Source organism: Salvelinus alpinus, chromosome 27 (genome assembly GCF_045679555.1).
Source record: "Salvelinus alpinus chromosome 27, SLU_Salpinus.1, whole genome shotgun sequence".
NCBI classification, from domain to species: Eukaryota; Metazoa; Chordata; class Actinopteri; order Salmoniformes; family Salmonidae; genus Salvelinus; species Salvelinus alpinus.
The window spans coordinates 21553020-21678418 of record NC_092112.1 but is presented as its reverse complement, the minus strand read 5'-3'; the positions used below and the strand labels follow the sequence as shown (position 1 = coordinate 21678418).

General features: G+C 42.7%; 3 protein-coding genes across 6 annotated transcripts; all 3 read left to right on the top strand.

The window, feature by feature from the left end:
• Positions 1 to 7959: 7959 nt before the first annotated feature.
• On the top strand, positions 7960 to 12496 carry LOC139556156 (cell cycle control protein 50A-like). Its single transcript, XM_071369732.1, has 7 exons — positions 7960 to 8448; positions 9545 to 9664; positions 9934 to 10041; positions 10221 to 10308; positions 10393 to 10536; positions 10629 to 10835; positions 11316 to 12496. Exons 1-7 carry the CDS (start codon positions 8215 to 8217, stop codon positions 11507 to 11509), a joined length of 1095 nt encoding a protein of 364 aa, XP_071225833.1. The 5' UTR covers positions 7960 to 8214; the 3' UTR covers positions 11510 to 12496.
• Positions 12497 to 12631: 135 nt separating this feature from the next.
• Positions 12632 to 14904, top strand: LOC139556157 (cytochrome c oxidase subunit 7A2, mitochondrial-like). The gene is made up of 4 exons (XM_071369733.1): positions 12632 to 12799; positions 13153 to 13242; positions 14448 to 14532; positions 14682 to 14904. Exons 1-4 carry the CDS (start codon positions 12782 to 12784, stop codon positions 14738 to 14740), a joined length of 252 nt encoding a protein of 83 aa, XP_071225834.1. The 5' UTR covers positions 12632 to 12781; the 3' UTR covers positions 14741 to 14904.
• A 9033-nt stretch (positions 14905 to 23937) lies between these two features.
• LOC139556155 (collagen alpha-1(XII) chain-like) lies at positions 23938 to 122939 on the top strand. 4 transcript variants are annotated; one of them, XM_071369727.1, is made up of 80 exons: positions 23938 to 24126; positions 25019 to 25130; positions 29798 to 29914; positions 30173 to 30316; positions 30986 to 31045; positions 32759 to 33022; positions 33202 to 33366; positions 34233 to 34406; positions 34567 to 34857; positions 34981 to 35583; positions 37315 to 37593; positions 37702 to 37977; positions 38942 to 39214; positions 55408 to 55677; positions 57192 to 57458; positions 57893 to 58085; positions 58214 to 58338; positions 63663 to 63812; positions 63984 to 64103; positions 64378 to 64542; positions 65884 to 66030; positions 66930 to 67072; positions 68232 to 68364; positions 70885 to 71021; positions 74436 to 74565; positions 75273 to 75412; positions 75957 to 76089; positions 76235 to 76255; positions 76852 to 76991; positions 81266 to 81395; positions 81589 to 81728; positions 81947 to 82076; positions 82521 to 82660; positions 82857 to 82980; positions 83280 to 83422; positions 83549 to 83678; positions 84018 to 84160; positions 84271 to 84400; positions 84565 to 84704; positions 85499 to 85628; positions 86018 to 86157; positions 86642 to 86771; positions 87140 to 87279; positions 87399 to 87528; positions 87783 to 87922; positions 88093 to 88222; positions 88345 to 88484; positions 88679 to 88808; positions 90203 to 90345; positions 91820 to 91949; positions 93052 to 93194; positions 93883 to 94012; positions 94641 to 94760; positions 95095 to 95247; positions 95409 to 95525; positions 99529 to 99681; positions 99771 to 99845; positions 100868 to 101007; positions 101189 to 101312; positions 101620 to 101763; positions 102209 to 102373; positions 102508 to 102546; positions 102731 to 102869; positions 104236 to 104378; positions 104980 to 105089; positions 110491 to 110649; positions 110940 to 111017; positions 112666 to 112752; positions 113194 to 113247; positions 113651 to 113746; positions 114281 to 114334; positions 115951 to 116004; positions 116123 to 116176; positions 116602 to 116673; positions 116795 to 116830; positions 116934 to 117000; positions 117164 to 117349; positions 118464 to 118532; positions 120050 to 120220; positions 120542 to 122939. In XM_071369727.1, the coding sequence occupies exons 2-80, from the start codon at positions 25061 to 25063 to the stop codon at positions 120550 to 120552; spliced, it is 11106 nt and encodes a 3701-aa protein (XP_071225828.1). In that variant the 5' UTR covers positions 23938 to 24126; positions 25019 to 25060; the 3' UTR covers positions 120553 to 122939. The 4 variants fall into 4 exon arrangements, with proteins under 4 accessions (XP_071225828.1, XP_071225830.1, XP_071225831.1 ...); XM_071369729.1 differs by lacking the exon at positions 76235 to 76255; XM_071369730.1 differs by lacking the exons at positions 81947 to 82076; positions 82521 to 82660.
• The last annotated feature ends 2460 nt before the right edge of the window (positions 122940 to 125399 follow it).

Genomic DNA, 125399 nt, shown 5'->3' with positions numbered 1-125399 from the left:
TAGCGAAATGCTTGTGCTTCTAGTTCCGACAATGCAGTAATAACCAACAGTAATCTAACCTAACAATTCCACACTACTACCTTACACACACACACAAGTGTAAAGGGATAAAGAATATGTACATAAAGATATATGAATGAGTGGTGGTACAGAACGGCATGGCAGATGCAGTAGATGGTATAGAGTACGGTATATACATATGAGATGAGTACTGTAGGGTATGTAAACATAAAGTGGCATAGTTTAAAGTGGCTAGTGGTACATGTATTGCATAAAGATGGCAAGATGCAGTAGATGATATAGAGTACAGTATATATACACACATATATACACACAGTCCACAGCTAGGCTAAATTATAGGCCTTCTCCTGGTGTAGTATTCAGAATGACTTGAAATTCTGTGAATCTCACTGTAGTTTTGTGAGAGACTCAGGCGCTAACCAACGGCCACCCGTTGGTCAGTCTCTAGGCTATATACTGTTGCGCAAACCATAAACCCAACACAAATCGGGTCTTAGTACATCAGGCACGTTTTCACATGACGTTTTCTGAGGGGGCAGGATACTTACAGAGGTGGCAACTCTAATTAACACTGCTCGCTTTTGTTTGTTGTTTTGTTGTTTGTACATTGCAAACAGTGACAATTATTTTTCATGCCAGGAGAGGTCCCAGATCTGGGAAAATCTCCCCCTGGCCAGAATCCCCCCCCCCCTTCTAATTTCCTTAATTTTGTGGCTAGAGTCAAATACTTTCTGTGGCACACATCAGAGTCAAATACTTTCTATAGAACAAACTTCACATCAGGATAGGCAACCAAACTTCATAATTAATGAATGTGTGTCATGTTGGCAGGGGAGAGATTTTCAGACATAACACAGGAATTAAACAGTCCAAAACTGAGAGGTGCCAGATCGTTTTCCGTCAGGATCCGACTCAGATTAAGCACTGCCAAAGGGCTCTGGTCAAAAGTAGCGCACTGTATAGAGAATAGGTTGCCAAGTACCTTAACGTTGAAGTATTGACAAGGGAATTGCGAGCTATTTGGGATACACCCACAGTGAGGGTGAGAGACCAAGAGTGAAAACAGGAAGAAACAGGTCATGCTTTGGCCCAGGTTCTTGATATGATCTAGTGACCTGATGTATATGACCTGACCTGACCTGATGTATATCTCTTTCTGGAGGGAGGGGAAATGTGTTGTGTACCGTATTGTCTCAGGGCTAGATCGCAGAGGACGTGGAGGACATTCTACATCTCTGTACAAAATAGTTTTCATTCTTACATTTATGTTTTCTGCTTCAAGAGCACCCAGACCGTAAGGTGCAGCCTTGTCATTGAATTATCAAGTCAAGTTTGAGTCAGATGCATTGCATCATCATACTTTAGCTTCCAGCATTTGTCCCTATGTAGCCTGTCTCAAGATTATATGATGTTCTGATGATGATCTATGGTTCCCTCATCTGGACAAATATGGACAGCTCAATCTGAAAATGCTAAATTGGTGAGTAAAAAAGAATGAAGCCGTCTTTCTGATCTGATGACTAAATGTAATGTTATTTATATGGTAAATAATGAATGTAGCCTACATTTACCTGGACTATGGACTTACAGTAAGGTCCACTACATTTGGCTAGCGACCATCGAGGCCTACAGTATTTCCTCCAAATTACTCCTGTTCCAAAAAGTATTTAAATAAGGATGTGAAAAGGAAGTACTGAGGGAAGGCAGGCCATAGGTCTGGACCCAGACAGAGAGGAAATTCAACACAGGGTGGTGATGCTCTCATAGCCATGCACCAATTGATTAAACATACCCTCTAGAGCGATTAAGAAATACTTATTTCTAACAAGCAGACTCCCTCTCTATAAAGCGATAACAAAAACCACACACTACTGCTCCCAAGAGAACACAACCTCCTATCCTAATCCTTTACAAGCATTTCGCTACACCACAATAATTTCACTACACCCTCAATAAAATCTGCTAAATATGTGCATGTGACCAATAAAATTTGATGAGCAGATGAACAGTGGAATGTAAGTGGAATGAGGCAAAAGAAGAAAAAAACTTGCTGATGTTATGGTGCATGGGAGGGCATACCTGAATATTCAGTAGGGAGACGTGTACCAGACCCAATGGAAACAGTATGCGTCCCAAATGGAACCCTATTCCCTATATAGTGCACTATATAACCCTATGTGCCTTGGTCAAAAGTAGTACACTATAAAGGGAATAGGGTGCCATTTGGGATACAACCTGCACCTTGATTTAAGTAATGACCCTCATGTATTCACTGGTTGGTCTGAGTGAGGATACAATGGGTATTACTCATGGTTCTTTTAATGATTTCTTGTCCCTACAGGAAATGTTGTGCACCATGTGATAGTTGAGCCCAGACGAGACAGTGATGTGGAACTTCCTTCATCTTCTCTGACAAGTGACCTGCACAGCAACCATATGGCCAACTGATCAGCAAATAGACAGTCAGCACTTAGCAGGCTGTCATGGAGATGATTTCTAACCTTGGGAGCATGTCAAAAGGCACTCTTTTCAATTCTGTGGGCTTTCTGATAGCATTACCACTGGATTCTGGCTTACCCCACAATGCGAAGTAGGGCCACATGGAGTTGTATAGGAGGTATGAAAAGTGTACTTTGCAGTAGCTTTGGTCCAGGGTGTTACGTGCTGCTTGACCCTTTTTCAATGGAAGGCTTGAAGAAGACTCAAGCCACATGTAACACCCTGGATCAGAGCTAACTCTGCAGCGGTTTGTGTGTGAAGAAAGATACATGGCTAAAATTGACTTAAGAAGAGTAAGAAGTTCATCTCCAAAATGCCTAAACTAACATCCCTGAGGAGGGGTAGTGGGTCAGTTATTTGTCTAGGAGACATTTTATTGTGATGGTGGTGATACATATTCGCAGCAGTGCTAAAGAAGAATCACCTCTTTCGCCAAATACATTTCCATGTAAAGGAATTTGACTCTGTGAAATGGTGCTGCTACAGAGTTACAGACAGACAAAAAAATACAGACACATTTAAAAAAAAATATTAACTAGGCAAGTCAGTTAAGAACAAATTATTATTTACAATGACGGCCTACGAACTGTGGGTTAACTGCCTTGTTCAGGGGCAGAACGACAGATTTTTTCCTTTATTTTTTCGGTTACTGGCCCAACGCTCTAACCACTAGGCTACCTGCCGCCCCAATATACAGACGCAGAATTTACACAATCCACATACAGTATTTTTTATTTATTTATTTCACCTTTATTTAACCAGGTAGGCTAGTTGAGAACAAGTTCTCATTTGCAACTGCGACCTGGCCAAAATAAAGCAAAGCAATTCGACACGTACAACAACACAGAGTTACATATGGAATAAACAAAACATACAGTCAATAATACAGTAGAAAAAAAGAAAACAAAAAGTCTAAATACAGTGAGTACAAACGAGTTAAGATAAGGGAGGTAAGGCAATAAATAGGCCATGGTGGCGAAGTAATTACAATATAGCAATTAAACACTGGAATGGTAGATGTGCAGAAGATTAATGTGCAAGTAGAGATACTGGGGTGCAAAGGAGCAAGATAAATAAATAAATACAGTATGGGGATGAGGTAGATAGATGGGCTGTTTACAGATTGGCTATGTACAGGTGCAGTGATCTGTGAGCTGCTCTGACAGCTGGTGCTTAAAGTTAGTGAGGGAGATATGAGTCTCCAGCTTCAGTGATTTTTGCAGTTCGTTCCAGTCATTGGCAGCAGAGAACTGGAAGAAAAGGTGACCAAAGGAGGAATTGGCTTTGGGGATGACCAGTGAGATATACCTGCTGGAGCGCGTGCTACGAGTGGGTGCTGCTATGGTGACCAGTGAGCTGATATAAGGCGGGGCTTTACCTAGCAGAGACTTATAGATAACCCACTGGCTACAGGTTTGGCGACGAGTATGAAGCGAGGGCCAATCAACGAGAGCGTACAGGTCGCAGTGGTGGGTAGTGTATGGGGCTTTGGTGACAAAACGGATGGCACTGTGATAGACTGCATCCAATTTGTTGAGTAGAGTGTTGGAGGCTATTTTATAGATGACATCGCCGAAGTCGAGGATCGGTAGGATGGTCAGTTTATGAGGGTATGTTTGGCAGCATGAGTGAAGGATGCTTTGTTGCGATATAGGAAGCCGATTCTAGATTAAATGTTGGATTGGATATGCTTAATGTGAGTCTGGAAGGAGAGTTTCCAGTCTAACCAGACACCTAGGTATTTGTAGTTGTCCACATATTCTAAGTCAGAGCCGTCCAGAGTAGTGATGCTGGAAGGGCGGGCAGGTGCGGGCAGTGATCGATTGAATAGCATGCATTTAGTGTTACTTGCATTTAAGAGCAGTTGGAGGTCACGGAAGGAGAGTTGTATGGCATTGAAGCTCGTCTGGAGGTTAGTTAAAACAGTGTCCAAAGAGGGGCCAGAAGTATACAGAATGGTGTCGTCTGCGTAGAGGTGGATCAGAGAATCACCAGCAGCAAGAGCGACATCATTGATCTATGCAGAGAAAAGAGTCGGCCCGAGAATTGAACCCTGTGGCACCCCCATAGAGACTGCCAGAGGTCCGGACAACAGGCCCTCCGATTTGACACATTGAACTCTATCAGTTGGTAAACCAGGCGAGGCAATCATTTGAGAAACCAAGGCTGTCGAGTCTGCCAATAAGAATGTGGTGATTGACAGAGTCGAAAGCCTTGGCCAGGTCGATGAAGACGGCTGCACAGTAATGTCTCTTATCGATGGCGGTTATGATATCATTTAGGACCTTGAGCGTGGCTGAGGTGCACCCATGACCAGCTCTAAAACCAGATTGCATAGCGGAGAAGGTACGGTGGGATTCGAAATGGTCGGTAATCTGTTTGTTAACTTGGCTTAGAAAGACAGGGTAGGATAGATATAGGTCTGTAGCAGTTTGGGTCTAGAGTGTCACCAACTTTGAAGAGGGGGATGACCGTGGCACCTTTCCAATTTTTGGGAATCTCAGACAATACGAAAGAGAGGTTGAACAGGCTAGTAATAGGGGTTGCAACAATCTCGGCAGATAATTTTAGAAAGAGAGGGTCCAGATTGTCTAGCCCGGCTGATTTGTAGGAGTCCAGATTTTACAGCTCTTTCAGAACATCAGCTATCTGGATTTGGGTGAAGGAGAAATGGTGGGGGCTTGGGAGGGTTTCTGTGGAGGGTGCCGGGCAGTTGACCGGGGTAGGGGTAGCCAGGTGGAAAGCATGGCCAGCCGTAGAGAAATGTTTATTGAAATTCTCAATTATAGTGGATTTATCGGCGGTAACAGTGTTTCCTAGCCTCAGAGCAGTGGGCAGCTGGGAGGAGGTGCTCTTATTCTCCATGGACTTTACAGTGTCACAGAACTTTTTTGAGTTTGTACTACAGGATGCAAATTTCTGTTTGAAAAAGCTAGCCTTAGCTTTCCTAACTGCCTGTGTATATTTGTTCATAACTTCCCTGAAAAAGTTGCATATCACGGGGGCTATTCGATGCTAATGCAGAACGCTACAGGATGTTTTTGTGCTGGTCAAGGGCAGACAGTATGTACACAGGCGCTAAACACGATATATACTATAAACGCTGCATAAACTATATTATAACTATGTGTAGAGATGGATGAATAAAAACAAATTAGAGAAACAATTTAACAGGATGATGTGCAATTGGGGAAATATACTGAACAAAAATATAAACGCAACATGTAATGTTTTGGTCCCATGTTTCATGAACTGAAATAAAAGATCCCAGAAATGTTCCATATGCACAAAAAGCATATTTCTCTCAAATGTTGTGCATGAATGTGTTTAATCCCTGTTAGTGAATATCTCTCCTTCGCCAAGATAATCCATACACCTGATATGTGTGGCATATCAAGAAGCTGATTAAACAGCATGATCATTACACAGGTGCACCTGGTGCTGGGGACAATAAAATACCACTCTAAAATGTGCAGTTTTGTCACACAACACAATGCCACAGATGTCTCAAGTTGAGGGAGCATGCAATTGGAATGCTGACTGCAGGAACGTCTACCAGAGCTGTTGTTAGAGAATTTAATGTTACATTTCTCTACTATAAGCCGCCTCCAATGTCGTTTTAGAGAATTTGGCAGTACGTCCAATCGGCGTCACAACCACAGACCACATGTAACCACGCCAGCCCAGGACCTCCACATCCAGCTTCTTCACCTGCGGGATCGTCTGAGACCAGCCACCCGGACAGCTGATGAAACATTGGGTTTGCTCAAACAAAGAATTTCTGCACAAACTGTCAGAAACCGTCTCATCTGCGTGCTCGTCATCCTCACCAGGGACTTGATCTGACTGCAGTTCAGCGTCGTAACCGATTTCAGTGGGCAATTGCTCACCTTCGATGGCCACTGGCACGCTGGGCAAGTGTGCTCTTCACGGATGAATCCCGGTTTCAACTGTACTGGGCAGATGGCAGACTGCGTGTATGGCATCGCTGTCTGCCACCCCATGTCGCAAGGATCTGTACACAATTCCTGGAAGCTGAAAATGTCCCAGTTCTTCCATGGCCTGCATACTCACCAGACATGTCACCAATGGGATTCTCATGAGTAACGGGTGTGACAGCGTGTTCCAGTTCCCGCCAATATCCAGCAACTTCGCACAGCCATTGAAGAGGAGTGGGACAACATTCCACATTCCACAGACCACAATCAACATTCTGATCAACTCTATGCGAAGGAGATGTGTCGTGCTGTATGAGGCAAATGGTGGCCACACCGTTTTTTAAAGGTATCTGTGACCAACAGATGCATATCTGTATTCCCAGTCATGTGAAATCCATAGATTAATAGGGCCTAATGAATTCATTTCAACTGACTGATTTCCTTATATGAACTGTAACTCAGTAAAATCTTTTAAATTTGTTGCATGTTGAGTTTATATTTTTGTTCAGTGTACACTATATACTGTATGTGGGATAGAAACAATACTGGTCACACCAAATGTATACAGTAATATGTTTATTCCCACTATTTTGTGTGTATGAGGATAACCTAAAGAAAATCCACTTCAAGATGATCAAAGGGTTAACCTCAGATCAGGAGTGCACTGTGTTTTATTTAAATTCTTAGAAGCATGATATGAATTTTGTTAAATCATTTTAGATATCAAAAAAGAAGAAAAACACCACCTACCCTAACATTGTCTATGGTAGACTGACCTATATAATGAGATCATCACTTTCTAGAATCAGTCTCGGTTTGCCAGACTCATGGCGCACGATGTCTGTGAAAACAGACCCTGGCCTTGACCCAACTCTCCGAGGGTGTCTCAGGGAGAGTTGGGATATGCAAAAAACACCATTTCAATTCACACATGCATATTAATACACACTTGCACATGTGTGAAATAGGACAAATATAAGCACCCACCAAATGATTTGTATTATTAAGAGACTAGGATTGGATTAATAGGCTATGCATTACTATAAAGCAGATGAAAACATGCTACCAGACACCATCAGTTGACCATGGCTATATGGTGAACTATATGGACAACATACAGAGCATTGTGTGCATTTTATAGCATACACACAGTCTAGATAATATGCCCTAAAAAGGTAATTTATGATATCAATCCAGGTAATCAGGCACAGTTGTCCAAGGATGACCCATGTATGCTATATCAGCTGGTTATTTATTTGCCTCAATAAATCTGAATATTCAAACGGATGTTTGTCATTATATGAGGATTCATCATTTGATAGACAAATCAAGTAGACAAATCAAGACCATGGTTTTGGTCAATTCAGGTCAACATCAATTTATTGGGCAAAACAAAAACATATTTTATTACATTAGAAAATAATTAGAATTAAAATTATACTATGAATGAAAATGAGATTTTGTCACTGGTGAAACGTTCATCATAGTTGATGATGTCATCACGTATGTCAAAAGAAAACTAAAAAAAAAACTTCCTGACTTGGCTGTTCGTAACGCTGGGGTAGCTATATTTAATTAAAATGAGTTACCTTGCGAAATAACCTATAGAAAGCGACCACAATTATACCTTATTTATCAGAGCATTATCATACTTGTCTCGGCTAAATTGTTAGCTTCAGGGAGTCTCGCTATAATAGCTGCCACTGCAGTGCCACTGGTTGTTTTATTTTAGAACAGAATCGTTCTGAGTGAAGCCATGATGGCGTCGAGCTACAACGCGAAGGAAGACGGTCACGTCGCCGCACCTGGTGGTGGGACCATCCAGAATAAAAAGCCCGATAACACAGCGTTTAAACAACAACGATTACCTGCTTGGCAACCCATCCTGACAGCGGGCACAGTTCTTCCAGCTTTCTTCGTTATCGGGCTTATCTTCATCCCCATTGGTATCGGCCTCTACGTCACGTCCAACAACATCAAGGAGTTCGAGGTAAGGCCCGTACTATCCGGGATCCTTAGCTAGCTGCCTACTGTACTTAATAAGTCCAAGAGAAAGGGGGCACCTTTAGTACTAGGGAGGGGGATGGGACAGGTGTATGGAGAAGCCTGATCCCGCCACCAAAAAACTAAAAAAAGCTACTTTTTACACACTTCCATGTGCCTCAAAATCACTATTTGCTTGTATATTTACTCCCCCCAGTGTTGTTTCTCATGATGATCTGTATCAACAAAATATAGCCTAAACACAAACAAGTTCTACAAAGGCCATTAGAAACTGAATGCTGTATGCCGTGGTATATGAGACCATATAGCACGGGTATGACATTTATTTTTACTAATTTAATTACAATTGTAAGCAGTTTATAATAGCAATAAGGCACCTCGGGGTTGTGCTTACAATACCACGGCTATGGGCTGTATCCAGGCACTCCGCAATGCGTGTAAGAACAGCCCTTAGCATATGGTATATTTGCCAAATACCACACCCCCTCGTGCCTTATTGCTTAATTACACCATGGCTTATGTATTTTTAGCCACCAGATTCCGACCCTACCGCTTTACGCTTGTTCTCTCTTAGCTGTACTTGCGTCAGAACACAGTCATGGTTAGATTAAGACACAATGTACCTCAATGCAGGGATGGGATGTGCCACTGTATTCCAAATTGTACCTATATCCAAACTGATACATCGAGAAGATCGATGCCAGAAAACTGACCCTTTTGTCTTCATGCTAGCTAGCAGTAGCCATATCAGCCATCTTGAATTGGCATGTCACGTTGAATAACAAAGTAGCTGATTGGCCGCGGTGTCTTAATCTAACCATGATTGTGTTCAGACCCCAGTGCATCTCAGTGTAAACAAGCGTAACTGTAGGCTCGGAATCTTGTTAATGTACTGTATTTGATATCAGGTCACAGGTGCACCATTTGTGGTTTAGTAGGCCGTCATTGTAAATAAGAATTTGTTCGTAACTGACTTGCCTGTTAAAGGTTAAATAAAACAAATCAATTCATTTGAAATAATGTTAGGCAGCAGATTTCCAGCCATTTGGAAATGCTGTTTTGATGTACACATGTCATTACAGATTGATTATACTGGGACTGACATGTCCAGCCCATGCTTCAACTGCTCCCAGAGCTTTAGTTGGAACAGCACAAGACCATGCACCTGTGCACTGCCCTTCTCTCTGGAACAGCCCTTTGAAGTAAGTATGAAGCATGATGTCTGCATCCCAAATAGAAACCTATACACTATGTCAGTGGTTACCAACCTTTTCCGGCTACTATTCCTACCAACTGAATTTTGCTCTGCCTGGAGTACCCTTGAATTACCCCCTTGTGCGTTTTACCAGTGGGCCTAGGGTCTCATCAGTCTTCTCAAGTACCCCCTGTTGAAAGGCTAAGTACCCCCATGTATGTTTCTGAATTTGAAATGTGATCATCATGAACATTGAATATAATTTTGTCTCAACAGAGCAACGTATTCATGTATTATGGCCTGTCCAACTTCTACCAAAATCACCGGCGCTATGTCAAGTCCAGGGATGACAGTCAACTGAATGGTGACACCACCTCTCTAATGGTACATATTATGCCTTTAAAACAGGGTACCTGTTTTCACACTGCTTTCCTGAATCTCTGCAATGACTTTTGACTGATCATCAACAATTTTACATCTTTAGTTATCTGACATTTCCATCAAATTGGCAAGATGTTCTGTGCAATGATCTAACGTTACATGTCTGCTTGCAATGTCCACAGAACCCCAGTAAAGAGTGTGAGCCCTATGCTCGCAATGAAAAAATGCCAATTGCTCCCTGTGGTGCAATCGCCAACAGCATGTTTAATGGTAAGACCGTTAAGACTTTTTTTAGACCAGCATTACTAGAATTGCAATAGGAGCAGCTCTGTTTATTCATGATCTTTTCCTCAGACACTTTGGATCTGTATTACATTGACCCTAATGGCACAAGAATCCAAATTCCTCTGATGAAGAAGGGGATCGCTTGGTGGACAGATAAGCATGTGAAGTTCAGGAATCCAGGAGGCAACCCCAACCTCACAAGTGCTTTTCAAGGTGAGCAAGCACTCAGCAGAATTGTTACTATTGAAGATGATAAAGAGTCTAATTTTTTTTACTAGGAATCTCACTATCATTTCCTCACCCAGGTACAACGAAGCCGATCAACTGGCGCAAGCCTGTCTATGAACTAGACACAGACGCTGAGAATAACGGCTTCATCAATGAGGACTTCATTGTGTGGATGCGTACAGCTGCCCTCCCCACTTTCCGTAAGCTGTACCGTATTATCCAAAAGAAGAACAACATGACGCCGACACTTCCCCGTGGCAACTACACCCTGGAAGTCACCTACAGTATCCTTTCACTGACAGCTGTTCAAATGATACAGCTGTACTGGAAGTTTGGGTTTGTGGAATGATAGCTTGTGTTCTGATGTAATAGGAATGTTCAAATCAGTCATTGTCATAATAGGTCAGACAGACCAGGTCAATGTTGGGCTGTGTTCAGTAGGGGGCCATTCCTTCACTTGCTAATAACAATAGGTTTCACCAGCTGGGTGATGATGAATACTGTCTTTCTTTGTTGTTTCCACTAATATAGACTACAAATTATTTAATACCAGTCCACATTGTTATTGTATGATATGTCTTTAAGATGGCAGTGACTCTCCTGATCATGACTGTATCTTTTCTGTCTGAGCCTCAGAAATAAAAGATCCAATCACGGATCAGGAGCCACTCCCTTTTAAGATCCTTCTTGCTAGAGTTATTTTGTAAGTTAAATGGGTCTGAAGTTGAGCATTTGTTGAGTCTTCCTTAATGAGTTGATCCTAGACTATCCTGTTCGTAGCTTTGAGGGCCGGAAGCGTGTGATCCTGAGCACCATCTCCTGGATGGGGGGCAAGAACCCTTTCCTGGGCATCGCTTACATCACTGTGGGCTCCGTCTGCTTCTTCCTGGGAGTGGTCCTCCTCATCATCCACCACAAATATGGCAGTCGCAACAACACCGCTGACATCCCTAACTAAAGACATCTTGTATGTATGTTGCATGCTGGCTAGCAGAGGCATGGGTGTAACCAGTGGCTAATTACAAGCACTGGTGGTCTCTTGTGTCTGGCTTGTGTACTGTGTGTAAGAATGGCCTGCTTGTCAAAAGTGCTGTGCAAGTATTGGAAGAGCAAAGACGTCAGGGGAGAGTTCACTCGTATTTATTTTTCATGGTCAGAAAGCTATGCAGTTAACTTAGGTTTTTCTGTCAAGATGTTGTATTGACAGTAAGTTGAAATGTAATGACGCTACATCAATGTGCAGATAGTACCGTTTTAATGCAGAAATATGTGTGTGTCAGTCATAGATGTTTATTAGTTTACTTCTATATGAATAAATTATTTAAAATAATGTTTGAATATGGTCAAGCGAATTGGAACAGTCCGTTAGGCTAAATGTTGAATTGCTTTGAGTCAAGGCTGTTTATTCATACAAGTATGTTCTTGTTACATACAGTAGTTTGAGGAACATATTTCTGGTCTGTTTACACTACAGATAGGTCTCTATAGATTGCACAAGGTTGTGCACAGATTTTCAGGTCAAGCGGTATGGAACGCTTGCAATGTTTTCAATGTACGTTAGAACTTATTTTCTCAGTGTATAAATAGTAATTTTGTTCAGCTGCCTAAAATATGCAGAGTCAAGTTTAAGTAACATAACGCAAATGAAAATAGTCAATTTCAAGGTTTTCAGGGACCAAAGCTCCATGTAGCCTGGGTGCCAGTCTGTTTCTGCATTCTTGCAAATTCATTATGTAAAACATGTTTAGCATGGCAAATAAGTAGGCAAGAACACAGACATACCTTGGACCAGTCTAACATTCATTTTATTCTATTGAAAAACATCCTTATTTATTTTCTTACTAAGATTGTTGCAAATTGGTGAAATATGTTTTGCACGAGTTACCACTGTTACCAAGAGATTATACGCCTGTTGCTTGACAAATAAAATAATGTCTGGACAACTCATGTTGTTAACCAGAATTTTATTTGAAAATGGTTGGGGAAATGTTTCAAAATTGAAAAAGTGAATGTATACTTAATATAATGTTTGAATCTTGAGCCACTTTTGGCAGTACTTTTATAGCCCAGATACAGTAGCTGGTGTTGGCTTGGTTATTCTCCAAGTTCACACTCCTGCCCAGTATGTGGCAGTATGCCCCCTTTCCTGACGCGTCAGTAAATCCTCCAAAGAAACTAGCGGAAACGTGGTGTTACTGTGTCCTTGTACGACGACTGACGTGGGGAAAAGATGTACCGACACATTCAAGTAAGATATCGATTTAGTCATGTTTTGATTGCAGTTGTTAATATCTGTATTCAACGGAATCGGTTTGACTCTTTTATGCATCCTAGAAGACGAGTAGCGTAATTAGCCTTTAGCGGTCATGGGATGACAGGTAGTGGCAACTACTAGCTAGCCATTTAACTTACAGGTAGCAAGCTTGCTAACGTTATCTACTAAACTTTTTTAAAATTTACTTGTGTTTATGGCAAATTAGCTTGGTTAAATACACAGGTAGATAGCGGCCTATTCCAAGCCAGCGCTGATCTTAAAATATATCTGTAAAACTACAGTGCCGATGGGCTTGAAATTGATGCTTCTTTTTCGTAATTTGACAGGCGCTCCAGCATGTGTCGCGGCGGACGCTGAGCAGCAGCTCCCGCAGGCAGTTGGAGAACAAGGTCACACAGAAGCAGAAGCATTTCCAGGTAATTGACAGGATTTATATGGCTGACGGCTTTAATAGGCAATGTCCTTAAAATATGACATTCAAATCTACTCTTTGATTTTTAGTTTAATGTCATGGAAAATGTAGCTTGAAATTATTGTTGACAAAGTGATATTTATGTTTTGATGACTGGTGACATGTCCACCTGTCCACTTGTAGTTCCCCTCCAATGAAGCCTGAGTTACATATAGTTGATGGATAAGTATATCTGATTGACAGAAGCTCATTGGGTTGGAGTTAATGCTTTGCATGCTGGGTGTAAACTGAAAACAGTCAAATATTGTGTCCCTAATGGCACCCTATTCCATACATAGTGCACTACTTTTGACCAGAGACCTATGGGCCCTCGTCTAAAGTAGTGCCTTAAATAGGGAAAAGGGTGCCATTTGGGACGGTGTCAATGTTGTGAGATGGATGAGAAACCCATGTCTGACTCTAATTACCACTGGCAACTGATCAGGGGAGAGTGATGCCACTGCCTCATCATTGGCTGCTTTTCAATAAGTGATTGTGCAAACTGTGTTGCTTTTAAATGCTTTCTAGAACTTGGTGCATATCTTGCTGTAAATAATTAAAAGTGTAATGGCTGGATTGCTGGAATGTACTTGTTGCATTCTGTGGTTAGAATGGTCAATTTGTGGGCATTAATGACCACTCAACCACCCAGATAGAGTTCTCTGGAGATGCACTGTTGAATCCCTTTGCTCTACTAGGAGATGAAAAGATAAATTCAAGTAAGTCAATGTCCACTCAAATGATGCTTTTCCCTTGAGACTTACACCCACACTAGTGGGCCGCCAGTGTTTTATGTTAATGTAGGCTCTAGTATTATTGTGTTTATATCAGGAGTGTGACACTAAAAACTTGTGATGAGCAGAATCAACAACCTCTGCTTTGTGAGATGATGTTAAAGTTCACAGTTAGGCATTGCTATGTAAATGCAAGCTGAAAAGTACCTAGGGCCTTAACTTAGCTCCAAGTCAGAGCAGGTCCGCCGGAGTCATGGTTCAGTGAGACATAGGGTGCCGGCCTGTGTAGATGGAAACATTGTCTGAGCCTTTCGGTTATAACACTGGGGTGAATCCTCATTGGAAATGCGCCAAAAGAGAACACCACAGCTTTGGTGAGCTTAAAGGATGCAGGATGCATTACATGAATTTAATACGGTATATTTTTCTTCACCAGGAGGACAATGAGATTCCAATTCATTTGAAAGGGGGTGTCAGCGATGCTATCCTATACAGAACAACAATGGCACTCACTATTCTGGGTGAGTACAGATGGACTCCATGGCAAACTAATCCATGTAGACATAAGATCTTGGTTTAGTCTGGTTGTACATTACCACATTATATTGCTCAGTACCTTTTTGTAATACACTTTATTTAAATAGTAATAACGTCTTACATTTCATTGCAGGATCTGCATATGTCATATATGAGCTGGTTTGTGCATCTTTCCCCAAGAAGAAGGAGTGACTGCAGCTCCTGGGCTCACATGTTCTACAATACACCCTGTTAGTTGTAAAACATTGTCTCCATGTCCTCAGGGGGTTGATTTGTCCTGTCATAATGGTTTCTGTTTCATGGGATCAATATTTATTTATTTATTGTAACTTAGGATGATTAAATATGCCTCATAATGAAGTGTCATTCGTCCTTTTTGTATGTGTTTAAATGTATATTTAAGTACAGGACAAACCATAACGAACGTTGGCTGTGTGAAGTAGATCACCTGTTGTGTGGCGACGAACGGTGGTGATTCAACATGTAGAATCGTCTGAAAACGAACAGAAAATGACGGCAGGTGTTTTGTGGTCAGAGGTGATAGGATGGCCACCTGCTGTGTGGATGACATTCGTTATGGTGTATCCTTTAAACTAAACTGAATAAACAATGTTAATTGTTTTACGTATTGAAATGACGTAGAACAATGTTGATACAACCAGTGTATATACCAGGGCTCATCAACTAGATTCAGCCAAGGTCAAGTTATTTAAAAAAAAAAATATTCTTATTGAGCGAGTGGTTAGGGGGCCGGAACATTATTAGCTGATTTCCTGGTGTGTTTTTTTTTTTTTTTTTTTGTCCAATAAGGCATTAACATTTTGGTCATTTAGCAGAAGCTCTTATCCAGCGTGACATACAGGAGCAATTAGGGGTAACTGCCTTGCTCAAGGGCACATCAACAGATGATTCACCCAATGGGCACAGGGATTCAAACCAGCTACCTTTCAATTTCTGGCCCAACGCTCTTAACCGCTAGGCTACAGTACATTGGGAAAGTATTCAGACCCACATTTTGTTACGTTACAGCCTTATTCTAAAATGGATTAAATTATTTCCCCCCCCTCATCAATCTACACACTACTACTACATAATGACAAAGCAAAAACAGTTTTTTAGAAATGTTTGCTAATTTATTTTTAAAAAATGAAATGGGAATGTCACATTATACATAAGTATTCAGACCCTTTACTCAGTACTTTGTTGAAGCACCTTTGGCCGCGATTACAGCCTAGAGTCTTCTTGGGTATTACGCTACAAGCTTGGCACACCTGTATTTGGGGAGTTTCTCCCATTCTCTCCAGATCCTCTTAAGCTCTGATAGGTTGGATGGGGAGCGTCGCTGCAAAGCTATTTTCAGGTCTCTCCGGAGATGTTTGATCGGGTTCAAGTCCAGGCTCTGGCTGGGCCACTCAAGGACATTCAGAGACTTGTCCCGAAGCCACTCCTGCGTTCTCTTGGCTTTGTGCTTAGGGTCGTTGTCCTGATGGAAGGTGAACCTTCGCCCCAGTATGAGGTCCTGAGCGCTCTGGAGCAGGTTTTCATTAAGGATCTCTCTACTTTGCTCTGTTCATCTTTCCCTTGATCCTGACTAGTCTCCCAGTCCCTGCCGCTAAAAAAACCCCACGCTTCACTGTAGAGATGGTGGCAGGTTTCCTCCAGACGTGACGCTTGGCATTCAGGCCAAAGAGTTCAGTCTTGGCTTCATCAGACCAGAGAATCTTGTTTCTCATGGTCAGAGTCCTTTAGGTGTCTTTTGTTTCTCATGGTCTGAGAGTCCTTTAGGTGTCTTTTGCCAAACTCCAAGAGGGCTGTTGTGTCTTTTACTGAGGAGTGGCTTCTGTCTGGCCACTCTACCATAAAGGCCTGATTGCTGGAGTGCTGCAGAGATGGTTGTCCTTCTGGAAGGTTCTCCCATCTCCACAGAGAAACTCTTGAGCTCTGTCAGAGTGACCGTCGGGTTCTTGGTCACCCCTGGCCAAGGCCCTTCTCCCCCGATTGCTCAGTTTGGCAGGGCGGCCAACTATAGGAAGAGTCTTGGCGGTTCCAAACTTCTTCCATTTAAGAATGATGGAGGCCACTGTGTTCTTGGGGACCTTCAATGCTGCAGAAATGTTTTGCTACCCTTCCACAGATCTGTGCCTCCACGCAATCCTGTCTCTGAGCTCTACGGACAATACCTTCGACCTCATGGCTTGTTTTTTTTCTCTGACAGGTTTAGAGATGTTTGCAAATGTATTAAAAACTGAAATACCTTATTTACGCTGTCAACTGTGGGACCTTATATAGACAGGCGTGTGCCAATCCAAATCATGTCCAATCAATTGAATTTACCACAGGTGGACTCCAACTTGTGGAAACATTTCAAGGGTGATCAATGCACCTGAGCTCAATTTCGAGTCTCATAGCAAAGGGTCTGAATACTTAGTATATAAGGTATATCAGTTTTTTATTTTTAATACATTTGCAAAGATCTCTAAACCTGTTGTCGCTTTTTCATTATGCGGTATTGTTTTTAAATTGAGGAAAAAAATATTGAATCAATTTTAGAATAAGGCTCTAACGTAACAAAATGTGGAAAAAGTCAAGGGGTCTGAATACTTTCCAAATGCACTGTATATCCATTCAGGAAACTTCTGAAGGAAATATTAATTTCCATTTACAGCACTGGTAATAATTCCCATAATGACAATCTCATTAGTAGTAAACCAGACATGAACAGCATTGTTAATAGGCAGCAGGTATGGTGCATTTTGAAAGTATTCAGACTCCTTCACTTTAAAAAAAACATTTTGTAGAAAAAAATCGATTTAATAAATTTTAAAATAAGGCTGTAAGGTAATAAAATGTGGAAAAAGTCAAAAGGGTCTGAATACTTTCCGAATGCACTGTTCGTACAGATCTTATTATAAACACAAGTGTACCATTTAAGGTCCAACTTCAATGGTTTATTTTAACATTGCAATGGAAAAACACTTTGGTATTTGGTATTTGTTTAAGTAGTAATTGATTTTATCTTATACATGTGACCCAAGTGTTCCCCACTTTTGCAGTGTGGCTCCGTTTTTAAAACTTGTCTGTAAGATTAGTACCTTATAGTTCCAACCCAAGGGCACATTAGGCCAAGGGCAGTGTTAATATTGTCATCAAATGATACTTTGTAAATAAATTAGTATATCTACGATTAGAATGACGTTCCTATTTTGGAATGTCCTTGAGCTCTAGCCTACAGAAATCGGGACTAGATCATGGGAAAATGTCATGAGATGCAATTTGCTCTATTGTTTACTTTTTTTGTTGGGGGTTTGATACGCTATGCATCTTAGTGTTGTATAGCAGATAAAAAGTTTCAATTTTTTTGTTTCAGACGTTCATGAAATGTTTATTTATTTTTTAATTACAGAGCTTTTTCTGAAGCAATGCACCAGAAAGCATCGCTGCAGGGTTTTCGCATGTGCATTTTGCCTTTTGAGCCGCTAGAGGGCAATGTCTTCAAGGGAAATTATTGGGTTTTACATTATGATAGACCGATGGTCGGGCAACTGAATTCTCTCGTTTGAAAAAGTTCTCTGTTTTCATTTCAATAACACGTCAATAATCAATAACGTTCATTTGAAAAAGTTGTTTTTAAAAATGATCTGTTAGGCTATAGATTATAGCATATGTATTTGATAGATGAGAATGGAATAGGCTACTCCAGTAGCCTCAAAAAATCCAGGCACAATTATGTTTGTACATTACCACTTTAAGTTGCTCAGTACCTTTTGAAATAAGACTATTTAATTATTAATAACCTCTTATTTCATTGCAGGATTTGCGCATGTCATATATGAACTGGTTTGTGCAGGTTTCCTCAAGAAGGAGTGACTGCAGCTCCTGGGCTCACATGTTCTACAACACACACTGTTAGTTGTTGCATAAAAAAATTTGTTGCATAAAAAAATGTGTAGTGGAAATGGCAGGAGAATTGTATATGAAACATTTTCTATAGATTTACAAAATGGTGACATTTTTTTTTTGTCTAACTTTTTAAAATTGTGACCAATGCTGGAAACTGAATAAATGATAATTGCCAAATAATTTTGAAGTATGCACTGTACGTGTCATTACGTAACTATAAAACTTAACTTCACATTTTATCCTAAATGCCTAGGCCCAGTGCTTGAAAAAATATACTATAAAAATGTATCTTTGCAAGACAAGGATTGTCCTGACTTTCAATAATGGCTGAATTGCTTTGCCTTGCTTTCTAGTTGGCTAGCTAGTTTCACCATCCAATTATTTCAGATCTACAGGAGTGCAAGTCTCACCATGGCACGGACCTTGGTGATACATTGGCACATGAGAATGATTATAATATGGCAAATATTAGTCAATTATTACATTCCATCCATGCTGGATTTTCTGTCTTGCCACAGTTTTCTTACATGAATACAATGCCAAAAAAGATGCAACACTGTTTCTGGGTGGTCATTACAAAAGGAGCAATTTGAGTTGATGTTTTCCTTAAACTTCATATCGTGGTTGGCAGGATAATATTTATGAATAATTTTAAAGGACACTTCCTTAATTTTGTTAACAAGTAGGTATGTGTGTGGCAACATCCAAACTTTTCCCCAACAGATATTATCAATAAATCCATTCCAATAAGGCATGACATAAGGTATGACATCGCTCTGTTGTTGAATGGACCAAAAGAGAAACAAATCTTTCCTACTGATGAGTCAACAGGGTCAACGGAAGGTAGGCTCTGAGGGTCAGGTCTTGACACGTTCCTGAAACAAAGAGGTATTTTTATATAATATATCCCGATTATTCCATATATAATATCTGTGTGGATAAAAATTATGCTTATAAATTAAGGATCATGACAAGAAAACCTGCCAATGAAAAGCAGAAAGTTTCACTGGAACTCTGTCAATATTATAATTGCAAACCAACATGAAGTTAAGGCCACCAAAAGTAGAGAAGACATGATGAGGAATAAAATTCCACATTGAAGTGGGTCTTCTTAGGAATTGTTTTATCCAATTGATCTTAAAAGTATTATTTAAGGTAGTAAAGTCCAGAAAATTCAGCCCACCATTCTCATAAGTGTTTATTACAACAGTTTTACTAATGTAATGGGTACGGTTTCTCCACAGAAAGTTGAAAAGCATCTGGTCTATCTCCTTGCTTATTTTACCGTCAAGATATAAAGATAGAGCGCCATATGTTAGTCTAGAGATGCCTTCAGCCTTGGTTATTAGGACTCTTCCTTTTAAAGATAAGTCCCTCTGTAGCCATTGATTTAGCTTCTTCTGTTTTTAAAAATAAGAGGGTTCAAATTGAATAAGCCTCTAGACTTCTGATCCTTTGTAATGGTTATGTCTAAATATGTAAGTTCTTCTTTACTGGAATACCATAATATGAAGGTGTCACACAATCTTTGACAGCCATGAGTTCACATTTATTAATGTTAAGATATAGACCAGACGCTTTGGAAAAGGATTGTATCACATTGATCGATATGGGAATTTGGTTAGCATCTTTCAGAGAAAGTGTAGTATCGTCAGCCAGCTGGCACGAAGCACCATTACCTTCTTCAAGAGCTCAGAGCGAGTGACGTCACCGATTGAAACTCTATTAGCGCGCACCCAGCTAACTAGCTAGCCATTTCACACCGGTTACATATAGACTGCATGATAAGATTATTATTGTGGACAAAAGAGCAAGATCATTTTCATTTGTCAAACTGCAGGCAAGCATCGATTATCATGTCACCTGAATAAGACTGTCACCACCCTGTGAACTTCATCATAATTTATTTAATCTGTAGCCTAATAAACTGCATGCTTTCTCGACGAGTGGTAGTGGACCTCACATGTTATGGCGTGACTCCCAAGTTTACTTCGATGGTTATTATATCAATATTGGCGGATAAAACTGTTTCCACCGACATTATTCGCATAATTAACAAAACAAAAACAAAAAAGATCCCACCTTGTCTAGCGTATCTTGCTCCAATTCCAATGGTTTATTTTAACATTACAATGGGGAAAACACTGGTATTTACTTAAGTAGTAATATAATGTAATTTATCTTCTATATGTGACCACAATTCCTCACCTTTTCACTGTCTTGCTCCTTTAAAGCCAGTCTGTAAGATTAGTACCTTATTATTAGAAACCAAGGAGGACACATTAAGCCAAGGGCAGTCATAATGTTGTCATCAAATGATACTTTGTAAAGAAATTACGAGTATATCTACAATTAGAATATGACGTTCCTATTTTGGAATGTCCCTTGAACTCTACACAGAAATAAGTACTAGATCATGGGAAAATGTCATGAGATGGAATTTAATCAATATTGTTGACTTTTTGTTAGTGAATTGATACGCAATGCGTGCACATCTTACAATGTGTATAAATTATAAAAAGTGCCATCAGACATTTGTGAAAATGTTAGTAACGTTTTTTTTTACCGAGTTTTATCTGAAAACTTTATTAAGTAGAACCTAATGCTCAAGGAACCAGCGTTGCGTTTAGCCTCTTAAGCCACTAGAGGGCTATGTCTTCAAGGGAATTGATTGGGTCTCGCATAACAGGCCGATGGTCGGGAAACTGAATTCTGTCATCTGAAATTTTTTTTTTTTAATCTCTTTTTTAATGTTATTAACACGTTTATCAATAAAACTTTCAGTTGAAAAAGTTTTTCTGCTTTCAAATGATCTGTAGGGCTATAATCTATTGCCTACGTATTTGATAGATCAAATAAAATTGTATTTGTCACAAAATTCAACAGGTGTAGTAGACCTTAACCGTGAAATGCTTACTTACAAGCCCTTAGCCCTTAACTAACAATGCAGTTCAAGAAATAGATTGAAGAAAATATTTACTAAATAAACTAAAGTGAAAAAACTAAACAAAATAAAAATAAAAAAGTAACACAAGAAAATAACAACAATAACGAGGCTATATTGGTACCGAGTCAATGTGTAGGGGTACAGGTTAGTCGAGGTCATTTGTAAAGTGACTATGCATAGATAATAAACAGCGAGTAGCAGCAGTGTAAAAACAAGGGGGGGGGGGGGGGGGGGGGTCAATGTAAATAGTCCAGGTGGCCATTTGGTTAATTGTTCAGCAGCTTTGTGGCTTGTGGGTAGAAGCTGTCGAGGAGACTTTTGGTCCTAGACTGTCGATCCGATACTGCTTGCCGTGCGGTACCAAAAGAACAGTCTATGACTTGGGTGACTAGAGTCTTTGACAATTGTTTGGGCCTTCCTCTGACACCGCCTAGTATATAGGTCCTGGATGTCAGGAAGCTTGGCCCCAGTGATGTACTGGGTCATATGAACTACCCTCTGTAGCGCCTTACGGTCATATGCCAAGCAGTTGCCATACCAGGCGGTGAAGCAACCGGTCAGGATGCTCTCGATGGTGCAGCTGTATAACTTTTTGAGGATCTGGGGACCCATGCCAAATCTTTTCAGTCTCCTGAGGGGAAAAAGGTGTTGTCGTGCCCTCTTCACAACTGTCTTGGTGTGTTTGGCCTATGATAGTTAGTTGGTGATGTGGACACCAAGGAACTTGAAACTCTCGACCCAATCCATTTCAGCCAATGTTAATTGGGGCCTGTTTGGCCCTCCTTTTCCTATAGTCCACGATCAGCTCCTTTGTCTTGCTCACATTGGGGGAGAGGTTGTTGTCCTGGCACCACACTGCCAGGTCTCTGACTTCCTCCCTATAGGATGTCTCATCATTGTCGGTGGTCAGGTTGTGTCGTCAGCAAACTTAATGATGGTGTTGGAGTCATGCTTGGCCACGCAGTCGTGGGTGAATTGGGAGTACCACAGGGGACTAAGCAAGCACCCCTGAGGGGCCCCAGTGTTGAGGATCAGCATGGTAGATGTGTTGTTGCCTACCCTTACCACCCGGGGGTGGCCCGTCAGGAAGTCCAGGATCCAGTTACAAAGGGAGGTGTTTAGTCCCAGGGTCCTTAGCTTAGTGATGAGTTTTGTGGGCACTATGGTGTTGAACGCTGAGCTGTAATCAATGAACAGCATTCTCACAAAGGTGTTCCTTTTGTCCAGGTGTGAAAGGGCAGTGTGGAGTGTGATTGAGATTGCGTCATCTGTGGATCTGTTGGGGCGGTATGCGAATTGGAGTGGGTCTCGGGTTTCCAGCATTATGGTGTTGATGTGAGCCATGACCAGCCTTTCAAAGCACTTCATGGCTACCAACGGTAATCATTAAGGCAGGTTACCTTAGCTTTCTTGGCACAGGGACTATGGTGGTCTGTTTGAAACATGTAGGTATTACAGACTCTGTCAGGGAGAGGTTGAAAATGTCAGTGAAGACACTTGCCAGTTGGGTACAGGTCCTTGTAATCCGTTTGGCCTCGCGGCTTTGTGAATGTTGACCTGTTTAAAGGTCTTGCTCCCATCGACTACGGAGAGCGTGATCACACAGTCGTCCGGAACAGCTGGTGCTCTCACGCATGCTTCAGTCTTGCTTGCCTCGAATCAAGCATTAAAGGCATTTCGCTCGTCTGGTAGGCTCACGTCACTGGGCAGCTCGAGGTTGGGTCTCCCTTTGTAGTCCGAAATATTTAGCAAGCCCTGCCACATCCGACGAGTGTCAGAGTCGGTGTAGTAGGATCCAATCTTAGTCCTGTATTGACGCTTTGCCTGTTTGGTGGTTCATCTGAGGGCATAACGGGATTTCTTATAAGCGTCCGGGTGAGGATGGATTAGGCTTCTCCAATTGCCTATTTTCAATAGCAAGGCCAAAATGACTGTTTGATGTCGGCCTTGCCATTTTAGTTTATAGGTTTAGGTTGATGGATTCACTTTTTATTTCACTTTGAAGAAGGAATCAGGACAGAAAGCATCGCCCTTTACTCATGCCTCACCTGTATAATTATGATTGGACAGTGTTAAGAATGTCTTGACATTTTCTGAGTGGAATCCAAAGACTTATTAAATACTTCAATAACATAACAATATATTTATAAATATTTATCTACTGACATAAATCCCATTAAATTAAAATGACGTAGTTAGGCCTACTAATTCTTAAGTGGTCACTGAATAAATGGGCTGTTGAAGATTTTTCCATTATTCCATTGTCTAAAAAAACGGCTAAACGGCTGCCAATAACAACACATCTCCTGGTTTCCAAACGCAGATGCTATGAACTTGTGGATAAAACCTTTAGAGAAGCATCATTGAAAAGGAATGCAGAAAACTATGCTAAGTTTCCAAAAGTATATCCCCACACTTTGAGAGGCTGCATTTATCAATCTGTGGCAGGGTTCCACGCTTGCTGAGTGTCGTAAGAGTTTACGATAGTAAAGGGAGAGTTGGGAACAGCCCCCTATTAAGTAGCAGATTGTAGAGAGTCTTCCCACTTGGAAAAAGGCTTCTGATCTGTGACCTCCGCAAGAGGAGAACTGAGTTTTCGTCTGTGCTTAGAATATTGATTCTCCTCCCGTAAAACTTGTATCCATCATTACCAGAAGGGGCATATCCAAAGAGGCTTTACTGTTTTGTATTCTGAAATCAAACGAGCGACAGCACAACTTCATTTCCACAGGTCAGTATTGAATTAATTGAATATGGAATTATGGATTGGACTACTGTTTAGGCTATCTGAGAGGTAAAGGGAGATTAGTCATGCTCATCTGGAGACCAGGGAATTAGGCAATCCCAATATCGTGCTCTGAATTTGTCTATTTATTATTTGCCTATTGATCATTTTCGTCAAGGTGTCTTTATGTTAAGGTGTCTTTGAAAATGAATTATTGCCCGTAATTATTCCCCAACAACCATGCCATAAATGCCGTGTTTCTTGGACTCATGTGCATTGGGCATATAGGTTGGCGTTGGAATATTCTTCGCGGTTTAAACATGCAGGTTAATTCCTAATGTGTGAAGTAAATTAGAATTTAATTTTAGAAGAAAGGAAACATGTATCACTTAGGACTGGTGGCCTATACAGTGTTCGATATTGCATGATATTGTTTTTTGTGCTTGGAGACACGGGTTGGGTTTTCATATATTTTGTACATGTTGGATAGTTTATAGCTTTTGAGTCATGCTCTAGCCTACTCCCATCTCCATCAATGCAAGTCTTGACTGAACAGGGACCGCCTTTTTGATCAGATAGGCTACAGCAGGAAGCGCGTTTATCCCATAGAAAAGTGTAGAAGAGACAATTTTCGATTTGCAGCTGTGCATTAAAAGTTGATAGTGAGTTTTCTTACGATGTTTTTAATCCCTGTTTAAATTGGACCAATATGATAAGACAATGTCGTTTAGATGTTCAATTGTCTTTCCATTGTCTTTGAATGCACTTGGTATATGACACATCTACAGTTTATTTGGGATTGTATGGCATTTAAATGTTTGATGCTTGTGGTAAAAGTACAATGTGGAATGTTGGAGCATTGCTGAAATGCGTGCGTAATTGCACGTTCTTTTTGTAGCCTCATTCATGTTCTGCTGAACCAGAGAGAAAGAGAGTCAAAATGAAGATAAGGCTGCCTCTGGCAGCGGCTGCCTTCCTTGCAGTGCTACTATCCTCCGCCGTGGCCCAAGGTAAAGTGATCCCTCACCTGACATTTTTTTCCCCCCCACCTCCAATTTTTTTCTACTGTTAATTAAACACAACTGAATGAAAATGTGCATCCTCCCCGTCTCTCTCTCTCGCTCTCTCTCTCTTTACCCCCTCCCCCATTTCTCTTTCTCCGACTGTAGCTAATGGTGTCGGTTCTTTAGCTCTTCATGGTGAAATTGCAATACTTTCACCACATTTAATTTAATTTTGTTAATAAATGTTTGCTGAAAGAAAATGTCTACATTATTTGTATCTCATGTAAGACTATAGGCCTATAGGTAGATCTTTGGATTCATCGGTAGGCCTATGGATTCATCTGTAGACATATATATTCATTTCTAGACCTATGGATTCTTGTCTTTTTGTTGTGTTTGTATAGGTTGGCTATTTCAATTGTCTTTTTATCCAATTTTGTCTGTCTATTCATTGGGACAGGTTGAATTATCTTTAGGGTAGGATATTGAAACAGTCTGAGGAATGCAACATTATATTTTTCAATCAAAAAGTGCGTTTCAAATAGATTTTTTTAAATCTAAAAGTTCAAAGTGGAACAGGCCCCATCATAGTGGTCTGGAAGTTAGTGAAAGGCTAACTCACTAAGCATGGATAGTTGCAGTGAAGTCTTTCTTACGCTAGGAGGGGCACTTGCTTGATATTTTTAATAGGAATTTCTGTCTTAGTTGATCTAGTATGCATACAGTAGTTCTCTGGGGAATGGAAGAATTTCAGCTGTACAAAAATGAAGTAGCCTAAAGGAACAACGTAATGATAAAGGAACTAGGCAATGATAAAGGAACTAGGCAATGATAAAGAAACTAGGTAATGATAAAGGAGCTAGGTCATGATCAAGAAACTAGGTCATGATCAAGAAACTAGGTAATGATAAAGGAAGTAGGTAATGATAAATGAGCTAGGTAATGATAAAGGAACTAGGTAATGATAAAGGAACTAGGTAATGATAAAGGAACTAGGTAATGATAAAGGAGCTAGGTCATGATCAAGAAACTAGGTAATGATAAAGGAACTAGGTAATGATAAAGGAACTAGGTCATGATAAAGGAACTAGGTCATGATAAAGGAACTAATGATAAAGGAACTAGGTAATGATAAAGGAACTAGGTCATGATCAAGAAACTAGGTAATGATAAAGGAACTAGGTAATGATAAAGGAACTAGGTAATGATAAAGGAACTAGGTCATGATCAAGAAACTAGGTCAGGATCAAGGAACTAGGTAATGAAAAAGAAACTAGGCAGTGATAAAGAAACTAGGTAATGATAAAGGAACTAGGTAATGATAAAGGAACTAGGTAATGATCAAGGAACTAGGCAATGATCAAGGAACTAGGGAATGATCAAGGATCTAGGTAATGATCAAGGAACTAGGCAATGATCAAGGAACTAGGCAATGATCAAGGAGCTAGGTCATCATCAAGGAACTAGGTCATTATCAAGGAACTAGGCAATGATCAAGGAGCTAGGTAAATATAAAGGAACTAGGTAATGATCAAGGACCTAGGTAATGATCAAGGAACTAGGTCATGATAGAGGAACTAGGTCCAAAAAAAAATGCCCGTAAGGGATGTATAGATAAGCTATAACTACGATGTCATTTTTTTCCAAATTAACCGAGAACTCGACTGTATGTCTCCACTTTCATTCTGAGAAAAACGGGGCGTGAAGCCAATTGTCCTTCTCGTGATCTTTTTTCTCTCTGATGAAACGGAAAGACAAAATATAAGTGTCTCTAACATTATTTTCCAGAAACTGTTAGACTGAGAAATAACATTATTCTGAATCTCCCAAGACCATTCATATAAATTACAGATTACAGAGGTCAATCATACTATAAAATGTAAAATATTCTGTCAGAATATCATATTTTTTAAGAGAAGCCTTCTCTTTTGGTATTTTCCAAAATCTTGACCTACTTGGAGAAACCAGAAATTAAGAGAAAGAGTCATAACAGCAACAACACTAAAACACTTTTTATTTTGTCATTGAGATGAATTTGGTAACACTTTATTTGGATAGTCCATCCATCTGTAGATGCTCTACAGACTATCAGCAACATTTCAACGATCTATTAACCCTAGCCCTAGCCCTAACCTTAATCCTTACCCTAACCCTTATTCTAAACCTAACCTTAATCCTTACCCTAACCCTTATTCTAAACCTAACCCTAACCTTAATCCTTATCCTAAACCTAACCCTAACCTTAATCCTTACCTTAACCCATATTCTAAACCTAACTCTAACCTTAATCCTTACCCTAACCCTTATCCAAATCCTAACCTTAATCCTTACCTTAACCCTTATTCTAAACCTAACTCTAACCTTAATCCTTATCCTAAACCTAATCTTAATCCTTACCCTAACCCATATTATAACCCTAACCCTAATCTTAAACTTGGCAAGCAGTTGCTCATCAATATATAGTTTGTTGATGGACTATTTGGACAATCCAAATAAAGTGTGAACATGAACTTTTCGCTCATCATTGAGATGTTGTGTGTGTGTTGTGTGGGTGTTGTGGGTGTGTTGTGTGTGTGTTGTGGGTGGGTATTTGGTATTTTTTGGTGTTTAATTAGGATTCCCATTAGCTGTTGAAGAAAGCAGCAGCTACTCTTCCTGGGGTTCACACAAAACATGAAACATGACATAATACAAAGCATTAACAGACAAGAACAGCTCAAGGACAGAACTACATCAATAAAATAAATGCACACGTAGCCTACTGTACATATCAACACATGCACACAAACTATATAGGTCAAATAGGGGAAAGGCATTGTGCCATGAGGTGTTGCTTTATCTGTTTTTTGAAAGCAGGTTTGCTGTTCATTTGAACAATATGAGATGGAAGGGAGTTCCATGAAATAATGGCTCTATATAGTACTGTATGCTTTTTGAATTTATTTTGGATTTGGGGACTGTGAAAAGACCCCTGGTGGCATGTCTGGTGGGGTAAGTGTATCAGAGCTGTGTGTATGTTGACTATGCAAACAATTTGGAATTTTCAACACAATAATATTTCTTATAAAAAGAAGAAGTGATGCAGTCAGTCTTTCCTAAACTCTTAGCCAAGATAGACTGGCATGCATCGTGCTAATATTAGCCCTCTGATTAAAATGAAGAGCAAGACGCCTCGCTCTGTTCTGGGCCAGATGCAGCTTAACTAGGTCTTTCCTTGCAGCACTCGACCACATGACTGGCCAATAATCAAGATAAGACAAAACAAGAGCCTGCAGGACTTGCGTGCGCTTGCTTGTAGTATTTGTGTTTGAGTTTGTGTTCATAAGTGTTTTAATTAAGAGCTTCTTAAGGAGGACAATGTGGGTAGTACTATATGGTTATGATGGGCCCATTTGGAAACAGAAGGAGCAGACCAAGGCCCTTGAGTTGATCTGCCAGGTTGGTGGTTCTCATTTTTGATATCCTGTACTGGACAAGCTTCACTCAGGTCATTTGCTATGCAAATTTGCATTCAATTTGTCCCGAGTCATGGCTTTTCAATAATATTTTAGAATGATATTCTTGATCCCCACAGGCTTCCTTATTTAAAATACCCTTATATAGACTACAATCCTATTCTAACCCTGATATGCACCACTATGCACTGATACACTATCTTGTTACAGTTCATCAACAAGCAGATTTCATCATTCATCACCATTAGCCACTACACATACAGTGGTCTTATTTACTTTACTTGTGATTTTAGACGTTCTCTTTAGACATTCTGTTATTACAATATAGGCTACATAAGACTTTACTCTTCATAACACTCTTAGGCTATTATGACAAAAGAGCATTAACTTACCCCATCCCCCCCAACAGACGAATATCATTAAAAAATATTTCTCAAATATGTTCTCTGGTCCGTCTTGTACATGGAAACTTTTGTCCGGTTCCATAAGTTGTTACAAACAACTTTTCATGTACATGTGCATGATCTTCAGACAGTCCATTCAGTGTGACCAATCACATTTATGGTTTGTTTGGCTTGTCTATTTGATTTGTTTCTTTGTAAATCTTTTTTTCCATTGTGGATTGTCACTACTTATTGCTAGAGGGGTTTGAAAATATTTACAAAGCGTCATAAAGCGCATAGTGTACTCTTTTTAGAGGTTTGCAGTGGATGGGAGTCATACACATGGGTCAATCAAAAATAAACCATGTACTGAAGACTATGTATGGCTGCATGTAGGCCTTTACACAACCACGTTTTATGGAAGGTGTATGTTTTTGTCGGTCGATTCAGTTTAGGCATGAGTTGGGTTGACCTTATCAGCATGTAAGATGTTAGTTTGTCGATGTCATTTTTTTATTGTGCCCTTGGATATTTTTTTGCCACCGTTTGTCGTCTCGTCACTATATGTGCTTGAGTTGTCGACTGTGTTTGGACAAACACGGCCAGACAGCTCAAACGAATGTCATTTTTCTCTAAAATGGCTGCTCGAGTCTCAAATGTTATGTTTGTTGTCGTTATTGTCACCTCTTGCTGTTTGCCCCAACAATGAACAGGATAACTTCAACCTTGAAGTGTTAATCGTTGGGATATGAGCTACCTACAACTTGTGTTTTATCATAAATACACTTATTTAGCAAATGCTGGAATTAACATTGGCTACTTTTTATTTTCGCAGTTGAACCACCTTCAGACTTGAGATTTAAGATTTTAAATGAGAACACAGTACAAATGACATGGAAAGCGCCGTTAACACGGATAGAAGGATTCAGGATACAGGTGGCCTCAGACACAGGTGTGTGGTCTGTATTGCTGCAGGCAATCTCTCTCAATCTCTACCTTCACTGCAACATTACCTGTGTACTTTACAACAAGCAATCAATGCCATTGACACAACAAAATACCTGAAATTACTGTTCTGACCAATTCATTGTGGGATCCACCGCAATTAAACATTTACTGCACACCAAGCCTAAGATTTCTAAGGTATACGTTGCTATATTAATTCTCTATAACCCTTTATTCCTAACTTGGTACTTTGTTATTTCCATAGACAAACCAACAAAAGATTTAACCCTCCCTGCCACAGCCACTAAGACATCCATTACAGACCTTACTCCAGACATGGACTATGTAGTGACAATCATCTCATACTCTGGCTCAGAGGAAAGTTTGCCCACCTCAGGACAGCTCACAAGTGAGTCACTTACCATCACATCTGGTACATGTATTATCTTATGAAGACTACTGGTGAATGAAGTGAGTCATTTACCGATATCTAGGTTGTGTCCAAAATGGCACCCTATTCCCTATTGGCATTGGTCAAAAGTAGTACACTACATAGGGAATAGGGTGCCATTTGGGATACATACCCAGCTTCTTATTTAGTCTAATGATGAATGATTCAGACTGTATAGAGAGAGGAATGACAATTCATAGGTCCTAACAGGCAACCCCACTCCCAAGTCTAACAGTGATTAGAGTATGCTGTAATGTAATATGCACTGCTTCATGGGGAAGCCTCTTTGGCACCGGCCCTTACGTCTGATTCTACAGTCCTAAGCAGCCCAGCCAGGGTCTTTAGGGATTACTGAGAGAATTGCCGGAACTAATTGCATCAGTCCATTATAATTTGGGAGCCGGCTGCTTGCCTGCTCGTTCTGACCACAAGTGGATTTGAGGTTATTAGAGACACCCACATTAAATACATACACAATGTTTATCTTTATGTATAAATTTGACAATATGTTTACTTAAAAAATGTTTCATGCTACTAGCTGATTCATTCACTCCCATTAGGGAGTTTATGGTTAAATACAGTAGTTTGTTTTACTCAAGTTTGACTTTATTTCATCTTGTGTTTCAGTCCAATCAAGTGGCACAGCACAAGGAGGTCCCAGGAAACCACAGGTCACAGACTCCGTCAGTAAGTCCATTGACTGCTTGGCTTTTTCTGACACTAAACAGTTAACATTTTCCAGTTTGTTCATAGGCTACAATCTTTTTTATTTATCTTACTGTGCCTGGGCTCTTTCCATTGATGTGTGGTCAACAGCCATTGGTGGGTGTTTCCACATGTTATTCTATACAAATCTAGAAAAATATTGGTAACTAAGTTGGTAAGCTGCCTGTCATAGAGCCAGGCTGTCAGTCCTGCCAAGTGAGGGAGTTTGCACATGCTCAGTGTGGTGGTCAGGGGTGTGGAGCTAACAGCTGTTTCAGGGGGGCAGGGCCTCTGGTGCTGGTGCTGAAGAGTACTGTAGCCAGGCTGAGAGAAGTGGAAACCATTACAGATACAGCTGTTTACAAGTGGCAATGTGGCATCCCTACAGATGGTGCATGCTTACTGCTGCTTGGGAAAACCTCTCTCTCTGACTTTATTCCTATCCAGAAAGACAGAGCTGGAAAATATCATCCAGGGTAACCAAGCTATTCAGTCACTGTACCTTATGTAGTATTCCCAAAGGAGCACACGTTGTGGCTCTGGTCAAAAGTAGTACACTACACAGGGAATAGACTATCCACTATGATGGCTTCTATCTCAAAGTACCACCTTAGCTTGCAGTAGTTAAGTACATCAATCTGATTATTGTCGACTGCACTTGATCTGTTGATGCCACTATCTCTAACACCGTCCTCTGGTCTAGTGTGGGTGGTGTATGTCCTCCAGCCTGTCAGACAAAAGTCGGATGAATAGCCTGTTGAATACAGTGATGATTTTGGTAGTGACAAAGGTATTCTGTCAAAAAAAGATGGCAATAACATAAGCATTTTTCATTGCATTCATTCTTCATCACCTTAGTGTCATATCTGACATATATTAATTGATATTCCATAGTTCCTGTGTAGTATACAAGTGTTAAGAGGGTCATTTTTGTCGTACAATAACGATATGCATTTTGCAAAAGGGAAAAAATGCTGGACTGCAGTTTTCCCCCGGAGGCTACTTTTAGTGTTCGCTGGAACACCTTCCTAATATTGAGTTGTTACCCCTTTGACCACAGAACTGCCTCAATTCATCAGGGCATGGACTACAAGGTGTCGAAAGCGTTCCACAGGGATGCTGGCCCATGTTGACTCCAATGCTTCCCACAGTTGTGTCAAATTGGCTGAATGTCCTTTGGGTTGTGGACCATTCTTGATACACATGGGAAACCGTTGAGTGTGAAAAACCCAGCAGTGTTGCAGTTCTTGACACACTTGAACCGGTGCACCTGGCACTTACTACCATTCCCAGTTCAAAGGCACTTACATTTTTTGTCTTGCCCATTCAACCTCTGAATGGCACACATACACAATCCATTTCTCAATTGTCTCAAGGCTTCAAAATCCTTCTTTAACCTGTCTCCTCCCCTTCATCTACACTGATTGAAGTGGATTTAACAGGTGACATCAATAAGGGATCATAGCTTTCACCTGGATTCACCTGGTCAGTCTATGTCATGGAAAGAGCAGGTGTTCTTAATGTTTTGTATACTCAGTGTATATTTGACCAACAGCACACTTTACTCTGTTTTCTTTGGTCAATGATATGGCTTCTGGGGAAAAAATGTGTCTTCAGGTCAAATCGTTTACCTCTTCCATTTTTTATCATTTTCCTTTCCCTCGCTCCTCTCCTCTACCACTCCTTTTCTCTCAGAGTGTTCTTACAGTGCCATTGCAGATCTGGTGTTCCTGGTTGATGGTTCATGGAACGTTGGAAGAGAACACTTTAAATACATCCGTAGCTTCATCTCTGCCATGGCGGGAGCCTTTGAGATTGGGGAGGACAAGACCAGGGTAGGTGTGGTCCAGTACCATACTGATACCAGGACAGAGTTTAACCTCAACCAGCACATGAAACGGGGCGAACTTCTCAGAGCCATCAACACACTGCCTTACATGGGTGGCAACACCATGACAGGTACCTAACCCGTCACATGTACAGTACCTGGTTACACTCGCTTATACAATACATAATCATATCATTACCTCTAGCATAATACTAACTCACAAAGACTTATTAATAAGTCTTGCAGTTGGTAGAGTGAATCAAATTAACAATGTAATAACTGAAAGGGGTGTCATGCCACTGTGTTACAGGCGAGGCCATGGACTATCTGCTGAAAAACACTTTCACTGAGGCAAATGGTGCCAGGAAAGGCTTTCCCAAGGTGGCCATGATTATCACAGATGGGAAGTCTCAAGACCCTGTGGAGGCGATCGCCAAGAAACTCAAGAACATGGGGGTGGAGATCTTCACGTTGGGTATGTGACTACAGGCTACCTTTCAATCATCTAACCCTGTTGATGTGTTACATTTAAGAAATAAGGCCAGAGGAGCTGTGTTATATGACCAATATACCATGGCTAAGGGCTGTTCTTAAGCACGACGCAACACGGAGTGCCTGGATATAGCCCTTAGCCGTGATATATTGGCCATATACTACAAACCCCTGAGGTGCCTTATTGCTATTATAAACTGGTTACCAACGTAATTAGAGCAGTACAAATACATGTTTTGTCATACCGATGGTATATACGGTCTGATATACCACAGCTGTCAGCCAATCAGCATTCAGGGCTCGAACCACTCAGTTTATAAATACTAATAATCCTGTCTATATGTATTCTATAGTCATGAGAGTAAGTTGAAGTATTCATATCACAAAGGAAAGGAAGAAAACTAATAAACCTACCAGCTAGAATGGTATCAGATGGGTTTTCCACATTTTGCCCACGTTGTCATTCTTTCCAGCTAAAGTCATGACATGGATATATGTTCCATAGTGAATCCAGCTGGTTCTTCTTAAATATGGAAAAGAAGGAGAGACCTCCTGCTTAATTTCATATATTTTTTAGATCACTTGTTTTACTCAGCATTTATAGCACTCGAACCTGAGAAACTATGAAACAATAATTCCTACATTCTGAATAATTTTCATGTGCCGTCATTGACTTCATAGGGATGACTTTATTTGGGCTTTATAGGTGTTGACTCTTATCTATGAATGAGTAAACCTTCTGAAATGGGCAGGAGATCAGAATTACAATGGTGATATGGAACATTTTCCTCAGTTTTTATGAGGCCGTATACATTTTACACCACTTTTTGGGTTCTTTGCCCAATTTAGGGATCAAAGGAGCAGATGATGAGGAGCTGAAACAAATGGCTTCGACCCCCTACAGGACGCACGTCTATAACGTCTTCAACTTTGACCTTATCAAAGATGTGCAGAAAGAGCTCATTACCAACGTGTGCTCGGGGGTGGACGATCAACTCAACTCACTCATCAGCGGAGAGGAAGGTAAAATGCAGTTTTAAGACTTGAATGTTGGAAGTGGTTTTGGCATGGATAACTTAGAAATGCTTAGAGATGGATGACCAAAACATTTCCAGGTGTTGAGAGGATGGTTTACTAACAAACTTCTGTCTTGATTCATTTTTTGGGGGTTGTTTATTTACAGTTATTGAACCAGCATCAAACCTCCAAGTTGTGGAGGTGGCCTCCAAGTCTATGAGGGTGACATGGGATGCTTCCATTGGAGATGTGTCGGGTTACAAGATCCAGCTGATCCCCATGATGGCCGGCAGCAAGCGCCAGGAGCTGTACGTAAGCCCCGGCCAGACCTCAGCAACAGTTACGGGCCTGTCTCCAGACACAGAGTACCAGATCAGCCTGTTCGCCCTCAAGGGCCTCACGCCCAGCGAGCCCATCATGGCCATGGAGAAGACTGAGCCAGTCAAGATGTCCCTTGGTGAGTAAACCCTACAACAATACATCCTTTGGTCTTTTAGTAAAGAATATGTCAGTCAATGTTATAGTCATTCAGTGTCTGATTTTGTCATGGCATGACAAATGTTTTTGTGGCCTCTTCTAGAATGTTCTCTTGGAGTGGACGTGCAAGCCGACGTTGTCATTCTGGTCGACGGCTCATACAGTATCGGACTGTCCAACTTCGCTAAAGTCAGATCTTTCCTGGAGGTGCTGGTGAACTCCTTTGACATCGGACCAGACAAGATTCAGATCAGCTTGGTTCAGTACAGCAGGGACGCTCACACTGAGTTCTACCTGAACACCCACCGCGATCTGAGCGCTGTGGTCAAGGCCGTCCGGACTTTCCCCTACCGTGGCGGCTCCACCAACACCGGCCGGGCCATGACTTACGTTAGGGAGAAGGTATTCTTGGCCAACCGAGGATCACGGCCGAACGTGCCCCGCGTCACCATCCTCATCACTGATGGGAAGTCATCCGACTCCTTCAAGGACCCTGCCACCAAGCTAAAGAAAGCGGACGTGGAGATCTTTGCCGTGGGCGTGAAGGATGCCGTGAGATCTGAGCTGGAAGCCATTGCTAACGAGCCCGTGGAGACCCATGTTTACACCGTGGAAGACTTTGATGCTTTCCAGAGGATCTCCAAGGAGCTCACCCAGTCCATCTGCCTGAGGATCGAGCAGGAGCTCCTCAACATCAAGAAGAGAAGTGAGTAGTACCCTCTCTATATCAGCATGATGGAGCCAATGTTGTTAGTCAGTAAACCCAGGCCAAGTGTACTCAATTCAAGCTAATAGTGATGGGATTTTTTTTTTTTATATAGTTACATATCGGGATACTATTTTTGACAATATATTGTATCGTATTGTTTTGACAATATCGCAATATTATTTTTGCGCTAGTTGGCTGTACCTGCACCAAAACTCCAGTATTTTTCCTTCATAGCTTGTTCTCCATTTTCTTTTTAAATAGGGAGCTGATTTGGTTTTAGCACTTATTTCCATGACTGATCAGAACTTGTTTTTTCATGCTCTCTCTTGTCTCTCTGCAGCAGACATATGGTGAACAATATGTTTGGAACATTGAATCGCAAAAAAATCACAGTATTGTATCGCAATACATATAGAATCATGAGAATAGTGAAAATTGCAATAAATATCGTATCGGCACCAAAGTATCGTAGGGCGTCATTGTAAATAAGACTTTGTTCTTAACTGACTTGCCTAGTTAAATAAAGGTTAAATAAATACAATTAAAAAGTAATTACAAAAATGTTGATAATATCGTATCGTGACTTCCCTGGCAATTCCCAGCCCTACAAGCTAAAGTTAAATTCCTTAGCCAAAGAGAATATCTTGCAAACAATAAATATTGGGGACGTTTGTGAATGCCATAGATTCTCACAGTAGATAATGGCCCAGCACCAAATCTTACCAAAGTCTAAGATGTTTATGGAAGTGCTTAGAGAAAGTATTTTTGCAATACTAAAGTAAGTGCTAGCATTCTTTGAATTACAGTAGGCAATGTATCTTGTTTCATATGATTCATATACCAAGCTATTTACACCAGAGTGGGATACACTGTATATAAACGGATCAATGTAAAGCTTACACTTGGCACAGTATCACACAGCTCCATATGGCAGTAGGCAATGAAAAGTTTTCCAGTGTATAACTTACATCCAAAACATTGGTCAGTTTTCAGGTTTTTGATTATTTCTTGATTTTGAACAAATAACCATGTTTTGAAATACCATATACTTGGCTCATTTGATGAATTATGGCATAATTGTTCACCTTTTTTACAACTTTTTAATCAATCAAATTTTCATCAACTGCTCCTTTTTGGACATTTTGGAGGGAATAACTCTTGAAAATAACTCCACTCTACCTTGGCCTTGATGGTTCTTGACCTGAGAAATAGATGACAAAATACTATGAGTATACAGCATATGCTTGCAATTACTTCTGTTGTGTCACAATACCCTTTTCCAAAGTTGTCATCTTCTGTTTAGCAATGTGTTACACACAACCTCTTGCTCTCTCAGGGTTAGTAAGAGGACTCCCAAGTGGAAATATAATGCCAAATATTAGTCACTCTGCATTACATTGCCAAAAAGCATTCAGCTCTGCCAGTATATTGTGCAACTCACACAAGGTTTGATTACCTGTGATATAATCTTTATATACTAATCTATTATGACAACATGGAGTACCGTAAACATAGAAAACAATACAGGGATTTTCACTAATGGAATATAGATCATTGTTATTGTTTTTCAGGTTCCGTCTCAAATGGCACTCTATTACTCCCTATACAGGTCATTACTTTAGACCAGAGCCCTATGGGGTGCCAATAGGGACACAGGAATTAAGGTGCCATTTGGGATGCATCCTGAGTGTTGTGACCTAATGTTTAGTCTTCTTCTATCTCCTGAAGGCTTACTGCCACCGAGGTCGTTAACGTTCTCTGAGGTGGCCACCAGGAGCTTCAGAGCTACCTGGGAGACCGATGCCTTCAACGTCCTGTCCTACCTGATCCAGTTCAGACCGGCTGCTGACACCAACGGGGACTTTGTGTCCATGTCCGTGCCCGGGGACACGCTCACCGCTCTGCTGCCTCACCTCACGCCCGTCACCCTCTACGAGGTCAACGTCTTCGCCCAGTACGCCCAAGGAGACAGCTTCCCTCTGAATGGATTCGAGACCACACTAGATGGTCAGTACCGTCAGACCAACAGATACCAACAGAGAAATAATTTGAAGCAAATGCCATAACTTCTCTTTTAATATTTGTATGACCTCTTACCCCATATCTTTGTCATAGAACAAGGAACAGTGAGTAACCTGAGGGTGTCCGAGGAAACAACAGACAGTTTCCTGGTGTCGTGGGCGCCAGCACCAGGAGCGGTGGTACGGTACCGTCTGACCTATGTACCAGTAAGGGGCGACAGCGCAAGACTAGAGACGGTCACTGTCGGCCAAGAGACCACCATCGTGCTGCCGGAGCTAAACCCCTTAACGACGTACCGTGTGACGGTGGCTGCAGAGTACCAGTTAGGCACTGGCGGAGAGATGCAGATCGATGGCACCACCAAAGAAGGTGACTAGGCATCTGCTTATGTAACAGTTACACTGTGCTTGCTTAAAGGGATAGTTTTTGTCAATGAGGCCCTTTATCTACTTCCTCAGAGTCATATGAATTTGTGGATACCATTTTTATGTATCTGGGTTTAGTTTGAAGAAAGCTGCTAACTAGCATTAGCGTGATTGCTAACAAACATGACCGCCCGCTTGACAACTTCTTAGACAATTACGCTAGCTATTTAAGACATTTCAAGCTGGGGAGTGACGCTACGAATCAAACTCGGTTACACTTCGCGTCAAGGGGTGTGAACATGCATGCCTATTGCATCAAACCAGTGATAATTATTTCTACTTTATGTTCTACTGAGCTAATATTCTACCAAATCTTACTGTGTCATTATATTTTGACGGGAAGTTAATGGAAGACATCACAAAGGGGTTAGCCTCTAAGGCGGGTATTTTTTGATACATACCAGAGGTCTGTGTGAGTGTGTGTGTTTGTGGTGAAATGTTGATCAGAAATGCGGGAGTTTACAGTGCCAGAGCCAAAGGAGCAAGGGAGGATGACGGAAAAATAAACCAAAAATTACTCCTATTCACCACGGCAACCACATTCTTCTCAGTGAATATCAGCACTCAAAGCAGTTCCAGCTCCTTTAAATGAAGCAGCTGTTTGTTTAAAGGAGAAAACGTATCCTAGCCAGTGGCTCTTTCCCATCCAGCACCCAGCTGACTCCGAGATGGGTTTATGTTTTGTCCTCAATCTTCTTTTCAATGATGCCCTTGTTGTGCTATTCACCGTGTACCTTTCCAAAAACCTTTATATTTCTTGAAGACTTGTGGTCTTTCCAATCTGTCTAGTGTAATAACAGACACCTGAGTTAATTGGTTATATGCCAGAACCTACACTGTGCCCAACAACTTCAACCTTGATTGACTCCTCATTGACAGCGTGGCTTTTCCCGTTTCTTCTCTTTTAGGGCAGGGATCTCCACGGGACCTGCGGGTCTTCGACGAGACTATGTCCACCATGAAGCTGTCGTGGGCGGCGGCACCGGGCCGCGTCCTCCAGTACCGTATCAATTTCCATCCGTCGGCGGGTGGCGAGAGGAAGGAGGTGTCAGTGAAGGGAGAGAACACCAACGTCCTCCTGAAGAACCTGCAGCCTGGCACTGAGTACGACCTGGCCGTCAGCGCACGCTACTCCTCTGGCCTAGGAGACCCTCTGAAGGGGAAAGGAACCACACTGGAAGGTAAGCAGAACAGAGACTTCCCAAAATAGGTACATTGTTCTTGGACTGTATTGGCTGGTTTCTGACTAAAACCATTTGTTATGGATTTTCTCCATTGACCATGATGCGCCAGGAGGATAGGCTTAATCTGGGTCTGGGGAACCAGTCCTAAGAGTCAACAGCACAGTAGTGTAGTGAGGCCTAAAACTCAGATCCTTTAGTGCTTTTAACTGTACTATGACAAAACCTGGGTCTATACCTGAATCATTGAATGGTGCTTTGAATAAAAACATGGCATTCATTTTCAAAGTTATGAGTTTGTCTTCTGTCAGTTCTCAGAGAGATTCTTCAAAAAGCTCTCTTTAGAAAGACAGCAATAATAAACAACCAGAGACAGAGAGAGAGGAGAGAGCGATGAGTCAGCTATCTGGTACATCTATTGCCTTTTTAGTAGCATTCAGCTCAGCTCCATCCCTCTGGAGGCTGGTAATCATGTTGTGTGATTGTGCTTTGTCTGGGGGTCAAGCTGTTTGCTCCGGAGTGCTGCCACAATAACACAGCTGCTGCATCACCTGATGAAATCACCAGCTATAGGGTGAGAGGTCACCAAGCTGAACTGTGTTAGGGCCAGTGCTAGTCAGCTAGTCAAAGCTGCTTCCGTGGGGCTTGATCACACAGGATTGGAAGGGGGGTGGGGGGTATGAAGTCATTCTTCTCTCTCCTCTCGCCCTGTACCTTATTTGTGAGGGCTTGCCTGTAATTTAATATTCTTGTCCACAATAATTGTGTCCTTCTGTTGCACTTCTGAGTGCAAGGAGTTGTGCAGACCTAGTTCTTTACTGTGGCCCACTTTCAATGGAATGGACTTTGAAGTGGCATCAGAGTTGACATGAAGCAGAACCACTAGGCTCTATTAGACTGTTTTTGAAACAGTCACGCATACAGCACAGGCAGGAACAAACGAGGAGTCTTGTACGGTGAAAATCTTAGCCTTTCGCCTTTTTCCACTGAATCCATCCCTTTTACATTCATGACAGGAGTTTGACTTTAGCCAGCATTCCTTCCCCAGGCGTTGGACAATGGTGCATATTTGACTGGTCCTTGACTTGGCGCTGCGATTGGGAATGGCTCCTGGTCCCAGAATGCATCTCAGCCTGTCATGGAGGCTAGGCTGATTGGGGAGGCCCGAGCCCCTGCCGGCCGGCTGACTTCTCCCCTGATGGACATGGAGTAGCAGAATCTCTGAGTTTGCTGACATAGCGTCCAGGACTCTCTCAGCTTTAGCTCCACAAAGCCAACACACACTGAACACTTTGTGCTGGGCTCTGCTGGGAGGCTAGGGTTTCAACCACTAAGGAGAGACTACGGTCCCATAGAGCATGGCACTTACAATACCAGGGTTGTGGGTTTAAGTCCTACGGGGGACCAGTACGAACGAAAATGTATACGCTCACTACTGTAAGTTGCTTTGGATAAGAGCATTTGCCAAATAATGTAAATGTAAAATGAATGTTTAAATTATTTGTCAGGCCCTTAAGTGGTCCTGGACCCGCGGCCTGCATCCCAAATGGTACCCTATTTCCTGTATAGTGCGCTACTTTTGACCATGGGCCAATGGTGCACTGGTCAAAAGTAGTGCACTATATTCAGTATGGTGTTACGAGCCCTAGACCTGCCTATGCTGCTGGCCGTTTCTGTGGAGCCTCCAGTATGGCGAGGAACTCACTCCAGCACAGTTCACCTCAAGTCCCTGTTGCAGAAATGATGACAGTCTAGATGACCTGGACTTCTATTCTCACACCAAGGAAATCAATTGAGTGAGCATACTGTGCATTTCCCTCTAATTCAGTCTGTTGATGTGGCAGGAGGAGGATGGAATAATTGTAACAAAACAAATGAAAAGTGATGAGATGATGAATGTGAAAGACAGAGGAGGCATATGGAAAGTGTTACCTGTGAAAAACCTTCAAAGCTGCGTGTATTCTGGCCGCCTCCATACTGAGCACTCACCATCCATTTCCATCAGAGAGGGGTGATGATGGGGAGCCAAGACTGTGCTAGGAATCAAAAAGAACCAAAGAGAGGCATCATGGGAATTGAATCAACGACGGTCATAAAGGTTACAGGCCAAGTCAAGAGGTGGTTTACTCTTACTATGACTCAGGCTCTGTAGTTAGTAGTAGTTGTGTAACTGTCCTCCCTCAGGATATAGCCCCTGAGAATCCCCCCTCTCGTTGGGATGAATGGTTCCCCCCTTGGCCCCTCTCCTACGGATGTGGGATCTTAATTTGATCACTCTGTTGCAGGAGAACTTTCCTGCAGTGCAGGAAATGTAAAACTTGTCGTGTATTTGAGGTTTAAAAATGCTTCTGAAGTATGTAATTTCCATTTTGAAACTTCAGACTTGATTTTCCCTCACGAAAAATGGATCAACTCCTACAAAAATACCCATGAATTACTGTATAATCCACATAATAATTCAAATGTCCTGTTGCTGCAGGATTATTTTCCTGCTTTAGCAAACTGGCTCAAATTAAGATCCCACATTTGTATCTGGCATTTGTCAAAGTTTATAAAGGTTTCAAGCTGCTGTTGTCTGACCCTTAGGGATGTCATTATGATGTCATTAAGACAAACATGCAGTGGGCAGACTGCACGGCTTTTCAGCACCTACAATCTCCCTTCCAATGGACCAGGGTCTAAAGAACATGATCCCAACTTCAAAAATAAAACTACAGTTCATTCTGACTGCGGTACAGAACTTTAGGCTCTTTTGGCTTAATAGTATTAGTGCTGGATGCGAACGCACGGCAGATTTCATCCCTAGGCTAGAGTTTTGTCTTGAGCATAGGACATTGCAATGTGCTTGAAATTTCAAGGCTATTTGAAATGTAAAATGCATGAACAAAATCAATCCCGCCTGATGTTGTGAGGCAACAGGGAGGAGAAGATCAAATAAAAAGAACAATAGTGTGTATATTTTGTTATGTATCAACAGTTGATTATTTGAGTGGCTTATGCAGGCAGCCATAAAATCACATAGTTGTTTATTTAGAAAATATTCCAAGCCAATGTAGTGTATATTCTTTGTAGAGAAATGGAAAGGTTAAGTGTAGTGTTTAAAAGAAAGGAAGAGAGAGAGTGTGAGAGAGAAATGGAGAGTGCTTGGGAGAGAAAGGGATATAGCATGTATCAACGCCTAGAGGAGAGAAATGGAAAGGTTGAAAGGTTGAATGTACTGTGGTTTTGTTCAGTTTTTCCTCATGATGGGCGATGGAAAAATGGGGTTGAGTGTGTTTCAGGTCGGGCTGCCGAGCGCCAGATTCCATGCGAGAGCTGTCTGTGGCCTGGGATTTCGAAAAAAATTCCAGACTCTCCCAGAAGTTGAAAAAATTAGCTTGTCCACAGATAAAAAATGGCCCTGGAGGGGTCCAGGCTAATAGAGGCTGCTGAGTCTCTGTGGTGGAAACGAAGAGCCTTCCCATGTGGACCGAGGCAGCACATGTGCAGTAAAATGAAGGAAATTTGAATTTATCCTGGACTGGAATGGGTTGCTTCAGAGGAATATTATGTTTGATAGATTATTTCTGGCGTGACAGTTGGAAAGACTTTTCCTGAACTCAGACACAGCTTACTTGTTGATCTATAAAATTTAACACATGCTTAAAGTTAATCTCGCTCTCCTTATGATTTTGAGTTAGAAAAAATAAGTATTTCTTTCCCCCTGAAGTATATGTTTATGTTTCAATATGAAAGAGGATACACGTTCACATGTTGATTTGATGGGGAACCAGACGTTTGCATTTATCGGTTAGCTTGTTTGGTTTCGGTGGTAAGACTGAACAACAGAAGGCATATGGATGTGAGTCATAATCTGCCTCACGTACTTGTGGTGAAATGATCAGATTGATCACGTGTCTTACCAGAAAATAGCCAACAGTAGTTGTGCTCCTAGAATTACTCTAGAGTCTGTCTCAGACCCAAACTACTAGAAACCAAACAGAGGGTTTGATGATTGCATGACATGTAATCTTGTACCTTGGGAGAGTACTGGCTGTGGTCCACTATAATCAGTAGTTATACTGGCTGTGGTCCACTATAATCAGTAGTTATACTGGCTGTGGTCCACTATAATCAGGAGTTATACTGGCTGTGGTCCACTATAATCAGTAGTTATACTGGCTGTGGTCCACTATAATCAGGAGTTATACTGGCTGTGGTCCACTATAATCAGTAGTTATACTGGCTGTGGTCCACTATAATCAGGAGTTATACTGGCTGTGGTCCACTATAATCAGTAGTTATACTGGCTGTGGTCCACTATAATCAGGAGTTATACTGGCTGTGGTCCACTATAATCAGGAGTTATACTGGCTGTGGTCCACTATAATCAGTAGTAATGCTGGCTGTGGTCCACTATAATCAGTAGTTATACTGGCTGTGGTCCACTATAATCAGGATTTATACTGGCTGTGCTCCACTATAATCAGTAGTTATACTGGCTGTGGTCCACTATAATCAGGAGTTATACTGGCTGTGGTCCACTATAATCAGGAGTTATACTGGCTGTGGTCCACTATAATCAGTAGTTATACTAGCTGTGCTCCACTATAATCAGTAGTAATACTGGCTGTGGTCCACTATAATCAGTAGTTATACTGGCTGTGCTCCACTATAATCAGTAGTTATACTGGCTGTGGTCCACTATAATCAGTAGTTATACTGGCTGTGGTCCACTATAATCAGTAGTTATACTGGCTGTGGTCCACTATAATCAGGAGTTATACTGGCTGTGGTCCACTATAATCAGTAGTTATACTGGCTGTGGTCCACTATAATCAGGAGTTATACTGGCTGTGGTCCACTATAATCAGTAGTTATACTGGCTGTGGTCCACTATAATCAGGAGTTATCCTGGCTGTGGTCCACTATAATCAGTAGTTATACTGGCTGTGGTCCACTATAATCAGGAGTTATACTGGCTGTGGTCCACTATAATCAGGAGTTATACTGGCTGTGGTCCACTATAATCAGTAGTAATGCTGGCTGTGGTCCACTATAATCAGTAGTTATACTGGCTGTGGTCCACTATAATCAGGATTTATACTGGCTGTGCTCCACTATAATCAGTAGTTATACTGGCTGTGGTCCACTATAATCAGGAGTTATACTGGCTGTGGTCCACTATAATCAGGAGTTATACTGGCTGTGGTCCACTATAATCAGTAGTTATACTAGCTGTGCTCCACTATAATCAGTAGTAATACTGGCTGTGGTCCACTATAATCAGTAGTTATACTGGCTGTGCTCCACTATAATCAGTAGTTATACTGGCTGTGGTCCACTATAATCAGTAGTTATACTGGCTGTGGTCCACTATAATCAGGAGTTATACTGGCTGTGGTCCACTATAATCAGGAGTTATACTAGCTGTGGTCCACTATAATCAGGAGTTATACTGGCTGTGGTCCACTATAATCAGTAGTTATACTGGCTGTGGTCCACTATAATCAGGAGTTATACTGGCTGTGGTCCACTATAATCAGGAGTTATACTAGCTGTGGTCCACTATAATCAGGAGTTATACTGGCTGTGGTCCACTATAATCAGTAGTTATACTGGCTGTGGTCCACTATAATCAGGAGTTATACTAGCTGTGGTCCACTATAATCAGGAGTTATACTGGCTGTGGTCCACTATAATCAGTAGTTATACTGGCTGTGGTCCACTATAATCAGTAGTTATACTGGCTGTGGTCCACTATAATCAGGAGTTATACTGGCTGTGGTCCACTATAATCAGTAGTTATACTGGCTGTGGTCCACTATAATCAGGAGTTATACTGGCTGTGGTCCACTATAATCAGTAGTTATACTGGCTGTGTTCCACTATAATCAGTAGTTATACTGGCTGTGGTCCACTATAATCAGGAGTTATACTGGCTGTGGTCCACTATAATCAGTAGTTATACTGGCTGTGGTCCACTATAATCAGGAGTTATACTGGCTGTGGTCCACTATAATCAGGAGTTATACTGGCTGTGGTCCACTATAATCAGTAGTTATACTGGCTGTGTTCCACTATAATCAGTAGTTATACTGGCTGTGGTCCACTATAATCAGTAGTAATACTGGCTGTGGTCCACTATAATCAGTAGTTATACTGGCTGTGCTCCACTATAATCAGTAGTTATACTGGCTGTGGTCCACTATAATCAGGAGTTATACTGGCTGTGGTCCACTATAATCAGGAGTTATACTGGCTGTGGTCCACTATAATCAATAGTTATACTAGCTGTGCTCCACTATAATCAGTAGTAATACTGGCTGTGGTCCACTATAATCAGTAGTTATACTGGCTGTGCTCCACTATAATCAGTAGTTATACTGGCTGTGGTCCACTATAATCAGGAGTTATACTGGCTGTGGTCCACTATAATCAGTAGTTATACTGGCTACGGTCCACTATAATCAGGAGTTATACTGGCTGTGGTCCACTATAATCAGTAGTTATACTGGCTGTGTTCCACTATAATCAGTAGTTATACTGGCTGTGGTCCACTATAATCAGTAGTAATACTGGCTGTGGTCCACTATAATCAGTAGTTATACTGGCTGTGCTCCACTATAATCAGTAGTTATACTGGCTGTGGTCCACTATAATCAGGAGTTATACTGGCTGTGGTCCACTATAATCAGGAGTTATACTGGCTGTGGTCCACTATAATCAGTAGTTATACTAGCTGTGCTCCACTATAATCAGTAGTAATACTGGCTGTGGTCCACTATAATCAGTAGTTATACTGGCTGTGCTCCACTATAATCAGTAGTTATACTGGCTGTGGTCCACTATAATCAGGAGTTATACTGGCTGTGGTCCACTATAATCAGTAGTTATACTGGCTACGGTCCACTATAATCAGGAGTTATACTGGCTGTGGTCCACTATAATCAGTAGTTATACTGGCTGTGCTCCACTATAATCAGTAGTTATACTGGCTGTGGTCCACTATAATCAGGAGTTATACTGGCTGTGGTCCACTATAATCAGGAGTTATACTGGCTGTGGTCCACTATAATCAGTAGTAATGCTGGCTGTGGTCCACTATAATCAGTAGTTATACTGGCTGTGGTCCACTATAATCAGGAGTTATACTGGCTGTGGTCCACTATAATCAGTAGTAATGCTGGCTGTGGTCCACTATAATCAGGAGTTATACTGGCTGTGGTCCACTATAATCAGGAGTTATACTGGCTGTGGTCCACTATAATCAGGAGTTATACTGGCTGTGGTCCACTATAATCAGTAGTAATGCTGGCTGTGCTCCACTATAATCAGTAGTAATACTGGCTGTGGTCCACTATAATCAGGAGTTATACTGGCTACGGTCCACTATAATCAGGAGTTATACTGGCTGTGGTCCACTATAATCAGTAGTTATACTGGCTGTGGTCCACTATAATCAGGAGTTATACTGGCTGTGGTCCACTATAATCAGGAGTTATACTGGCTGTGGTCCACTATAATCAGGAGTTATACTGGCTGTGGTCCACTATAATCAGTAGTTATACTGGCTGTGGTCCACTATAATCAGGAGTTATACTGGCTGTGGTCCACTATAATCAGGAGTTATACTGGCTGTGGTCCACTATAATCAGTAGTTATACTGGCTGTGGTCCACTATAATCAGGAGTTATACTGGCTGTGGTCCACTATATTCAGTAGTTATACTGGCTGTGGTCCACTATAATCAGGAGTTATACTAGCTGTGGTCCACTATAATCAGGAGTTATACTGGCTGTGGTCCACTATAATCAGGAGTTATACTAGCTGTGGTCCACTATAATCAGTAGTTATACTGGCTGTGGTCCACTATAATCAGTAGTTATACTGGCTGTGGTCCACTATAATCAGGAGTTATACTGGCTGTGGTCCACTATAATCAGTAGTTATACTGGCTGTGGTCCACTATAATCAGTAGTTATACTGGCTGTGTCCACTATAATCAGGAGTTATACTGGCTGTGGTCCACTATAATCAGTAGTTATACTGGCTGTGGTCCACTATAATCAGTAGTTATACTGGCTGTGGTCCACTATAATCAGGAGTTATACTGGCTGTGGTCCACTATAATCAGTAGTTATACTGGCTGTGGTCCACTATAATCAGGAGTTATACTGGCTGTGGTCCACTATAATCAGTAGTTACACTGGCTGTGGTCCACTATAATCAGGAGTTATACTGGCTGTGGTCCACTATAATCAGTAGTTATACTGGCTGTGGTCCACTATAATCAGGAGTTATACTGGCTGTGGTCCACTATAATCAGGAGTTATACTGGCTGTGGTCCACTATAATCAGTAGTTATACTGGCTGTGGTCCACTATAATCAGTAGTTATACTGGCTGTGGTCCACTATAATCAGGATTTATACTGGCTGTGCTCCACTATAATCAGTAGTTATACTGGCTGTGGTCCACTATAATCAGGAGTTATACTGGCTGTGGTCCACTATAATCAGGAGTTATACTGGCTGTGGTCCACTATAATCAGTAGTTATACTAGCTGTGCTCCACTATAATCAGTAGTAATACTGGCTGTGGTCCACTATAATCAGTAGTTATACTGGCTGTGCTCCACTATAATCAGTAGTTATACTGGCTGTGGTCCACTATAATCAGTAGTTATACTGGCTGTGGTCCACTATAATCAGGAGTTATACTGGCTGTGGTCCACTATAATCAGGAGTTATACTAGCTGTGGTCCACTATAATCAGGAGTTATACTGGCTGTGGTCCACTATAATCAGTAGTTATACTGGCTGTGGTCCACTATAATCAGGAGTTATACTGGCTGTGGTCCACTATAATCAGGAGTTATACTAGCTGTGGTCCACTATAATCAGGAGTTATACTGGCTGTGGTCCACTATAATCAGTAGTTATACTGGCTGTGGTCCACTATAATCAGGAGTTATACTAGCTGTGGTCCACTATAATCAGGAGTTATACTGGCTGTGGTCCACTATAATCAGTAGTTATACTGGCTGTGGTCCACTATAATCAGTAGTTATACTGGCTGTGGTCCACTATAATCAGGAGTTATACTGGCTGTGTTCCACTATAATCAGTAGTTATACTGGCTGTGGTCCACTATAATCAGGAGTTATACTGGCTGTGGTCCACTATAATCAGTAGTTATACTGGCTGTGTTCCACTATAATCAGGAGTTATACTGGCTGTGGTCCACTATAATCAGGAGTTATACTGGCTGTGGTCCACTATAATCAGTAGTTATACTGGCTGTGTTCCACTATAATCAGGAGTTATACTGGCTGTGGTCCACTATAATCAGTAGTTATACTGGCTGTGTTCCACTATAATCAGGAGTTATACTGGCTGTGGTCCACTATAATCAGGAGTTATACTGGCTGTGGTCCACTATAATCAGGAGTTATACTGGCTGTGGTCCACTATAATCAGGAGTTATACTGGCTGTGGTCCACTATAATCAGTAGTTATACTAGCTGTTCTCCACTATAATCAGTAGTAATACTGGCTGTGGTCCACTATAATCAGTAGTTATACTGGCTGTGCTCCACTATAATCAGTAGTTATACTGGCTGTGGTCCACTATAATCAGGAGTTATACTGGCTGTGGTCCACTATAATCAGTAGTTATACTGGCTACGGTCCACTATAATCAGGAGTTATACTGGCTGTGGTCCACTATAATCAGTAGTTATACTGGCTGTGCTCCACTATAATCAGTAGTTATACTGGCTGTGGTCCACTATAATCAGGAGTTATACTGGCTGTGGTCCACTATAATCAGGAGTTATACTGGCTGTGGTCCACTATAATCAGTAGTAATGCTGGCTGTGGTCCACTATAATCAGTAGTTATACTGGCTGTGGTCCACTATAATCAGGAGTTATACTGGCTGTGGTCCACTATAATCAGTAGTAATGCTGGCTGTGGTCCACTATAATCAGGAGTTATACTGGCTGTGGTCCACTATAATCAGGAGTTATACTGGCTGTGGTCCACTATAATCAGGAGTTATACTGGCTGTGCTCCACTATAATCAGGAGTTATACTGGCTGTGGTCCACTATAATCAGTAGTAATACTGGCTGTGGTCCACTATAATCAGTAGTTATACTGGCTACGGTCCACTATAATCAGGAGTTATACTGGCTGTGGTCCACTATAATCAGGAGTTATACTGGCTGTGGTCCACTATAATCAGGAGTTATACTGGCTGTGGTCCACTATAATCAGTAGTAATGCTGGCTGTGCTCCACTATAATCAGTAGTAATACTGGCTGTGGTCCACTATAATCAGGAGTTATACTGGCTACGGTCCACTATAATCAGGAGTTATACTGGCTGTGGTCCACTATAATCAGTAGTTATACTGGCTGTGGTCCACTATAATCAGGAGTTATACTGGCTGTGGTCCACTATAATCAGTAGTTATACTGGCTGTGGTCCACTATAATCAGTAGTTATACTGGCTGTGGTCCACTATAATCAGGAGTTATACTGGCTGTGGTCCACTATAATCAGTAGTTATACTGGCTGTGGTCCACTATAATCAGGAGTTATACTAGCTGTGGTCCACTATAATCAGGAGTTATACTGGCTGTGGTCCACTATAATCAGGAGTTATACTAGCTGTGGTCCACTATAATCAGTAGTTATACTGGCTGTGGTCCACTATAATCAGTAGTTATACTGGCTGTGGTCCACTATAATCAGGAGTTATACTGGCTGTGGTCCACTATAATCAGTAGTAATACTGGCTGTGGTCCACTATAATCAGTAGTTATACTGGCTACGGTCCACTATAATCAGGAGTTATACTGGCTGTGGTCCACTATAATCAGGAGTTATACTGGCTGTGGTCCACTATAATCAGGAGTTATACTGGCTGTGGTCCACTATAATCAGTAGTAATGCTGGCTGTGCTCCACTATAATCAGTAGTAATACTGGCTGTGGTCCACTATAATCAGGAGTTATACTGGCTACGGTCCACTATAATCAGGAGTTATACTGGCTGTGGTCCACTATAATCATTAGTTATACTGGCTGTGGTCCACTATAATCAGGAGTTATACTGGCTGTGGTCCACTATAATCAGTAGTTATACTGGCTGTGGTCCACTATAATCAGTAGTTATACTGGCTGTGGTCCACTATAATCAGGAGTTATACTGGCTGTGGTCCACTATAATCAGTAGTTATACTGGCTGTGGTCCACTATAATCAGGAGTTATACTAGCTGTGGTCCACTATAATCAGGAGTTATACTGGCTGTGGTCCACTATAATCAGGAGTTATACTAGCTGTGGTCCACTATAATCAGTAGTTATACTGGCTGTGGTCCACTATAATCAGTAGTTATACTGGCTGTGGTCCACTATAATCAGGAGTTATACTGGCTGTGGTCCACTATAATCAGTAGTTATACTGGCTGTGGTCCACTATAATCAGTAGTTATACTGGCTGTGTCCACTATAATCAGGAGTTATACTGGCTGTGGTCCACTATAATCAGGAGTTATACTGGCTGTGGTCCACTATAATCAGGAGTTATACTGGCTGTGGTCCACTATAATCAGGAGTTATACTAGCTGTGGTCCACTATAATCAGTAGTTATCCTGGCTGTGGTCCACTATAATCAGTAGTTATACTGGCTGTGGTCCACTATAATCAGGAGTTATACTAGCTGTGGTCCACTATAATCAGTAGTTATACTGGCTGTGGTCCACTATAATCAGGAGTTATACTGGCTGTGGTCCACTATAATCAGTAGTTATACTGGCTGTGGTCCACTATAATCAGGAGTTATACTAGCTGTGGTCCACTATAATCAGGAGTTATACTAGCTGTGGTCCACCATAATCAGTAGTTATACTGGCTGTGGTCCACTATAATCAGTAGTTATACTGGCTGTGGTCCACTATAATCAGGAGTTATACTAGCTGTGGTCCACTATAATCAGTAGTAATACTGGCTGTGGTCCACTATAATCAGTAGTTATACTGGCTGTGGTCCACTATAATCAGGAGTTATACTAGCTGTGGTCCACTATAATCAGTAGTTATACTGGCTGTGGTCCACTATAATCAGGAGTTATACTGGCTGTGGTCCACTATAATCAGGAGTTATACTGGCTGTGGTCCACTATAATCAGTAGTTATACTGGCTGTGGTCCACTATAATCAGTAGTTATACTGGCTGTGGTCCACTATAATCAGGAGTTATACTGGCTGTGGTCCACTATAATCAGTAGTTATACTGGCTGTGGTCCACTATAATCAGGAGTTATACTAGCTGTGGTCCACTATAATCAGGAGTTATACTGGCTGTGGTCCACTATAATCAGGAGTTATACTAGCTGTGGTCCACTATAATCAGTAGTTATACTGGCTGTGGTCCACTATAATCAGTAGTTATACTGGCTGTGGTCCACTATAATCAGGAGTTATACTGGCTGTGGTCCACTATAATCAGTAGTTATACTGGCTGTGGTCCACTATAATCAGTAGTTATACTGGCTGTGTCCACTATAATCAGGAGTTATACTGGCTGTGGTCCACTATAATCAGGAGTTATACTGGCTGTGGTCCACTATAATCAGGAGTTATACTGGCTGTGGTCCACTATAATCAGGAGTTATACTAGCTGTGGTCCACTATAATCAGTAGTTATCCTGGCTGTGGTCCACTATAATCAGTAGTTATACTGGCTGTGGTCCACTATAATCAGGAGTTATACTAGCTGTGGTCCACTATAATCAGTAGTTATACTGGCTGTGGTCCACTATAATCAGGAGTTATACTGGCTGTGGTCCACTATAATCAGTAGTTATACTGGCTGTGGTCCACTATAATCAGGAGTTATACTAGCTGTGGTCCACTATAATCAGGAGTTATACTAGCTGTGGTCCACCATAATCAGTAGTTATACTGGCTGTGGTCCACTATAATCAGTAGTTATACTGGCTGTGGTCCACTATAATCAGGAGTTATACTAGCTGTGGTCCACTATAATCAGTAGTAATACTGGCTGTGGTCCACTATAATCAGTAGTTATACTGGCTGTGGTCCACTATAATCAGGAGTTATACTAGCTGTGGTCCACTATAATCAGTAGTTATACTGGCTGTGGTCCACTATAATCAGGAGTTATACTGGCTGTGGTCCACTATAATCAGGAGTTATACTGGCTGTGGTCCACTATAATCAGTAGTTATACTGGCTGTGGTCCACTATAATCAGTAGTTATACTGGCTGTGGTCCACTATAATCAGGAGTTATACTGGCTGTGGTCCACTATAATCAGTAGTTATACTGGCTGTGGTCCACTATAATCAGGAGTTATACTGGCTGTGGTCCACTATAATCAGGAGTTATACTGGCTGTGGTCCACTATAATCAGTTGACTGTGCAGTGGACTATCCATTACAATATAAATATGTCCATTGGCAGAAAGTGAAGTGTTGTAATGTCTAAAGGCTACTCTCTCAGTTTTCTTGTTTAGTTAGATCACATTTTGTATTATAATCATAAACAGACAGACAGAGCTTAACCACTCATTTTGTTTACAACCCCCTCTTTATGCATTGTTTTACCTCTGTTCAATTTATGACCAACAAGGCTGAGGGTGTGTCCATTGGTTGTGTTCGTTTTGCGTCGCAAACAATGTAACAGATACAATGGAGATCGTCACCGTCGTTCACAAACCCTCTACTGAATCTGTCATCTCTATAATCCCTATAGTCTGCTGGCTCTGTGCAGCACAAGATCCATGTGTCTTATTGCCGTAACATATGCATGGAAAATTACATTTGGTCTTGTTTTGTTAAACAAATCTATATGTTATGGCAAACAGGCTTCCCTTGTCTGCATTATCAAGTTTAAAAATGTTAATGTCACGTGCACAAGGAATGCCTTTCTTGCAAGCTCCAAACCCAACAATGCAGTTAGGAAAAGTGGTGAGATCACACAACATGACCGTTCTCTCCCATAGACCCATAGCTCCTGTCAGTGTCCTCCCTCCCTCCCTCCCTCCCTCCCTCCCTCCCTCCCTCCCTCCCTCCCTCCCTCCCTCCCTCCCTCCCTCCCTCCCTCCCTCCCTCCCTCCCTCCATCCATCCAGTATGTGAAGCAGATGTGAACTGTGGTGGAGCTTTAGTTTATTGGGAGTCTCCTATATGCCTCTCACCATATGTCACGGTGAGAGGCATGTTTGTAATCCTAGTTTAGCCCTCTGAAATGAAGGACATCAGGGTTCAAAAGGGATCCATTACCGCAGGTAGGGTAGCAAAATTCTGGAACTTTCAATAAATTCCCTGGTTCTCCAGAAATCCTGTTCTGGATTTCCTGCTTCTTCCCTTCTGATTCCAGGAATCCTCCAACTGAGATTTCGGGAAAATTAGGGAATTTATCGAAAATTCCCGGAATTTTGCAACCCTACCTGCAGGTACCTGACTTCATCTGTGAACCTAATGAATTAGTTGCACCACAGATTACTGTGTGGTCTCTATGTCTGGGTAGATTACTGTGTGGTCTCTCTGTCTGGGTATATTACTGTGTGGTCTCTCTGTCTGGGTAGATTACTGTGTGGTCTCTCTGTCTGGGTAGATTACTGTGTGGTCTCTCTGTCTGGGTAGATTACTGTGTGGTCTCTATGTCTGGGTAGATTACTGTGTGGTCTCTCTGTCTGGGTAGATTACTGTGTGGTCTCTCTGTCTGGGTAGATTACTGTGTGGTCTCTATGTCTGGGTAGATTACTGTGTGGTCTCTCTGTCTGGGTAGATTACTGTGTGGTCTCTCTGTCTGGGTAGATTACTGTGTGGTCTCTCTGTCTGGGTAGATTACTGTGTGGTCTCTCTGTCTTGGTAGATTACTGTGTGGTCTCTATGTCTGGGTAGATTACTGTGTGGTCTCTCTGTCTGGGTAGATTACTGTGTGGTCTCTCTGTCTGGGTATATTACTGTGTGGTCTCTCTGTCTGGGTAGATTACTGTGTGGTCTCTCTGTCTGGGTAGATTGCTGTGTGGTCTCTCTGTCTGGGTAGATTACTGTGTGGTCTCTCTGTCTGGGTAGATTACTGTGTGGTCTCTCTGTCTGGGTAGATTACTGTGTGGTCTCTCTGTCTGGGTAGATTACTGTGTGGTCTCTCTGTCTGGGTAGATTACTGTGTGGTCTCTCTGTCTGGGTAGATTACTGTGTGGTCTCTCTGTCTGGGTAGATTACTGTGTGGTCTCTCTGTCTGGGTAGATTACTGTGTGGTCTCTCTGTCTGGGTAGATTACTGTGTGATCTCTCTGTCTGGGTAGATTACTGTGTGGTCTCTCTGTCTGGGTAGATTACTGTGTGGTATCTCTGTCTGGGTAGATTACTGTGTGATCTCTCTGTCTGGGTAGATTACTGTGTGGTCTCTCTGTCTGGGTAGATTACTGTGTGGTATCTCTGTCTGGGTAGATTACTGTGTGGTCTCTCTGTCTGGGTAGATTACTGTGTGGTCTCTCTGTCTGGGTAGATTACTGTGTGGTCTCTCTGTCTGGGTAGATTACTGTGTGGTCTCTCTGTCTGGGTAGTTGTGTGTATCTGTGCTGCTCTCCTGCTCTCTAGTATTTTTAACTATGACTAACTGATCAACTATTTGTTTATTTGGATCCCCATTAGCTTCTGCCGAAGCAGCAGCTATTCTTCTTGGGGTCTGCAAAAAACACAAAACATGACAAGTAACAAAACACTGATACACTGATAGACAAGAAAAGTCACACAAATTTCGAATACAACGATATACAAACAATGCAACAAAAAAATTATACAAACTATGCTGTCCTCTGGACACAGTTTCAATAGTTTCCATTTTGAATAATCCAATCAGTCCAGACGCTGTCAGACACATGTCTTATGAGCTTCAGCAGGGGTGTGGGGATCTGTCAGAAGCACTGATATGCATGTATGTTGTTTGCAGAAGTGCATACGATTTTTGGTTCTAAGCACCATTTTTACTTGTTTACACAAGAGGATTTAGTGTTGAGCGCGTTCTTTTCCTTTACTGAGCAGTGTCGATCCAGATAGTGTGTTGGCACGTTGATTGATTATCAGCAACCAATCACTGTATCCTGTATCCTGTATCCTCTCCCAAATTCTTACCCAGAAATCTAATCTGTTTTCCTCCATGTTTATTTCAGAACTGGGCTCCCCCAAGGACCTTGTCACCAGCGACGTGACGGACACCAGCTTCGCTGCGTCTTGGACGGCTGCCCTTGGGAACGTGAATATGTACAGGATCCGCTGGAAGTCCATGTACAGTGACGAGTCAGGGGAGAAGATGGTCCCTGGAGACGTCACCAACACCGTGCTGGAGGGCCTTACCCCTGAGACCCTCTACCAGGTGTCTGTCCTGGCCTCCTATGGCAGAGGAGACGGAAGCCCGCTGACTGGACAGGAGACCACTGATGGTACTACTGTTTATTACACATCATCCTCTGTTTGTAATGTAATCCACAGGATTACTCAAAATGACAAGCGTAATCTGATTACTTCCTTGGTTAGCCAGCATCTGCCTCGTCAGTTTATGCTGAAGACAGATCAGTTCCCTCTCCAACTCTGCTCGCCCAACCCCTCAGAATCCTTGGGAAAGTGCTGGCTCAACTTCCTGCTTCCTTTCTTCTTGATCTGTGCCACTGACTTTTAGTCTGGCAGGGAAACCTCTGTGTTAGATTTCAGAGATGGACACAATGTGTGTATCCCAAATGGAACCCTATTCCCCATTAAATGCACTACTTTTGACTAAGACCCACATGTTTCTGGTCAAAAGTAGTGCACTAAGTAGGGAATAGGGTGTTATTTGGGATGCGGGCAATGTCTCACCACTGTTAGGGATTAACAAAATCACTGAAGTGGTATTGTTAGTTGCTGAGGTTTGGAGGTGTACTTGAATGGTTTTGTAGATCTGTAGAACAGTTTGAAACTCTCTTTGGGCCATCACATCAATTTTCATGCAATGGCACTATGGTATACCAGTGCCAAGATGATAAGGAAAAAACATTTAAAAAATGACAAAATCCCATCCAAGTGCTCATCATCGTCACTCTCTGGAACCCTTTTATCTTGGTGTCGGGTATTGTGGAAAAAGGCCATTTCTAAGACTCCCTTTTAAGCTCTGGTCTGCAGTGGAAAACTGGGGGTGGTGACAGTTATGATGCATTCTGTGTTCTAAAATCTAAGATAACGTCACTTTTGTGGAGGGGATTTTTAACATTTTTACAATGCATGTGTGCAGCGCATGGCTGAGTAATATGTCCTGTATGCTGCCTGTTAGGGTGCGTGGGAGCAGAATTTAAGACAGGCTCAAATCGACCACACATCCTCCTATCCTACTCATGCATATATGGGAAATCATATTGATGGAAATTTCCTCGAACTCTTGAGGAACCAGTGTGATGGTTTGAATAGACATGTAGATATGGAAAGCCGTTTCGTGTATTGACTCTGGCAGGCCAAGTCAAGCACATTTTGAACAGAAAACATTCTTGAGACATTCTCAGGAGGCCTCGCCTCTTTCAAATCCGTGCTTACCTCGTTACGTTCGCACAGCGGAACCAATGGATCTCCGGTAACAGTGTCACAGGTCCATTCAGGTCAAGCAACACATTGAGAAGTTGGTGGCCAATATCAGTCCTCAGTGAGAGTCTAGTCTAGTGGTCTGACATTCTTTCCTGGGATCATTAAGTGTTTGGAAGGATTGACTTTGGTTTGACTAGTCTTGCTTGCAGAAATGGTGGAACAAACAGACCTTTTTACATGATAGTACATGGAGCTTAGCTCTATTCAGAATGGGAAAAGGGAAAGTTAAGATGACCAGATTTGGGGATAAGAGCCTAACTCTCTTTTAGATCGTTGTTCTCAGCATCCTCGCTACGTATCGAAGGGTAGATGTTTTATGAAATATTGCCCTCCTCTATGTCCTTAGTGTCTGCTGCTGCTGAGGCGCTTACTGTGTCCGACGAGACTGAGCGAAGCATGAAGGTAACGTGGATGGCCGCGCCGGGTAAAGTCATCAACTACCGAGTGACCTACACGCCCACCGCTGGGGGCAAAGAGATGGTTGCTAGGGTTCCCGGCACCTCCACCTCCACCGTGCTGAAGCGCCTGACGCCCATGACCACCTATGGCATCAAGGTGCACCCCATTTACAAGCGGGGAGAAGGAAAAGCAAGGCAAGGAGTAGGAACGACACGTACGTTGGTGCATAATTCAACCCCATGATATGAGAGACAGTAGGACACATTATGGGAGTATTGTAGGTGGAGCAGGTGTCTTTTCACTAACAAAACCTCAGACACTTGGTTAATACAGAGAGCTTACCACTAACACATGGCATACCATTGGGTTCTAAGACACTGGAATTCCCTATATAGTGCACTACTTTTGACCAGAGCACTATGGGCCCTGGTAAATAGTAGTGTACTATAAAGGAAATAAGGTGCAGTTTTGGACGTAGGCTGGGACTTAAGACTTGTATTATGGACTAATGAGAAACTGACTGGAATGTGTGTTGGCTGATCTCAATGAAAAAAGACTAGTGTTGCCAAAGTTGAAGTTATTACGTTAGTACTTTTCTCCCTTGAATTTGAACTGATATGGTTTCTCTATTTGTCTGTCCTCTCATAGTGTCACCTTACAAAGCTCCCAGAAACCTACAGACCTCAGAGCCCGGCAAGAACAGTTTCAGAGTCTCCTGGGACCCAGCTCCAGGAGATGTTCGTGGCTACAAGGTCACCTTCCACCCCAGTGGCGATGATATCGACCTGGGAGAGCTGTTGGTTGGGCCCCATGACAACACTGTGGTGCTTGAGGAGCTCAGGTGAGACACAGGAAGTTCTATCTTCAGACAGAAAGTTGTCGGTGACATTGATCTGACATTCTTAGACGGCTACATAGGACATTGTGAGGATAAAAGTAACTTTAAATCTCATCTCTCCATCTCATCAGGGCCGGAACAAAGTACTCTGTGACTGTGTTTGGAATGTTTGATGGAGGCCACTCTGCAGCACTGGCTGGAGAGGAGAATACTACCCTCTCCGACGCCCCCGAAGTGCCATTGGAATCTTGGAACGGTAAAACCTTACAATACCTGAACATAACCGACTATAATACACATCTGTACAGACTTAGGATGCGTCCCAAATGACACCCTACTCCGCACATAGTGCACTACTTTTGACCAGAGCATAGGACTATATAGGGATTAGGGAATAGGGGGCCATATGGGATGCAACCATAGAACAGCCACAGAACAGCCACGATAGACACACGGACCAAACCACAGACACACAGCGTCCCAGCCACAGCCCATCTCTGCTCCCACCCCCATTAGAGCAGAGGAGGGGTCTTCCCACTGTGAGAGACATGGTACTAATTATCCCACGAGTGAATTATGTGTTTGTCTAAACTAATCAACATCACAACCATTAGAATAACACACCACATTATACAGCCATTGATTATAATGAGTACTAATCATTTATAGCTGTTTGGCTTTAATGGGCTTTTCTGCCTCATGTTAAGACTGTGATGGGGTGTATTGATAAGTGGGACATTGATATTTTCATGATTAACTACGGGTGTTTTGACCTCCTTTTTCTTGCTCCAGTGCCAGTAAAGGATTAGTCAGGTTACACCCCCCACCCACAAGCATGCTAAACCTATTACGTTGCTGATATTTCTCATCACCGTGCCCATTTGGACAAGCAGCCATATTGTTTCATCCCTAATACTTCTTGACATGCAAAAGTTAATATTTCCCATTTTTACATCTCATAAATAGTTAGCATAATGGAAAAAAGTTTCTCTGCTTGCAATTAGAGATGTTTTACAACCAGGAGATTACGCAGTGCCAACCGGGCTGCCGTGGAACAAAACTGCATGCGGCTAGGAAAATGTTATGTTTCTCATATAAGACCCCAGAGAGAAAGCTGCTGACCCTGGGCAGAAATTAGTCTCAGTAATGGGGAGCAGACACACTGACACACAGTAACAGACTGCCCACCACACCAGTGGTAGCAGAGCAAGGGATGTTCCAGTCCACCATGCACCCAGACCAGACCTTGGACACACACGCACACACGCACACACACACACACCCACGCACGCACGCACGCACGCACGCACGCACGCACGCACGCACACAACAACAACAACAACAACAACAACAACAACAACAACAACAACAACAACAACAACACACACACACACACACACACATACACACACGCCATGGGCATTCACCGCTGACACTAAAACTACTGCAGTAGTTTGGCCCTGGAGTTTAATAATGACCAAGCTAGTGTGGTTATAGGGTGGAATTGGGTTTTTCTTCTCCCTGGCTCAGAGGGTGTTATAGCCCTCGGGGTACTGTATATATGTATCCATAGTGACTGTATGTGGTAGAGCCAATTAGAACTAGGATGACACCAGTGGTGGAAAAAATATTAATTGTCATACTTGAGTAAAAGTAAAGATACATTAATAGAAAATGACTCAAGTAAAAGTGGCCCAGTAAAATACTACTTGAGTAAAAGTCTAAAAGTATTTGGTTTTAAATATACTTTATTATCAAAAGTAAATGTAATTGCTAAAATATACAAAAATAAATTAAGTATAAGTATATTCCTTATATTAAGCAAACCAGGCCGAACAATTTTTTACTTTAAAACGTTTTTGCTGATAGATGGGGGCACACTCCAACGCTCAAACGAAGCGTTTGTGTTTAGTGAGTCTGCCAGATCAGAGGCAGTAGGGATGTCCAGGGATGTTCTCTTGGTAAGTGTGTGAATTGGAACATTTTCCTGTCCTGCTAAGCATTGAAATGTAACGTGTCAGGGAAAATGGATGGAGTAAAAAGTACATTATTTTCTTTAGGAATGTAGTGAAATAAGTAAAAGTTGTAGAACATATAAATAGTGAAGTACAGATACCCCCAAAAAACTACTTAAATAGTACTTTAAAGTATTTTTACTTAAGTACTTTACACCACTGGATGACACTATAAACAGACTACAGAATGAATCACTCCTTTAAATGACCACATACTAGCCAGTCAACGTAGATAGATTAATCTATTTGCTTTATGTATTTGCTTAATGTGACACTGTGTCCCATTCTAAACAACAAAGTCAGTGTCATCTGTTTTTTATCAGATGCCTCTCAGACAGTGTACACTGTCTCAGTTGATGACATGCGGTTTTGTTGATGAATGTCTCTTTGTTGATGAATGTGTTGATGAATGAGACTTACACTACTGGTCAAAAGTTTTAGAACACCTTCTCATTCAAGGATTTTTCTTTATTTGTATTATTTTCTACATTGTAAAATAATAGTGAAGACATCAACATTAAGAAATAGCACATATAGAATCATGTAGTAACCAGAAATATTCTAAACGTGGATTTTATATTTGAGATTCTTCAAATAGCCACCCTTTGCCTTGATGACAGCGTTGCACACTCTAGGAATTCTCTCAACCAGCTTCACTTGAAATAATTTTCCAACAGTTTTGAAGGAGTTCCAACATATACTGAGCACTTGTTGGCTGCTTTTCCTTCACTCTGCGGTCCGACTCATCCCAAACCATCTCAATTTGGTTGAGGTCGGGTGATTGTGGAAGCAAGGTCATCTGATGCAGCACTCCATCTCTCTCCTTCTTGGTAAAATAGCCCTTACACACCCTGGAGGTGTGTTGGGTCATAGTCCCACTAAGCGCAAACCAGATGGGATGGTGTATTGCTGCAGAATGCTGTGGTAGCCATGCTGGTTAAGTGTGCCTTGAATTCTAAATAAATCACAGACAGTGTCACCAGCAAGGCACCCCCACACCATAACATCTCATCCTCCATGCTTTACGGTGGAAAATACACATGCGGAGATCATCCGTTCACCCACACCGCGTCTCACAAAGACACAGCGGTTGGAACCAAAAATCTCTAATTTGGCCTCCAGAGCAAATGACAAACTTCCACCGGTCTAATGTCCATTCAATCAAATGTATTTATAAAGCCCTTTTTACATCAACCGATGTCACAAAGTGCTATACAGAAACCCAGCCTAAAACCCCAAACAGCAAGCAATGCAGATGTAGAAGCACGGTGGCTTGGAAAAACTCCCTATAAAGGCAGGAACCTAGAGAGGAACCAGGCTCTGAGGGGTGGCCAGTCCTCTTGTGGCTGTGCCGGGTGGAGATTATAACAGAACATGGCCAAGATGTTCAAACGTTCAAAGATGACCAGCAGGGTCAAATAATAATCACAGTGGTTGTCGAGGGTGCAGCAGGTCAGCACCTCAGGAGTAAATGTCAGTTGGCTTGTCATAGCTGAGCAATCAGAGTTCGAGACAGCAGGTGCGGCAGAGAGAGAGAGAGTAGAAAACAGCAGGTCCGGGACAAGGTAGCACGTCCGGTGAACAGGTCAGGGTTCCATAGCCGCAGGCAGAACAGTTGAAACTGGAGCAGCAGCACGACCAGGTGGACCGGGGACAGCAAGGAGTTATCAGGCCAGGTAATCCTGAGGCATGGTCCTAGGGCTCAGGTCCTCCGAGAGGAGAAAGAGAAAGAGAGAGAGAATTAAAGGGAGCATACTTAAATTCACACAGGACACCGGACAAGACAGGAGAAATACTCCAGATATCACAGACTGACCCTAGCCCCCCGACACATAAACTACTGCAGCATAAATACTGGAGGCTGAGACAGGAGGGTTCAGGAGACACTGTGGCCCCATCTGATTATACCCCGGACAGGGCCAACCAGGCCCATTGCTCGTGTTTCTTGGCCCAAGCAAGTATCTTCTTCTTATTGGTGTCGGCCACGAAGGCCTGATTCACGCAGTCGCCTCTGAACAGTTGATGTTAAGATGTGTCTGTTACTTGAACTCGGTGAAGCATTTATTTGGGCTGCAATTTCTGACGCTGGTAACTCTAATGAACTTTTCCTCTGCAGCAGAGGTAACTCTGGCGGTCCTCATGCGACTTCACTTGAAGAAAAGTTCAAAGTTCAAAGTTCTTGAAATGTTCCATATTGACTGACCTTCATGTCTTCAAGTAATGATGGACTGTTGTTTCTCTTCGCTTATTTGAGCTGTTCTTGACATAATATGGACTTGGTCTTTTACCAAATAGGGCTATCTTCTGTATACCACCCCTACCGTGTCTCAACACAACTGATTGGCTCAAACACATTAAGAAGGAAAGAAATTCCATAAATTAACTTTTAAAAAGGCACTCCTGTTAATTGAAATGCATTCCAGGTGACTACCTCATGAAGCTGGTTGAGAGAATGCCAAGAGTGTGCAAAGCTGTCATCAAGGCAAAGGGTTTCTATTTGAAGTATCTCAAATATAACATATATTTAGATTTGTTTACACTTTTTTGGTTACTACATGATTACATATGTGTTATTTCATAGTTTTGATGTCTTCACTATTATTCTACATGTAGAAAATAGTAGAAATAAAGAAAAACCCTTGAATGAGTAGGTGTTCTGAAACTTTTACCAGTAGTGTAGATTAAGCTTACGGAAAAGCGCTTGTTTACCAGTGTTATAACTCAAACAAACTGGTCCATTATATAATCAGATATACATTTTACAAGGGGCGATCCCCCACACGTCGTTAAGCATCTGTTTTTCCATGTTTCAATAAAGAAAAGTGGGTAAATAATTGTTTTCTCTTCTAACCTTTTTTCAATTCGCAGACACCGTGGCAGATTGCATAGCTCGGTGTCCAAACTACTCGGTGCATCTGGCTCTTTTTGCTCGGCTGCAGGACGAGCAAGCAGCAACCCCCTTTCACCCCCACAGGTGTCTGGTGTAGCAAATAGCGAGCACAGCAGGAATTTGCAGTTACTCTGGGAGAGAGGAGTCTGTCGTATATCATCTGTCAGCAGGGTCGGTCTAGTTGTTCAGGGCAGGGGACAAACCCAATGACTGCCCCACATACAGTACATCAAGAAGGCTGCAGGCCACAAAAAGGCCTTGAGGATGTACAACAGGATTGACACAGAAGAAGAAAAAGACCAGAAGAAGACAAAAAATAACAAGACCCAAGGGGAAAACAAGAGTTCATCCCCTCTTCAAGAGAAGAGAAACATACTGCTGCAAAACGAGTTGTAGCAAACATGTTTATTGTAGATAAAAACGTTCAATGTTAGTGTGTTATTGGGATTTTGGTGATGTCTTTCTGCTTGTTGTTCATCTCTGTGTTTGGTGTGCATATTTTGTTTGTGCATGTCTGTCTGAAAGTGTTTATATTATTCTGTTGTTCTTTGGCACCCTTCTCGCCCCTTCTGACACACATCCTTTCATTTATCACACTACATGGACTGTACACATCCGAGGGGTGTCCATGGTTTCAGGCCTCCCTCTCACGGCCCTCTCCTCCACTCCTTACAGAGGCCAAGTGTAAGAGCCAGGCCAAGGCTGACATCATCCTGCTGGTCGATGGCTCATGGAGTATTGGCCGTCTCAACTTCAAAACCATCCGAGCCTTCATCGCTCGCATTGTTGGTGTATTTGACATCAGCCCTGAGAGAGTCATGATCGGTAATCTTTCTATTGATCAAATCCCATTGGTGATATGTATGATGGCATTGGTTCATCACCCAGCCCATTCTCTCTAAGTTTGGTCTGGACTTGGTACTGGAAATGGAAATGCATGTTGGATTCTGATCAATCACGCTGGCGTCATACTGTGGTTCTGTTTGTTCTCTCCAGGTATGGTTCAGTACAGTGGAGACCCCAAAACTGAGTGGCATCTGAATGCCCACCCAACCCGTGACGGGCTGCTCAAAGCTGTGGCTGACCTGCCCTACAAAGGGGGAAACACCATGACAGGTGACATATCATGAAATAAAGGGCCAACTGCAAACTGTCATCTTTTTAACTTAAAGATGCACTCTCAAACTTTTGTCTAATTTCAGCCAGTAGTACTACGTCATCCATTGCGTATGATATGTTACGTCCTTTTTGTTTTTGCGATTCGTATGATATGTTACGAATCCAATTCGTACTATATTTTTGGGATTTGTTGTGCTTAAGATCCTGGAGTGCATCTTTAACTGAAGTCAACTTATCGTAACATGAAACATTCTCTCTAATGTCTCTGTAGGTATGGCCTTGAACTACATCCTCCAGAACAACTTCAAGCCCAACGTGGGACTGCGTAAAGACTCACGCAAGATCGGTGTGCTCATCACTGACGGCAAGTCGCAGGATGAGATCATCACCAACTCCCAGGTGCTGAGGGACGAAAACATCGAGCTCTACGCCATCGGTGAGTGACCCTCCTAGTGTATAACCGAACAACATTGCATGTTTCAGTTAACCATCAAAGTTTGTGACCATGTCAAACAAGGCAACAGTAAACATGTCATCCGCCAAGAATGATGCAACGCCCCCTTTCGGCCAATCAGTGTAATTTTGCTAGACGCATAATTCACCCATGTTTAATTAAAATCGGGCCAGTGGTCTCTGAGATATTGTGTGTGACTAATGTACGTACAGTTGATTACTATAGTGCCCCCCTTGGGCCAATCAGTGTAATTTTGTAAATTCCGGATCTCTATGGTAAGATGCATCATTCATCGTTCACCCATTCACCGAAGCAGGTAGCCTAGTGGTTAGAGCGTTGGACTTGTAACCGAAAGGTTGCTAGATCGAATCCCTGAGCTGACAAGGTAAAAATCTGTCGTTCTGCCCCTGAACAAGGCAATTAACCCACTGTTCCTAGGCCGTCATTGAAAATAAGAATTTGTTCTTAACTGACTTGCCTAGTTAAATAAAGGTTAAAACATTTTTAAGTTAAAAATAAATTGAGATATCTGGTGTCTGAGATATCGCGTGGGTTAGCATATCCCTGAGTATGTGTGCCAAATTTCATCACTCAAACAGACCAAGAGATATAAACATGTGCGTATTATAGCGCCACTGTGTGGTCAATATGAATGTTCTTGCATAGGTTGAGTCTTGACAGTGTTTGCAACATATGTACCAAATTTTGTTACAATACGAATTTCCTTGACTGAGTTATATGCATTAATGTGCCAGACCCCAACCACGTGAATGTTTATTGGTCAATAGCGGCCATGTTGTTTTAGGTAGTGGTCTGAAAATTATTGCGTTGACAGTTTCGTGCAGATCGGTCATGCGGTGCTAGAGGAGGAAAACACTTTAAGTGTTTTTCACAAAATGTTAAATGTCGGCAAATCCATCATGGCGGACCTCAGGGGAGAGGGACCAAATGGGGTGAGGGGCGTTACCTTTCAGAGTTAGCATTTTCAATCGCTTGTTATAGCGCCACCATCTGGCCAATCAGTGTAATTTTGTAAATGCCAGATCACTTTGGCAAGACGCATCATTCACCCATGTTTTGTCAAAATCGGGCTAGTGGTGTCTGAGATATCGCGTGTGATGAACGTGCAAATGTATGCACGTACTAATGGACAGAGACAGATCCACAGTCCTCTCATCAATTTCATTGTGGGGGACAATGAAAACATACATTTTACAATAAACAGATTTTTGTGTTGTGATTGTATCATAAACAGAGGACAGTTGAGTCTATTTTGTCATGATCCCAACAGAAGTAAATATTGTGGTGTTATGTGGTTTCTAGGTGTGAAGAACGCTGATGAGAATGAGTTGAGGTCCATTGCCTCAGACCCAGATGAGATTCACATGTACAACGTGAATGACTTCTCCTTTCTGCTGGATATAGTTGATGAGCTCACCATCAACCTCTGTAACAGTGTGAAGGGTCCAGGTAAGCCCAACATCCTCTCTTATTCTCTCTCTCTCTTTCAAATCACGGTAAGCTAGTTCTTTGTACGCTGGGTATTGTACTTGGGACAGCATTTAGGGGTTTAGGGGTATTTCTAATCTAAGACAGCATCAGATGGCAAGGAAAATACATTAAAAAGCCATTTAACCTGTAAGCCAGAAAAAGCTGTACTGATATCTCCCATCAGTTGAATAAATGGATTAGCATAGCATGTGGAGCATAGCAATAAGAACAGCATGATTTATGAGATGAGCCAATGAAAAGACAGAACAAATGCCAACACTTGTGGATATTGCCTCGAAACTGTCACTAGTTTGCCTAACACACTTGATACATTTAGTTTATTGACTTAAGTTAGATAAGGTCCAACCAGTTGATGGAAACTTTTGTTTTTTGGACACACTCTTGTCCTTCAATAAAATGTATGAGGAGACAAAATAGTGATTTACTCCATGGGGATGGAAACTTTCAAAAAAAAGAAGTATTTTTTCAAAATGGTGAAATATAGAAATGCAGGTTCGCATTTATTGTAATATATCTTGCCATAAAATCTGATTTTGAACCTAACCTTAACCCTAAACTTAGCCACACTGCCAACCCTAATGCCTAACCCTAACCTTAAATTAAGACCAAAAAGCAAATGTATGTTTTCATGAATTTTTATATAGACAATTTTGATTTTGCTGCTGGCCCAGGTACCGGAAATTGCTCGGTTCTGCCTCCAAGGCAAGATTCATGACAATAAATGTCAACTTGCTATATAAACAGCCCTAACAGGCCTCTGTCGGCGAGGCTGAGGTGAAAGGGACAGATTTGTGGTTGGAGAATTGAGTGTGTGAAATATTTGACGTGTGCTCACATTCCCTCTGCTCTTCGACCAGGAGGAGGCCTGGAGCCGCCTACTAACCTATTGACTTCCGAGGTGACCCACCACTCGTTCCGTGCCACCTGGACAGGGCCCGAAGGTCCAGTGGAAAAGTATCGCATCGACTACATGCCCGTGGCGGGAGGAGTCACTGAACAGGTAAGCCTATAGTACTGTACCTCCCCTCAACTCAATCACCTCACCTCTCCAAGGTCATAGCATTTTAAGAGCATCAGCTATTCATCGTCACACCTGGTTTTGATTTGACAGAGAATTGGCTGAATGATTCCTTTTGGTCTGAATTCCTCTCTCACACCTCCATGGTTCGTCTTGGCATGAGGTGATCTGGTTACTTTGTCAGCGGTCTAATTTTAGTCTGTTTATCCAGGAGTTTCTGGTGTAGGAACTGCCCTATATGCCGCCTCGCTGGAGATTTCACAGTTATCAAGTTTATCCAGTGTAACATTTTTGCTTAAATCCACCTAGTTCCCATCTTCGATCCATTTCTTGTGGATCTGATTCAGTCAGATTAAGCTCAAGTCATCTGGCGCTCTTCTCAGCATTGAGAAGTGGACCACAGTGGCTGAGGCAGACCTGCATTCAGTTACACTTACTGTAACCTTCTGTCACTTATGTCCCCATAAATACAGGACTGGGTCTATTCTGTGCATTGTGTTTTCATTGGCCCATGTCAGGGTTTGGGTGGTTCTAGTGAGCCCTGTCTGAAAGCAAGACCAAAGACTTTCCACCAGGCCCCAACCTTGGCCCAGTGTTGTCCGGTTTTGGCCGGGGTAGGCCGTCATTGTAAATAAGGATTTGTTCTTAACTGACTTGCCTAGTTAAATAAAGGTAAAAAAAAAACTTAAACCAGACCCAGTTAGTTTAGACTTGTTGCATAACTCCTCCTGCTGGAAAAGAGAATCCTGGCCTTCCAACCATTCTCCTTCATTTTTATTGCTTGCATTGGAACCCTAAACACATATTCACACAAATAAATCAGATTTCACTTTCAATTTGCTGATATGTGGTCCTTTCTTTTGGATATCCCTCTGAAACATAGAAGCGAGAGTACGTGTGCGAGAAGATGTCAGCTTTGTTTTGGGTTTCCTAAACGTGTGCAGTATTAGGAACATTTCATTTTGACCTGCTGTAATTACAATATTATCCCATGACGAATTTGAAACTCCTTGGCAGACAGCAGCACAGAGGGGGGACTTGAGGTCACCGTCTATCTTCTGGTCTACCTCCTGTTGAATATACTTGGATTTTGAGCTTGGGGTTTCCTGCATAACGACCATGCCCTTTTCTCTCTCTTTAGATGATTGTCGATGGGACGGTCACCACTGTGGTCCTGACCAAGCTGACACCTCTGACCGAGTACATGGTCAACGTTTTCTCCGTGACTGGAGAGGAGACCAGCGCAGAGCCGCTGAAGGGCACTGAAACCACCTGTAAGTGTTGCAGCTGTTCTGCTCCCTCGCCTCCTCTCCTCTCCTTTCTGTTTGTCTTCCTCTTCGTCGGTTTCCTCACACAACCTCATCCCAATTACCCAGAGTAAACCTTGAAGTCACCTCCTATAAAGGTGTCCAGGTTCAGCCAATCCAATATCCTTATTTGGATGTCGAATTATGTAAGAAGAGCTACAGTGATAGACAGGAAGTGTATTGAGATGAGTTTCACAAAGACGCTGTTCGGTTGCCCTCAGGGGGACAGAGATGGTTAAAAGGAAACTTTCATGTGGGGATAGCAGCTCTTATGACTTCCACTCTTGTGGGAGCGCATTTGTTTCATTACGGTACACAATGCTGAAATAAACAACATCCCCTGCCAACCCATGCTCATTAAGCTGTTTTAATTGGGTTAGACATGGATGGAACTTGTTTATATTGCTCTTGTAGGCCTATTAAGCAAAGTCATTTACACAACCAGGGGTATATTGGGTCTGATTGGTGGCAGTAAAGTGTTAAACAACAACAAGTTCCCATAGGGTTTCCCATTGGAAAATGCAGAAGTATAGGTTTCTTATGGGGAGAATAACCATAATCCTCTCCTTCTTGGCTTCATTAAGAGTGTCTTAAGAAAACTGACATAATTCCACATGATGGATAAGTACACAGGGCTTAGATTTTTATGGTGGACGTTATAAGATATTTCTCACTGTCATAAAGCATTGTTATTGTTTTGTAGGCCGCCACTTAGACACCACAACAGTAGTGTTAGATCACTTGTGGTTTCCTTTATTTGGCATTTTAAACTAGGTGAGTAGGATCGTCATGCTTCTGTCATAAACACAGAGGCTGGATGTGTTGAGGATGTCTCTACACTAGTAGTTAGGTGGTAACTGTGGTTGAGGATGTCTCTACGCTAGTAGTTAGGTGGTAACTGTGGTTGAGGATGTCTCTACACTAGTAGTTAGGTGGTAACTGTGGTTGAGGATGTCTCTACGCTAGTAGTTAGGTGGTAACTGTGGTTGAGGATGTCTCTACACTAGTAGTTAGGTGGTAACTGTGGTTGAGGATGTCTCTACACTAGTAGTTAGGTGGTAACTGTGGTTTAAGATGTCTCTACACTAGTAGTTAGTTGGTAACTGTGGTTGAGGATGTCTCTACGCTAGTAGTTAGGTAGTAACTGTGGTTGAGGATGTCTCTACGCTAGTAGTTAGGTGGTAACTGTGGTTGAGGATGTCTCTACGCTAGTAGTTAGGTGGTAACTGTGGTTGAGGATGTCTCTACACTAGTAGTTAGGTGGTAACTGTGGTTGAGGATGTCTCTACACTAGTAGTTAGGTGGTAACTGTGGTTTAAGATGTCTCTACACTAGTAGTTAGGTAGTAACTGTGGTTGAGGATGTCTCTACGCTAGTAGTTAGGTGGTAACTGTGGTTGAGGATGTCTCTACGCTAGTAGTTAGGTGGTAACTGTGGTTGAGGATGTCTCTACGCTAGTAGTTAGGTGGTAACTGTGGTTGAGGATGTCTCTACGCTAGTAGTTAGATGGTAACTGTGGTTGAGGATGTCTCTACACTAGTAGTTAGATGGTAACTGTGGTTGAGGATGTCTCTACGCTAGTAGTTAGGTGGTAACTGTGGTTGAGGATGTCTCTACACTAGTAGTTAGGTGGTAACCGTGGTTGAGGATGTCTCTACGCTAGTAGTTAGGTGGTAACTGTGGTTGAGGATGTCTCTACGCTAGTAGTTAGGTGGTAACTGTGGTTGAGGATGTCTCTACGCTAGTAGTTAGGTGGTAACTGTGGTTGAGGATGTCTCTACGCTAGTAGTTAGGTGGTAACTGTGGTTGAGGATGTCTCTACGCTAGTAGTTAGGTGGCAACTGTGGTTGAGGATGTCTCTACACTAGTAGTTAGGTGGTAACTGTGGTTGAGGATGTCTCTACGCTAGTAGTTAGGTGGTAACTGTGGTTGAGGATGTCTCTACGCTAGTAGTTAGGTGGTAACTGTGGTTGAGGATGTCTCTACACTAGTAGTTAGGTGGTAACTGTGGTTGAGGATGTCTCTACGCTAGTAGTTAGGTGGTAACTGTGGTTGAGGATGTCTCTACGCTAGTAGTTAGGTGGTAACTGTGGTTGAGGATGTCTCTTTACTAGTAGTTAGGTGGTAACTGTGGTTGAGGATGTCTCTTTACTAGTAGTTAGGTGGTAACTGTGGTTGAGGATGTCTCTACACTAGTAGTTAGGTGGTAACTGTGGTTGAGGATGTCTCTACGCTAGTAGTTAGGTGGTAACTGTGTGGTTGAGGATGTCTCTACACTCCACCTCTCTTTCTGTCTCTGTCTCTCGCTCTCTCTCTCTTTCTTTATCTCACTCTCTGTCATTCTCTCTCTCTTTCTCTCCCTCTCTAAAAGAGTTTCCCCTCACAATACCAATGGTTCTAAGACTCACTCACTTTCATTCCCCTGGCCCCCTCTCACACTCTCCTTTCTCCCTCTCTTTCCCTTTCTCTGTCATTCTTCTTCCCCAGTACCCTTGCCACTATCGGGTAAGCTGCGGATCACTGCTGTCACCCATAGCACCATGAAGCTCAGATGGGACGCCTCCCCGGGGAAAGTCCTCAAGTACATCATCACCTACAAGCCAGATGACGGAGAGCTCAAAGAGGTGACACTATCTAACACCAAACATTTACACACTGACGTCATTGGGAAAGTGTTAGTGAAGAACTCTATGTTACTTCTGAATACGTCCCAAATGGCACCGTTCCCTCCAGAGTGCACTACTTTTGACCAGAGCCATAAGGGTTATAATGTAGATTTCCGCCTAAATAGACATACCCAAAAGTAATTATTTATCATGAGAGGGCCATAAACAATACCTAGTAATGCTTACACTGCCAGAAATATTCAAATCTCACCTTTCTAGTAAAAATAGTTATACATTTTTGAGGTTTAGTCACTTTTGAGGATACAAGCTCAAGTGCACAGTACAAATATGATAAAAATATATATTTCCATTTCAACAAAAGTGGGGATTAGGGTTTGAAATGATTGAAATGCTTTATAAATATAGTAACAATCAAATTATAAATGACGTATCTAATATTTAACCTTTTTTAAATAATAAATAAATATGATCATACTTAGTGAGTGTACAAAATTGCCACCATTTTATGGTGACTGAGCATTTTCTGCCCAGCATCCTCTGAGCGATGCGCAGACACCATTCAAATCCCTGCAGACTCATTACAACTTCAGCTTTAAGCACGTGGTGCTGTGACCAAGAAAAAGTGGTCTTGTTTAAATTCTATGAAATGATTCATAATTTTTTCATGTTGAGAGCACTAAATCCATCTGAGAACATCAAAGTGAGATACTCACTTTCATATGTTTCATATGCCATATTGTAAGTGAAGCTGCAAGCTTCATCACCAGGAGAGTTCGATCTTTTGTCTGGATAGGCCAGAAAATGTGACGTGTCGCTGCCTATGCTCACATACTGCATATCAGATGAGAGCGGAGAACAGCATGCGAAGCGGGACAACCAGCGCTGTCACAAAGTGCACAACAATTGATGTTGCGCCGTTCACTGAGCGCCCTGTACACAAAAATGTTGGTTGGAAACGGTCCAGAACCGCTCAAATCCCCTAAATAGGGGAAAGAGTTTATTAAGGGAAAGTCACAAGTCATTGATGTCACAGGGTGTTATATTAGCTGCACATTCAGTAGACTGCGATCTTGACTCCATGGGCAGGCTTGGCCAGGACAACATGCTGAAAGAAGCATACTGGCACCCCAGCACCCCAGTACCTCAGCACCCCAGCACCCCAGTACCTCAGCAACCCAGTACCCCAGCACCCCAGCACTCCATTACCTCAGCACCCCAGCACCCCATTACCCCAGCACCCCAGTACCTCAGCACCCCAGTACCTCAGCACCCCAGTACCTCAGCACCCCAGTACCTTAGCAACCCAGCACTCCATTACCCCAGCACCCCAGTACCCCAGTACCTCAGCACCCCAGTACCTCAGCACCCCAGTACCTCAGCACCCCAGTACCTCAGCAACCCAGCACTCCATTACCTCAGCACCCCAGCACCCCATTACCCCAGCACCCCAGTACCTCAGCACCCCAGTACCTCAGCACCCCATTATCCCAGCACCCCAGTACCTCAGCAACCCAGCACCCCAGTACCTCAGCAACCCAGTACCCCAGCACCTCAGCACTCCAGTACCTCAGCACCCCAGTACCTCAGCACCCCAGTACCTCAGCAACCCAGCACTCCATTACCTCAGCACCCCAGCACCCCATTACCCCAGCACCCCAGTACCTCAGCACCCCAGTACCTCAGCACCCCAGTACCTCAGCACCCCAGTACCTCAGCACCCCAGTACCTCAGCAACCCAGCACTCCATTACCTCAGCACCCCAGCACCCCAGTACCTCAGCACCCCAGTACCTCAGCACCCCAGTACCTCAGCAACCCAGCACCCCATTACCTCAGCACCCCAGCACCCCAGTACCTCAGCACCCCAGTACCTCAGCACCCCAGTACCTCAGCAACCCAGCACCCCATTACCTCAGCACCCCAGCACCCCAGTACCTCAGCACCCCAGTATCCCAGTATCCCAGTACCCCAGTACCTCAGCACCCCAGTACCCCAGCACCTCAGCACCCCAGCACCACAGTACATCAGCACCCCAGCACCCCAGTACTTCAGCACCCCAGCATCCCAGCATCTCAGCACCTCAGCACCTCAGCACCCCTGCACCACAGCACCCCAGCATCCCAGTACCCCAGCACCTCAGCACCTCAGCACCTCAGCACCACAGCACCCCAGTACTTCAGCACCTCAGCATCCCAGTACCCCAGCACCTCAGCACCACAGCACCCCAGTACCCCAGCACCCCAGCACCCCAGCACCCAGCCACAGACTCAGAGATGCAGTATATCACTGGGCATCCCTCGTCATTATTTCTCACTTGGATTTAAGAGACCTTCAAGCTATGATGAAAGCTCATGTGAAGTTGAACGAAAGTGTCTCCTTGGACACCCCAACAAGAACATTCAGAAATGACTGATGGAAGAGCTAAGGGTCTCTACTGGATACATCTCTACCACAGGAGTACTGGATACATCTCCACCACAGGAGTACTGGATACATCTCCACCACAGGAGTACTGGATACATCTCTACCCCAGGAGAACTGGATACATCTCTACCCCAGGAGTACTGGATACATCTCTACCCCAGGAGTACTGGATACATCTCTACCTCAGGAGTACTGGATACATCTCTACCTCAGGAATACTGGATACATCTCTACCCCAGGAGTACTGGATACATCTCCACCACAGGAGTACGGTGGCACCTTAATTGGGGAGGATGGGCTCATGTTATTGGCTGGAGCGGAATTAGTGGAATGATATCAAATACATCAAACACATGGTTTCCATGTGTTTGATGCCATTCTATTCACTCCGTTCCAGACATTATTATGAGCCGTACTCCCCTCAGCAGCCTCCACTGATCCCTACCCAGATCCTCTCATGGAGCATCTGCAGACTGCTGTCTCCAAAGGAGCCTCTCTCTGTGGACTTATGTTCTAAGGTCGATTCCTCTGCGTTGCTATGGATACCTTTTCTTGATTTTATTTTTTAAGTTCGAAGTGGAAACTGAGGTAAGACATTTCTCAGCATTTCTGCTGGAAGCTTTTTGACTTCAAGAGTTTTTCCTACCATCAAATATCCTCTGGAATTACAAATATAGCCTCAATACTTTTTTTAAGGACACGGTATATTATTCATATGGCTTTTCTCAAAGGCTCTGATGACATTTAGAAATAAAAAGGAAACATGGAAGGGGAGTTCACTTTGAGAAAACAACTCCCAACGTTTTATTGGTTAACATCAATGTTCAAAATACTACAGTTGTTAAGATTTAGCTATAAATTCTATAGTAATACCACAAATCATAGTTTATGTTAGTAGTGCTAGTTCATGCTAGTTCTTCAGCAAAAATAATATTGTTAATTGTTTGTTGTTCCTAAAATCATTATCCTTATATCTCTTTTCTGCCAGGTTGAAGTCAATGGCGATATAACATCTCTGCCTCTTGCCAACCTCATCTCTCAATCTGAGTATGATGTTGCTGTCACCCCAGTTTACGATGCAGGTGTTGGAAACCCAATGCTTGGACAAGCCATTACAGGTAAACAACCGTTTGTGTGATTTATCATTTGGCTGTTGAACTGTAGACTAGATATATGAGTGTATCTTGATGGTGACGGTTGAGTCTGCATTCCTTCCTTGGATTTTGCCTGTTCCTCAGTCATTCGTCTTTCTAGATGAAGCCCAAACATCAAGTCACTGTTCCCAGAGACTGTATGTATGTATGTATGTGTGTGTGTGTGTGTGTGTGTGTGTATGTGTGTATGTGTGTATGTGTGCGTGCGTGCGTGCGTGTGTGTGTGAGAGAGTCTAGTTAATTATATATGGGCCTACAAAACTTTGTGTGTTTGTGTGCGAGTCTGCTATCGCTCACTGCATGGGGCCTTGTTCATCATTAATCCCAGATGATTTGAAGAAATTTTGTTTTCCATACACACAGACACACACACACACACACACACACACACACACACACACACACACACACACACACACACACACACACACACACACACACACACACACACACACACACACACACACACACACACACACACACACACACACACACACTCACTCAAAACCTGTTTGTTGGCCATTTATCTATAAAATGGACTCACAGCTAAAATGTTCCTCACATGGTTCGCAGCCCCTCTGACGAACGAAATGGCCTTGCCTCATCTCTCAGGACTTCCTCATAATAATCATAATACTCTCCCTCTCTCACATCTCCGTCCATGTGTACAGATGTTGTTCCTGCCCCGCAGAACCTGAAGTTGTCCGAGGTGACCCAGACCTCGTTCAGGGCCACATGGGAACACGGGGCCCCTGACGTGGCCCTCTATCGAATCGGCTGGACCAAGAAGGGAGAGAACAACTTCCAATATGTATGTTGATCTACTCCAGCCGATAGTGAATGGTGATTCTGGTCTATTTACTGCTATGGAGTGGACTGGGACTGTTTATGCTCTCTCTCTCTCCCCCTCTCTCCCTGTCTCTATCTCTCCCTCTCTTGTCCTCTCTCTCCCCCTCTTGCCCTCTCTCTCTGTCTCCCTCTCTCTATCTCTCCCTCGCTCGCCCTCTCTCTATCTCGCCCCGTCTCTCCCTCTCTCTCTGTCTCTATCTCTCCCTCTCTCACCCTCCCTCTCCCCCTCTCTCCCTCTCTCTCTGTCTCTCTCTCCCTCTCTCGCCCTCTCTCTCCCCCTCTCTATCTCTCCTTCTGTCTCTGTTTATTTGTCTCTATCTCTCCCTCTCTCTCTGTCTCTCTATCTCTCTCTCTGTCTCTCAATCTCTCCCCCTCTCTTTGTCTCCCTCTCTCTATCTCTCCCTCTCTCTTCGTCTCCCTCTTTCTCCGTCTCGTTCTGCCCACCACTCTCTCTCTCGCTGTCCCCCTCTACCTGTTCCCCCTCTCTCTCCCCCTCCCCTCTCCAGTCTATCCTGAACAGTGATGAAACGTCCCATAATCTGGAGAACCTGGACCCGGACACCCTGTATGACGTCACCGTCACGGCCATCTACCCAGACGAGTCAGAGAGTGAGGACCTGATTGGCAGCCAGCGCACATGTAGGTTCACCCTTCTGTTCTTCTCCTCTCTCATTCTCCTATCAGTTACATTAATGCTTTACATTTAGACCACAGATGTGGTCCACAGCGTATTGAAATAACCTTGTTCTTTCCCTGTTGTTCTCATGACGTTCTCTTTTTCCAGTGTTAAAGATGACTACAGCTGGTATGTTATTTGAAACGGAGAAGGACATTATCATTGTAATGTTCATGATTATGATTACAATGGTAATGCGAATGATAATTAAAGTGTTGTTGATGGAAAACACACTTTTATAAAATACATCTGCATGTGCATTGCTGTGCCTTGAAAGAGCTGCAAATACAAAAGTGTGACTACTGACCCGGCAGCGGCCGGACGTTCCACAACAGACACCTAATTGTCAACCATTTGTCATAATATCATTAAATTAATGTCGTTTTTCATGTCATAACATTGTCATTCCTCGTGTCGTTAATGTCAATCCTCATCATGTCACAATGTCATTCCTCACCAATGTCCCCATCATTGGAAATGCATGTGTCATATAGTATAGTAACCTTACTGGCTGCTTCACTCTCCATCATGTCGTTTACGTGTACTTCATCACCAAATCATGTGTTCTCATCACCTCACCCCCTATCCTCATCATCATTGTTTCATCCAGCTTCCTGACCACCATGTGATTGTGGATTGGTAAAGGCTGCCTAATGTTCCCTGCAGCTATTGTATATAAACCACCACTGTCTTGGGTCAGTGTATTGATTGTAATGTGTTCCTAGCTCCCACTGGACCTCCGCAGAACTTGCAGGTGTTCAACGCGACCACGGTCACTCTGACAGTGAAGTGGGACCACGCCCCAGGCCCCGTCCAGAACTACAAGATCTCTTTCCAACCTGTGGCTGCAGGCAAAGCTCTCTCGGTAAGTACGACACACACCCTCCAGCAGTTTCTTGAAAACATTTGAAGTAATCTGTTAACAATTCCCAGACTGTTTTGCAATGACTATGAGTGTATTGTGAGTAACTGATAAGTAGTGTCTACCCAGAACTAACTTCTAAATCCTATGCCCTCTGGGTATGACATCTCTCAGTTCACTTACCTATAATATAGAGAAAGTTGTTCTTGCTCTCTAGTCTGTAACTGAGTGGTTACGTTAGTTGTTATCAGTGTGATGCGTCAGTATCTGTGTGAGGTTTTCTCCAACGTGACGGAGCTAGTTTAACCCCAATGATGAAACCATAAGTACTTCCCAGTGCAGTAAAAAACGTGATTTTCCTGTGTTTTTTTATATAATGGCCTTTTAGTGTAAGAGCAGTTTGAAAAGTCTGCATGATATGCCAGCCTGTTGTGGTGGGATGGAGTTTTGGCCTGCCTGGTGAAATCACCAGGTGGTAAAAGTCTCTGCCAATAACAGCTAGTTTTCAGTTTTCCCCTCCCCACTCAGACCACTCCCAGACAATCCTAGCAAAATTCTAGCTTGAGAAATTGCTTTTTGCTAAGAAGATATATATATATATTTTTTTTTACCATTTTAATTGAAAACAATCACAGTAAGGTACTTAATTGTTACCCAGAAATGATTTGATATTGAGATAAAAATGTCTGCATTGAACCGTTAAAGTCAAATGGCTAATTCCGTTCTCATAAAAGTACTTAAGCATTTCTAAATTGGTTTATTGTAATATGAAATCCCTGTCCTCTTGGGATCCACAATTGGTGTCCTCCTCGCTATTTTCTCTTCGTCCACATTGTTAGTTTGACGTTAGAATTATGGTCCTCCTATCCAGTCTGTTTGTGTACTTAAAGGAGGTCTGTATATAGCAGCCAATCCCACATTCCTAACTGATAACTTAATTGTGACCTGCTACGGAAAATGTTAGGAAATACCTTTTTTTTTTCTTTTTTTTTTCGGTTGACGATGTGCTTATATGAAAAGAATTTGGTTAGTTTAAAATGTTTTAAGTGTCTGAGAAGTTATGACAGGGTACCCCAAACATTGTATCAGTTCTCTAAACTGTGATTTCAACATGACACCATGGGACAGAGCTGTTACATGTCTATCTAATCCCATCATAGCACATCATTGGAATTATATTATAGTATCACTGTCCACTTAAAACAGTATGGAGACATACTGCTGTTGTGATGTTGTGGTCTGCAGACTTGTTGATTTAACATAAGCCATATAAGCCAGGCATGACATTCACACTTGGGACCCTCAAGTGCCTGTCTCCAGTGGTTTAAAGTACTTAAGTAAAAATATTTTAAAGTACTACTTAAGGAATTTTTTGGGGTGTCTGTACTTTACTTTACAATTTATATTTTTGAAAAGTTGTACTTTTACTTCACTGCATTCCTAAAGAAAATAATGTACTTTTTACTCCATACATTTTCCCTGACACCCAAAAGTACTCGTTACATTTTTTATGCTTAGCAGGACAGGAAAATTGTCTAATTCACACACTTATCAAGTGAACATCCCTGGTCATCCCTACTACAGTACCTCTGATCTGGCGGACTCACTAAACACAAATGCTTTGTTTGTAAATTATGTCTGAGTGTTGGAGTGTGCCTCTGGCTATCCATAAATAATAAAAAACAAGAAAATGCTGCCGCCTGGTTTGCTTAATATAAGGAATTTTAAATTATTTATAGTTTTACTTTTACTTTTGATACTTAAGTATATTTTTTGCGATTACATTTACTTTTAATAATTAATTATATTTAAACACCAAATTCTTTTAGACTTGTACTCAAGTAGGATTTTACTGTGTTACTTTCACTTTTATCTGAGCCATTTCTCTGAAGGTATCTTTACTTTTACTCAAGTATGACAATTGGGTACTTTTTCCACCACTGCCTGTCTCTTATATAATGGTTTAGTGATGTCGAAATACAAAAAGTGGATGTGTAGTCTAGGTGATCTGCTAAATTAATATGTCAGACAAGCGAATACAATGGAAAATGTATTGTATGTTGTCCATTCCGTGGCTATAACGTTTCATGCCATTGGTAGATGTTGCTTACTGTACAGTAATTTGACCAGTATTGTCGCGGCAGAATAATCTTGCAGCGACAGGATTTTACCGTTTAGTCCATAATGTTGCTTGTACGGTGGTTAGGCTATTAGCTAGAAAAATGTGGTTAAATGAAAAGTGCAATACTGTTAATATAACCTTGTGTTAGTGCGAGTTTTCTGTGAATTTATGGAAATCACAAAGCTCATCTGCATTTCCTGCGGTGCAGGAAAATTCTCAGCATCAAAAAAGTGCTCAAATGAAGATCCTACATCTGTAGTTTCCATTAAATGACAGGATACATTTAAAATATTGTCTGGTAGTATTACGAAATTGTTCTTCCATGATGTCTAGTGTCCCTCAAGACCAATGAATCTTCACTTTATACACTACTAGTTTATGAACACAGTAGTGAAAGGAAGGCAATTGTTCTTTCTTATAAGGTGTTTGAATGAGCAACTCTGTTCACACAAATGGGTAAATAATTCATCCTTGGGGAACCCCGCTTTTGTTTCTGCTACACTGAAATGAGGGGAAAGGCATTGGCTGATGAGAGAGTTAGAGAGTTCCCTGGGCTCGGGGAGAAACCGTGTTCGTACTCCACACTCTCGTAAAAGTCCAAATTGATGTAAGAGCTTTGGAGTTTACATTGGTCATGTTTGGATGGCTTCCCTGTGACAGTGTAGAAGACCTCTGCTTGGCCCCAACCACCCCAATTGGGTAATATTTGGTTGATATGTTAATCAATGAGATTACAACCTATTTTCACCTACTCAAAAAGACAGTCAATAGTTTGTTGAATACTCAATGTTTTATCACTATGCTTTCAACCATCTAAAGCATAACCAAATTCCAATGGGAATACAATGTTAGATTTTTTACATTTTATTAGGACCGTTAAAGTTAACATGTTAATAATGTGTTAATGCGTTGCATTTTTAATGGAGTTAATTGTTTAGATGCCATTGATGACATTGAGGATTTTTTCACCACACAGAAAAGCTCAACATAGTAGCGCGATCTGTCTCTATTGTGGTGCTTAAACATCCACTCTGTGCGCAGCTTTGAGCAACAATTTTGAAGGAAAACTCAATTAGTAGGACTCCATCAAATCAAACTTTAAATGCACTTTAAATAGAGTTTGACTTAATTTAGTAATTCTTTAATAATTTAGATTATTTTCTCTTAGATGGAGACATGAATCCAACATGTTTTTTAAAACTAAATTTACCAAAGATTAAAACCCTAGTCCTGTATGTACAGTATTGTCTATTTTTAGTTGAATCCATGGTTGAATTTATACAATAGCTGTTGATGACTGTCCAAATGCTATATACTGTAGGCCTAAGTAACATCATGGATGATATATGAGTGATAAAGTATGGTTACATTTAATTTGCTCTGTTAGATCTACCCTTTGGAAAACTCTGATAGCAACAGTGAATCCATTAAGTTGAGATTTCTCAATGATCATTCTCAAGATGGCACATTGGAAACGGTCTGTGACAAATAGCTAAGCAGGGCTGGGCTGGGCTTGGTTAAAACCCTGGATGGGAGACCAAAGTGTAGCTGTAGATGGATACATTTTCCAGTAGGAGGTGCTGCTCAGCCTATAGTTTTGTTCTTATACGTTGAAGATCTGACGTTGTTTCAAAGTGACAAATTCAACATATTTTATACAAGGTTTGTCAATGGTGAAAATTGGTTACCATGATGGCATAATCCTGTGGTTGAAATTTCACCCTCAAAACAACAGTTTGATTACTTTTTTCAAATGCAATGTATTTTCCATGTAGATTCCACAATACAATACAATGATTTCACCAGTTTGTGCCCAGTGGTGAGCTAATGAACTTCAGGGCTTTTTGTCTCTGAGCCGAGGAAAGGGAAACGGGGATACCTAGTCAGTTGTACAACTGAATGCATTCAACTGAAATGTGTCTTCCGCATTTAACCCAACCCCTCTGAATCAGAGAGGTGCGGAGGGCTGCCTTATTCGACATCCACGTCTTCGGCAAGAGGACAGCCCTAACCATTAAAAGAGTTTAGCTTGTCATCCATCTGTCACCCTGTTCTAATAAATGACTGTTTTGACATTGATGTGAGATGTTCTCACTTCACTTCTCCTCCCAGAGACAAAGAAAAGCCTCTGACTTTGTTGTTGTCCCCCAAACAGACCCAGGTGGGAGGAAAGAAGAACAGTGTAATCCTCCAGAAGCTGACGCCTGACACTCCCTACTCTGTCACCGTGGCAGCTATCTACCCCAGCGGAGAGGCCAAAGACATCTCAGGCCAAGGAAAGACCCGTAAGTGGACCTGGAACCACCAGACCTGTAAAAGGCCAGAAACCACCTACAACATTCTCCTAATAGATGTATCGTTTTAGAGTACAACCAATGAAGCAGATAACTCTTTTGTGAAGTATTTTGATTTCAGTTCACTCAATATAAAGTGAAATGTTTAAAACACCATATTAAAGCACTTTATGGTTTAATCCAGAGTCTCTTGGTGGAGTGAAGAACCTGCAGGTGACCAACCCCACCATGACCACCCTGAACGTGAAATGGCAGGCGGCCGACGGAAAAGTGAAAGAATACAAAGTCATCTATGTACCTGCTGCCGGTGGAGCTGAGAGCATGGTAGGACTGGCAGGAAGTCTCTCAGCTTGCTGTTGGCTGACTGTGTAAAAAAATATTCCAAGTTCACATCTCAAAATTAAATGAGAAATAGCATATTCATGTATTGTTTGAAGTTGTTTGTTTTATGAATCACAAATATGACAAACAACTATCTTCAGTCAAACAGAGTTGGTAGTAGGCAGATGTTTATATGTGTGATGTCTTTGTGTAATGTAAAGGAGACTGTAGCTGCCACTACCACCACCACTGTTCTGAAAGGCCTCCTTCCAGACACCCTCTACACTGTCTCACTGGTGCCGGTCTACGAAGTGGGAGATGGACAGAAACAGTCTGAAAACGGAAAGACAAGTAAGACTGTCTGACATCTCAGTCTAAAGATCTTTAAAGATATTCTAAAGATCACTTAAACAGTGATCTTTTCAGGGACTGAGTAATGGCCTTCTTAGAAGCTGATTTATGGAGTAAATCCATAAATCCATAAATAACCACCAATACAGAGGATACCTCTCCATTGAGTCTGTATTTAAATTTCATACAGACTCCTTGCAATGCTAAGTTCAATCAGTATAAAGTTTCAGGGACTGAGTAATGGCCTTCTTAAAAGACATTAGTTACATCAATGGAGAAGATAACTCTTTACTGCTGGATTTGAACTTCATACAAACTCCATAAGGTAACAGAAGTTAACATAAGATAATATAGTAATTTATTAAGTACTTTGAGATAGTACTTTAATAAGTACTATCAATCAGTATGAAGTTATATTATTAAATCCCTGGTTGGTGTGTCCAGAGTCTCTTGGTGGAGTGAAGAACCTGCAGGTGACCAACCCCACCATGGTCACGTTGAATGTGAAATGGGAGGCGGCCGAGGGGAAAGTCAAAGAGTACAAAGTCATCTATGTACCTGCTGCCGGTGGAGCTGAGAGCATGGTAGGACTGGTAATTGACACTGTCGAAAGTGTGGTTACTTTCAAGGGTATGAGTACCTATGCACTCATAATCCTTATACACTCCTGTTTGACTGAATATAGTTGCTTGTCATATTTTGTGATTTATATAACATTAGTTATTGTTAAGTTGGGAGTGGGCAGGCGTTAATAATTGTATTGTGTATGTGTAATGTAAGGAGACTGTGGCTGGGACCAACACAGTCTTGAAGGGCCTCATACCCGACACCATCTACACCGTTTCAGTGGTGCCTGTCTACGACATGGGAGACGGCAAGAAAATGTCTGAGAACGGAAAGACAAGTAAGAAAGTCTGACATTGGGATGAGGGACGGAGAAATTGATCATTTCAGAGAATCATCAATAGTGAGGATAGCTCTTCATTAGTGGATTGTAATTCCATGCGATACTAAGTTCAATCAGTGAAAAGTGACAGCCCCATATTTAAGTCTTGTTTGGTACAGCTTTAATATAGCTGTCATAATTCAATTTGGAAAATAGCTACAGTATATGCATTCATATTGAATCAATTCGACTCAGTAACGGCTTGAGGATATTGACGCCATGTACTTGGAATGATGTTAATGTGTCTTCTACCTCAGGGCCTCTTGGTGGAGTGAAGAACCTGCAGGTGATCAACCCCACCATGACCACCCTGAACGTGCGCTGGGAGCCAGTCGAAGGGAAAGTCAAAGAGTACAAAGTCTTCTATGTACCTGCTGCCGGTGGAGCTGCTGAGGCAATGGTAGGATTCTGCTGTAGCTGACAGTGTAGAAAGTGTGGTTTCCACATTGCGTGCCATAAAGTTAATTGTGGGTGTGTTTGGAGTGGGCAGAGGTTAATATTTTGGTTGTGTTTGTGTAATCTTTAGGAAACTGTGGCTGCCACTGCCACCAGCACTGTCTTGAGAGGCCTCCTGCCAGACACCCTTTACACTGTCTCACTGGTGCCTGTCTTCGCAGAGACAGAGGGCAGGAGGCAGTCTGAGAACGGAAAGACAAGTAAGACTGGATGACATCCAATCAATCATTCCAATATGCAGTACACCTCAGATCCCAGACCAAGCATACATTCCCTAAATTTCAGCAGTACCTGCTGTATAATGTGTATTTGTATTCACTTTTTGTATTTTCCTTTTAAGATAACTTAGTCTGTACGGTATGGAAGTGTGGAAGCTCATTGCTGCCACAAACACATTTCCTTTGTCCGACCATTTAAAAAAAATGTTTGGGTAGCAATAACCTTCTGTAAACTGTGAGTTTTCAATGTAAGATGATTATCAATAAGATAATAGAGTTACATAGAACAGGTTTTCTATATTTTGTTGTTTTCCTCACCAGGACCGTTGGGTGGAGTGAAGAACCTGAAGGTGACTGAACCCACCATGACCTCTCTGAAGGTGGACTGGGACCCAGCGGACGGAGCCGTGCGTCAGTACAAGATCTTCTTCGTCCCTGTGGCTGGAGGAACACCAGAGGAAATGGTAAGTCTCTTTCATACTCATAAATAGCCTTAAGCTAATGCACTTTGATAAAGCATTTAATCTGTAATCAGTCATCTAATTCAAATCATTTTTCACCTGTTTGTAAACAGGAGCAAGTACCTGGAAGCACCACCACCATCGTTCTGAGGAACCTCAAGCCTGACACACCTTACACAATATCAGTGCTACCTATCTACCCCGTCAGAGAGGGGAAACGTCAGGCTGAGAATGGAAAGACGTGTGAGTAGCAATGTAAAATGAAGTGGTAGCGTATGCAATCTTGAAAAGTGATTTGGGATCATTGGAAATATAAACTGAGAAACATAAAATAATGGTTTACTTGATTTTCCCAATAATCACATAATCATAGTACCACACTTAAAGTTATTACATTTTTTCCCCAGTGCCTTTGGGTGGAGTGACCAATCTGCAGGTCACCAACCCTACCCACACCACCCTCACCGCCAGCTGGGACGCAGCCGACGGCAACGTGCAGGGCTATAAAGTCATCTACACTCCCGTCGCAGGAGGCCTTGAGATCATTGTGAGTATTCTACTGTACTGTTAACCACACTGCCTCTCCATAGGCCTATTACTCAACAGTGACACGTGATGTCACATTTGTGCCAGCCTAACACATTGGCTTCTAATCCTGTGCGAAGAAAGAATCCTGTTTCATTTCACCGCCATACTTTGTGGAGTGGGGATTTCGTCAGCCCGACATGAGAAGTTAGCGTTGAGGAGTTAACGTTAAGGACTTAGCGTTGGCGGTTAGCCTGCTGTGCTAAGCATGATGAGAGGCAGCAGCAAAGTGGTCATGCCGCCGTGACGTTGTAGCCTAGTGGCGATGGAGTTTAGGCCGGGTGGGAGCTAACACTGTGAAACAGCTCTGTGATCACAATTATAATGCAATTTACTTTTTGGTTTGGCCGCTTATGTGGAACAAAATCCTCTAAGGCACTGTTTGGTTTATCTGTGTAGAATTGGCCTGTTCCGTGTGGTGTATGCCATAGCTCTCACTCTCAATCAAACCTCACATCAAAATAAACTCCACAGAAGGGAGATGAACTGGACCAGTAGAAGCTGTAGTTCATGTAGTTTTACAGACCATAGAACAACTGTGGTACATGGGCCTTATCTTGTGGATCTGGTGTATGAAATACCATCTGCATCCAAAATGGCACCCTATTCCTTATATAGTGCACTACTTTTAACCAGCCGAGGTCAGAAGTAGTGCTCTATGTGAGGAATAGGGTGTCTTTTGGGAGGCAGCCATAGTGTTCCTGTATGTCTGTTGGAGCTTCTTTTGTTGAGACACCATCTCGCTCTACTTTGTAGGAGCAAGTCTCAGAGAGCACAACCACCACAATTCTGAAGAGCCTCTCACCTAACACACAGTACACAGTCACTGTTCTGCCAGTGTACCCCGAGGGGGATGGGCAGACCCAGGCCAAGGATGGAACAACAAGTGAGTAACGATGACTTATACCACAGCTTTGTTGAATACAATATCTTTCTGTAACTTTGTAGCAAGCACAGTCTGCATATGTAGGTGCATTTTGCATCATGATTGCAAGGTGTCCCGATATCTTTTCCAACTGTCCCGTTATCTTTCCCAACTGTCCCGATATCTTTCCCAACTGTTCCGTTATCTGGTTTTAATGTCCAATCTAAAATGCCCTTCTAGCCAATCAGAAGGGCATTCTAGAATGGACATTAAAACCAGATAATGGGACAGTTGGAAAATTGTACAGTGAAAGAGATTAATATATTAGCTCATCTGCAGACATACAATCTACATCATTGTTTTCAAATCAAAGTGATGGCTAAGCTACTCTGTTTTCTCTTGGTGCTCAGAGCCCCTGGGCTTCGTGAAGAACCTGCAGGTCATTGAACCCACCACCAGCACCCTGAAAGTGCGCTGGGATGCAGCTGAGGGGAAAGTGCGCGAGTACATCATTGTCTACATCCCAACTGCAGGCGGAGAGCAGGAAGTGGTATGTCCTGGTAGTCTCACCAACATAACACCCCTCCTAATTTTCAGAGAATGGCCTACTCTAGTGGAGGCTTGTGGAGGGTGAAATCCATTACAATGAAGCCATCCTTTGATTTAAAGTGACACAAGCCTCGACTGGTGTATTCCCATGAAGCTAGTCAACATGGCTTTCTGCTGGTGTATTCCCCTGAAGCTAGTCAACATGGCTTTCTGCTGGTGTATTCCCCTGAAGCTAGTCAACATGGCTTTCTGCTGGTGTATTCCCCTGAAGCTAGTCAACGTGGCTTTCTGCTGGTGTATTCCCCTGAAGCTAGTCAACATGGCTTTCTGCTGGTGTTTTCCCCTGAAGCTAGTCAACATGGCTTTCTGCTGGTGTTTTCCCCTGAAGCTAGTCAACGTGGCTTTCTGCTGGTGTATTCCCCTGAAGCTAGTCAACATGGCTTTCTGATTCTGACTGATATTCTATCTTCTTCTTTCTTGAACAGGACCAGGTGTCTGGAACAACGACCACCACTGTTCTGAAGGAACTCAATCCAGATACGGAATACACTGTGACAGTGGTGCCTGTCTACCATGAGATGGAGGGTCTCTCTAGGTCTCAGAATGGAAAGACAAGTGGGTTGAAATGACAGGGTGAAATTAAATGAGTTGAAATGAAGGGGTGAAATTAAATGATACGGGTGGCAGGTAGCCTAGTGGTTAGAGTAACCAAATGATTGCTTGTTCGAATACCTGAGCCGACAAGGTGAAAAATTGGTCAATGTGCCCTTGAGCAAGGCACTTATCCCTAATTAGCGCATGGGGGGCCTTACTACTATGGCTGACCCTGTAAAACAACACATTTCATTACACCTATCCGGTGTATGTGACGATAAAAACATATACATTTTCTTCTTAAAAACAAAATGTGTTTGCTACTTAGGTATTGGCAGCTCGTACAATACAGTAAGTGTGATGCTATAACATTGTATCCTCTGCCTCAGATCCTTTGGGTGGAGTGAAGAACATGAAGGTCATCGACCCCACCATCAACAGTCTGTCTGTTCGCTGGGACCCAGCTGTCGGTAACGTGCGCAACTACAAGGTCTTCTACGTGGCCCAGCCAGATGGGAGGGAGCAAATGGTATGTATCCTATTCATCTCTCCATCCCTTTTACTGTCAACCCAGTCATGTTTACATTATAATCAAGTTGTGTAATTGTCATACAGTGCTAACATTGATCTTCACTTTGCCCTGAACAGGAACAAGTCTCAGGGGGCACCACCAACCTTATCCTGCGTAACCTGGAGTCTGATACCCAATACAACGTGTCTGTTGTCCCAGTCTACCCAGACGTGGAGGGCATACTGCAGTCTGAGATGGGAAAGACAAGTGAGTGAAGCATTTCAGTACTTACTTTAGCTCATGAACCTCATACTCTAACACTATGGAAGCACTATGGAAGCATATACCTGTCAAAATGTTTCATTTTGAAATGACTGCTTTTTGACAGCTACAAGCTTCCATATCCCATATTACAGTTGTGTGATTCCATATCAGAATACATTTAACTCAGTAACGGCTTAAGAACATTAGCGTTGACATTTACTTGGAATGATGTTGATGTGTATCTTCTTCTTCCTCAGAGCCTCTGGGTGGAGTGAAGAACCTGCAGGTGACTGACCCCACAACAAACTCCCTGAGGGTACGCTGGGAGCCAGCGGAGGGGGACGTGCGCCAGTACACTGTCATCTACGCCCCGCTAGCAGGAGGACCTGAACTTAAGGTACAAAAACAACACTTTGTCTCATACGGTATAGAAGCGATATTTGAAGACTCACATAACTGATCACTTTGAACACTATAAACATGTAGGTTGAATACTTGATTAAGCTACCTCTTTATTAGGGTGGTTTTACTTAACATTTTTGCTAATCTGATGACACCTTTTCACAGACTATGGTTTCTGGGATGTCAACCAACACCGTTCTGAGGAACCTTGTGCCAGACACAGAGTACAAGGTGACATTGGTGCCTATGTACGGCGATATTGAAGGGAAGAGAAATTCTGAAAATGGAAAGACAAGTACGTCATGACTGAAAAAAACAGACAATACAGGGACAATGAGTACAGTGAAGAAGAAAAAAAAGAGTTACAAAATAGAATAAGTGATTTAATGCTAAACTTGTTGTTTTGTGTCTTGTCAGAGGCGTTGGGTGGGGTGAAGAACCTGCAGGTCACCGACCCCTCTACTAGCTCCCTCAAGGTGCGCTGGGAGCCAGCGGAGGGCAACGTGCGTCAGTACCGCCTCTTCTACGTCCCTGCCTCTGGCGGAGCCGAGGACATGGTAAGACCACCAACTATCCATGCCTTAACTTCTGATGCTGCACAGGGTATCTCTTGACCAATCAGATTTGAGTCGACTACGGCATCCATATTAGGAATTTATATACCTAAAATCTGACGACTTCCTAATATGGATGCTATAGCATCTATGGTATAAACACTGATAATGCAAGTCAAACACCTCTCTGTGAACAGGAGCAAGTGTCTGGTGGCACCACCAACACCATCCTGAGGAACCTTCTCTCAGACACGCTGTACACTGTCACCGTGGTCCCCGTCTACCCCGAGGGAGAGGGCCTGCGCCAGTCAGAGACTGGAAAGACGCGTAAGTTATCAACTGACAAAATTCCAATCATCCATTTTGTTTTCATCGGGATAAAGACGTGCTCTTTTCAGTTGGTTTGATTCAGTGGCACTTCAAATTTGGAGCCTGTTTGGTTTTTCCAAAGTTTGAACTCAGATATCAAGATACCGGTAGATAGGTCTCAGAATAATAGATACCCTCATAGGGAAACATTGTTGGTGAGGTCAACATTTAACAAAACTGAGTGGAAATAGAAAATGTTGTATTGAAATCTCTGAACCAGATAGCATTTGCACAACCCCCCTCCCCCATAACGTTTAGATGGAACAAAGGTGTAGTTTATCTCACCATAACAATAATAATAACAATAATAACAACAACAATAATACCACTAATAATAACAATAACAACAATAACAATAACACAAATAACAAGAATAATAACACGAATAATAATAATAATAACAAACATAATAACAATAATAATAATAACAATAACAATAATAATAATAATATGTTGCCCTGCCTGTGTCTGTTTTTTTTAATACCCTGCTGTGTGCATCGATGTTGTTTCTGCTCAAATGGTTTGCCATGTGCAGTCAGCAGAAATCCATCCCAGTGAAGTGAATTGGAATGCTGTGATTCCAGCGGAGCATATCAGTATTACAGAACATATGGTGCATAATGATTCCACAGGGGCTTCCAGAGACTCCGTTGGTTGTGCATGGCTAAGACGAAAATGTTCAATGGGAGTCAAGCATTCTATTTATACTCGCTAAGTCCTTGTCAGTCTTGAGACAGAGACACAGATTTATGATCGTTGACTCATATTTGATGCGCTCTGATGTCCGTACAAATGGGAAGATACTCTATGTTTGACAGACTAGTCTTCCTAAACACACCATATGCATGTGTTTCATATAGAATGAACCTCGCTGTTGGATAAACAGGTTCTATTTGGAATGTTTTTACTTATGAATAAGGTGGCTGGGTCTGAGTCTACGTACGCATCTAATCTTTAATGGGCTAACGTGCTGAATGCCAGAGGAATATGCACATCTGTTTTAGTTTTAAAGTGAAGTTAAGAGGCTTTTGCATAAACCCAAACGGTGCAACTTCTCTGTACATTCTCTTCACATAGACACTATAAAATCACTTGGTTACTAGAGACTACTTCCCTCCCCCCTTTTTTTACTGAGCTACATCCTGTTTGAAACATAGCAGTCTATTCATTCTCACATTTTCTTGTGGTATCTTCACTTAGTTAGTACTCTTCTAAGTAAGGCATTGTAAAGTAAAATCAGAGTTGTTGTTTGTAGAGTAAAATCAGAGTTGTTGTTTTGTGTTTTTGAGGTTGTATATATAATTGCCCTCCCCTCTCTTGACTTTCTCTGACCCTTCCTTTTTGACCCCCAGTTCCACGAACCCCTCCTAAGAACATCCAGATCTACAACCCCACTACCAACAGCCTGAACGTGCGCTGGGAGCCCGCCTCTGGCCAGGTGCAGCAGTACCGCATCGTCTACGCACCTCTGTCTGGAGACAGACCCGCCGAGACAGTAAGTTCTCTAGTTCCATCCCAAATAGCACCCTATTCCCTATGTAGTGCCCTACTTTTGATCAGGGCCCATAGGACTCTGGTGAAAAGCAGTGCACTATATAGGGAATAGGATGCCATTTGGGACTTACAAACGATCTCTCTCCACTGTTAACCAGAGCCTGTCATTATATTAAGAGGGGAGGCACGTTCACTCAACCGCTTACTCTCCCTGCTCAGACCAGTCAGAGGGAAAGGTAAAGTCCACTTAAGCAATAAAAGTGTAGAGTAGGGTTGCTGGGTTCTACGTTTGATGAAGATATCGAAAACCCTCACTCGAAGAGTTTGTTAGGAAGTCTGTTTAGAAGCTCCACAGATGGCATTCCCTTAGCAATGAGGTTGGTGTTCATTAGGCTAATGGGGAAATCCAGACTTTTTGGCTTTTAATTCTCTGTCTATCAGCATTGATTTTATGCACCGATGCGATACACATATCTTGGATTACAGGAGAAAGATAGAGCTAATTGGCCTACAAACAGCTTTTACTGTACCACTAGCAGTTTGGAAAATGTGCACATGCACATCTGCGATAGACGTAGATGAAAATCGTAACGTTTGATGTTTTGGCCTTGGTTGGACGATAATGAGGCTGTTTTTATTGGAATGTTCTTTGATGCAGCAGTAGGCCTTAAAAATGCCTCATGCTAAGAGACAGATTTATTTTTACCAAAGCGTTCGCTAGCTAAGCTAACCTCCTGTCTATTCTCAATCAGGCTCCATTTTGTAAGGAGGACAGCCTTATGAGTGCTTTTCACAGGAAATATACTTTATTATATACCTCAGCTACCTGCATGTCTTCTCCATCACTCTTTCAACTATGAGATTTTCAGTTAAATCCTCAGATAAGCTTTAGATGAAGGTATTTAGCATGATGTAATGGCCGTCCCCCAGACAAGTTAATAGATAATGTGCTGCTTAGTGACAGTGGTGACCCTGGTGATATGATGAGACTGGGCCCCACTGTTGTTAGAAACAGGGGTGAGATAGATACAGTACACGTTGAGGCCTGTCCAATGACAGAGCACCGGTCTCGTGGTGTTGGTTACGTCTTTGCATTTACCAGACGATGGATGCTTCATAACACTCATTTGTTTATCAATCACTTCTTAGCTAAATTCATGTATTTGTTTAGCGTTTTAAACCTCTTCAGGGCTTTGTTAGTACTTCATGTTAACCTTTGGCACTAGGCTCCCTCCAAGAAGAATCTAGCATGGATTAACAGTGAGCTCATTATGTACGTTAGCAGTGCCAGAGCAGTATGTAATGCATGAAAAAGGTCATTTGAATACGAATCCTTCTTCCAGGATGCATCCCAAATGACGCTCTATACTAACGTAGTGCTCTAAAATAGGGAATAGGTTTCCATTTGGGATGCAAAACAATCTTCCTCTCTGGGAAACCATCATTGTGATCTATGTCTTATGACCTCTCCAAAGGTCCTGGTCCCGGGAAACATCAACAACGCGTTCCTGGACTCGCTCATTCCCGACACGCCGTACTCGATCAGTGTCCTGGCTCTGTATGCCGATGGGGAGGGCTCACCAGTGAAGGGAGACGGCAAAACATGTGAGACCTGAATCCAACTTTGTTGTTTACATTGATACTACTGACTCATGCGACTCTTGTTTACATTGATACTCTCGACTCATGATTGTTACTAATGCTTCCACACATATTTGCTTATACTATAGTCTACATTCAAGTACACACACACACACACACACACACACACACACACACACACACACACACACACACACACACACACACACACACACACACACACACACACACACACACACACACACACACACACACACACACACACACACACACACACACACACACACACACACACGTAGCTATATATAGTGGTGGTTACTAGGTCAAATCAAAAACATTTTATATGTCACATGCTTTGTAAACAACAGGTGTGGACTAACAGTGAAATGCTTACTTACGGACCCTTCCCAACAATGCAGAGAGATTTCGTTTTTTAGAAATAATAGAAACACGTAATAACAAAAGTAATAGTAAATACACAATGAGTAACGATAACTTGGCTATATACACAGGGTACCAGTACCTAGTCGATATGCAGGGGTACGAGGTAATTGTGGTAGATATGTACATATACAGTAACTAGAAGTAAAGTGATTAGGCAACAGGATAGATTATAAACTGTAGCAACAGCGTATGTGCTGAGTCAAAAAAGGGTCAGGGAAGATAGTTTGGGTAGTTATTTGGTTAGCTATTTAACTAAATATTTAGAAGTCTTATGGCTTGGGGGTAGAAGCTGTTCAGGGTCCTGTTGGTTCCAGACTTGGTGCATCGGTATCTCTTGCCTTGCGGTAGCAGAGAGAAAAGTCTATGACTTGGGTGGCTGGAGTCTGACAATGACAATTTTGGGCATTCCTCTGACACCGCCTGGTATAGAGGTCCTGGGTGGCAGGGAGCTCGTCCCCAGTGATGTACTGGGCCGTACAAACTACCCTCTGTAGCACCTTGCGGTCAGATGCCAAGCAGTTGTCATACCAAGCGGTGAGGCAGCCAGACAAGATGCTCTCAATGGTGCAGCTGTTTAACATTTTGAGGATCATGTGGTGTGCAGCGTTGCTAGGTACATGTGTTTGAGAGTAACCCAGTATTTTTGCTGTTGCTGTTGCAGTGCCCCGTGTTGGACCTAGGAACCTGCGGGTGTTTGATGCCACCACCAACACTCTGACCATCGTTTGGGACCACGCGGAGGGCCCAGTGCAGCAATACAAGATCGCCTACGCCCCCACCACTGGAGACCCCATCACTGAGTTTGTGAGTTCATAGGTTGGATACCATATGGCACCCATAGGGCTCTGGCCTAAAGTAGTGCACTATATAAGGAATAGGGTGCCATTTGGTACACATACAGAGTCTCTCTCGACAGACTTTCACGTAGCAGGGAACTTAAAGGTTTACTCGAGGGACGAGTGAGTTCATGACCTAAACATGTCTCTTTTTATATTTGTCTGAGTTGCAAATCAAATACACTCCTTCACACTCACATGAACTTACTGTTCAACGTGTTACTACTGCCAAAGCACTGTAGGCCTACAAAGTCTTACTTCAGCGCCTGTTTGGTTAACTCCAGCAAATAACTGCTGATTAGTAAGACGAATTAAAGGCTCAGTTAGATCAACATTATCACACATTATGTTACATTACGTTGGATTATTAATGACTTTAAACACAGAGCTGGAGCACTTTAGGGCAGCACAGCAGCACTGCATAATTATTCCCTAGTAAGCCAACCATTGAGTGACATAACAAATGCTTCTAAACGAGAAAGGTCAGGAGAGCTAACCCTCCAGTGTTCCATGAGGACAGGGAACTTTCATTAATTGCCTTCTTTTTGCTCTCTGCTGCAAGCCTAGAATTAGTGCATAGCTTCCAAAAGTAATTCCATAATTATGTTCCTTTTTTAATGAACTGACTAAGTTCTCTGTGGTACCTTTCCTCACAGACGGTTGTTCCTGGCAACAGAAACAATGCCATCCTGCAGAACCTGCTTCCTGACACTCCCTACAGCATAACTGTTGAAGCCATCTATGCTGATGGAGCAGGGCCATCTCTGATCGGGCCCGGACGCACAGGTAACGCAGTTAGGAAAAGTGTTCAGGAAGTGTTCAGTCTAGTATACTGTACACCTGACGGTCTAGCTAGAGGGACAGAATTTCCAAGCCTGATGAACTGAGCTGGGAGTGAGAACTGGAAAATACTTACAAGAGCCATACCATACCGATTCCCCAAAAAATCATTTTGAAGAGTTGGGAAGATTAACAGTAGAGGCAACTGGGAAAGCTCAACGACTGGTGAACAATTGCCCCGAGATACACAAACAATAGAAACTTTATTTCTTGGCTTTAAAAGAAGCACCACTGTGGATGAGCCTCGCTCCAATGGGTTGTCACCACCCACGCAAACCAACCTACCCACTACCCAGGTCAGCTCCCTCAGCAAGACTATGAAAAAATCTATCCAGTCTAAACACACGTATTACTCATAATAGTCTTCATAAACTGAGGAGGAGGAAAAACAACAGTGGCTGCTGTAGACTTGGAGCCCAGGATATGCTGTGGTAATGTGGTGACTTACTGCATTGGGGGCTAGCTATTCTGGAAATGGGGTCATGGCCTCACTTGTTGTTGGCCGTAATTGCCGTGACTGATTGAATGTTGACATGTGTCTGCTCTCTCTGCTGGTGCTCTGCCTCTGTTATAGTCGGCCTGCTGGAGCCCTTGAGCCTGCGCGTCTCAGACGAGTGGTACACCCGCTTCCGTGTGGCCTGGGACCCCTCGCCGTCTCCAGTGCTCGGATACAAGCTGGTCTACATGCCTGCGGGTGAGATGACGTCAGACTCTGGGCCACGCCTGTGCAGTCATGAGAAGGGACCCATAACACCCTGAGTTACAAGACTTCTCAATATCATGCTTTGTCATGCAGGGTTTTATATTTCATTGTCCATATCAACCAACCACACTTTCTAGTACAAAGCCAAAGTTTATTAACAACAATGAACAAGTAATGATGCAGAATAATTTTCATGAAATCACACCTTTACATTTCAAATGAGATGATTTCAGGTTTAGATCAGACTGCTCCTCTCCTCTCCGTATGAGTTTGTGTTGTAGTGTTGCTGTTGTAACGTAGAGTTTGCGTTGTGTTTTGCCTGCAGAAGAAGATCAGAGTAAGAGCTTGGACGTATTTGTGGGTGACGTGACCTCATACACCCTCCAGAACCTGCTCCCTGGCACCACCTACGATGTCAAAGTGTTTGCCCAGTATGGGGCTGGCATGAGCGGGGCCCTCGAAGGACAGGGAACAACACGTATGTGTTTGAATAACAGAAATATCACCTTGCTTGAACATCAATGCTAACCTGAAGACATGCTTAGTCCCAAATAGCACCCTATTCCCTGTAGCCTCAGTCCACTGTAGCCTCAGTCTTGAAGTCAGTCTGATCTCTTCTTCTTGTGTTCGGCTCCACAGTCTACCTGAACGTCACCAACATCGAGACCTACAACGTTGGCTTCGACAAGTTCTGCATCAAGTGGAGTCCTCACAGGGCTGCCACTTCCTACAGGATCAAGCTCAACCCTCTGGACCGTAAGTCTCAATCTTAAAGCCATAATCCTGAATTCCTGTTTCATCCAAACATTAATAGCAGATTTCACCTTTAAGCTTGGATAGATGAGACACTTTTTCTACCCTGAAAAATTGCTGCATTCCAATTGAGTATATGCTTCCTTTTATGTAAAAAATCTGAAGCCACAAGGAGAATGTTGAAGGGACATCAACACATGATGTATTAGTCAGTCACTAGTCAGAGATGCTATAGATCCTCCACGGATCAGAGCCACACCCTCTTCTGTGTTCAGAACATTGAAATTGTAAAGGCTTTCTTCCAGGGGTGAAGGAGAGGACCAAAGTGCAGCGCGGTTAGTGTTCAACATGTTTAATTTGACGACAAGTGAACACTACAAACAACAAACAAAACAACAAACCGTGAAAACCGATACAGACCTATCTGGTGCAGAACACAAACACAGAGACAGGTAACAACCACCCACAACGAACACAGTGAAACAACCTACCTAAATATGACTCTTAATTAGAGGAACGCAAAACACCTGCCTCTAATTAAGAGCCATACCAGGCAACCCTAAACCAACATAGAAACACACAACATAGAATGCCCACCCAAAACTCACGCCCTGACCATCACACACATACAAAACAACAGAAAACAGGTCAGGAACGTGACAGAACCCCCCCCTCAAGGTGCAAACGCCGGGCGCACCAGCACAAAGTCCAGGGGAGGGTCTGGGTGGGCATCTGACCACGGTGGTGGCTCAGGCTCCGGACGCTGTCCCCACACCACCATAGTCACTCCCCGCTTCTGTATCCCCCTCCCAATGACCACCCTCCAACTAAAACCACCTAAATGAAGGGGCAGCACCGGGATAAGGGGCAGCACCGGGATAAGGGGCAGCACCGGGATAAGGGGCAGCACCGGGATAAGGGGCGGCAGGTCCTGGCTGAGGAACTCTGGCAGGTCCTGGCTGAGGGACTCTGGCAGGTCCTGGCTGAGGGACTCTGGCAGGTCCTGGCTGAGGGACTCTGGCAGGTCCTGGCTGAGGGACTCTGGCAGGTCCGGGCTGAGGGACTCTGGCAGGTCCGGGCTGAGGGACTCTGGCAGGTCCGGGCTGAGGGACTCTGGCAGGTCCGGGCTGACGGAAGGCTCTGGCTGATCCGGTCTGGCGGAAGGCTCTGGCTGATCCGGTCTGGCGGAAGGCTCTGGCTGATCCGGTCTGGCGGAAGGCTCTGGCTGATCCGGTCTGGCGGAAGGCTCTAGCGGCTCCTGTCTGGCGGACGGCTCTAGCGGCTCCTGTCTGGCGGACGGCTCTGTAGGCTCATGGCAGACGGGCGGCTTTGCAGGCTCATGGCAGACGGGCGGCTTTGCAGGCTCATGGCAGACGGACAGTTCAGACGGCGTAGGGCAGACGGACAGTTCAGACGCCGCTGGGCAGACGGGCAGTTCAGGCGCCGCTGGGCAGACGGGCAGTTCAGGCGCCGCTGGGCAGACGGGCAGTTCAGGCGCCGCTGGGCAGACGGGCAGTTCAGGCGCCGCTGGGCAGACGGGCAGTTCAGGCGCCGCTGGGCAGACGGCAGACTCTGGCCGGCTGAGACGCACTGTAGGCCTGGTGCGTGGTACCGGAACTGGAGGTACCGGGCTAAGGACACGCACCTTCAGGCTAGTGCGGGGAACAACAACAGGGCACACTGGACTCTCGTGGCGCAGTCTAGGCCTGGTGCGTGGTACCGGAACTGGAGGTACCGGGCTGAGGGCACGCACCTCAGGGCGAGTGCGGGGAGAAGGAACAGTGCGTACAGGGCTCTGGAGACGCACAGGAGGCTTGGTGCGTGGTGCCGGAACTGGAGGCACTGGGCTGGAGACACGCACCATAGGGAGAGTGCGTGGAGGAGGAACAGGGCTCTGGAGATGCACTGGAAGCCTGGTGCGTGGTGTAGGCACTGGTGGTACTGAGCTGGGGTGGGAAGGTGGCGCCGGATATACCGGACCGTGAAGGAGGACACGTGCTCTTGAGCACCGAGCCTCCCCAACCTTACCAGGTTGAATGGTCCCCGTAGCCCTGCCAGTGCGGCGAGGTGGAATAGCCCGCACTGGGCTATGCAGGCGAACCGGGGACACCACCTGTAAGGCTGGTGCCATGTACGCCGGCCCGAGGAGACGTACTGGAGACCAGATACGTTGGGCCGGCTTCATGGCACTCGGCTCGATGCCCAACCTAGCCCTCCCAGTGCGGCAAGGTGGAATAGCCCGCACTGGGCTAAGCACGCGTACTGGGGACACCGTGCGTTCTTCCGCATAACACGGTGTCTGCCCGTACTCCCGCTCTCCACGGTAATCACACACCTCAGGGCGAGTACCGTGTATGCTACGCCAAACCAACATCTCTCTCTCTTCGCTCTCCCCCAATATCACCAACAACTCATCAAATGTCTCATAATCTCCCATCCTTTCACTTTCCTCCAATCTGTCCAATAACTCCTCCACATTCTCCGACTCGTACCTCAATTTAGCCCACTACTCCTTCTGGAAAGCACGGGGAACTGGCTCAAATCTCCCACTTGACCCAGCCATACTCCCCGTGTTCCCCCCCCCAAGAATTTTTTTGGGGAGCCTCTCGGGCTTCCAGCCACTCTGCCTTGCTAGCTCCCGCTGCTGCTGCTGCTGCCGCCGTTGCCTGTTGCCACGCTGCTTGGTCCGGGTTTGGTGGGTGGTTCTGTAAAGGCTTTCTTCCAGGGGTGAAGGAGAGGACCAAAGTGCAGCGCGGTTAGTGTTCAACATGTTTAATTTGACGACAAGTGAACACTACAAACAACAAACAAAACAACAAACCGTGAAAACCGATACAGACCTATCTGGTGCAGAACACAAACACAGAGACAGGTAACAACCACCCACAACGAACACAGTGAAACAACCTACCTAAATATGACTCTTAATTAGAGGAACGCAAAACACCTGCCTCTAATTAAGAGCCATACCAGGCAACCCTAAACCAACATAGAAACACACAACATATAATGCCCACCCAAAACTCACGCCCTGACCATCACACACATACAAAACAACAGAAAACAGGTCAGGAACGTGACAGAAATGGCACTGTGCTGCGTGTTGAGATTGAGTCTAGACATTCACACGACTGTTTATCCTTAGCCCTCCCCTGTGTTTATCCCTCGAAGGAGAATGCATGATGTGGCGTTTTCTGAAAGCATACGTCCACCAAATTTTAATTGTATCTCTGACTGAAAAGATGACATCCTTTTAATTACTGTCTGCCTTTGAATCAATCTGTTTCATATTCACACATAGAACCGGGGTATAAACTGTTAAAAATAGGAAGCAGTATCGCAAGGATTTAAATATTGACATGATAGTCATTACCCATGACACATTTCCAAACTAAAGCCGTCTTTGCTTGTATGAGAAAGACAGCTGCTGCAGAAAGCACTCCCCGAAGGTAAACAGTCCCCAAGTTTTGAGAAGCTAGCAACCTTTTAAAGATGCATCAGACATAGACAGAGGCAATGGTTTGTCTGAAGAGGAATGCAAACAGTGGTGGAGGAGCGAGGATCATGGCAAACGTCTCTGACCAAAAATGACTAAGCAATGACTATGGGAGCCTTAAGCAGAAAGGAGTCAGCTGAGGAGAGGTGAATGGGGGGATAATTCTACTTTATAAGGCCATTGTCTTGGTCTCATGGTTCATTTGACCCCCCAAAAAACATTCTCAAAATATGTCTGCATTTCCCCCAAAACAATTCATATTGAATTACATGTGTAGAGTGATAACACAGATATTACATGTATTTTGACATTATTGTTTAACCGCAGAACTGTCAAATAACCCCAGCTGAATGGCATTAACTCTGGTTTGCGTACTCAGAGAAGACCTATGAATTTTATGAGGAGCAACGTTTCAGGCAGCAGCCTCGGCAGTCAACACATGTCAACATGTTTCTCTTCTCAACATATGTCTACATGTCTCATATTTCTCTTTGTGCTGTCTCTGTCTAGCCTCCAGTAAAGGTCAGCAGGAGATCACCATCACTGCAGCTCAGAGCCAGTACTGCTTCGAGGGTCTCTCCCCGGACGCTCTCTACAGCGCCACCGTGTTCGTTCAGACCCCCAACTTGGAGGGCCCCGGAGTCAGCACCAAGGAGAGAACCCGTGAGTATCTAAAGTCTTCAAAATGTTACTTTAAGTGTTGTTTTGTGAATTCTTGTCTATTTTTACTTATTGTTGTCTCTTTGTCAAAGTGGTCAAGCCTACTGAAGCGCCAACACAACCCCCCACTCCTCCACCACCTCCTACCATCCCCCCTGCATGGGCAGGTAAGCAGAAATGGCACCATATCCACCACATCCATAAAGCCACAGAACCACACAGAACCAGACAAAACCAATCATAACCCAACAGAACCAATCATAACCACACTGAACCACACAGAACCATACAGAACCACACATAACCATACAGAGCCACACAGAACCACACAGAACCATACAGCACCACACAGAAACACACAGCACTGCATCCACCAATGCTATGGGATATTTGAGCTTCAAACCAGCTGTCAGCTTAAACGACATCCGAATGGTTTTATTTGTGTGTGTTTTTAGTGCCATCAGAATGGTTTTATTTGTGTGTGTATTTAGTGCCATCAGAATGGTTTTATTTGTGTGTGTTTTTAGTGCCATTAGGTGAAAGTAATAAAAAGGCAAGTTTAGAGAATATGCAAAACACTCAACATCTCATTATTTGGCAGAAGCAGAGACCTGCAGACTTCCTCTAGATCAGAGTTAGTGTTAGTGCCAGTTATTAAACTAATGGCTGCCACATGGTCCACACAGACCCCCAGGGTTTTTCAATGGAACACACCCATTAACTAATGAATAACCTAGGTGTCCAAAGAAGCAGTTTGTTTGATAAGATATTGTGTAAAACTTGTTTATGGACTCAGACTTGGAGGAAGGGGATTGCGAGAGATAAAAAAAATGTGCTCTACCACATCAGGCAGACATTATCTTTTGTTTTGCCAACTACTTTTTGTTGTACTAAGCGAGAAAGCCATTAAAGAGCAGTTCATTTCCAGCCCTCATGGTGACCAAATGTTTCTTGTTTTGATCGTTTTTTTCAGGAAAGTATGATCAATTAAACCAATAATTGCTATGTACAACTTCATTATGTCATTGTTTTCCTCGATGGTTTTGTTTTTGAGATTCCTGCAGACGTTTTTATTTTCGAGGTTGCCCACTCTCTTTCTGATGCCTGGTGTTCCAGGCAGCTCAGAGTCTGCGGCCTGCCATGGAATCTATGTAGTGCAGTTCATTGAGTTGTTTTTATTCTGCATCAGTGTGCAAAGGTGCCAAGGCAGATGTGGTGTTCCTTATCGACGGCTCGTGGAGTATCGGGGAAGAGAACTTCCGGAAAGTGGTGCAGTTCGTCTTCAGCATGATTGGAGCCTTCGACGTCATCGGATCGACAGGAATGCAGGTGTGTAGTGCTGTAAATAGAGGTATAAATCGTGTTACAATATGCTTTTAAGACTATAATTGTTAGTCAACTTGGTGATAGCTGTTAGTTTTAGCATAACATACCACATAGAATACCAGGTACGCTATGACATCATACTACAACTCCTCGTAATGCTCATGTCTGTTTACTTTGGAAACAGGTGTCGTTCGTTCAGTACAGCGACGAAGCAAAGACAGAGTTCAGGCTGAACTCTTACTCGGACAAGGGCAGCGGTCTCGCTGCTCTACAGCTCATTCAGTACAGAGGAGGAAACACTAAGACCGGTGAGCCTCTTCCCAAACCCAGCACCCACCAACTAGTCTCAGGTTGTAAACGTTACAATGACACCAACACGTTCCATGAGCCTGGTCCCAGATCTGTGTCTGCTCTTACCAAATCCATTACTGTCACTGGCATGATAATGAGTGACAAGGAGTTGGCATTATGGCACAAACAGACTGGCATTCAGGCCAAACATGCTTATTCTTTATAGATCCATCCACTAAATAGACATTGTTGTCTATTCAAAGTTATCCGATATCACACTAATTAAATTGACATTTTCATTGACCTTTCTTTGCTCTTGATCAGGTGTTGCTCTGAAGCATGTCAAGGAGAAGGTATTTACGTCTGAAAATGGAATGAGGAGGAATGTCCCCAAGGTTGTGGTAGCTGTCACAGACGGTCGTTCTCAGGATGAGGTGAAGAAAAGCGCTGCCGCACTGCAGCATGCTGGTAAGGGTTACTGAGTTTGTTGAACAGGAATCTTCCAGTCAAACCGTCAATCACAACGAGTGTGTTGTTTGTGTTGTTTATGTTGTCATTGAAGTATCTACAATCTGTAACTTATTAGAATCACCAATACACATAGTTGGCTATGTTAGTTTATAAATTGGGTGGTTCCATGGTATATCAGCCATGGTATATCAGGTCGTATACCACCGGTATGACAAAACATACATTTTTACTGCTCTAATTACGTTGGTAACCAGTTTATAATAGCAATAAGGCACCTTGGGGCTTTGAGGTATATGGCCAATATACCATGGCTAAGGGCTGTGTCCAGGCACTCCGCGTTGCGTCGCGCATAAGACCAGCCCTTAGCCGTGGTATATTGGCCATATATATAACACACCTGCTCGGGCCTTATTGCTTAAGTGTGAACATGTTCCTCCTACAGGTTACAGTGTGTTTGTGGTTGGTGTTGCCGATGTGGATTATGCTGAGCTGCAGAACATTGGGAGCAAGCCAAGCGACAGGCACATCTTCGTTGTGGACGACTTCGATGCCTTTGCAACTATCCAAGACAACCTTGTGACCTTCATTTGCGAAACCGCAACATCATGTGAGCTTTTTGGGGTCTTTTTTATTTTGGATAACACTAAAATTAATCGCTAACTGCTAAATACTTTATCTCCCATGAAAATAAAATCTAGAAACAAATTAAACTGTTGCTAATCTTTGATATTATCTTCACAGCTTGTCCCCTGATCTACCTAAATGGATTCACATCACCTGGTACGTATGCTCAGATGATTAATTATGTGCATCCCAAATTAGAACCAACTGCAGAAACAGCATGCATTATTTCCTCATTATTGTATATGAGGAATTTCTAGAACTTCTTAGAATTTCTTAGAACGTCCTAGAACTTCCTAGAACCTCCAAGATCTTAATAAGACTTATTTACCTTGTGTTCTAGGCTTCAGGATGCTGGAGGCATTCAACCTGACAGAGAAGACCTATGGCTATATCAAGGGAGTGTCTATGGAACCTGGTTCCTTCAACAGCCACACAGCCTATAGACTCCATAAGAACTCCTTCCTGACCCAGCCCACCACGTGAGTCTGAGATACCATTGTCTTGGATTAGAAAATTCTGGTATTTCCCCCCAAAATTCCCAGTTATTCAAGGTTTGAGAATTCCCGGAATCAGCAGGGAATAATAATCCAACCAGAATTTCTGGATAACCTAGGCATTTTGTGAAAGTTGACCAAACTTTGCAACTCTACCATCGTCTCTGGCTTGGATTGGTCAATTCTACATCTTGTGGTTGTATGTCTGGCTGCTTTTCTGAGCTAATGGATTTAAGGGATAATTGAGTTGCAGCACAAAACCTGCCAGCACTTGCTGTGGATCACTAGTGAATTACATGTCATTAAAATGCCCCCAGGGAAACATGCTGGAAAACATTAGCTCAAAACCATACTTAGCTGAGCACGATTTGTTAATATGTTCCCTAATCATTCCATATGCTGTGGCTGACCTTGTCATGGCTTGATTGACCTTTGAAGGAAAGCAGCACCTAGAGAAGCATTTGATCTGCAGAATAAAAACATCAATACTTTTTTTCCAACTCCACTGTAAAAACTGTAAAACCAAGGAATTTGGGGAAAGTTGCTGTAATTTCGCAACCCTATAACTGTTTGTTCAGATTCTAATGATATTCTCAGACTGAAAGCTTGTCTACGCTCAAGTGGAGGAAGACTGAGGAGATGGAGGTCAATGCAGGGAGGCAACCATTAAGAAATTATATGTTTTCGAACGTTACTTTTTTGTGGGTCCTTTCCATCATGTAAAAACTGTATAAACGTGGGTTTGGCACTTGGATATAGCCCAGGCCGCTAACATGACACGTCTTGCCCAACTATGTTCAGACAGACTGTTAGACCCCATTCCCCTCTAAACTAGGTCAATAGATTTACGACATCCTGTTAAGTGTTAAGCAGTGATCTGAAGTTCTGGCATATTGTTCAATCTGAAGTTCTGGCATACTGTTGATTTCACTCAGCCCACGTAGCTCAGAGACATCCAACTCCACTGTCTATCTCCTACATCATACATCTCTAAACGCTTTATCAGCTGCACAGTAGGCCTATCAAATATCCCCGGTCAGCTTAACATTCCACATAGTTTTACCTCTGTTTTTTACTCAAAGGAACAAATTCATCCATCACAGTGCTACATAAACATATGGTAATACTGTTTTACCCATTTCATATGTATATACTGTACTGTATTCTAGTGAAATCCTATTGAACTATTTCTGTACATATGCTATTCTATCCACGTATTCTTCAGATATCCATATACTGTCCATAATGTCTATACATCCCATCACATATATACTGAATATTGATGGTGAGTTGATTTTGTAGTTTTTGAATGGTCAGTCTAATTGTTGGTGTTGCGTGGGGGTTTGAACAGAGAGATCCACCCTGACGGACTACCTCACTCCTATACCATCATCATGATGTTCCGTCTTCTCCCGGACACACCCACTGAGGCCTTCGACATCTGGCAGGTGTCCACCAAGGACGACAAGCCTGAAGTCGGGGTCACCATCGATCGTAAGGCATTCTAGCCTCTGACTTGTGCTGAATGGTTGCGGTTGTGGATTTGAAGGGGTTGAGGGTGCAGGGTTACAGTAATAGGTTACAAGAGGTTCCTGGGGCTGCATCCCAAATGGCACCGTATTCCCTACATAGTGGGCCCTGGTTGAAGAAGTGCACTACATAGGGAATAGGGTGCCATTTGGGATGCTGCATAGAGGAAGGATGAAGTAGTGTTCTGTGAGGAGAAGATATCCAGCAGCTGTAGATATCTTTCTGTGGTCCTGTCTGATATCCTCTCATGGGATCAGTGAATGGATTGTAATGGGCTCCAGAGCCCAGGGCTGCATTGGTCTCCCTCAGTAACCACACGCAGCCTCATCCAACATCCTGTACTAGCTAGCTTCAGCTGGCCTTTATAAAGCCCCAACCATGCTGTTTTATGTTGTAGCTATCACAAAGCATATCTGTTTGTGCTTTCTGATAAACTATCCATTGATGATGGGGGAGTCCTGTTTCTAGTTTAGGAGCTTTGCATGACACCAAGTCCTAATGTGACGTTGGAGACCTATCTTTAACCTCTTTCTTTCTCTCTCTAATTGTGTTTTTCTCTTTTCAGCTTCTAGCCAAACTATATCGTATTATAACAAGGATACGAGGGGGGAGATCCAGAGGGTCACTTTCGACAATGATCAAGTGAAGAGAATCTTCCATGGAAGCTTCCACAAGGTAAACACTGACTGCTTGTCTGCGTGACTGTTGGGATTGGAGGAATATACTGGGTGTAGTGAAGTAAATGGCTGGATTATATAACATTCTGGGCCTGGCAACTAAGACTGGAGGTGTGGTACATCAATCACAGCTGGCACCTTTGTTCTTGCGGTAAGCTTGGCATGTCCCGAGGATATACAGACACTGAGAAGGGATACCTGGCATTCCAAATATGTTATATGTTACAGGAGGTGTACCTCCGACACAGCTACAGACATGTGTGCTGCAAAACAATGTCTGCTTAATCAAACAGATGGTCTTTTACTGTAAATTGTAAAAAAAAAACAATGTCACATGATGCATGGATTGTTGTTATTGATGGTAATCAATACCTCTCAAAGTAATCAAGAGATAAAAGTGGCAATTGATCTTGTAGCAGTTTCTTTGGACATTAAAGCTAATCACATGGCTGGTTCATGCTAAGCTGAAGTGGTCATGTTTGGTCCAGGTCCAACTCCACATACGTTGGAGCTGTAAGAAATTCTACTTCCTGGGTGGTTGGTTTCCAAGAGGAACTAGTGGGGCAGAGAAATCTGTGGTGTTGCCATATTTGATCACTTGGATTAGCATTAAGTTCAGTCACTGAGTTGTAGCCTAAAGGAAGAGAGACCACTAAAGACTATAGGCATAGAGTAGTAGACTGTCTGTGTATTAAGAGCTATAGGGAAGCACTCCCCTCTGTTACTTACTGGAATGTTTCTAACAGTGGGAATGCGTCCTTCACCATAAGGTCAGAGCAGGGTACTCATGGGGGCTGTGGAAATGACGTACTCATGGGGATGGTGGTGTGGACAACCCTATTGCACATTTTCACTAGAATCTATAAGTCTTTTTGGGGAGACCATTAAAAGGCACTGCTAGTCACTGCTGGCGCGCGAGTCTGGAAAATATTGGGTCACTGCTATTGCTATTAAACAATTACATCAGAGAGGCAGTGGAATGCGAGGCTAGCGGGAGGTTTTCTCTGTCTGCCTCTTTCTCTTTCTCACACTCACTCTTTCTCTCTCTCTTTCTCTTTCCTTTTTGGCAATGCTGCATGTTCTCTGCCTGGATGTTGGAGGCAGGCCTAGTATTGCCTCTGTTGCCTCTGGTAGCTAAACACAGGGGAATTCTTGCTGCTACTGCTGTTGGGGGGGTGACTCTGTTCTGGGGTTTACCCAGTGTTCCAGCAGGGTTGTGTAGGCCTATATGCTGTATCTGTCCCAGTGTTCCAGCACGGTTGTGTACATGCTGTATCTGGTTGTGTACATGCTGTATTTTATTGGTCACACACATATTTAGCAGATGTTATTGCGGGTGTAGTGAAATGCTTGCGTGCCTGGATCCAACAGTTCAGTAATATCTAACAATTCACAACAATAGACACAAATCTAAAAGTGAAAGAATGGAATTAAGAAATACAGTACCAGTCAAAAGTTTGGACACACCTACTTTGGACACACAACACTCATTCCAGGGTCCCTCACCACTTCTACCACCCTCTACATTGTAGAATAATAGGGAAGACATCAAAACCACGAAACAACACATATGGAACCTTGCAGTAACCAAAAGAGTGCTAAACAAATCAAAATATAATCAAAATCCGAGATTCCTCAAAGTAGTCACCGCCTGCCCTGATGACAGCCCTGCACACTCTTGGCACTCTCCCAACCAGCCTCATGAGGTTGGAATGCATCTCAATTGCCTTGTTAAAAGTACATTTGTGGAATTTCTTTCCTTCTTAAGGTAGGGTTGGTATACAGAAGATAGCCCTATTTGGTAAAAGACCAAGTCCATATTATGGCAAGAACAGCTCAAATAAGCAAAGAGAAACGACAGTCCATCATTACTTTAACATGAAGGTCAGTCAGTCCGGAAAATTTCAAGAACTTTGTGCAGTCGCAAAAACCATCAAGCGATATGATGAAACTGGTTCTCATGAGAACCGCCACAGGAAAGGAAGACCTAGAGTTAGCTCTGCTGATAAGTTTAACCAATGGCAAAGCCTGTCATGTCTCCTTTAATAGATGGCACATGACAGGAGACTAGGCGGTTTACTGCTCTCACTTGGGACAGGACCTCAACCACACTTCTCACAGTGACTCTCCCAGTCATACAGACAGTCAGACAGACAGACAGACATACAGACAGACCGTAATGAGCTGGGATTGATTAGTGTAAGCGCTTTTCACTTGTAATTTTCCCTCTGTCAGTGGAGAGGTTGAGACTTTCTTTTGCAGAGTGGCAAAATGCACATCTTTTTAAGAGGCAGATGACCAATAGTTACAGAGCTGTTGACTTGTAGAATACACTTCTCCATCCCTGCTGCCAGCATATGCAGCATAAACAAACATGATTTATACAGGCTAGCTTGAACCCAGACTCTCACTCCCTTATTTGATTGATGTCCTGATTTGTTTTTTTAGCCATCTCTGGCAGGATTATGAAGGTGTTGTATGCTGAGGAAGGCTATGGGCTTTTAAACAGCCGGGTTGCACTGCTTCACCGCAAGGCTGATTTACCTCGATCTAATCAGTCAGGTAAGAGTTACCGGCGACGATCCAAAACTCAGATGTGCTCTACTCAACAGGACAAATCCTATGAGGATTCAAAAGGAATTCAGAGCCTCCTGTGGGTATATTTGGTTGAAATACAATTCCATTCTATCAACCAGTAAAAAAAAATAACTCACTGCTACTACTGTATAAACCTTCTCTAGATGCCCTTCTCGGATGACAGTTTGAGGGCTTGGTTCTCTCACCAGTAACCCTCTCTTTCAACCGAGATTAGGTAAGTTTACAGTAGGTTTAGCAGATCCACAGGATTCAAACTCTAAAGCAGTTACTTAGACCATGATCGATAGTTGTTAGGAATCATGCAAATATTCATGTCCATAAAGATGATAAATTAGTGTTGACATACCCTGACAGCTCGACTCTGCTTTTCATCATTCAACATGAACGTATCAAAAGTTTAATTAATTATCGAAAACCATTGTCTTGTGTTTGGAAAATACAATAACAGTCTTATGCCTATCATACCAAACAATACTCAAACAAAGGCATGTGGATGTCATGGAAGCTTGAGTCAATGAACAAAAGGAAGACCATACAGATGTAGGATCTTAATTTGATCACCCTGTTGCAGGAGAACTTTCCTGCAATGCAGAACATTTAAAACATGTAGTGTATTTTAGGTTTAAAAAGGCTTCTGAAGTTTGAAATTTCCACTTAGAAATTTCAGACTTGATTTTCCCTGTATCATCCCTACAAAAATGTCAATTAATTATTTTCATGCCCTAGTAAATTGGCTCAAATTATGCTCTTACATCTGTACAGTATATAGTCCAAATGGGTAGAGAACCCTCAAGACGTATGTATGAAGAGGCTAATATGCTTTAGACAATGGTGAGCATGAGGTCTGAGAGAGAGAGGACATAATCATTCTTGAACGGTAGAAGGTCTGGCATAGGGAGATGCTGTGTAATCTGTCCCAGTGACTGACCGGAGGACAAGGGAAACCCCAACATCTGTAACGTGACCGTCACGTCAGTGAGCTTAGAGGGAATGTCATCTTTAACTATGCTGCTTGCTGCACACCACGTTTTTACCAAGACAGGGAAACCTTGACCAAGGGTTTACCTTTTGGTCATTATAGCTTCTTGGCATCTCTTTTCTGCAGGTTAAACGGTCAGATTTTTCATTGGTCACAAAGAGATTTGTATTATTGCTCTGTTTGAATAGCTGGGTCTAACTCAGAGCTAGACATTCTTACAACTTTCTCTGAACGTTACTAAAGTTTTCTTGTGGATTTGATTTAATTGTTTTTAAATAACATTCTTACAACATTGGAACATTTTCTTAATGTTCTCAGAAGAATTTGAGAACCTGACTTTAAATTGAACCATGAGTAAACCTGTAGGAAACGCTATGATGACATACTGAAATTGCCACAGAAATTGCCACAGAATAACACATTCTTTAAACTATTTGAGAACATCCCCAATATCTAACCAGTTGGAGAACGTTCATAGAACATTACCAACATTAAAATTAAATGTAACCATGTTTGAACATGTAGGAAACCCTCTGTTAAAGTAATGAAATACTAACTAAATAAAGTTTTTTTGTGAAGTTCCTTAACTGTGCTGAGAATGTTTCAAAGCCAAGCAACTATCCTGCACCATTCCCGGAAAGTTGTGGGAAGGTTGTATGTAAAATAACCATAGGATAACCACGCTCTCACCAAGCGCTAAGAAACATATGGTTCTCAGAACGTTATGTGTTAACTGGGCTTAAACTGAACTGGAGACTGTCTGAGACTGTATAGCCGTCTGATGATGTAATTTCCTCGAGTGGAGTTGATCATTTCTCCAAGTTGCTTTCTTAGGGTATATATTTACCTTATTTACCCTCTCTCTGTCCAAAACAGACTCACAGTTTCCATAAATTGCTGAGCGTGCTCCACTGTCTGTCTGCTCGCTCTCCCAGAAGAATCCTGAGATAGAAGCTTCCTCCGCTAGTGGTTTGCAAAACATAGCTATACATTTCCAACGATATTGACCACAATGAATGAAACCGCACGTGGTTGCCAAATCTCTGGGACTGACTCCATGGCTTGGTACGGTAGCATGTTGCCTGCTAAGTAAGAATGTGAGTGAACTCCACAGAACAGCAGCCTCTTGGCAATAGAGGGAGAGAATAAAAGGGAGCACTTCTTATGGCACACCACAACACTACATCATCAGAAGATGTGAGGTTGACCAGAGTAAGGAATAGCAACATAATGCATACATTGACTCTGTGAAACATAGCGGTGGAAAGACTCATCCTTGGTGTACACCACATACACTTCAACCCCATCACCACAAGTAAATGAGAGAGATGAATGGATGACGGTGCTCTATAAATTATTGAGCAAGCATTTTTTGCTGAAAACATCTGATCTGGTATTTCCTACTGTGTTTTACCACACCAGATTCATTTTACTGATGATATTACATGCTATATGACTAATATATGTAATTAACAGTTAATACATTAGTACAAATTACTTTTTGAACCAGAACCATGTATCTTATCCTGAGAAAACTTTTAGGACACTGTACATCCTTATAATTTAGTGTTAGCTATCAGAATGTGTTGAAATCGTGTGGCTTTATTTTTCTCTGGTCTACCTCTTTTGGAGGCTATCAGTGAACACCACATCAAGGAGAGGAAATAACACATCCACATACACCCTGTGTCTCTCTGCGCTCTGTTGTCAACCCCAGATAACCCAATGATTTGCAGAGTTTCAAGATAGAAAGCAGATGGTCCTAGACGAAATTTTGTCCTGGACGAAGAATGTAACAACTCTCAATCTTTTCTCTATACAGCTCCACATCCTTGTTTCCCCCACCAAAGTCAAGCTGAACCTCGACTGCCAAGAGGTGGCGGACAAGGAGATTAAGGAAGCTGGAAACACGTCCATGGACGGCTATCAAGTCCTAGGCAAAATGTCCAAGTCCACTGGCTCCAAGGGGAAAAGTGCAACTGTAAGTGAACTGTCATACAACGTCAAAGCGTATGGACCTACTGCCCTAGCAGGCTACAAGCAAGTCAGTTATAGTACCCCTGTGTATCTGAGTGCTGTTATGACAGGAGGAAGCCTTGAAGCGTACTGTCTCCAACATAGTTTACCCCAAGTGGAGTGTGCCTCAGTTATCCTTATCGGATTCTCTGTGGGCTCTCTGTCTGCATGCTCTTAGTTGGTATTTTTGGATGACAAGGAAGTATCAAAGACACATGTAACTAACACTGTTTAACTTTTTTTCTTGTTCCACAGTTCCAGCTCCAGATGTTTGATATTGTGTGCACCCTGGGCTGGACGAGCAGAGACAGATGCTGTGACCTTCCATCTATGGTGAGTAAGAGCAGCCTCAGTGGACCTCCGCTGAAGTTTTCCCTAGGTACAGATCTAGGATCAGCTTCCTCTGCCCCTATCCTAACCGTAGCCCATTAGTGGGGGAAATGCAAAATTAATCCCAGATCAGTGTCTAGGGACAACTTCACCCTACATCTGGACCTCCCTGGAGGGGAGAGGCGGGCAGTACAACTTAACAGACGCAAAGCAAGCTCTGAGCAGTCTGTTAACATTTTCACTGACCCATCTCCTTAGTTCTCCTGTTGAGCATCTGTGTGTGTGTGTGTGCATGCGTGTGTGTGTTTGTGCACGTGCGTATTAGACACATGCTTCTAATGCTTATTGCTTGTCTCATCTTTTAACATTGCAGGAATCAAATGCATACCCATCCCACATCTCTTAAGGACATACTTACATAATCCTGAACACATGAAGAAGAAATCTGATTTTCCCCAATGGTCAACTAGTGTGCAGATAGCGAGCTCAGTACATTTCACTTAACCTATGGAAAAGTGATAGCAGCGAAGCATTGCATGATTAGAACTTGACTCTACCACCCCTATGCAGTTGTCCTATCTAATATGTCAAAGACATCGTTGAATGTAAACGTGCCTCAGTACAAAGTACATTTCTGACAGCGGAAAAGGAAAGTCATTCAGTCTATATAGAACAGGAAGACTTTAAGCCACCTGTTTTTTCTTCTTAAATTATTACAACTCTTGGAAGGCTCCCATTGGATGTTTGTGAAGCACATGAATTAGGCCGTGCTATAATTGTTTAAATAGCCCATCTGCAGCTTCAAACGCCTTTTGTCAAGTAGTGTATGTCACTGATTTGCAGTTACCCTGCCCAGTTTCCCCAGAGCCTCGCCATTAGGTGGAGAAGTAACGGCTATCGACTGTAAAGGCATCACAACTATGAACTGCCTTCAACAAACAGTGCCGAGCTATGAAGACATTGTCAACAACAACTCTTGTTACACGTTTCACGTGATCCTTTTAATGTACTGTACTGCAGGCTCTGGTGTTTTGACCCTGGGTCCTATGCCTCAAAGCCCCTGTTCGACCTCGACTTTCTCACTTTTGTCCCACCAGAGTTATCCATAAACCCGCCTCTGTTTCAACAAGTAAAAGCAGCTTTTGTTTCAAGAGCCCCACGATCACTGTTGGTTGGACACCCAGAATGTTACATTTTTTATTTATTTCATGTCTTGTGGGTAGGGCTTTTCAACAATTGGCTTGCTGGGAGCTCATGATGTCCATTGCCACAGGATCGTTGCATGCAACACAGCTGTCTGATTGAGCTGTTCTAGTGAAATATTGCTGTCAACTAGAGAGCATGTACTTCATCTGTTGTATAGTCTTGACATGTACAGTACTACTGGTACTAATACCATCTAATCATTCCAAATAAGCCATATTATCCTGTAACCTCCTGACCCTGCCTTTGTTTACATTTACATTACCATTCAGTCATTTAGCAGACGCTCTTACCCAGAGAAACTTAGTCAGGAAGTCTGTAATTCTGCGTACATGAGACTGACTGAGCGGATTACCTGCATCTTAATCAGCATCTCTGCAGACTCACAGAGAACTGGATCTGTGTTTTTGGCCAACTCCTGTGCCTGTCTGTTTCCTTTCCCTATCAGAGAGAGGAGTCCAAGTGCCCGTCCCTCCCCAAAGCCTGCACGTGCACCTCAGAGAGCACAGGACCCCAGGGACCACAGGGGGCAGTGGTAAGACATCCTCTACAGCTGCATCTCAAACGGCACCCTATTACCTAGGCTCTGATAAAATAATGGTGCACTATGTAGCCAACAGGGTGCTTTTTCGGACTCACACTCCTTCCCTCTCTCTGCTGCAGGCCAGGGGGTTCTAGTGAACTCCTTGATCTGACGATGGAAAATTCTCTCTTTTGACACGTTCTTATAAATGTTATGACTGTACAGTTTCACTCTGAAACATATTCATTATGCAGGACTGACTGTACAATTTGGCCTTTATTTGTTTTTAAAAGGGCAAACCAGAAGGAAACTACAGTAGTCTGCATGTTATGACTACGGAGCCCCCAGGGAGAGAGCATCCATCCTGACAGCATCCTGACAGATGTCGCTCTGGGCTTCTAGACACTCCTCTCCCTCACAGTGTTAACTTGACTAATGCTCTTCCTTCCCCAGGGCGCACCTGGGAGCAAAGGTCCCCGGGGTGAAAGAGGGGAGACTGGCCCGGCTGTAAGTACCTCACTAACCTCACCTCTCAGAGTCCCTCTTTAGGACTGCAGGGTTACATTTTAAAGTCATAACTGACGTCAGTCATAAAGTGGTCAAGGTCGTTGACACAGTTTGGAGAATGTGGAATATTGGAGTGTCCTTTAAACTGAGAACTGTTTGCAGTTTCATGGCTTTGATGTGGAAGAAACACATCTGAATTCACTTATTGGCAATGTGTTTGTCTTCTCAAAACTGAGGGAGGCTCTGTTTGACAGGGCATGCATTCCACGGTTTCTGGTGCCTTCTTCCACATATTGCAACAGTAGCATTTGACTGCACTACTACTTTCAGTCTGGAGATCTCAATATTAACATTCTTTCCAGGTCTAATTGATTCTTATCTCTTGTCTTTGTTTCTCTGATAGGGTCCAATTGGACCACGTGGAGATACAGGCTTGCCAGGACCTATGGGTCTGCCCGGCCCTCAAGGACGCAGTGGGCTGTCTATTCCAGGAGAAGCTGTGAGTCTCACTCTCCCATTGAACACTCCACACTCACACACTCCACACTCCTACACACACTCCCTTCTCCCCAGCCACTGCCACACACAGCTCGTTTACAACGGTTAAACGTAAATCCCATGATGACTTCACACACCAAATAGGGATAATTTTGGCCATTTACTATGTAAGGAATTTACAAGCTGGAGTAATTGTGGCAAGGGCCTGTAGAGCTTGCATTCCTCCATGTCTGGGGCTAAACGTGATATCTGAGGCCTTTAAACCAGCCTGTGCATAAATCACCACTGGGATTTCCTTCTCTGAAACACACCCAGACTCAAGAGAAATGTCTCATTAACCCATGGCCTGTTTGGACATCACCAATATACTTCCACACATCTCGCACACAACTCTCATACAGTGTGTTTATCTTGGGTTACACAAAGACAGATTGACAGATTTTTGTATTAGGACTGTCACCCAGGTTAGTGTGTGTTGTGTTATGTATTATGTGATCCACTGAGTGTGAATGGGTTTCTCCCTCCACTGTTTCAGGGCCGACAAGGACCAAAAGGAGAAGCTGGTGATTCTGGGCTACCTGGACAGAAAGTGAGTGCTGCTTTGGCTCGTGGCCCCGGCTGTGTTTTAGAACAGGAAACCAGGGATAATTCACAGATATGCTACTACTCTGGCCTCTCTCCATGTGGCAAGCCACAGACAATATTTCTTATGAAGAGGACTCACAAAGAGACAGTAACTAACAACAGGTTGAGATTCCTCAATTTGGATTTATTCTCTGTTAAGTGAGTGGAAAACCATTCAGCCTGATAAACCATTTCTGTTTAACAAAGGCTTCTAGTCAGGCCGTCCACATTAGGCCTTCTTCCTTGTGTCAGTTGTTGTACTATGGTGCCTTCCTTCTTGTGTCAGTTGTTGTACTACGGTGCCTTTCTCCTTGTGTCAGTTGTTGTACTACGGTGCCTCCCTCCTTGTGTCAGTTGTTGTACTGCAGTGCCTCCCTCCTTGTGTCAGTTGTTGTACTGCAGTGCATCCCTCCTTGTGTCAGTTGTTGTACTACGGTGCATTCCTTCTTGTGTCAGTTGTTGTACTACGGTGCCTCCCTCCTTGTGTCAGTTGTTGTACTGCAGTGCCTCCCTCCTTGTGTCAGTTGTTGTACTCCAGTGCCTCCCTCCTTGTGTCAGTTGTTGTACTATGGTGCATAGAAAGCTGATGAGGTGATAAAAAAATGTAAGAATGAAAAATCCGGTTTCCTGGAGCCTATGTTCTGTAACGTACCAACCGTCTATGATAGATGGCATAGCTACACAGAACATCATGGTAAATTACCTTCTGCTTACATAATGAAGCTGGCTCTTCTATTTAATCAACATTGACAACATTCAATGATTTCCAGGCTTAGCTTGTGACTTTTTACACAACAACAATGCACTTCCATGTGTCCTCAGACGTCTGCATTTTAGAGATCCTCTGAGATGGTCTTCATTAGACCGACAGCACCGCAAACAAATAGAAGCTCCAGTTCTCATACATAAAATGGAATCTTTGTACTTCTAGAAATAGCCCACTTTTTTTATTTATAGATTAAATAAAAGAAAAGAGAAGCCCCTTTTGTGACTGAAAGATGTCTGCTAGTAAACTCAGAGTATTTCTATGCTGAGTTAATTCTGATTTAGGGACCAAGCCCCCACCCTCCCCGTATAAAATAAAATAAATTAACCTCTGTTCGGAATTAATGCAGCTGTGTTTATGCCACAAGACACTGGAGAATTAATTACCCAGTGTAAGATAATTATTGATTCCAAGTTAAAAGCCTTGGTAAACCCATCCCCAAAGTGATTGTGGGTAGTGTTTGCAGGTGACCATGCTAGAACAGATGCTGTGGCAGCATGCATTTAATGACTTGCAGAGTACGCAGCCCTGTTTTATAATGGCCAATAAAATGGATCTGGAATATATTATGTTCCCTGTAAATCTTATGCCAAAGCATCAAAGGCGAGAGAGGATTGACAATAAAAAAGTGAGCAGGGTTTTTGAGCAAACGAGAAATAAAAGGGAGATTTACTGTCTGACACACGGAAAACTGGTGGTGAAACAAACTGGTTTGAGTTGGTTGGTCAAAGGAACGTGACCTGTGTTAATGTGGGCTGTGAGGGGGAAAACATATCCAGCTCTGAAGTGGGTTATGTTTCTGTCTTTTTCCCCAGGGTCCACCTGGGGTAGCTGGGACCATCGGCCCAATTGGACCTGCTGGACCTAGGGTGAGTCAATAGGCCATTGTCTAATGATCACACAATGTCTAGGCCTAGGGTTTAATGTACTTGATCCTGTCATCTCAATAACTTGTTTAACTCTATTGTCTGTGTGTTGCAAATGCAGGGACCCCAAGGAAAGGAGGGACAGGCCGGATCCAGAGGCCCAACAGGACCAATGGTATGTTCAGACAAAATGCAGTCAGAGAGAGAAAGGAATCTATGTACTGTATATCATGTCACCGTCAAGCTCATACTCTCCTAAACTATAGTAAAGACAGACCATAAGTCTCTTGAATGTAATCTGATTGGTTGTTTTGTTTGTGTCACTCTATCTGATTGGTTTCTTTGTTTGTGTCACTGTATCTGATTGGTTCCTTTGTTGGTGTCACTGTATCTGATTGGTTTCCTTTGTTTGTGTCACCGTATCTGATTGGTTCCTTTGTTTGTTACTGTATTGACTGATTGATTGATTTTATCTGCCAGTAAAAAAACTAAAAAACATACACACAGTACATACATTTTTTCTCTTTCCATTGTGTTCCCTTAAAGAACATGGTGTAATACATGTATCAGATTGGTGATTTTGTGCTTGTCACTGTTCAGGGGCCTCCCGGATCTCCTGGAATGCCTGGTGCTTCAGGAAAACCAGGAAAGTCTGGTGACAGAGGTGTTTCGGTAAGCATATATCTCACCAAATTTCATAATCCAGTTCTCCATGTTATGCAAACCACGGAAAGGCAAAGTTGTTGCATCATACAGTGAAATGTAAGGGCCTTGTATTTTTCTGTTAATTCAGGGAGCCAATGGTATGAAAGGGGACAGAGGAGAGAGAGTGAGTAACATCCCCAAGGGTCTATCTTCAAGTTTTTAACCTCAGTTAATCTCAGTAAGTCATGTATATTCATCACCAAGCCTTCCTCCTTGTTTGCTTCTAGGGTGACTTTGCTCCTCAGAACATGATGCGATCCATTGCCAGACAAGTGTGCGAGCAGATAGTTAACGGTGAGTGGGACTTTTTTTAGCACTACATTCAGAAGGAGTTCTGCCACTACAGTGAAATCAAAGCCCTAACAGAGTCTGCATTTCATTAAATGTCTGAAATCAAAGTCCTAACAGAGTCTGCATTTCATTAAATGTCTGTTACCTTTTCAATGTCGACTTTTAGGACAAATGAGTCGAGTCAATTCGATGCTGAACCAGATTCCCAGCGGTTACCGTAGCAGCAACAACCCAGGTCCCCCCGGATCCCCAGGGCCCAGCGGTAACCAGGGTCCCCGTGGAGAGCCCGGACAGACAGGCAGGAACGGATTCCCAGGAAGTCCTGGACAACCTGGCCCGCAAGGAGAGAGAGGTACGTTGTCCCGCATATCCATTGCTGCCATTGCTGTTTCCCAAGAATTACCCTATGTTGACTAATAAAGCTGTTTGTCAATAGGTCAATATGCTGACTAAGAAAGATGTTTGTCAATAGTTCTATATGTTGACTAAGAAAGATGTTTGTCAATAGGTCAATATGCTGACTAAGAAAGATGTTTGTCAATAGGTCAATATGCTGACTAAGAAAGATGTTTGTCAATAGGTCAATATGATGACTAAGAAAGATGTTTGTCAATAGGTCAATATGCTGACTAAGAAAGATGTTTGTCAATAGGTCAATATGTTGACTAATAAAGATGTTTGTCAATAGTTCTATATGTTGACTAAGAAAGATGTTTGTCAATAGGTCAATATGTTGACTAATAAAGATGTTTGTCAATAGTTCTATATGTTGACTAAGAAAGATGTTTGTCAATAGGTCAATATGTTGACTAATAAAGCTGTTTGTCAATAGTTCTATATGATGACTAAGAAAGATGTTTGTCAATCGGTCTAGCTCAGGAGTGTCAAACTCAATTCCTGGAAGGCTGTGTGTCTGCGGGTTTTCGCTCCTCCCTTGTAGGTAGGAACTCCTCACCTGGTTGTCTGGGTCTTAAGTGGACACACATTAAAACAAAATAACTAAGGAAATATCAAAGGAAATAACAAAACCAGCAGACACACAGCCCTCCACCGCTGACCTATCTGTTCAATATCAGTAGGCATAACTAGAGTGTCTTGCTGTGTGGAATCAGAAGATAATCAATCATATCACGGTTGGAACAAAGACTGGACATTTTTCCATAGACGAGCCATTTTGTCTTACTACTGTCTTAGCAATGGAATGAAGCCTTCAGGGACTTTTCCAAAGTCTCATCTTCACAACATATTCCATTCGTCTCAGTAGTTCTGTCTGTATTTCTGTGTCTTTCCGTAGGCCTGTCTCAGACTGTTTTCAGTGGCTTGGGAAATGTCCATCTATTTTTCCCCCTGCAAGCTTTATTAATATTTAACTTCCTGTGCGTTCATAATGGTTTCATTAGGCTTTTCTCTTTGAGTGTGTCCTTGTCCTTGTCTGCTGTCAGTGATTCTGGTTGTTTGTTTCTCAGGCCCGGGAGGAGAGAAAGGTGATCAAGGAACACCAGGAGTCGGACAGAGAGGACAAAGAGGACCACCTGGTTAGTTTCACACAACATTTCCGCTCCAGGTGCACAACAATCCATTCCTCCTTTGTCCTGTGTTGCATCATATCTGAGTCTTAATAGCAACACCCATCTCCTTCCATGAGGGTGCTCGTTCAGTAAACTTAATCTCTCCACGTGATTCTCATGGCGTCATATTATTTTGTTTGAATCTGGGGAAATCAATCGTTACTTTACTTTAGCTACAGTAATGGGAGTCATTTCTCACCACATCTCTCATTGTAAGCTGGGTGTGTCACTGTGAATTGAACCATTCCTCCCAGTTAAAATCTGCCTTGCAGTAACTACAGGCTACAGACCAGCTCAGAGGTGTTGCCTGAAGCTGTGCTGGGCCAGCTGTGCTTAATAAATTATCAACGCTGCTGTCCAGTGTTTTCCCAGTTAAACACTCTGCATTCTAGGGGATTTATGTTGCCTTTGTGTGTGAGGTGCTCGTATGCACAGATGTTGAAATAAATGCTCTGTTCACACTGGGGTAAACATTAATTACCGCACCTGAAGATAGGACCCATCCGAACTCTATGACACCTCATGGTTCGAAAACTGCCAGTTCAGAGTGAAAGCAAAGGGGAGCAGTTACAGTTGCAAATGTGAAAACCAAAAGAGTGAGAGAGGTTTATGTGTGTGACTTATCTGTACCAAACAGATAAGTGATATCAAACTGTCTAGATATAGTCACCAGAGTTGATTTCAGAATGAGCTCTGCATAGACACTCTCCATCCGTTCTAATGGCTTGAGCAGTACCACAGTCATTACAAGCTGTTACTGATAGGCCCAGTGTGCTGACAGAGGTCATAGTTTGTGTACTGAATCCAAGGATTCCCTTTGGTTTAACCCTGTAATGCAGAATCATTAGATTCCAGACAAACTGCCTACCAAGACATCCAACAATAACATGAGCTCATCCTGCCAGGGGCTGTAGAGTAACAATACAGGTGTAGCTAATACAGCCATCCAGTCTTCCACTTCCATACAGCACGTTTAACTACAAAGCACTGGGCTTCCAGAAGCCTGGTCTTCAACAAGGGGAGCTTGGAGAAAAAACATGCAATTTACTTAGGTCTACAAGGTCAAGACTTGTGGAAAGTGGTCTTGAATCGGGGAAAAGGAATTTCCCAGATTACTGGGGAAACTAGTTGATGGTGAGTGATTGTTCATGGGCTAATCAGATGGACATGCTGAGGTCTTCTTGTGGCCTCATTCACAACACATGTTTAAAGGACTTGGAGGAGCATGAATGAAAGGCTGAAGGAGTTAAGGTGAAAATGCCAAGCTTAGGCTTTTATAAACGTCTAGACGGAACAGAGGAGGGAAAAAGGTTCAACGAAGAAATCCAGGTTTTTCCTTCAGCTTCAGTTTGTCCTTTTTTTTATTGAATGTTCCAAGCTGTTGTGGCAGAAACAGTTACTACTCTTATAGTTCCCACTGATGTCACAGGGTGACGACACTCAGATGGGTTCTGATTGGTTGGTTGTGATTTTTTTTCTCTCAGGCCCAGCAGGCGAGACACGGACCGGCCCTCCAGGCCCCGCAGGCTCCACCGGGCCCCGCGGTCCTCCTGGGCGCCAAGGGTTCGCAGGTATTAGGGGCCAACCTGGCACTCCTGGCTACTGTGACTCTTCCCAGTGTGTCGGCATTCCTTACAATGGACAAGGATACCAAGGTATGTAACTGGAAAGGTAGATGGCATGACATCCTCAATGACTGCATGAAGCCGCAGCATGAAACATGAGTTACAAGCATGAGTAGTTACTATATAGTTACTACATAGTTGCTTCATAGTTGCTTCATAGTTGCTTCATAGTTACTACATAGTTGCTTCATAGTTGCTACATAATATAAGTACAGTACAGACTGATGACAAATGGATATATTCCAGAAACGACTATATATAAATTGTGATAATTGATTTGTTAACATTAGGAGAGAAAGTAAATATTCCCATACCAACTGAAGACTAACACCCTGTTTGACCTTATTTCAGGTTCACCATAGTAAACTTTCTAAATCGCCTGTGCTGCTTTCACTTTGAATTCCTGAAAAAAGTCCTCTTACTGTGATACTTGCTCACGCGCTCTAGAGCTGTTTGAGGATAACCACCAGCGGATAACATTAACAAACTATGTTGAGAAAGACAAGAACAACAACTGGACTGGTACTAACAACATTGTAGAGCAACTAGAACAAACAAGCATCGGTGATGGCAACAACGTAGTGGTCTGTTTGCATCTTGAAGCCAAAGAACAAACAGAGAAACCTATCGGGTGGAGGACCATATACAAACAAACACAAACAAAAACACTAACCAGGTTGTATTTTGTAGCAGAGAGAATCAACATCTTCAACAATATTAATATTGTTACTCTTGGGGTGTTATCTGTAAATAAACTAATGGTGTCTTGTAAATGATGTTTGAATCACATCCACAAAATGTAGTTTTAACACCTGTAGTTACACTTTTGCCTTGTAACCTGCTGCTTGCTGAATGCCAACATGAATGCCTCTTTTTCTACCACGTCCCCACAGGTGATGTTTCTGTAGCCTACACACACACACACACACACACACACACACACACACACACACACACACACACACACACACACACACACACACACACACACACACACACACACACACACACACACACACACACACACACACACACACACACACACACACACACACACACCGACTGCTCAGGCTCATATTGTACCACGTCCCCACAAGTGATGTTTCTGTAGCCTACACACACGCACACCGACTGCTCAGGCTCATATTGTACCACGTCCCCACAAGTGATGTTTCTGTAGCCTACACACACGCACACCGACTGCTCAGGCTCATATTGTACCACGTCCCCACAAGTGATGTTTCTGTAGCCTACACACACACACACACACCGACTGCTCAGGCTCATATTGTACCATGTTCCCCTGGAGGTAGTGTTTCTCTCTACACACACAGTAAGAGCATTCTAAGAATCGTCATTCATACATTTTTCTGGTTCTCATTTCTTTATTTTGCTGTAGTATTAATGGATATTCTACCACTTCCAGCTGGTTACCTCTGTTATGTTATGAGGAATAACATCACAAAATGTATGAATAGGCTGGTACTAGAATGACTTGATTTTTTGATATTTTGTGTTGATATTTTGTAAATGAATGAGCTGCAGAAAATGGCAATGATGATTCTGTTAAATGATTGAACCCACCCACCACCACTCAGACTGGACTAACATCACACAGATTTAGAAAATGACCTGAATTGTTTACAAACCCTTTCTATCAGTGCCCTTGAAAATCACAACCAATCTGTATATGTCCACGTCCACTCAATTGTGTCATTTCACCAGTATACTGCATGTCCAAGCCTGAAAATAAAACATACTGTAACACAACAGTTCATTTTGTGCATGTTGAGACATATTCTGCAAATTACACTCATGTTCAATCGGCATACAACACTATTTCCAACCAGAGCCATATTCACCTGAGCCTGAAACCTACGTAGTCCCAACACCTGAAGAAGAAGATGACTCACAAAACGAGCGTTGAGAGAGGTCACTATCAAGAAAGGAATCCAAAAGGATAGCGTCATAAAATAGGTTATTTTTTGTTCTTCTTGTGTTTGTTTTTGTTTTGTTCACATATGGTGTCATTAAGTGCTATGCACATTTCACTAAAAAGAGGTTTGATACCTCATCTATATTTGGAAGTACCTTAAATCATATGTGAATTCATCTTGTGTTGGGGGGAGGGGGAAACAAAAACAAAATCCTATACATTTTTCCATGACAATCTGTGAGCTTGCTGTTTTTTCCTATTGTGTCTTTTGCTTGTAACATATCTGCATTAAGTGTTTATCGAATTGCAGTGTTGGACAATGCAAATGTTTGTTCACACAGTGTTGGGCATCCAATGAAAAACACTTCTCTTTTCAATCACGGTTCATTCCAAATGTCTGATTATCAAATTATGTTTTATTCCTATTTTATACTTTTGCTCTCTTTTTCACTTGAAAGATGGTCATCTGTTCACCATCTACCTACAGTTTTCATCTTCAGTACTGCAGTTTAACATGGCTTCCATTTTGTATCTTTAGACTAAATATTTATCACTTTTCTTATATCAACTCACAGCTGATTTTACCAAAGGTTGCATGTCTGTGGTGTATATTTAGTATGTTTTTTAATCAGAATATAGTTGTTATCATTGTTGTTTTATCAATATCGAATGCAGTTGGAATTTGTGTGCAAGACTATGAATATGGTATTGCTGCTTCATGTTTTAACTTCAAATTGTGAATTCCACAGCCTTATTTTCTTATTTATTTCTGAAACAGAAGAGGCATTTTTCAATAAAACTACTGAAAATGTGCTCTCGTGTCAATCATTATTTCACTGCAGCTTAATATAGGATTTGGAAATTGATTGTTTTTCAGGGGTATGATTTAATACATTCACAACAATCAAATCAAGAAAGAAGCCACTGCTCCAAAACTGCACTTGGGGACAAAGATCGTACTTTTTGGAGAAATATCCACTGGTCTGATGAAACAAAAATAGAACTGTTTGGCCATAATGACCATCGTTATGTTTGGAGGAAAAAGGGGTAGGCTTGCAAGCCGGAGAACACCATCCCAACAGTGAAGCATGGGGGTGGCAGCATCATGTTGTGGTGGTGCTTTGCTGCTGGAGGGACTGGTGCACTTCACAAAATAGATGGCATCATGAGGGAGGAAAATTATGTTGATATATTGAAGCAACATCTCAAGACATCAGTCAGGAAGTTAAAGCTTGGTTGCAAATGGGTCTCCCAAATGGACAATGACCGCAAGCATACTTCCAAAGTTGTGGCAAAATGGCTTAAGGACAACAAAGTCAAGGTATTTGAGTGGCCGTCACAAAGCCCTGACCTCAATCCTATAGAAAATTTGTGGGCAGAACTGAAAAAGCGGCTGGGAGCAAGGAGGCCTACACACTTGACTGAGTTACACCAGCTCTGTCAGGAGGAATGGGCCAAAATTCACCCAACTTATTATGGGATCTTGTGGAAGTCTACCCGAAACGTTTGACCCAAGTTAAACAATTTAAAGGCAATGCTACCAAATACTAATTGAGTGTATGTAAACTTCTGACCCACTTGGAATGTGATGAAAGAAATAAAAGCTGAAATAAATAATTCTTTGTACTATTATTCTGACATTTCACATTCTTAAAAAAAGTGGTGATCCTAACTGACCTAAATGTATTTGGCTAAGGTGTATGTAAACTTCCGACTTCAAATGTATATCTGATGGTTAGACGACGTGGATGAGAGCTGACAATGAAGAGTTGAGATTTTGGAGAATACACAGAGGTGTACAAATCCATTAGTCCTATGTGTTATTGTTTTTCCCATTGAGGACCAAGTGTTTTCATTAATTATTTTAAGCGCCATCCTCTGGATCCACATTGTACATTTTGTTGTATGTCTTTTACCCAAATAAATTACATTAAATTAGATTCAGTTCAAACAGATGGAGCCATTTATTTTTTTGAACTCAAAAACACGTTCCTAAGGGTACAATGAAAAGATTTAAGGAAGTTCACTACGTCTATATGCAGCTCTGGCGTTTTTCATCAGCACAGTTCTAGTATTTAATTGAAAAGGGATGAGCAGGGAGGGAGGAGGAATGTCCTTGCTCCTCAGCGTACCACTCTTATCAATAATGAGCCTTTGAAGTGAATCCATGATTTTCCCTAGAGAGGCATGGAGATTAAGATGCTGCTCTTTGATGGTGGTAAAATTAAAAACAGATTTCCAGCAGAAATAGTCTCAAGTCGCCATTTTCTCTGAGTATAAAACCAATATCATGTGACCTCTTCTTGAACCCGCCCAACAAAAAGTTCATCAAAGGGACGACTGGACGTCAAATCCCAATTGTTTAAACAGTATCAGTATCCTTGTGAATGATGGTCGTTCTGTCATTACACTGTAAGTTCTACATGATTGGAAAAGAAGGCGTCATCATTGTTGTGTTTTTGATGCATGTTATGTTATAGATGCATAAGATTACTGCCTATAAAAAGTAGTCCACCTCTCAAAGCCAGGGGTGACTCACCTCTTGGGGTCAGAGACGATACTATTGGCACAGGTGCTCTGGCTGAGTGCAGCACGTTGTCTCACAGACGCCAGGCCAGATGAAAGAGCAGCCTTTTGCACATTTGCAAACCGTTCCTGGTGCACTGTGTGCTTCCCAAATGGCACCCTATTTCCTTTCTGGTGCATTACTTTTAAACAGGGCCCATATGGCTCTGGTGGAAAGTAGTGCACTATATAGGGAATATGGTGCCTTTTGGGATGCAGTCCAGTGTCTGGTGGACTGTGGGGTCTGCAACTGGGGCTCACATTTGAGTTGGCGCACATACCTCTCACATCTGCAGAATATAATCAAACACTTTAATGTGAAGCCTCATTTGTCAGTGTGGACTTCTCTGATTAATGGCACTTGGGCACTTTAGCGTTGCATACACAGGGCTCGAGCAGATGAATCAGTTTCAACATGATGAATACTTTCGTATCACATGGCCCGAGTGTGTGGACGGAGGAATGAACAAAAGCATTGTGTTATCTTCCTTCACCTGGTCATGTGTGAAAAACAATATTGTATCCATACGATTTGAACGGAACATTTTTAGCAAAGAAGCTAACGTTTTGGGACAAACCATAAAGAGTCAAAGGAGAGCAGCTTTCAACATGGTGCAGACCATTGTTTATATGTTACTGTGAAGTGGAATAAAAACCCATCTTCTGTCTGGCTTTTGGAGGCACTTAGTAGAACTATAAACTCACAGA

What these genes read in the sequence shown, in the direction of transcription:
- LOC139556155 (XM_071369727.1), top strand. Translation starts at nt 25,061, where the DNA reads ATGAAGATAAGGCTGCCTCTGGCAGCGGCTGCCTTCCTTGCAGTGCTA. An exon ending in GTGGTGCTTGAGGAGCTCAG is followed by an intron (nt 58,086 to 58,213) that starts GTGAGACACAGG and finishes CCATCTCATCAG; the next exon opens with GGCCGGAACAAAGTACTCTG. An exon ending in TTGGACCTGCTGGACCTAGG is followed by an intron (nt 116,005 to 116,122) that starts GTGAGTCAATAG and finishes TTGCAAATGCAG; the next exon opens with GGACCCCAAGGAAAGGAGGG.
- LOC139556157 (XM_071369733.1), top strand. An exon ending in AGAAGCAGAAGCATTTCCAG is followed by an intron (nt 13,243 to 14,447) that starts GTAATTGACAGG and finishes TTTCTTCACCAG; the next exon opens with GAGGACAATGAGATTCCAAT. An exon ending in AATGGCACTCACTATTCTGG is followed by an intron (nt 14,533 to 14,681) that starts GTGAGTACAGAT and finishes ATTTCATTGCAG; the next exon opens with GATCTGCATATGTCATATAT.
- LOC139556156 (XM_071369732.1), top strand. Translation starts at nt 8,215, where the DNA reads ATGATGGCGTCGAGCTACAACGCGAAGGAAGACGGTCACGTCGCCGCA. An exon ending in CGCCAACAGCATGTTTAATG is followed by an intron (nt 10,309 to 10,392) that starts GTAAGACCGTTA and finishes TCTTTTCCTCAG; the next exon opens with ACACTTTGGATCTGTATTAC. An exon ending in CACCCTGGAAGTCACCTACA is followed by an intron (nt 10,836 to 11,315) that starts GTATCCTTTCAC and finishes AGTTGATCCTAG; the next exon opens with ACTATCCTGTTCGTAGCTTT.